Source organism: Puma concolor, chromosome B1 (genome assembly GCF_028749965.1).
Source record: "Puma concolor isolate L17-30 chromosome B1, mPumCon1.1.hap2, whole genome shotgun sequence".
NCBI lineage: Eukaryota > Metazoa > Chordata > Mammalia > Carnivora > Felidae > Puma > Puma concolor.
In genome coordinates this window covers 121166778-121295401 of record NC_141670.1, presented here as the reverse complement: position 1 = coordinate 121295401, position 128624 = coordinate 121166778, and the positions used below count along the sequence as shown (strand labels likewise).

Genomic DNA, 128624 nt, shown 5'->3' with positions numbered 1-128624 from the left:
TGCTTTGGTTTTTACTCCTTTAATACCCTTTTCACCTTTATGGCTCTATGCACTTTCAGAAACTGAGGGCCCGAGACCCAATACTATGTTTTTGTTATTTGTATCACTCAAGAAATTCCAAGAGTTTGGGGAACTTTTAAGCCAGGAACCTTGGATGATTTGGTCATCTGAATGACAAATATATATTTCTTATAAATCACAATATTTCACTACCATCTGAGTTACTCTGAGAAGGATATATATGTGGCTATAATTTAACTTCAGAAAACTTTTATGGAGGAAAAACTGCTGCAGGGGGAAAAAAACATTGAGGTTTGGATAAGGGCAGAAATGGAGGACAGAAAGGAGAGGAAGAGGACCCATGTTTAGCACTCCAACCTGAGCTCCCAACAGCACCGTTAGGATTTCTTCCCAGTGGCAGAGGAACTGACACCCAAGTCTTCTATTCTCTTCCAATATATCTCTGGGCTATGTCTTAGCAGAAAAAAAAAAAAAAAAAAAAAAAAAACAAGTTGCACAAACAAGAGTTCAGGAATCTAGTTCCATTTTAATTACTTACTATTTGTATGACCTTAAACAAATTTGTCTGTGCCTCTGTGCTCTTTGTGATACTGGTGTCGTATGGCCAAGACTGCCTGTCTTATAGAATCAAATGGGTCAGTGAACAAAAAACCCCTTGGAAATACAGAAGGAGCAATTCACATGTAAGTCATTATTATTGCCTTCCTCACTACGTCTCCTGTTATTTGCAAAGGCAGAGGAGGGAATCGACGCATAAATGACTTCTATTATCTTCAGAGTCATATAGCTGTCTGTGAAAGATAAGCTTTGTCTTACCCTTACCTAGATTTAGGGCTGCACAGTGGGCACAGGGCATCAGCTCTGGTTATGCAGCTCACTTATAGTCAGATGGCCTTTGGGGGCAATTTGAAGACTTCCTGGATGAACACATATCTCTTCACTGATTGGTTTTACCACCTGTTTCCATGGCAACTTCAGATCCATTTCACACTCACCCACTTTTGTTCCCATTCACTGTAACATCTCTTTAACAGCAAGAGACAGAAAGTTTAATAAAGTAGAAGCATTTTAATAAATGGAGGTGTAATTTACATGAAGCTCTTGGCATTTTGGGAGTCTCTAGAGTTCCCTGTATGTTACAGTAGACTCAGAGTTCTTTTGTCTAAGAAGAATGGAAGAAAGCAGATACTTTTTATAAAATTCCTTATAAGAATGTTGAGACAACATAGACTCACAAATCCTCTGCCATATTTTATAAACAGAGATCACTAGCCAGCATTTAGTTCTCCTTATTCTCCCAAAAAAACAAAATGCATGTTCTGAGTGCTTATTTGTCACACGCACATCTTCATGACTATCTCACGCTCTCCCTCCTTCCCAGCTTAGCATCACCTAATACCTGGTCATGAGGGGTGGGAGTCCACAGGTGGGACAGGGTAACAACCACACCAAGACTGGTCTGTCAGGGTTCTGAGCAAGCTCACAACAATTCTACAAGGTAGTATTTTTTTTCCCAGTTTTTCATTTGAGGTTACTGAGGCTCAAAATATCTGATTGACAGTGTAATGAAGTATATAGTGACAGAGCCAGAATCCAAACACACACACAAATGTGACTTGAGCACATGGACTTGATCATACTTTGGTTCTATACTCTCCCTATAGCATAATCATCACAATTTTGAACACTGATAAATGACTCTGTTTCTTTGTTTGGGTTCCTTCCAGAAATCAGAACCTGAGACAAAGACTTGGCTGTACATAGTTGATTTAGGAACTGATCCCAGGAAACAGGAGCAAATAAGTGGAGAGAGTGAGACAGGAGATAGAAAAATTATTGTAAGTTGTCTTTTCGAGGTCACAGATGAATTCCTCAAGGATGGATTCTTGTCTCTACCAGGACCTTGGAGAAGCATATAAAATGCCTTGTGGAATTACCCAGCTGTCAATAGGAGGCTGGAGCATTTATGCACTAATCTCCCACCTCCACCCCCATTGTCTAAGAGTTGTCCCTAAGCACATGAACTCTCCTGCAATATCTGGATGCTCTTGTGCACAACATAAGAAGCCCCTAGAGTCAGAGAAGACCCTAGGATAAAGCACAGAAAGACCCATAACTGGGTTCCAGGTGGTGGTTGGCTGGGTTGAGGTGAGACTAAGCTACAGCAGACCTGCCCACCACAACTACCACTGAAATGAGAGCTGGGCCCAGAGGCTGTGGTCCAGGCACCAGAGTGTCAGCTATACCAGAAGTCCAGGATATTTCACAACTTGCTGGAATAACTATTGATTTAGCCTTGTGACTTACACATTCATATCTAACACAAACATGACCTTGGTTACAGTTATAGAGCAGTGCTATCACAATACACACAATGGATTCAGCAGTAGCTTCTCCGGAGCAGTGATCCTAGTCCACGTGTGGATCCTCTGTGTCCCTTACTCTTCTCCTGGTTTCCTCACTAGAAAGTCTGCATGCACAAGTCCCTTAAACTCCGTGTGTTTCAGCTTCCTCACCTATAAAATGGACGTAATAAAATTCACCTCATAGTCTGACGTAGGGTTAAATGAAATAATACATGTTAAGTACTTAGAAGGGTGCCTGGATATAGTAAGTCCTCAAAGGGGTGGATAGAATTTTATCAAATAATTTGCAATTATGAACATAGCCATTTCCTTCTCTCATAGCAGGAGGTGAGTGCTTAAAAGCACTCCACGTCTTCCCACTCATGCTTATAATATGCTAACCAAAAGCTTAAAACAAAATAACTACAAGTCCAGAAACCAAACACCATGATGACAGGAAATTTCACCACCCCAAACCCAACATTTTCTTGGCATTTTGTCTCAAAATAATGAAAAGTGATCTGTGGCGTTCCTCTCTCGCTCAAGCTACAGCTAAAGGAAAAGTTTTCAAAGGCTCGTATATCCACTTGGTAAAAACCTTTTACTCTGGTGAAATAACAGCTGGTTGGAAAGGGGGGGGTGGGTGGTGAAACAACCCACACAGGAGCTGAGTAGCTTCTGGTCTCCATGGTAACAGTGTGTCATACTCTGACCCCTTTCATCACCTGATTCCCTTAGGACAAAGAAAGAGCAAGGAGACAAAACCCTAGGACCAAAAAAATGCAGTCATTTGTGGAGTAGATCATGATAAGTCAGCAAACACGGCCAGGAGGTGATTCTAACCACCTACAGTTATGTGACATTTCCTCAGAATTATTTTTTCAGTAAAGGTGATAGGTTACTATTGATCAAGCAGAGCTTAGTTGAAATTACTGCTTTCCCCTTGTACACCACAGCACATATGTAAGATGGCACCCTGGGGATTGGGGACAGTTTGCAGACAAGCCACCATTCATAGCAAGATAATTGGTCTCCACAGGTATGAAATTTATGATACTTTTCTTCTTACCATGAACCTTTGCTTGATTTCTAGGAAAGACACTAGACATCTTTTGAATGATCAAAGCTGCATATCTCAAAGCCAAGTCCAGGAGCTCCTACATCAGAATCCCTGGGGGCATTGTGCAGATTCCCAGGGCCGGTTGTCAGAAATTCTAGAAGAGCAAGTCTGGAGTGGAGCCAGGGAAGTTGTATTGAACGACCAGCCCCAGGGGGTTCCTATGCACCCTACAGTTTGAAACCACTCAGACCTGGAGAATTACTCAAAAACCTAACTTTAGCTAACTTTCCTCTACTCTGCTATCTGTGTTGGCATTCAAAAGATCATTTATAAATGTGACAAATTCCACTTTTCTACAGATGACCTACAGAGATAATCCATTTTTGAGCCAAAAAATATAGGGAAGCATTCAAAACCACTGAAGTGACAGGGAACAAAAATCTATTTTGGAAAAAGAGTTATAAATGAACAATGAAAACTGTAACCTTTGGCTTGACTAATTTTATTTAATTCCCTATATTGGCTCACCAGTTATAATAATGTCTATCTAATCAATGTGAAGAATACCTTTTACTTTTATAAGATAGAATTCCTATGTTAAAAAACAGAAACCTAATGCTCTGCAACACTAACTTAGTTCATATCTCCTGGAAAATTGTACAGGTCACATTTAGATGACCATCCAATTTTATTCATACATTCATATATTCAAATATTTACTAAGCACCTATTAAGTGCCAGGCACTGCTCTATGTGCTGGGTTCAAAGAAGTCAAAACCCCTACCATGACAGAGCTTACATTTTAGAAGAGAGACAGGCAACAAACAATTAAGTAAAATAGCTACCAGGTCAGGTGGTTAAAAGTGCCATGGAAAAATATAAAGCAAGGCATAAGATGGTTGCAGTTTTTTTGTTTTTGGGTTGTTTTGTTTTGTTTTGTTTTTAGAGACAGAAAGAGCACGAGCACGGGAGGAGGGCAGAGGGAGAGAGAGAGAATCTTAAACAGGCTCCACCTTCAGTGCTGAGCTCAACGCTAGGCTCGATCCCATGACCCTGGGATCATGACCTGAGCCAAAATCAAGAGTTGGGCACTTAACCAACGGAGCCACCCAGGTGCCCCGAGGTGGCAGAAGTTTTAATAACTAATATGAGAAGGCCTTTAAAAATGACATTTAAATAAAAATCTGAACATGATGAGGGAACAAGCCTTACAAATATTGGGGAAAAGAATGTTCAAAGCAGGGGAAGCACCAACTGCAAAAGCCGGAGGCAGAAACATACTTGGCCTGTCAGAGGAACATCTGAGTCTACTGTGCTAGAAGGAAGTGAATGAGGGAGAAAATAGATGAGGTGACACATAATAATTCCAGCATGGGTGGCACATAACATGACCTTTGACTTTTATTCCAAATGAGATGGGAAGAAACTATAAGAAAATTTTGCACAGAGAATTACATGAACTGACTTACATCTAAAAGGACCATTCTGGGCGTGCCTGGATGGCTCAGTCAGTTGAGCCTGCGACTTCAGCTTAGGTCATGATCTTGCAGTTCCTGAGTTCGAGCCCCCCATCACACTCTCAGCTGTCAGCACAGAGCCCACTTCAGATCCTCTGTCCCCCTGTTTCTCTCTGCCTCTACCCTGCTTGCACACGTTCTCATTTTCTCTCTCAAAAATGAATGGACATGGGGCGCCTGGGTGGCGCAGTTGGTTAAGCGTCCGACTTCAGCCAGGTCACGATCTCGCGGTTTGTGAGTTCGAGCCCCGCGTCAGGCTCTGGGCTGATGGCTCGGAGCCTGGAGCCTATTTCCGATTCTGTGTCTCCCTCTCCCTCTGGCCCTCCCCCGTTCATGCTCTGTCTCTCTCTGTCCCAAAAATAAATAAAAAACGTTGAAAACAAAATTTTAAAAAGAAAAAAAAAAATGAATGGACATTTAATAAAAAATTTTTTTGAATAAATAAAAAGATCATTCCAGCATCTGAATTGAGACTACCAGAGACACAAGAACAGAAAAAGGGATACCAGGTAGAAGGTATTCCAGTACTTCATTGTGAAACAATGTTGGATAAGACTAGACTGGCAGTTGTGATGGTCGTGAGAAATGGTAAGATTCTAGAAAAAAATTTAAAGGCCGAGCCAAAAGAATTTGTGGAAGAATCAGATGTGGGATCAAGAAAGAGAAGAGTCATGACTTTTTATCCAAGAAATTGGAAAGATGGATGTGGAAGAGTAGGAGAAGCAGGTTTGGGGACATTAATATTAAATCATCTGTTAGATACCCAGGTAGCATTGTCCAGTAGAGGCAGTTGGGTCTATGAGTCTGAAATTCAGGAGAGATATCTGGTCTGGAGACAAAAAAAACTGTGAATCAGCAGTATGGGTGCTGTTTCCTAAGAAGTGAGTGTAAATAGAAAAGAGAAGCTGGGGGGCGCCTATGTGGCTCAGTGTGTTGAGCACCCAACTTCAGTTCAAGTCATCATCTTGTGGTCCATGGGTTTGGGCCCTGCATTGGGTTCTGTGCTGACAGCTCAGAGCCTGGAGCCTGCTTCAGATTCTGTGTCTCCCTCTTTCTCTGTCCCTCCTCCTCTCACACACTATTTCCCTCTGTCTCTCAAAAATGAATAAATGTTAAAAAAATTTTTTTTTAAGAAAAGAGAAGCTCAATGTCTAAATACTGGAGTACCTCAATATTTAAAGATCAGGGTCTGAGTAGGAATCTTCAAAGAGACTGAGGAGTGGCCAGGGAGGTAATTGGAAAAGACAGAAAAGTGGAGTGTCCTTAAAGCCAAGTGATGAGCACATTTCAAAGAGTGGGAATGAACAAGATGACAAATGCTTCGAAGTCAGCAGCATGAGAGTTGGAAATTGACAATTTTATTTAGCAACGTGGAGGTGAATGATGGTCTTCACAAGGGCAGCTACATGTACTGGTGGGATCAAAATCCTGATTTTATTGAATTCCAGACAGAATAGAAGAAGAATTGGAGAGAAACAATATCAAAATTTCATTTCAAAATCTTAGCTCTAAATAGGAGGTGAGAAATGGTATGAAAATGGAAGGAAATGAGAGGTCATCAGAAGTGACTTTATTTTCCTTCCTTTCTTTTCTTTTTTCCTTTTTTTTTTTTTTTTAATATATATGACACTTTAAAGCAAATTTACAGTCGGGGCACCTGGGTGGTTCAGTTGGTTCAATGGCCCACTCTTGGTTTCGGCTCAGGTCATGATCTTGAGGTTTGTGTGTTCAAACCCCACATTGGACTCTGCACTGACAGACTGGGGCCTGTTTGAGATTCTCTCTCTCGCTATCTGTTTCTCTCTCTCTCTCTCTCTCTCTCTCTGCCCCTCCCCTGCTTCTGGCTTCTCTCTCTCTCTCTCAAAATAAATAAGCTTTTTTTAAAAGTATATTTACAGTCTTAGAATATTCAGGTAGAAAGACCAATTTGATTACAAAGAACAGGAGGGAAGAATTGTTGAGCAATCTGAATAGACAAGGGGAGGCATTAGAATTTTTTTTCTTTGGTAACATCTATAACATCAAAAGAGAAAGAAGATGCATACAGCTGTGTAGAAGTGGTCGTGGCACCTTATGGAAGTTCTCTGTTGTTTTTCTCAGGAAAACAGGAAACACGCTCATGTAGAAGAAGATAAAGGGTTTTGGAGGTTTCTGAAGAGGCACAGGCTGAGAACTGTGTGTGGTCTAGGAGTCAGGGAGGAAATGGACTTGAGCATGGTGATGTGGCTGCCAGCAGCCCCAGGGGGCATCTTGATGTTGTAAGGTGAGACTAGTCAGCCATTGTGGCCTAAATACCCAGGGGAAGCAGGAGTTTAAGAGTCAAATCAAGAAGTCTGAATTAGCCATCATGAAAAGCTTTCCAACTCAGTTAAGAAATTTCTCCAGTTAATCTTGACAAAAGTCAGTTTGAGTATTTCTCATTCTTTCTTAGAAGTGCTGAGTCATGATTATTACCCCTGCCTGCTAGATGTGAATTTTGGAGAGTTAACTGCTGAATATATTGGTGTTTCCCTTTATAAGATAGTGAGGTATATATATTTTTTTTAAATACCTCACTGTTTCCAACCCCCTCCTTTATTCTACGGTATAAAAGTCTCTATGGTATGATTTAAGCTGACATACTTTCTAAGTTTATTCCTACCATTACTATGCTAAATGCAACTCAAAGGAAAACATTCTCAATCTCGAACTTTTGAGATTATATGGGCCAAGGGCAGGATGCTCCAAGATGGTCCACTTTGGCATGCTGATTTATTTTATTTTGTTTTATTTTATTTTTGAGAGAGAGAGAGAGAAAATGAGACAGTGGGGACAGAGGAAGAGGGAAGAGGAGAATGTTAAGCAGGCTCCGTGCCCAGGGCAGAACCCAACACAGGGTTCAATCTCACAACCTTGAGATCATGACCTGAGCCAAAATCAAGAGTCAGACGCTTAACTGACTGAGCCCCCCAGGAACCCCCATATTGATTACTTTAAATAAAAGTTACTTAAAAGACAGCCTGTGCAGAAGGACACTCAGATCCTCCTCTGTCCTCTGGAAAGCAGGAAATAAATCCATGTGATAGGTACACTCCCTGTACCAGGAGGAAAAGAGATGTCCCAATCACCAGAGATGGAAAATTTAGAGCCAAGAAGGATATAAGGATATATATAAGAATATATAACAAACAACTCTTGTTACTTTTTACTAGTGTAATACCCCAGCCCAAATTTTGTTTACAATTCCTTACTAATTGAAGCTTCCAACGTTAAGTTTCTTTTGTGCTGTCAATTCCTCACAGATTTATTATCTTTGTCTTTGTCTCCTTTGTCTAAAAAGTATTAAAAACTGCCTGCCTTGATCAATTTATTATTCAATTTCATTATTGGGCCTCTGTATGCACTTAATAAAACTCTGAGTTTTTCCTGTTAATCTTTCTTATGTCAATTTAATTCTTAGTCCAGCTGGAAGACCTTGAAGGATAGAGGAAGAATTTTTCCTCTATCCACTCAAGGTCTCAGATATTTATACCAAAGAATGATACAAAATTCTTGAAGTTGAATTAATTTTAGTTCCAGACCATATGGCATATTATATATAATTTACTAATGGCAAGAGAAATAAAACTCAAATTAACCAAGAAAGGATTTTATAGCTCAGAAAGTCAGGATGTTTTATATGAATCACAGGAATTCCTACAGTCAGTTCTGCTTCTGATTTCTTCACAAATCATGAGTTTTCATTCATTGCTACTAATTAACACTCTGCTTCACATCTTGCTGCATTTCCCATTCATCCATTGGTTCTGGGCAGTGACTCAAGTAAGCTGTGAGAGAGAGGTATAGCTGGCATTCAGGGAAAAAACCTAGACTTATAGCTGCATTGTAATTTCATAGACACTACGTGTTTTCACCAGGAACGACTGATTCTTCTGCATCTTTTCCATAGTATCCATTATATGCCTGGTACCATCTTTTTGAAATTTAGGGGTGCCTGGGAGGCTCAGTCAGTTAAGCATCCAACTTCGGCTCATGTCATGATCTCACAGTTCATGAGTTTGAGCCCCACAGTGGGCTCTGTAAACATTAAAAGAAATTTAAAAAAAAAGAAAGAAAGAAATTTAAAGTTAGTAAGAAGGGGAGGAACGATATATCAAAGCCCACTTCATGAGAATTAGACATATATTATTTTTATTTTAAGATATCTTATAAGCATCTGAGCCCCTTGTCCCTAGTTCTTTGGCTCTATACCTAAAAGTTGAATGCTGGATCTTATGGTGAATCTATATGTAACTTGTTGAAGAACAGCAAACTGTTTTCCACAAAGGCTGCAGCATTTTACAATCCCACCAGCAATGTGTGAGTTCCAATTTCTCCACAAGATCACCAAACTTATTTTCCGTTTTTAGAGATTATATTCATTCTTGTGAGTGTGAAATGGTACTTCATAGTGGTTTTGATTTGCATTGCCTTGATGACTAATGATGTTGACTACCTCTTCATGTCCTATAGTCCATTTGTATGTCTTCATTGGGTTGAATAACATTCAAGTCCTTTGTCCATTTTTTAATTGTTTTTTTTTTAATTTTTTTAACATTTATTTATTTTCAAGAGACAGAGAGAGACAGAGTGCAAGTGGGGGAGGGGCAGATAGAGAGGGAGACACAGAATCCAAAGGAAACTCCAGGCTCTGAGCTGTCAGCACAGAGCCCCACAGGGGGCTCAAACCCACTAACTGTGAGATCATGACCTGAGCCAAAGTCAGACGCTTAACCAACTGAGCCACCCAGGCCCCCCTAATTGATTTTTTTGTTGTTGTTGAGTTGTAGGTGTTCTTTATATAGTTGCAATATTAATCCATTACCAAATATTTTGTGAATATTTTCTCCCATTCTGTGGGCTCTCTTTTCACTTTTTTTTTCAATTTTTATTTATTTATTTTGAGAGAGAGAAAGAAAGAGTGGGGGAGGGGCAGAGAGAGAGGGAGAGAGAGAATCCCAAGCAGGTTCCATGCTGTCAGCACAGAGCCTGACACAGAGCTTAATCTCATGACCATGAGATCATCCTGAACCGAAATCAAGAGTAGGATGCTTAACTGACTAACCCATCCAGGCACCCCTTTTCACTTTCTTGATAGTGTAGTTTGCATAAAAGTTTTTAATTCTGATGATGTCCAATTTATGCATTTTTTCTTTTAATGCCTATGTCTTGGGTATTATAATCAATAAACCACAGACAAATCCAAAAAAAAGAGGGGGGAGTTAGTTTCAATATATAAAATTGGGGTGAATACAGTTCAGCCCATAACATTATCCTTCATCTCAGATAATCCAACTACCAAACAAACAAACAATGTAAAGTTGTAGGGGTTTAAATGCTCCCATTAGCACAGCCCAAAGAAATAGATAAGTTTGTGTGTGTACAATACCTTTCTATTCCTGCAATAAACTATAATTTTTTTCCCTCCCCCTACTTCATTTCTTAGATCTTGAAATTTTAGGTAGTGATTCTAAAAATACACCTTAATAAAATCCATGTTAAAAAAATCATTACAATAAAACATTATATATTGAGTCATATGTTTTTAAAATATTTGACTTGTTGTCTATAAATAATGAGCTTGATAAGAAAATTAATAATGTGAAAAAGAATTAGAATACTGTGAGTTGAGAAGAATTTTTAGAAGATAAAAGAGTCAAAAAAAATTTTTTACCAGAATTGGTAATATTAACTGGCCAAAAACAACTTTGACAAAAACCATAGCTTGCCTACCCAGCAACCATTCACTCTCCTTTGTGCCAATAGGAGCCAAACTGTGTCCATCCTTCTTCAAGAAGCCTTTGGTCACAAGGGAAGTTGAACTCTCTAGACCTTGGGGGCGAACCATGATTGGCCTAAAAGCCAAACACAGTAATTCCACTCCCCTTTATAGTGATTGGCCTCAGTGTAGGTCAATGAACCTGAAGGGAAGTGTCAAAGAGCTCTGGAGAAAGGAATACAAGAAAGGGCCACATTCCTTCAAATACTGTGATAAGAGGTCATGATTCTTAGAGCTTCTGCAGCCATCTTGTCCTCCAGAACTAATTTCCTTTTCCCCCTCTGAGACTGTGCACAACATAAGAGAGCAAAGTCCCCAAAATCAGACTAATTGTTCCCCAAACAGAAATTATTTTTTAAAGAAATTTATTTTAAAGAACTACTAATTGTTAAATGAATGGGAAGTAAAAAGACATCAGAGCTATATTTATATACCAGCTCCCTGTATCTTCCATCCCACCTTCAATTACTATACTTAATATTTATTATTCTTTACTGTACAACTTGATTTTTGCCTACTCTAAAATGATTCAGAGTGAATAATGACTACTATAAGTTCAATTCAATATCTAGACTTATACTTATAATCACTTTTAATTTACCGGTGTTTCAAAATTCTTCATGTATCTCCTGCAATAGCTTTACATGGCCCCATCTGTCTATCTGTGATCTGGCATCATTTCACAATAGGCTATTTGGCCTGCATCTTGCATTCAGTAAATAAAGCTATGGTTCTTCATAACTCCTAAGAAGGATAAATTTACCCATCATCCTATTTTCAAGGAGCTGGGAACAAAAGATGTGACAAAACAGGTCAGAAAAAAAAATTGATCATGTTGACTGTGCTCTGTAACCCAGTAATCACACAAACCAAAGTGGCAAGATGATCACAGACCTTTGGTGACAGGACTCATTATCTTAAAGAGCAATTTAGCAGGAAAGAACAGTTCATCTTGTTCAGTGAATGGAAAATGTCGGAGTTTAATAGTTATCATTTTTATAACACCTGTGGCCTAGCATACAGAAAAAAAAAAATCATGAAGTTTGAATCCAGGTGATAATTTATGCCTGATAGACACATTATTAAGTAAGCACTTAAGATGTTAATTTGAATAAGTTAACACTCCCCTCCTGGACTAATGCTGTTCCTATTTGCTTTTGAGGGAATGTGGTGAGGAGGCGGGGAATAGTGAGGAAGTGAGAGGAAGTTTCTTGGTCACCAGGTGACAACTACTCCCACTTCTTGCACTGATTCTAAAAAGCTCTTAGAGTCAGATGGTCTCTTGGAGCAAAGGAATTTACCTTTAGAGTATGGAAGATTATTCTTCATCTTGGAAAAAACAAATTTTTCTTGGCTTGGTTGTAGACTTAGAAGCAGCTGGAGCACCCATTGTTTACGGTAGCTAGAGTAATGACTTCTGTCCTCCAAATCTTCATGGAAGCCCTGAGCCAATGGAACAGACAGGTAGATGGAAATGCCCAGAAGCAGCAGTAAAGGAACAAGAAACAGTTAAATGTTCCACATGGCGGTTCGGTGGTTTTAGTGTAATTGCACCCAATGTTCTCATCTTCAACTTTTGTAAAAACAGCACTGATACTTTAGAGCAAGATTAGAAATAGAAATTAGCATGAAGAAAATAAGAGAGTCAGTATGGCACGTGAGACAGTAGTACAAATTCCAGGATCAGACGCCTCCGAGAACAAAACCCAGACCCGTCATTTCCAACTGTGTCAATTGGGGAAGCTACTTAACTTCTCCAAGCCTCAGCATCCCCATGATATTAGAGGATATAAGCATTCCTGTTTCATACCATTGATTTAAAGATTACAAGAGATTATGCATGTGAGGCATTTCCCAGAGTGGCTGCGGTTGCTAAGCACCCAAGAAATAGTACTGATTATTGTGCTACTACTAATAATGATCTATATTCTTATCTCACAAATAAGTGCTATTAATGTTTTGGCATGGAGTCTTTCATTTTGTTTTGCATGTATGCTTCACATATTTTCCATTCAATAATGGGATCATACTATGCATAATGTCCATAGCTTACTTTTTGAAAACAATCTTTCCATGTCAATGAAGTTCCACAATGTAATTTCTAGTGGTTGCCTAATAATCTCTTTTATAGCCCTACAATGATTTATTTCACTGATCCTCTTATTGCTGAGCATTTAAGACGCACCCAAATTTTTGCTATGATAAGCAGTACCATGATAAATAACCTTGCCCATAAATTCTTCAATATAATCCTCATTGGATTAAATCCCTAGAAGTTAAATCACCAGATCAAACAAAGTGAATGTGCACTTTTTTAGGTTTTTTGACACATTTTGACAAATTTTATCCTAGATCAGACTCCCACCGAGGAAATGTGAAATTCTCTTTTTCTGACAATCCACCACACTGGATATTGTAATTTCACCTTCAAAGAGAAAAAGCATTGCCAATATGATAGCGGTGAGAAAGTGTTTCATTGCTGTCACTGTAAAATAAAAGCACTTTAATGGCTAACTGAAATCTCCTAATTGCTATTTTCCAGTCGAAGTTTATTCTCAAGAAGGAATCGACAACCTATGGCCCACAGACTAAATCTCACTCGTTGCCTCTTTTTGTACATCCACAAGCTAAGAAATGTTTTTACAGATGAACACTTGCAATTGATTTGCTAACTTGAACTCCAATTAAGCAAAATGTTATTTTCAAAAATTCAATTCTTCCCATTAGCCAACCTATATTATAAAAACTTGTGGGGGCGCCTGGGTGGCACAGTCGGTTAAGCGTCCGACTTCAGCCAGGTCACGATCTCACGGTCCGTGAGTTCGAGCCCCGCGTCGGGCTCTGGGCTGATGGCTCAGAGCCTGGAGCCTGTTTCCGATTCTGTGTCTCCCTCTCTCTCTGCCCCTCGCCCGTTCATGCTCTGTCTCTCTCTGTCCCAAAAATAAATAAAAATGTGGAAAAAAAAATTTAAAAAAAAAAAACTTGTGCCCAATAACCATTATTATTATACTTAAAATTTTTCCAAAATATTTTGTGGAAACCCATTTGCTTTCATGTTATATAATTATCTACACAATATTTTTAATGTTACACCCTGGCCCACTAAGCATAAAATCCTTACTATCTGGCTGTTTATCGAAAAAAAAAAATTGCCAACTCCCATTCTAGAGTCCCAATTACAATTATGAAAGTTTAAACGTATTTTTAAGTCTCCCACTTAATATATTAAACTGACAAATTTATCAAGGATATGATGTCAAACCTGGAGCTGTCAGCTTTCCCAGAGATAATCTTGGGAGAAAAAAATGAGGGCAAGAAGAAGGCAACAAGTCCCCACACTTCAATCAGTCTTATTGTCTCTTCTTTCATATCTCGCTTCCAAATAAGATTTCATGTAAATAATTAGTCCTACTGTTAAAAAAAAAAAAAAAGTGTCTGAAAACTGCTTCCTAACATGGAATGGGGCTTCCCTTATGCCAGAGGCTTCTTTGTGTATCTTCTTCCAGTGACTACTCACAGTAGGCACTTCCCAAGAGACCCCAGCCAACCTGCTTTCAAATCTAACCACTCCACTTTTTAAAAGCTTGTATTGGGGCGCCTGGGTGGCGCAGTCGGTTAAGCGTCCGACTTCAGCCAGGTCACGATCTCGCGGTCCGTGAGTTCGAGCCCCGCGTCAGGCTCTGGGCTGATGGCTCAGAGCCTGGAGCCTGTTTCCGATTCTGTGTCTCCCTCTCTCTCTGCCCCTCCCCCGTTCTGTGTCTCCCTCTCTCTCTGCCCCTCCCCCGTTCATGCTCTGTCTCTCTCTGTCCCAAAAATAAATAAACGTTGAAAAAAAAAAAATTTAAAAAAAAAAATAAATAAATAAAAAAAAATAAAATAAAATAAAAATAAATAAATAAATAAATAAAAGCTTGTATTGGGGCGCCTGGGTGGCGCAGTCGGTTGAGCGTCCGACTTCAGCCAGGTCACGATCTCGCGGTCCGTGAGTTCGAGCCCCGCGTCAGGCTCTGGGCTGATGGCTCAGAGCCTGGAGCCTGTTTCCGATTCTGTGTCTCCCTCTCTCTCTCTGCCCCTCCCCCATTCATGCTCTGTCTCTCTCTGTCCCAAAAATAAATAAACGTTGAAAAAAAAAAAATTAAAAAAAAAATAAAATAAAATAAAAGCTTGTATTTCTGGTTGATGAAAATGGCTAATGACCATTACAAATAAATCCAAACTGGTACTGGTAATTTTTTCTCCCCTCAGGAGGAAACAAACTTGACTCACAAAAGTATTTCACACTTAAAACTCTTCAGCAACTATTCCCACAGTAAGAGAAGCAAAATAAAATTCAAAAGGAAAAATAAGCAATGAACAGAAGATGTAGGCCTAAATTCCTTTCATTTTTCTGGACCATTTATTTAGGTTGTGAGAGTAAACTACACCAAAGCTATTTCTTCACTCTGTGGCAAATGTCATGAAATGTTTAAGAAGGAAAAAATAAACACAGGAATAGGGACCAGGTTGTTTTTCCATTAAGTGTGACTTTCTTGATGATTGTGCATTTCCAGAAGGTTTAACATAATTGCCTCTTCTCCCTTCTTGAAGCTGGTTTAGATGCATCCTGACACATTCACACACACATAGTTTTTCTATCCCTGGGTCCAGTTTGGCAGGAAAATTCTTTCAAATAAGCAAGAAGAAAAATTGTTCTTTACTGGGTATAAGAGCTCTCCAAAAAGGGTGGGGGGAGGTGGGAAGGGGGGAAGGCTATGAAGTTTGATAACACGGGGAGAAGCAGAGTCAAAGAGTTACACTGGTTTCTTTACTGAAAGACTGCCAGGGCCTTTGATAAACTCAAGTGAATCTCCGTGAGACGACTGTAATAGGCAGCATTTCCTAAGCCTTTCTGAGTGAAACATTCTTTTTTCTTAGGAAAAGATGTTAACATTTTGTAGATTACCCATTTTCCATAGAACACAGGATGAATGAATTAACCAACCTTTATCCTTCCTCTGTGGTGAAAGCTAACAGAGCGCATTATTGGGGGAAGGTTTTGTGCTGTGGGTCTCAGGTACTCACATCCCCGCACACTTACATGTAACGCAGTATCATAAATCAGCAAAACCAGGCTGCCTTAGCAGGTTCCATGCAATGTGAGCCATAAGTGGACTATTAAAACCAGAGGTTTATGAACTACCTGAATCGGGGAGGGGAGATGAAGTACAGACAATCTGTGCGCATATGTTTATTTCCACTGTCATGTGGAGAGAGACACCTCATGTTCATCAGAAACTCAAATAACTCCAGGATCCAAAAAAGCTTAAGAACCAACTCTACCTGGGGCGCCTGGGTGGCTCAGTCGGTTAAGCTTCTGACTTCAGCTCAGGTCACGATCTCGCGGTCCGTGGGTTCGTGCCCCGTATCGGGCTCTGGGCTGATGGTTCGGAGCCTGGAGCCTGCTTCCGATTCTGTCTCCCTCTCTCTCTGCCCCTCCCCCGTTCATGCTCTGTCTCTCTCTGTCTCAAAAATAAATAAAGGTTAAAAAAAATTAAAAAAAAAAAGAACCAACTCTACCTTATGCAGGAAAAATAATCTTAAAAAGGTGATATTAACACTGGATTCTAGATTCTGCTTATAATTTCAGACAAATCACTATTTCTTTGGGGTTTAGTTTCCTCATCTGAATATTCTTGGTCTTGTGTACTGTATAGAGTTAATATGATAATGAAATAATATAATAAAGAAAAACTTTGAAGAGCATCAGGTGCTATATTATTATTATTGTAACATAGAATCATATTTCCTCCCTTCAGAGGCTATATAGGAAAGGAAAAAATCTGTAACATTTTGAGTAACGTGTGTCTGAAAACCACCACAAACTACAAAGTAATGGAAATCATCAAAGAACCAAAGCAAAGTTCTCTGTCAGGTAAGGTCAAGATGCCAATTAAGTCATTTGCTGAATCCATCTGAATCAACGCAGGAATTCTATTGATCTTAAGAATCTATTGCAAAACTCCAACATTTTAAGTGAAAATGGCATTTAAGGATTGCTCTTTTAAAGTTCCTGCTACCCATATAATACTTTCAAAGAAAGCAAATTTAACTTGCTTTCTAACTTGCTCTAACTTGGTAGAACCCTAAAAATACTTTCAATTACAATTTTTTTAATAAATGATAACAGCTCTGTGGCCTTGTTACTGTGAAATAGAAACAATTCACTATACCTAAGTGTTAGAGAATAAAGCAGCTTATAAAATAATGAGTCAAGTGTCCACCACTCACCAGATATATTTCACGGATGGTCCATTTAACCCTGTGAAATAGAAATTATTATCCCTGTTTTACAGATAAGGAAACTGAGGTTCAGAGATGTATGACCAAGTTCACAAAACAAACACATAACAGAGTTAGGACTAAAAGTCTGGCTTCTTTGGTTCCAAAATCCTTTCCCCTTCAGTAAGTCTGCTATTTCTGTTATTTTTTAAAGAAAGAAAATAATTTTAAAAATAATAAACCAAAAACAGATGTTTTTGGTGATAGAAGGAAAAAAATCTAGTGTACAAAAGCAGCTGAAAATAAGTTCATAGTAAATTTTTAATACAAAAAATATTTCTATAGTTATCCCCAAACCTCATTTTTATAATTATATACATAAGAGAAATTTCAAAGGGAAAATTACTTTTAACAGAAGTAGTACTTAGTAAGTGGTGTGTGTAAATGATATACGAAAGAAATAGTGTAGCTTGTAATTTAAAATAGCAGAAGCAGTTAATGGCTAATATTTATTGATTGATTGACAATAGATCAGCGCTAAAAAAAATACAAGTGTTGTATTTAATAAAATGTTCTCTGCTCAATATTATCTATTTTTATACTGATCTTGAAATAGCAATAGCAAGTTCTGTATTTTAAAACCAGGTTGAAGGATGATCTAGTTTCTTTGCACCCTCTGAGTCCTTTTTCAGAAAGTTTTTATCTTCACAAGTCCCGTGTGGATACCTCACAACTCACTCATTTCAGCTCTGATAAACAAAGTATTCAAGGAAGACACTTCCCACTGTTTACTCTTCTGCAGGAAAATACCACCTTCAAAAATACCTTTCTCTGCATATCAATCAACCACCATGTTTTCAATGAACCAGTAAATAAGATGAAAGTCCATACCAACATCCCAGGGTAAAAAATCCAAAGTTTTGTCAGGCTTGCAGGTTAAGATATCACAGTGGGATGTAGGGGGCCACGTCAACTGGTCAGTGCTGGCACTGAGATGCCCCTGGCTCTGCCTGCCTTGACTCTGTTTGCATGTTACCTGCACAGGGTGTGGGCATACGTGGGCCACTGTGTTACAGGCCTGACAAAAAAAGAAATGGAGTGGGAGAGAGGACCCGGGCGGGGCAGGGTGTCCACCATCTGATCCCTGGGGCCTGTGAAGATGTCACTTGCATGGGACTTGCCGGTGTGATTGAGTTAAGGATCTGGAGATGGGGAGAATACCTTTGATACAACCACAAAAGTCCTTATGAGGGGGGCAGGGACGAAAGGAGACTTGACAATGGACACGGATGTCCGGGAAGGTGCCAGGTCCTGGCCTTTGACGGAGGAAGGGGCCTCCAGCCATGGACTGAGGCAGCCTTTAGAAGCTGGAAAGGAAACGGGATCTCCCTTTGAGCCTCCAGAAGGAACCCAGCCCAGGTGACACCTGGCTTCAGGCCGCCAACACCGACTGGTCTTCCCACTTCCAGGACTGTGTGATAATTTGGTTTTTTTTTAAGCCAAGTGGGTGGTGATCTGTTACAGTGGCAAGGAAACGAGGACCCAAAGGGGAAGCTGATGAGACGGAGGCGGCTAGGCACTGGGGGCCGCAGCCCTGCCCGGGTGGGGCCAGCCCACTCACCGTTGATCATCTCAGGCACCATCCAGGAGGGGTGGCCCAACACCATGTATTGCTTTTTGCGGTCTGGCTTCTTGAGGCTTCGCAGGTCTCTGGGCTGTGTCTTCTCTTCTACCATGAGCCATGCCAGCCCAAAGTCGGCCACCACCACCTTCTTGTTCTGGGGTAAGGATGAAGCAGGGCTACACTAAGAGAGGCTCCTGGTACCACCCGTCCACCCCACTCCTACTCTGCACCAAATGGAAGCTGGACAGCTAACAAGGAGTTCCACGTGGAAACCAGGGGCTGGATAGTTTATGTGAGTATCTTCTTCCTCAAAACCCATGTCCCATTTCCCTGTGGAGGTGTGAGTCAGCTGAGCAAGTTAAGGACCTGGGGAAGCCATGTGAAGATGAAGAAGTCATAGGAATCCATCCTGTCAGCAAAAGGCAGAGGGGCTGCTGCACGGTCGTGGTCCTGTGGCCCTTGTACCTGTGCAGAGACCGCTAACGTTGGCAGCTAACTGGGCTCTACAGGGAGGGGAGTTCCAACTGGCCGGCATTCAGAAGCAACAGCCCATCTCAAAGACTTCTTTGATTTTTCTAGGCACTTTCTTCTCTCTTTTCCTCTTGGAGATTATGTCCAACCACGCAGCTTTCCAAAGCTTCTCTCCACCAGAGCAGTGTATGAAAATAGCTACTTTTCTTCAGTCCTAGAGAGTCCGGCCCAAAAGCCAACTCTAAAAACTGAGGAGCTAGAGCATAGGCTTGAAATTGCTTTTCTTTCTACCTTGCAACAATTGGGCACTCTCTAAAGCATTAAGTAAAGGATGTATAACAATGAAAAATTCGAGAGGCAGGTCTGTTTGGGCTCTCCTCATTAAATGCTGCTGTCTAAATGGAGGAGCAGTGGTCATGGCTACACTTGACTCCTACTGGTGGGAAGAGAAAGATACCACCCTTCCTTCTGGGTTTTTCAGAAGCAGGGCAATCTCAGGGGGGAAAAATGATTTATCCCTCTTTCCTCCTGGATTTTTATTTTATTTTATGGTAAGAACACTAACCATGAGTTCTACCCTCTTAACAAGATTTTAAGTGTGCAATGTAATATTGTTAACTATTGGCACAATGTTTTATCACAGATCTCTAGAACTTACTCCTCTCGCTTAACTGAAACTTTGTGCCCATTGATTACCCACTGCCTATTACCTCCTTCCCCTTGTACCTGACAGCCATGGCTCTACTCTTCAATTCTATGATTCCGACTGTTTTAGATAACTCTAGATAAGATAGGTGGAGACAAAATACAAGTGTTGGCAGGGATGTACAGAAATTGGGGCCTATGCAAAATGGCATAGCCACTATGGAAAACAGTATGGAGGTTCCTAAAAAAAATTAAAAATAGGGCTAGTATATGATCCAGCGATCCCATTTCTGGGTATTTATTCCAAAGACTTGAAATAAGGATCTGGAAAAGATATTAGCATTCTCATGTACATAGCAGCATGATTTACAGTACCCAAATATGGAAACAACCCAAATGTCCATTGGTGAGTGAATACACAAAGAAAATGTGGTACATAGATACAGTGGAATATTATTAAGCCCTAAAAAATGAAGGAAATTCTGCAATATGTGACAACATGAATGAACCTGAAGGACATTATATTAAGTGAAATAATCAAAAGCCACAGAAGGGCAAATATGGCATGATTCCTCCTGAGTCAGGCATATGGAGAGACATCTCGGGGAGCTTGTGGAGAAGGTGGACAGGAGGCAGTGTTGGACATCAAAATTTGGGTTGCAAAAGAGAACACCAGAGAGGGATGAATCAGTTAACTTCCTTTAATTGCTAGTAATTGAAAGCAACGCAAAAAGATTTGCACAGCTAGGAAAAGTGATATTGCACACATCAAGAAGTCCCAAGGAAGTGGAACTGCAAGGTGTAGGTTTGTTAATTCAGCTGCCAAGGATAGCACATTGGATGACATTGCACTTTCAACTTCACCTCTACAGCACTCACCTTCACTTTCATGTTATTTCCTCTCAGGGCGCCTGCATTAGTTTGCCGAGGCCGCCATAACAGAGTACCACAGACAGGATAGCTTAAACAGCAGAAATGTATTTTCTGGCAGTTCTTGAGCTAGAAGTCCAAGATCAAGGTGTGCATAGGTTAGTTCCTTCTCAGGGCTGTAAGGGCAAAATCTGTTCCATGCCCCTCCCCTAGATTCTGGTGGTTTGCTGATTATCTCTGGCATTCCTTGTCTCATAGAAGCGTCACCCCAATCTCTCTGCCTTCATTTTTTCATGGCATTCTTCCTGTGTGTATATCTGTATCCACACTTCCCCTTTTGGTAAGAACATCAGGCATACTAGATTAGGAGCCTCCGCTACTCCAATATGTCCTCGCTGTAACTAATTATATCTGCAATTATATATATCTGCAATTTTACCCTATTTCCAAATAGGGTCACATTCTAAAGTGCTGGGGGTTAGGACTCCAACATATCTTTTTGGGGGGGAGTGGAGGCGACAGAGACACAATTCGACCTGTAACAGTAGAAAAACAGCCGCTCCAGATATCACATCGAGATACAACGTCCCAAAGAAATAGAGCATATCTCTTCCTCATGCCTTTTAAGAAAGTTCTCAGTACACGTCCTGTCTTATCTCAGTGGTCAGAGCTGTTTCATATGCCTACCCTTACCAGTCTCTGGTGAAGGGGTTGGAATTGCAGAGATGTGAAGGCAAAATGCTCCAGAGAATGCGATTACTGCCTCAACTGATACACAAGGAGAAAGAGCATAGCAAGATGTTACACATGTAATATGTATGGACCCGTAAATTTTCCCATCATCTAAGTTGGGAGCATTTCTCTTTTTTTGCTAATTGCATTTATTAGCTTTTTTAGACTAAATGTTCACTGGGGAAATTTAAGAAAGTATTAATAAGGACAAATTTTGAATGATTCAAATTTACAACAACTGAGATTTCTTCTTCTAAAACACTGTTATATACACGTTTATTGAAGGAAACTGAAAAAAAAATAGTATTTTACAAAGAACCTATTTAAAACGATTCATAATCCCACAGAGATACCCCCTGCTGATGCATTAGAAAATATATTTCTTATCTGTGTATATTATACATATATGTGTACATAAACAAAAATTGGGATTATAGAGTGTATACTGCTAAGTAGCCTGCTGTTTTTAGTTAATATTAATTTAATGTTTACATTTACTTTTTCATTAAAGTGTTAGTAGTATTCATCTTATCTGGAGCACTTCACCTCAAATGTATTTACAGTCTACAGGGTAAATGATACTAAAAAATATACATTCAGTATCAATGGATACCATCATCTTATCTGGAACACCTTACCTCCAACATATTTACACTCTGCAGTGCAAATATACCAAAACATATGGGCACCTGGGTGGCTCCCTCAGTTAAGTGTTCGACTTCGGCTCAGGTCACGATCTTATGATTGGTGAGTTTGAGCCCCACATTGGGCTCTGTGCTGACAGCTCGGAGCCTGGAGCCTGCTTTGGACTCTGTGTCTCCCTCTCTCTCAGCCCCTCCTCTGCTCATGCTCTATCTCTCTCTGTCCCTCAAAAATAAATAAACGTTAAGAAAAAAATTTTTTTAAGTATCAAAATATATACATTTGGTACCAATGGATATCCATCAGGTACACACAGGATAAATGATACCAGTGTCATGATACCAAAAAGTATTACTCTGGTGAAACCAAATGTGTCATTTGATATCATTGATTGCAAAAGCCTTCCATCTCAAGTTAAGTCACAGAGTGAAATTCTGGGTTCCAGCCATGGATTGGGAGAGAAAGTCTGTTCAGAAAGGAATTAAGCATTACTCACGAAAGCTGGTCAAATAGTCAAATATTACCTCCTCTGTGAATCATTGCTTATCTGACTGACTCTAAGTCCAGCCTAAGAATTCCCCACTGTGCTTAATTATTATTTGTCTATGTGTCTGCTTATCTGACTGCCCGTGTCTACTATCATGATACCTTGAAAAGTGTTATCATTGTGTGTGTGTGTGTGTGTGTGTGTGCGTGTGTGTTGTTGTTGTTGTTGTTTTACGTGACTGCATCCCCATGATCCTCCTGAGAGCAGACATGAGCTCTCACCTTTGTATCCTCTGGACCTAGCATCAGTAGACATCAGATATATGTTTTATTAAACAAATGAATGAGTTCATTCATTAACAGGAGAACAAACTCAGATTTTTTTTTCTTATTCCCTGCAATGATTCCCTGCAGTAGTTTACCTTTAAAAAAAAGAGGTAAAGTTTGAAGGGTTAGTTTTTAAAGTATCTTTTGGAAGAAAGTGAAATGTAATTATTCCAATATTAACCTGGATATTATGTTTAAGTATTAGAGAAGCATGTGCCTAAAAAAGCCAAGTGTCTATAAAAATCAAGTAAGAACTTGACAACCAGGTGATGGTTGCTAAGAAACTACATTTTTCTGTGAACACATGGTGTATGAAGTATGGCCTAGATTCATATCCTACATAAAACATCTTCCTTGGAGTTACCTAAAAAGTCTGATTTTGCATGGCTTGTCAAGGCATATGAGTTATTCCCTCTGTTATCCTGCTCCTGGTATTAAAAATCATAGTTCTATACATAGAATATGATTTCAACACCATTATCTGTTCTGAACCTCAGCCTGTTTAGATTACAGACTGAGGGCCCCTTAGTTCCAGAGTTTCGGTGTCATTGCTACCTTCTCCTTGAGTCACTACTGAGGAAAAGTCATCACTTTTGATACACTAACAGAGCTAACCACAAAAATTAAAATACCCACAATGTTTCTGTGTTCCAAAGTGAAGTAAAAAATAAAGTGGATATTATCTGCACGTTTTGAAAGACCTCAGTTCACCGCTGGCAGAACATAATGGAGATTTGCTATACTCTGCCCCAAATAGGAAGTCAACCGCAAGCCTTGACAATGGAAGGTCCCAAAAGTACTTAGGGTACGCTAAATGCAAGAGCTAGAAAAGCTAGAAATTGTGCTTGATGTATAAATATTAACTGCTATATTCTTTTAAAAGTTTTTAAGAAGGTGAGAGAAACTCAAATTACCTAAAGCAAAAGAAAAAAAAAGACATATGGAGATATTAGGATAGAGAACATTAGACTCGATAGACATTAGACTTGGATAACTCACAGAATTGAAGGAATTGCAGAAGAATGAGGATGTCAGAGGCTAGAACCACTGAGGAGGGAATAACTCTCCTTCCACCGTAGTCCCCAGCTCTCCTTCTCTCTGGGCATCAGCCTCAGTCTGCCAAGTTTCTCTGCATGCTGGGGATGTAACCACCAGTGGCTCTGGAGTCATGTCAAGGTGAGAGCTCCGAATCTTCACCCCAGCTGTGGGAAGTGGTGTGGAAAGATTACGATTGAACCAGCTGGGGCCACTTGTCTAGCTCCTGGCACAGAGGTGGGGTAGGTGCTGTGGGTGAAAGACCCTTCAGAGCCCCTGGGGAGGGAGCAACAATAATTTCTAAGACGAAGAGTGAAGCTGTGACCAGAAGAGCTGACGGCAACATCAATAGAAGTCTATTGCTCTAACTGTGTTGATTTTAATACCACTTTCACTGGTTTTGCCAATACAAGACTTTAGGGCAACTCTACCCCTATCTTATACAATCTTATCCCTAGTATTCACTATTCTAAAATGTTGTTGGGGCGCCTGGGTGGCTCAGTCGGTTTGTTCATGCTCTGTCTCTCTCTCTCTGTCTCAAAAATAAATGTAAACATTAAAATTAAAATAAAATAAAATAAAATAAAATAAAATAAAATAAAATAAAATAAAATAAAATAAAATAAAATATTGTCAACTTCTTTCACCTTAAAACAGCAAGGGATCACTATGACAATGCAGCTGATTGCTCTCACGTGCATCTATAAAATGCTCACATAGTTTTCTGAAGTTTCTCTTTTTGTACATTAAGACTTTTTTATCGAAAGACAAAAAGCAAAGGTGAAGAAAGATGCATCGGAAGTACTTTCCAGTTTCTAAGATTTCTAAAATCAATGTTTCCAAGTTCATTGACAATTCCTTTTTTAATGACAAGAATCGCAACATTAGGGGCGCCTGGATGCCTCAGTCCGTTAAGCGTCCCGACTTTGGCTCAGGTCATGATCTCACGGTTTGTGAGTTCAAGCCCCGAGATGGGCTCTGTGCTGACAGCTCAGAGCCTGGAGCCTACTTCGGATTCTGTGTCTCTCTCTCACTCTCTGCCCCTCCTTCACTTGCACTCTGTCTCTCTCTCCTTCAAAAATAAACATAAAAAAAAAAAAAAAGAATTGCAACGTTAAAGCTAACAAATATAATGAATCCCATTACAGGTTTCTGTGGAGAATAGGAGGAGCCCCCCATCTGTGGTCATAGGCTGGATTCTCTGGTTTTCTCACTCAGATATGCTTCATAATAATTCACAGTACATTTTCGATGAAGGAATATAATACATCTACATGGGAAAGATTCTCATAAGGCACAAACTCCTTGTTCAGTAAGTATTTATAGAAATGTATTCATTCACTCTTCCCCACCTAGAAATCTATCTTTATTTAAAAAGAAGTGATGCTTACCGTTAAGAAACACTGTCGCACACGTAGTTGGGATTTTTTCACCTATTCAAAAGATATTCATCTGCCAGAAGTGTGGTACATCCACGTCATACCTAATCTCTCAAAACATCCTGGATATTCTTCCCTGTTTGCATAGTCCGTCATACAAATTAGTCTCACCCAATTCCACCCTGTTAACCTAAGAACATTAATGCATGTCTTCTAATCATCTTTAGCCTGAAACTGAATTTTCAGTTTGCTTCCAAACTGCAATAATTCTACTCCTATTTTACCTACTTCAGTGTCTTACTCTCTCCCCCTAATTCACAGAGTGGCCTCCTCTTGCAGGCTAAGACATTTACTGCTGATCATTCATAATCACAAAGGAAACAAATGGCCCACTAAACCCAGGGTAAGGTGAAGTGGGTTCATTTATTTACCAAGAGTCCAGTTGCAAATATGCAAGTGGGACCGAGGGGAAGGGCAGCCTGCTATGTGGATCTGGGGCTTACAGCAGCTGAGCTATTACTATCCCCAGACCAAGGGTACAGGGAGAGTGCTTTCCAGAAGCAAAGGAGAAAGATCCACAGGTTGTTCTGGCCCAGTAGCTGTTAGATGAAGCAGAAATTGAGGGTAAGCATTTACAAATGCCACTGGCAATTTGATAGAATACTTGTATGTCCCCAGTATCTAAGAATAAAAATGGTTTGGATTATCTAAGTCTCTATTTTAAATTTGATTTCATTTTTCTGGAAATTCTTTTGCATCCGATTTACAGAAGTACCAACCTGTGACAAAATGGAAATAAGAAAAGCAAATTGGCCCTTCACTGTGGATAATGTAAAAAGCCCTGCTGTGGAGAAGACTATCTAGAGAGGATCTGCCCCTTGGTTACGCACCACGGACAACCCAAGGGAACCCAGTGGGAAGAGAGTCAAGGAAACTGACAGCCTATCCTCATGCTCCTCTCTCCCTCCAATCTCCTGTTGAAGTTCCCCACGGATGAAGCCCTTTGATGGCCATACAAGTCAGTCCCCTGGGACAAAGAGCAGGATACAGAGTGTGGAGTGTGGATCTCCTTTCTGTACAGTTTCCATCCCCAACAACAAATGCACAAAGGGCCATCATACAGAGTAATGTCATTTTGGTGATACTCCCTCTGCCACTTACCAATTTATTACCCCTCGGCTCCAGATTCACCCTTCAATACATGCGCTGCCCTAGTGGACAGAATTCCTTACACGCCTCTCTGTACACTAAGCACCATGCTGAGCTCTCTCAGTAGAAAGCCCCGGGGCGGGGGGCTACTGCAGGGGGAGGGGCCCCTTCTGCTCTTTGCAGCTGCTGCATGGGGTCCGCATTGAATGTGGGAGGACTTCGTTCAGGCTCTGCCCCAACCATGCACCCAGATCATGTGGTCCCTCTGCAAGCTCTCAGCTCCAGCCTGACCTGGTATTAAAAACAGAAATCATTTCAGGGGCATCTGGGTGGCTCAGTCAGTTAAGCACCCAACTCTCAGTTTCAGCTCGGGTCATGATCTCGAGGTTTGTGAGTTCAAGCCCTGCATTAGGGCCTGTACTGACAGTGAGGAGCCTCCTTGGGATTCTCTCTCTCTCTCTCTCTCTCTCCTCTCTCTTTCTTTCTGTCTCTAAATTAATTAATTAATTAACTAAAAGTAAATTAAACAAATAAATAAATAAACTAAAAAAAAAAATAGAATCCATTTCCCAGGGTTGTTGTGAGTACTAATTTTTCCAGTGCTTATGTAATCATTATATTGACATGCTATTCTCACAGGGCGAATCAAAAACAACTTTGATTTTATTCCCCACCTGCTGGAACCTGGGGCTTGGGGTCTGGGCAGCCCTTCTATCCCTGAGTGAAACCGGGGCTGGCAAAATGACTGTTATGACACAGGACTTGGGGGGGGGGGTGGACATCAAGTCCTACAATCATGCAGTCTCAGGTCAATTATGGAAAGAATCTAGTACAATATACGAGTCAGTACTTCCATCTTTATTCAGAGATAAGACACGTAGGAAGAAACCATTGTATTTTACCTTTCTTACTCCCCCTGTCTGCTCACTATGGCTTCTGGCCCCTACCAAGTTAAGTGTTTGGATGGAGAAGAGAAAAAGAGGCATAGAAAGTTCTTATTTGGTGGGTACAAAATGTGTAGCTTCGTGCCATCGGGACTGACAGGTACTTAAGGTTAACCCTTTCTCTTGTTGGTGCTTTTAAGATTCTTCAGAGGGGCTCCTCCCCAAAGACATGTTCTAGCTCTCCAGCTGTCCCACCAAAGTCTCAGTTTTCTGAAAGCCCACCCAGTACTAACCTTCTCTGTTCTCAGGATGGTACCCCTCTTACTCATGACCTTAAATTGTTCCAGATCAAAAGGATCTCTTACCTACCACATGGTTCACACTAGGTCACGGGAATATTCATGTATCTTTTGTCCAAAACCCTGTAGGACTGAAGGTCTAGCTGAATGCAGCAGCAACTCTCCTCACATGGCCTCCAAAGCCTCTTGCCGGCAAACTCTCAGCCTCTCTGTTTCCTGGGGGGTGTCACATACCAGTCCCCCAGGTTCATCCTGACTGCAGCTAGCTCATGCCCAGCATTCTGCGGGGCCCGCTGGTGCAGCTTGCCACAAAATACAGAAAGACACAGGTTTTCTACACGTCCTCAGCATTTTGAGGGAAGGAGCCATTTCTGACTTGAATTCTTCCTACAGGAGACTTTCCCCTGTAATTCATAACTTTACATCTTTATTTTTCTTTTTCATGACCCTCCTCAACATCCCTTTGGTGACCACAAACATGGTCATAAATTACCTGCCTGTTGCCTTACTGGAGTTTTACCAGATTGTTCTATACAGTTGGGGGGATAATGTGCACAGTCACTGCAGTAGGAATTAAGCCATCATATGAAGTTTAACACGTGCAAGCCCTACCATTAACACTGTTCTTTGGTAATCTTGCTGTGCACATCCAAGCTAAATGACCTTGAGATTTGAGGTCTCCAGTGGCCCATCTAATTATCTACAAAATCAAGTAACAGATAACATTTTTGTTCCAAATTTGCTTATGTTAAATAGCTGTGAGGACCTGGGTGGAGGAGAGAATACATAAATGATTTTTTTTTATTTAATTTTTGCCCAAATCTGCTAATAGTATTTAGTTTCATAGTTTTGGATATAAGCCTGGTAATCAGGCTTAATCAGTCTGGTAATCAAGGGTTTTAAATATCAAAGTCCATATTAAAAGAGTTTTGTTTCAGTTTCCTTAGAATTTAGACCATCCTGTACAAGACCTAGGATGTCTTCCAGGTAAATAAATAGTACTCACAATAGGCTGAGACAGAGGAACTATAAAGGGAAGTACAAATATGTATGAACACTACTGTTTGTAAGGTAAGACCCATCAGGGGCACCTGGGTGGCTCAGTCAGTTGAGCGTCCAACTTTGGCTTAGGTCATGATCTCATGGTTCGTGAGTTCGAGCCCCGCATTGGGCTGTGTGCTGACAGTTCAGAGCCTGGAGCCTTCTTCAGATTCTGTGTGTGTCTCTCTCTCTGTCCCTCCCCTGCTCATCCTCTGTCTCTCTCTGTCTCAAAATAAATTAAAATATTTTTTTATGGGGCGCCTGGGTGGCGCAGTCGGTTAAGCGTCCGACTTCAGCCAGGTCACGATCTCGCAGTCCGTGAGTTCGAGTCCCGCATCGGGCTCTGGGCTGATGGCTCAGAGCCTGGAGCCTGTTTCCGATTCTGTGTCTCCCTCTCTCTCTGCCCCTCCCCCGTTCATGCTCTGTCTCTCTCTGTCCCAAAAATAAATAAACATTGAAAAAAAAAATTTTTTTTTAACTTTTTAATAAAAAAAAAAGGTAAGACGCATCAGGTGGGCCAGAAAATGGTCAGGGTGACAGGGAATTAATCTGAAAGAAGTCATGAGAATCCCTAAAAGAACGATTTCCCCAAACTGGTTGTGTCAGAACCATCTAGAATATTAAGTTCTCCAAGACACAAACCTGTCTATACCTGAGATGGTCTCTAGTCTACCCAACATCCCTCTTTGCTTCTTCTTGGTAACAGAACCCTGATCTTATTGGTTATAGTGTATCCAGCTAAAAGCAATGTTTCCCAGCTTCTCCTGTAAGCTAATGTGGCCAGTGACTAATTCTGACCAGTGAATGTAAGTAGAAATTGTTGTATGTTCTGAGAAAGCTCGTTTACGGGGAATGAAGAGCTAGGTGTGAATTTTTTGGTTTTCTACCTATTCTTCCTCCTGCTATGTGGACTTTAGAATTTAAGACTGGATTTCTCTAGCAAATATCTTAGAACATGAAGTCATCTTGAAGTCAGAAGCCACAGATGACAGATTGGATTCTCAACGACCAGGGAACTGCCACGTTAGCCCCGCACTGTTTCTTCTGCGTTCTATAGAAAGGAAAGTAAACCTGACATGTGTAAGACGCCTATTATTATTACGGCTCTGGCATTTTTGTGGCCTTACCAGATCCCAACAGATGATTTTCATTTTCACTCAACTCTATCTCAACAATGCCACCTGGTTGCCAGCCACAGCGGCATGGCATTTGGAAACATTAAAATATAGACGAAAATGCCCCTCTTAAGAATTAATGAATGGGGGGCGCCTGGGTGGCTCGGTCGGTTAAGCGTTCGACTTCGGCTCAGGTCATGATCTCACGGTTAGTGAGTTCGAGCCCCGCGTCGGGCTCTGTGCTGATGGCTCAGAGCCTGGAGCCTGCTTCCGATTCTGTGTCTCCCTCCTCTCTCTGCCCCTCCCCTGTTCATGCTCTGTCTCTGTCTCAAAAATAAATAAACATTTAAAAAAATTAAAATAAAAAAAAAGAATTAATGGATGGGTATTTGGGGTTTTTAGCTCATCCTGCTGCCGTAGCTCACCTGAAATTTTACTAGTAAAGTCGCCGATTATGAGATATACAGAAGTGGGGAGCCTCCCATATAGGAAGTGAAATGGCCATGAGAGAATGCCTCGTGTGTGTTCAGCACAGAGAGGCAGCTAAGGGAAATGCAATTTAGCACAGTTATTGCAACACACACACAGCTGGGGAAGGCAGAGCGTCAGTGAGAAAGCAGCTATAGCAACATCAGTGTTAGGGACCTGATTTATTGCAGGGTTAAGAACCTTTTGTCCTGTAATGAACCTTAAATAAACACAGAGTCTGGAAATCACCGTAGCCCACTGAAGAAGACCAAGGGGAGACCCAAAGGAAGGCAATGCCAATCAGAGCATGGAGAGCAGACTGGCGATTCTTCCCCTGGCACAGGCCATCAGTAATTAGCTCTGTTAATACACCTACGCTAATTGCCTGGTAAACCCATCGTGTTGTCTTGGTTCTTGTCAATTAATTCATTTTTTAAAAATTTGAGCTCCAGTTGCAGAAACTTTTAGGCGTGGTGGGGTTTACTAAGCATCTCCAGATCATTATAAAATGCCTTTCAGGGACTGTTACATAACTGGACTCTCGTGTTGGCTATGCTAAGCAGCTGCCCATAGAAATGAGCGTGGCAGGATTCGACTCACAAACTGAAGAAAAACAAATTATCTTGACTTGGGGTAAAGCAGTGTTGCATCCACACATTTACACATAATAACACTGAAGGGAAAGAAAATAATATTCTCCTAGAAGGAATAATATTCTCAAAAAAAGTAATTCTGGGAGCTTTGGGTGAATTAGTATTGATATAAGCTGTTTTCTACCAGGTAAAATAACAGTCTCTGGAGAGCACTTAAAGCAAATTGAAACCGTTTGTACTTCTCCAGTCTCCTGTACCAGAACGGCACGTCTGTGCCCTCTGCCACATGACTGCAGCACCTCCTGCCACGGGGGCCCAACCTAGACGACCCCCAGTCTGAAGTTGAGCTGTCCAGCAGAGCCCGGGCTGGACCAGCTGAACGTCACCGGCAGACCTGTGAGCATGAGAATAACCTGTTGTGAGACTCGGGTTCTTCGGGTGGGTTGTTTCTCCACATCGGCATGGTAATAGGGGTCTACCGTGTCCCCCAAATATTTATATGTTGAAATCCTAACCCCTAAAGATGAGGGTAGTAGGAGGCGGGGGCTCTGAGAGATGCTTAGGTCATCAGGGTGGAGCACCTCATAAATGAGATTAGTACTCTAAACAAAAGGCTCCAGAGAGTTCCTTTACCCTTCCACCACGTGAGGACACCAAACCTGAGGGTGCCTTGGACCTGGACTTCCAGGGGCCAGGACGGTGAGAAATACATTTCTGCTGTTTATAACCCCCCCCCCCCCCGCCCCCAGTCTGGTAGCCTGGAAGTACTAAGACAGGGTCTGATTCGGTACCCAAAAAATGCCAGCTATTGGTAGGCATTTTTAAAAGTTCAGTTACGCAAAAGTCCAAGTACATAACCCCAAATATAATGCGTTGAAATCATCTTTGGTGTGCCATAGTAGCATCTTTAAGGTTTAAAAATTATAGAATATTCAAGGAGTATAATGAATGCCTCAGTATAAGATATGTTAACTGATTTTTTGAATTGTTACCTGGGATTTAAATTTACTCACGGCTTTCTATATATCCTACCTTCTACATGCAACCATAACCTCAAGTAAGTAGCAATTTTCTTTTTGCTTTTTGGGCCTTCCTGCCCTATTGCTTCTGTTCTCCTCATAGTTGAGGAAAACGGCCGAAAGATCAACACACGGAAAGTGTAATATAAAGCACCCCGATAACCCCCATGCAACAAATGAGAGTTTGTTAAACTATCTTGTTTTAATATCATGTTGTAAATAGCTTCTTAACCCAGACATACAGTCTGTGCTTTAAAAAGGTAACGATTGGGGCGCCTGGGTGGCTCAGTCGGTTGAGCGTCCGACTTCAGCTCAGGTCATGATCTCGCAGTCCGTGAGTTCGAGCCCCGCGTCGGGCTCTGGGCTCAGAGCCTGGAGCCTGCTTCCGATTCTGTGTCTCCCTCTCTCTCTGCCCCTCCCCCGTTCATGCTCTGTCTCTCTCTGTCTCAAAAATAAATAAAAGTTAAAAAAAAATTTTTTAAAGGTAACGATTATTCTTAAGACTGAATGTAAACAGATTAAATGATAAAAACAGATTCTATGTTTACTGATTAATCTTTCCATATTTATTTGCTGAATATCTTTGCAATAAACACATCACCAATTTCTTATTTCTCTCTCTCCCCCGTAACACCAGGTACAGGGAAGTCACTCAAAAAAAGATATATATTAAAATGAATAACAAACGACACAATGCATGGCTTCAAAGGTGTTTACTATTTGGTCAAACAAACATTTTTTTAATTGTCAGTTATAAAGAGAAATCTACATTAACATACATGTTAAATATTCATCTACTCTGCATTATTGCTAGGTGACACCATCACATGGTCTGTGGGAAAATGTTAATTCCTGAGATCATTGTTGGCTTTTATCAATCACTTTCCTCACTGTCAGTCATCTTTCCTGAAGTGACTTGGGAGTGTGAATTGGGGTTAGGATGTTCAACTGCAGACCAACTTTCTCCATCTGCTAAATGAGCAAGCAGGCCGTCTCACCTCCAAAAGGCACAAAAATAACCACGGTGTGGGGAATTTTTTTTCAAGGTATGCCATAGAGGAAAAATGTGGACTGAGCACAGAAGAGGAATGTTATGATTGCTCTCAATCGCCCAGAAGGAATGTGGTTTTCTAGTTAATCAGTCCTTGACATACAGCAGTCCAGCTATTATTTTGCATCTATTTAAAATACACTCTGCTAAACAGTTATGTTGAATTTTAAAAGAAAATTGCTTAAACTTACGTTCAGTTTCTTTCTATAAACCAACATAGTCTTTCCCTTCATGATGCAAATACATGATACGCTGTAGCTGAGTGGTCCCTGGCCCCACGCTTTCTGCCCTGGGTTGCGGTGCAATTACACCTGAGCCATAAAAAAAAGCAATTCTGCATTTGTGTGGGAGCAGGGAGAGCTTCCACTTGGAGATGAGGTGTCAGATAAAGTCTGAACTTAGTAGGGCTAACACAACTTTACTGATTGCATAACTCATATTATTTTAGGATAATTTTTTAAAATGAGCCTACAAGTCCTTAACTGAGATATAAAACAGAAAAAAAAGCTATGAGCAATCTTTCTTTCCTGGGTTCATTAAGGCCTTGGAATCATTTAGATCTGTGTTGCATGCATTTTGCTTCTCTTCCACATTTTAATGTACTTGCCTGTGAAAGCACTACGACAAATTAACTGAAAGAAAACCACTCTGAAACCGCTTGAGCTTTTGAGCCTGCCACAGAGGTTTAAAGGCTTATACAACCTAGCCTGTGTTTCTCTCTCTGGATCTTCACGTCTAAATGATTGTCGGATGCATAAAACATGAAGTGGGTACTGACCAAAGATCTCGTGTACCTGCCTTTTCAGACTGGAACCGAAAACCCTTTGAAGCATCTTTAACAACAAATAATGGCCTATTTCACAGATCTGAAAACAATAATCAGTTTTCCTGACCTACAGTTGAAAACAAAATTATCTTTTAACTAAATAGGATCAGCTTCAAAATCCCTTTGGAGATGTTTTTATTTATTAAATGCCTTCCTTGACAACAGCATCTTTCATTTCCTATTACTCCAATTCAATTTCTCCTGCATACAAAGTAATGAGAAGAATGGCTGTGAATCCAGTTAACATTCCAGCATTCTGAATCATGAAGTAAGTAAAATCGGTTTTTCTTCCAGTTACCTTTTCTCTCAGCATGTCGTTCATCTCTGGAAACTAAGAGAAAGATACATTGTTAGATAACTGTCGCCATCTGGTGGTAAAACATAAAACAGACGCCTAGAGGTTTCTGCGGGGTTGGGGCAGTGATGACTTAATTCAGATGTTTAAATGTTTTATTTAGCATAGCGTATAGATATAGCATAGCATTGATAGCATAAAAGGGATATCTAGCCCTACCAGACGTCAACAAGAATAAAAGTATAGAAGTAGTGCTCCCCACCTGAGTTAATCAGTGGGACAGGATTTGCCTCATTTTATGCCTTGTGTTTCTCTTTGTCTGTCTGCGTCTGCCTCTCTGTCTCTCTCCCGCCTTACTCTCTATGCTCCATTCACACCATTCTTTCAGGATCTCAAATGCATCCAAACTTTTTCTGTCCTCAAACTCATCACTCCCACCCAAACCGCTATCTGACCTCTTCCCCCTCTAATTTCTCAATAAGCTCCATCCTTCAGGTTCCAGCTTCAAATCATACTTTCCAGCAAGGCTTCCCTTAGCCCCTCCTAACTTACAGTAGAGTCCCGTAACTTCATCTCTCGCCACACTGCTTTTCTCCTTAGCTCACGGATTTTTTTTATTTGTAATTATTTAGTCATGTGTATGATTTTATTCATTGAATTTCTGGTTTCCTCTCTTTAAGGACAGAATGCCCCACAGATGCAGGGAGTGTGCCTCTTTTTGCTCACTCCAGTGTCCCCAGCACCTTGCAAATTCCAGGCCAGGCACAGAAATATCAACCAATAGTGGCTGATTAAATAAATCTTTAGGAATCGCTATACATTTAATTCTGTTCTCTTTAATTTGTGTCTTTCTGCTTGCTCTACCCCTCACAAAATCATAACGTTTTCAAATAAATTATGTACTGTTCTAGGATTGAAGGCTAGAACAATCTCATTACAGTGAGCGCAATTAAAACTCCAGCTTCTGTTCTTAAAATCTACCCTTTCTCAGCAGATAAACTCTACTGAAAAGGTTCCAATAGATCTGTAAATGCCAGCTTTTCAAAATGTATTCCAAAATTATATATATATATATATATATATATATACACACACACACATACATACACACACACATGCACGTACACACACACACACGCACGTACACACACACACACACACACACACACCATGGTGCATTGTACCAAAGCATCCAAGAGGCCTCCAGAACCCAATCAATCCATGTGCCTGATTTAAGAAAGTTGTTTTACCAGGATAAAATGAGTGAAAGCTGTGAAACTATTCTGAAAAAAGCAAACTGTTGTAGGACATACAACGTCACATATGAGTATCCTTTCCTTGAATGGAACAATTCTGATATTCTGTTCTTCTAACAAAGAACAGAAAAGTGATGGCCTGACACAAATACAGTATGAGACACGAATTGTGTGAAGAACAATATAATGCAGTGATGGTTCTGAGTGATGACGTTCTCGCTCTGATCAGGGCCTGCACAGAACAGTGAGCAGAGCGAGAGGGTTATCATGTGGAGCTGAGAATGCAGATGAAGGAAACTAAATTATTAAATTATGTGTGTGATACATACTCAGTTCCAAACGCAAAGGAAATGCTCCTTGAATTGCATATATGTAGCACATTCTCATTTTCTAGAAAGCTGTCCATGATACATTTGAAAATGCACAGGGCACAGGATCATTGATATTCTCTCTTTTACACACACACACACACACACACACATAAATAAAGACACAGACACAGCATAAACACAGATACAAATATATACCAACCCATGTAAATATTGTCCAATTTCAATTTACCAGTTTTAGTTTAATCCAAAAGACTCCCACTGTTTAAAACTCTGAAATAACAAAATGCTATTTATTCTAACAAGTTATTCCCTTCCAAATGTGATGTCCTGGGGTGCCTGTGTGGCTCAGTCGGTTAAGCATCTAACTTCAGCTCAGGTCATGATCTCACGGTTCATGGGTTTGAGCCTCTCATTGGGCCCTGAGCTGACAGCTCAGAGGCTGGAGCCTGCTTTGGACTCTGTGTCTCCCTCTCTTTCAATGCCTCTCCCCTGCTTGCACTCTGTCTCTCTCTTTCTCTCTCTCTCAAAAATAAACATTAAAAAAATTTTTTAAACAATAAAAAATGTGACATCCTCACAAAAGAGGGGGAGAAGGTCCAATGGGGACATACTATAATAGAGTACAAGGCTTACCTACCACAAGGCAAAAAACCTGGGCCAATACCTCTACTTCAGCAAAAGTAAATCATTTCATCTTTTATCAATTAGATCATAGATCAAACGATCAATGAGAATCGCTTTCAAGTTATTATTAGTACAAGAAGAATGATCTGTTGAGCCAGGAATGTTTTGAATGACAGAATTTCCACACTGTGGAAAGTAGAAGGTCACCCTTAGTCAACTCACAACCCAGATGCTTATTTCTAAATTTTAAATTAAAACAAGATAAAAAATTTTAATTTCTTACCATATCCGCCAGAGAAATATAGAGGAACATGCCTCCAGCAAGAGCAAATATAATATTTGGAGCAAAATTGTTGCCCACCAAAATGCCAAAAGCCAGCCCAACATAGCAGGAGCATGCAGAAAGGAAATTGAATAACAAGGCTTGCCGAGTGCTCATTCCTGCACTGAGTAGGATCACAAAGTCCCCTAGAAAAAGAAGAAAATACCAAATAGTTCTTGCGATTTTTGGATGAGAGAAGATAAGCATCAATATCCAACAAGGGCTCCTTCATTTAGATGCATCAGTGGGATTTTTAAGTGTGTCGCCTAAAATGTCTCACTCCAGGGGCGCCTGGGTTGTTTAGTCGGTAAAACGTCCAACTTCAGCTCAGGTCATGATCATGGGTTCGAGCCCTGCCTCGGGCTCTGTGCTGACAGCTCAGAGCCTGGAGCCTGCTTCGGATTCTGTGTCTCCCTCTCTCTCTGCCCCTCCCCAACTCACACGCGTGCACTCTCTCTCTCTCAAAAATAAATAAGTGCTAAAAAAATGTTTTTAAATAAAATAAAATGTCTCACTCCACTGAAATCAAGAAGTAACCAACTTTTCCAGTATGATCAGAGCCCCTTACCTAACTCATGAGGAAATTCTTCACACAGAATTGCTATAGAGGTACTGAGTCCCTGAAGAAGAGACAAGGTACAGGAAGCCCCAATCGCCAGGCCATCGATGAAATTGTGGAGGGCGTCACTGAGGGTTACCATCCAGGCAATTGTCCCTATTTTTGACAGTTTGGGTCCCTTCAAACAGGTACATGAACTCGACTCTGTTTTTCCATCCTGTAAAACAACAGAAAATCAACCAACAAATTAAGCTACATGTCTTGAAAGTCTGAGAGTTACACAGAAAGGAGTAGGAGATGTGTTATGTATTGAGAAAGACAAATGGTTCCAACAGAAAGTCTTTCATGGTGGCTAAGAACTCCTAATCATTTTTAACAACAAAAACTTACCATAGGGAGAAAGGAAATGAATAGACTGACAGGCCTTGAATGAGCTACCCAAAAGACATTTTACTTTGGTTTCCCCTTAAAAAATCCTTTTGATTTGTACAAACAGTTCTTACTATTGCCTTCCTAAAATGCAACAGATACTAACTGAAGAATTTGACTCATTTGCATACTTTAAAATAAAGGAAGTTTTTCACAGACCAAATGTAAAGTCTTTTTCCATGCTACCATGTAAATGTGAAACCCACATTTAAAGCACAATGACATCAAAGAACATTTATGGTAATCCGTCCTACATTATCTGAGCAGGTTATCTGGGCCTCAGTTTCTTCAACTGTGAAATGAAGATAACATACTACATGATTCATTTACTTTTCAATGACTTAGTAAGTTTCTGCTGTGTTCCAGGTAGTGTATGTTGGGTGATTAAACTGTAATAATGCATTCCCTGCTATCTCTAAATTTCAACGATTCTTTTAACATCTCAGGAAATGTGATTGGAACAGGCGTGCCTTTGCACTAACACCTCTGTCCGTTTTGAAACAAGAATAAAAACAGAAAAGCCTACAACAAAACCTTTGAAAGAATTTAGATTTCCATAAAATTTACAAAGTTGCATAAAACCAGATGCCAAACACCTACTCGAGCCATTTTCCAGAAACGGTAGAAAAAGAAACTAAAATGCAAATTTACTTTTAAGTAGGGATGCAATTTGCAATTAACTGGAGAGCGTTTTATTCCTAATTCTCCTCCCCTCAACTCTACCTCAACAACTAATCAACACATTTATTGAGCGGTGTCCTGGATGCCATGGGAAGGGCACACAAGTGGAAAATGCAACTTCTATCTTCAAGAAGCGCATTTGTATTAGAGAAACGTGATGTAAAGTATATGATTGACTTTGTAAAAAACATTCACTATACGTCCGGCTGAGAGGAGCTTCCTTCAGAGCCATCATCTGCAAGGTTTTAGATTTGTTTCGATGTCACTTCATTGCTCAAAACACTTTGGGGACTGGCTCTTTCAGAGCTGACTTTAGATCTTGCAATTTACATCCTTTCACCGTGTCGTTAGTGGCAAATTTTCATCTTTGGGGAATGTTTTTGTTTGTACACACAGCCAAAAGTCATTTGGAGCCACTATGTTCTTAAATGAACATGCAAAGGGCAAGGGCGGGGGGGGGGGGGGGGTTGTTACTGGTAGCAGCAGTGGTTGTAGAAGTAGCCTGAGCCGTGATCGTAGTAGGAACAGACACAGTAAAGGCATAAAGTATTTATCATGCGCCAGGCCCTGCTCTAAGCACTTGAGATATTTAATTCCTTTGGAACAGCTCTGTGAATTAAGGACTACTATTATCATCATTTTAGAGTTGAAGAAACTAAAAATACAGAAATGTTGCTGAACTTATCCAAGGATGCAAGGGAAATACGTGGACTATTTTAGTAACTGTTTTACTACTTCAAATTTGTGGGAGGGTGGGGAGGGGACCACTTCTTGTCCAAAATAGGTTCTGAAGGCAATTCACAAGAAGAATACCCCCTTCTCTCAAAAAACTCATTTTTCTATTATTTTTTAATGTTTGTTTATTTTTGAGAGAGGCAGACAGAGTGCAAGCAGGGGAGGGGCAGAGAGAGAAGGAGACACAGAATCTGAAGCAGGTTCCAGGCTCTGAGCAGTCAGCACAGAGCCCAATGCGGGGCTCGAACCCATGGACCTGAGATCATGACCTGAGCCGAAGTCGGACACTTAACCGACGGAGCCACCTCCCAAAAAACTCTTCTAAACACTTGAAGCAATGTTGGAATAAGTGTTCAGTCTCCCTTTGTTTTAAAGGTAAATCTCAGCGGCATAAAAAGAATTCCATCTGGTCTTCAAATGTGGTCTTTTTACTTTACAATGTTAAAAGATAAACTGAGGTAAATTTAAAACTCAAAGAATTTGAGCGAAAATTGATTCAAATTGGGCATTGTCAAACCAGGTGTGGTTAGGAGTGCTCCATGGACAAGAGCGCAAGGGAGAGACTGTTACAGAGACAAGGCAGAAGCAATGCAAGAAAAGTACTGATTGGCTATAACTTAAAGACCCATTGGCTTTTTGTGACCAATTGTCTTTAGGTTTCGATTTCATAACTTTGAGACATTTACAGGCTTAGATTTTGGTTTGATTACATAAGGCTGCCAAGGCATTAGAGCCACCTCAGTCTAATGGCCTCCTTGTTTACTTACTTTAATAGTCAATATATCTTAAATGGACAACATACTAAACAATCACAATTTAGTATAGGTCATATGGGTGACTTGGGTAAGAAATGCCCCAGAACAGGAAGCAATAATTGCCAAAGAAACAGAAGTGGTCATGAGAAAAGCCATTGAGGAAGAGACCTTGGCTTTACAAAAACTTAGTGGCAAGAGACACTTAATAAGACCACTTGTTTTCATCTTCCAACTTGGTTTACCTAATCAAATATTTATATTTCTTTATTTACTTGTGAGGATTTAAGGAAAAGAATAAAAGACTAAATTTTGACTACCTGGTATTATGTACAAAGTCTGTATACAAACTCCTTTAATTCTGAAAAAGAAATTAAATTAATATATCAGGCATGATTCTCTTACCTCTAAGTACAGATATTACTGTGTTTATTATGCTTCCTTCTAGCTCTATAAACTTAGGTTTCAAATGACACTGTTGGGTAGGCTAACAGTCATACATTTTTAATAATTTTGGAACAAACATAAGTAGGCATACATTCACAAAGAGCTTATTTTTAATTCACCAAGTACTAAGTTACTGAGCAGAGGAAACACTAAATTCAAGTTCTTCTGGTTAAGTTACTGAGTATTCTTCTCTCTCTTTTATTTTTGTTTACTGTTTTCATTGTTTGCTTGCTTGCTTGCTTGCTTCCTTGTGTGACTTAAACAATAAATCTGAGGCTATTTCTAAGTTCGCCCATGATGAAGCAACTCAATCTAGTGGAAAGATCTTAGGTCTAAAGCCCAGGAGAACCAAGTCCTAGCTTGGCTTTGACAAGAATTACTGTGGAATCATCAGTAAGGTTCTTAACATCTCTCATCTTAGTTATTAATGGAAATAAAAGTCAAAGCAAAGTGCACACTAATCGGAACTGAGGGAGAAAGAATATCACGGACCAAAGTTATAAAAGCAGAGGAGAGACTACAATCCCAACATAAGTATATTGGGGAAGAAACAAAAAGGGAAAAAAAGTACTAAAAAATCAAAATGAAAAAATCAAGTAGACTTATTGCAGAACCCTTTACATTTAAGCAAAGAGAAGGGCCATCAAAAAGAGGAGGAGGGCACAAGGGGGAGAAAAAGAAGAAGACGCGGAGGTGTGGCATGAGGAGGGAAGAGGAGGAAGACAAATAGAAGGAAGAGGAAGATATGAAGGATGGAGAAAAAGAATAAAAAGGAGGAAGTAGAGAAGAACAAGGGGGTAAGGAGGAGAAAAATGAGGAAAGAAAAAAGGACTTAGTTATCTTTCAGTAGGATATGAATCATATTAATACATCATATGTGTGCAGTGAAGTATTATGCAGAGTAGTGGGGATGATGAATGTCTATTCCACATGTAAAAATGTCCAAAACACAGTGTTGAGGTAAATATATATTTCTCAGCATGGCCAATCTTTTATTAAAATAAATAAAAATTTAAATAAATATAATATTTTTGTTAAATATTTTGTCAAAATAAATTAAATAAATAAGTAAAATACATCTTATTATAATTCCATGATGGTCTAAGTGCAAACATATTTGGAAGGATATTTACAAAATTGGTAATCACAGTTATCCTTGGGAGACAGCACCATTATGGATAATCCTTGAGGGTTCTTTTTCTTGTTATGTCTTATGGGTGTCCTGGATTTTTTTTGCACTTATTGTATATCATTTTAATACTTGGAAAATAAAACATTCAAGCCACAGGATGAGAACTAGCAAGAGGGAAAAGTGAACTTGTCATTATTCAGGAATTATCATCAGCAAACAAGGTAAAGCTGGAAAAACGGGCTGCCTACCAGATTTTATCTGCATTGAAAAAAAGCATGTGCTATCCCACTAAAATGAAACTTTTTTGTTGGATTAATGGCTGCAAAGGCCAGCATGAGCACAGTCAGACCTCATTCTTCATTGGGAGAGTCAAGATGAACCATGATTAATAAAAACATTCTTATAGTTTATTGTCTATATGTTTCACTGATAAGAAGGTAAAAGTAAACAACTATTGCAGGTAAAAGTTAAATTCCAAATTCTAAATCCCATGCTGAAAGAATTTTTCAGAGGAAGCACTCTGATAAAAATAAAACCAAACCAAGAGGAAAGGAACAACCTACTAAAAAGCATAATGAAGATGGCAAAAGGAAGTATAAATGACAACAAACAACAGATGAAACTTATATGCAAAGAAATATATAAACTCTGTGCCCATGAAACAAAAGTTAACGTAATATAAATAAAAATGATACAATATCGTTTTAAGAAGCTGTAAAGAAGGGGGAGGGTTGATATTTAAGGAAAGGAGCACTGAATGCAAGCTAGCTTAAAGATTAAAAGATCTGTGTCTTGGCATCAAATGGGCATGGCTACTTCATAGCTTTGTGTCCTGTAGAAAGTTACTTGGGTCTTAGTTAATGCAATAAGACAAGAAAAGGAAATAAAAGGCATACACATACTGGGAAGAAATAAATAAAACTCTCTTGTTGGCAAATGACATGACTGTTTACATGGAAAATCCAAAAGAATAGATGAAAAAGGTCCAAGAACTAATAAGCAATTATAGAAAGGTTGTACAACAAGACTAATGTACAAAAGCCAGTTATTTCCTACATACCAGCAATGAGTAAGTGGAGTTTGAATTTAAAATCACAAAACCATTTACTGGCACCACCCCCAAAATGAAATAGGCATAAGTCTAACAAAATATGTACACAGTCTATATGAAGAAAAGCACAAAACTATGATAAAAGATATCAAAGAAAAACTAAATGGAGAGATATTCTATGTTTGTGGATTGGAAGATTCATTATTGTCAAGATGTCAGTTCTTCCCAATGTGACCTAAAGACTCAATGCCACCCCAATCAAAATCCAACCAAGTTATTTTGTGGTTATTTTGTGATTCTAAAGTTTATACGGAAAGGCCAAAGACCTAGAATAGCCAATACAACTTTGAAGGAATGGAACAAAGTTGGAGGAATCACATTACATGACTTCAAGACTTACTAATATAGCTACAGTAATCAAAACAGTGTGATAATGGTGAAAGAACAGACAAATAGATCAAGAAAATAGAAGTATTAAGCTGTGAAAAGACATGAGGAATCTTAAATGCATGTTACTAAGTGAAAGAAGCCAATCTGAAAAAGCTACTTGTTGTATGATTACAACAATATGACAGTGTGGAAAAGGCAAAACTATGTAGACAGTAAAAAGATCAGTGGTTGCCAGGGCAGTGAAAATACTCTACATGATACCACATTGATGGATACATGTCATCACACATTTGTCCAAACTCACAGAATGTACAACACCAAGAGTGAACTGCATACTATGGACTTTGGATGATCATGATGTGTCAGTGTAGGTCCATAAGTTGTAATAAATGTATTGACCTGGTGGGGGATGTTGATAATATGGGAGGCTATGCATGTGTGGAGGCAGAGGGTACATGAAAAATCTCTATACTTTCTTCTCATTTTTGCTATGAACCTAAAACAGTTTACAAAGCACCCATATGTTAATGTCTTTGTTTTTTTGACCTTTACAACATCCTCATGAGGGAAACAGAACAGACACTGGTACTCTTAAAGATAATGAAAATGACAATCAAGCATACAAATGACTTAGTCAAAGCCACACAACACAGGAGCTGTTGGGATTAGGCTACTTAATTATTTACTGAGCACCTATTTTATAGCAGGCAAGAACTGTGCTGAGAACTGTGCTAAGAACTGTGGACAGAAATATAAATCAGAGAATCTCTGTCTTGTTGGAATTCATAATCCAGAAAGGAACAACCAAGATTCAAACTCCAGGCCTGTAATAAACAGCTCTTATCTGCCCTTCCAGAATAACTCTCTACCCTCTCACCCTGCTCTGTCCTGAATGAGCCATCTCTACAGGCTCTTCGTCCTCTGGTTTTCATTTGAGATTGACCATTGGGTAGCTCTAGAGAGAGTTCAGTGGGAGAAAGGAGGGAGAACTTAGGGTATTTATTTTTCTGATACCCATTTGTTTGGTCATCTAAGGCTGTCCATGATCCTCAAATGAAGGCCACAACTCTCTTTGCAGATTTTAGTAACCGCTCTCTGAACTGGGTGTGTTCTGGGCCAGTAAGTCATAAAATCAGCTGTTCACATCAGCATTCCATTATTAAATTGTATATATAAGAACAGCCCCACACCAGTCTTGAAGATACAAACAAATTGCAATGGCAGGTGACTTAGAACTCCGTGGTATCTGAACCTTATGCTTCATTTCTTTTCCTTCAACAACAATAGGCTTCATGGGGAGTTCCCTAAAGCCAGTTAACTATGGAGAGATCTGTAAGTGCTGCAGCACCAGCCAGCTATACAATTTTACTCACAATAAACTTAAAATACAGTGATAAAGGAGAATTCTTCACATGGGCAGAACTTTTGAGTGTAGTGTTAAACTTCACATAGAAGAAATGACTGAGATATAGATCTACACTAACTAGTGAGTGGGGGCTAAAAAGTTGGCTAGGTGGCCAGAAACTTTCAAAAACCAAAATTGGAAATTGGTAGACAGGAGATCTGGACAGAAACATACAGATGGACCTCTTGTAAAAGGCGCAGAGTGTGAAGATAATTCTATTCTGTTAAATCTCATAAGGGGCTATCATAAGGGTAGTCTCAATAACAAAGTGAATAAGAAGATCTGACTGTAGGGGCTCCTGGGTGGCTCAGTCGTTTAAGCATCTGACTCTTGGTTTCGGTTTAGGTTACGATCTCATGGTTCATGAGGTTGAGCCCCACATTGGGCTTAGCCCTGACAGTGTGGAGCCTGCTTGGGATTCTCTCTCTCTCCCTCTCTCTCTACCCCTCTCCTCCCCACATTCTCTCTTTCTCTCTCAAAATAAATCAGTAAACTCTAAAAAAAAAAATAATCTAACTGTAAACTTCACTTGGTATCTTTCATCAGCCATCTCAATGTTTGTTTAATGGGCCCATAAACAAAAGGGTCAGAATAGTGGGGATGGAGACTATTCACAGCTCAGCATTCTCTTCCTCTAGCCAAAGTGATCTGGCTTGCCAACACTGAAAAATGTCCAACCTGTCAAAAACCAGGATTAATGCTGAACCCCTCAAAAAAGGCATCATTGCCCAATGGGCAGGAAAGCCCAGCTGGCTGTACACAGAGGCAGGATGATTGCATCGATGATTCCTCATCATACAGGGGGTACTCTTTGGACTCACAAATATAGGCATATATAATATGCCTTCCTTGCTTTCAGTGTTTCTGCTAGCACCATCATTCATGGACTTATGGTACACCTGATAAATAGCCAAGATAACCTTTATAAATGGTCTCCAAATCATTTTGTAGCAAAAGAAATGAGACAATGGGCTCAATCCTTAGAATTCACAAGTCATATCACTTGTCTCTTCATCGAAGAAACCAGCTAGATAGAAATATGGAATGACCTGCTGAGGGCTCAGCTAGATTGTAAGCTAAGAGAAAAACCCTGAGAGATTGGAGTTCTGCCCATAGGCTGTAGATACATGGCTGACACTAGCAGCCGAATATATGGGGCTATCACCGCTATAGAGGATGCACAGATCCAGGAACCTTAAGGTGGCCCACTGCATGTTTACACCTAATAACCCACCTGAAGAATTCTTGCTTCCTGTCCCCAACACCTTGGACTTGGTGAGTTTGAAGGTCCTCATGTCCAAGGGAATAATTCTTCCACCAGGAAACATGGTCATCATTTTCTGATTCATTGGAAGTAGAGATTAACTCCAGGAAATTTAAAGTTCTTTGTATCCCTAAACCAATAGGTAGATGAGGAAGTCACTATGTTGCCTAAGATGATGACACACCGTGATCAGGAAAACCTGAGTTTCTGCTACAAAATAAAGATAAGAATAATGTTTGGAACTCGGGAAATTCAGCGGGGCACTTCTTAATACTCCTTTTCCAGTGATCCTGGTCGAGGAAGAACAGCAACAACCCAGTAAGGACAAGACCACCCAGGACTCAGATCTTGCAGGAATGAAGATCTGGGTTACTTGAGTTGGAAAAGGACCTCATCAGTCAAGGTGATGCCAGACAGTGAGGTAAATACAGAAGGTTTAGTGGAAGGAGGCAGCTATAATTACCAACCTAGGCCTTATAACCATCTACAGAAGTCAGAATCAGCTGTAACTTAAATTCATATTCCTTAATTGCATCTCTCCCCCCATCTCCCTCCCCTGGTATTTTATATGAAGAATACTGGTGGTGGCCAACATTTTAGTTCTAGATTGCATATTGAATTGTTATCACAGAAGGATGATACAGCACACAGTAGTTGATGGGGATTTATGCAGTCTCTGTGCTGGGTACATGCATTTTTCACCCAGATGAAGGGCAAGAGTGGAGGCTGAGAGAAAAAAAAGGGGTGGAGTATACCAGATATCTTTCAATTCCCACTCCAGACCCACTTTCTACCCTTCTTTTTCCAGTTCTTTGTTCTATGAGACCAGTACCAACTGCATCAAAGGGCTCCCATGTGCCTGGCTTCTAGCTGGTTCCAAACAGAGAGCTCTAACATAAAATGGGAGGGAAAGAGGAGAGGGAGACCAAGGTACTTATTCCATGGGTTCCTTCCTTGAGGGGTAACTTAAGCTGGTTATGTACCTCAGTAAAGATCACTGTTCCACACACAGTGTTTTTCTGTACAAGACTACCTCTTAGGTTCTACCAACTTCTTCCTTCCCTTTTCCCTTTCATTATTCATAGTTGGTAAGATTACTCATAGCTCCACGATTCCAAGTCCCACTTTTACTGCACTGTCCTTTGTGGTTCACATATACCTTGCTCAGAGTTTTCTAAAGTGTCCCTTTCGTACTTATTATTTATCCTTATTTGAATGTGCCACCTCTTTCTGGAAAGAACATGACTGATATAAAAAGTCTAATGCTCTTTCTACACTGACTGCTCACAGACTCTACATAAACCATGAAATATATTTTAATGGGAAAATTTACAAAAAGGATTAAATAGATATAAATATATCATAAAGAGTTAGTGCCATACCAATATCACACTTTAGTGGGCTTTACTTTAAGACTGTATTTTCTAGAAGTCTTAATGTATTTTATAGTTGGTTGTTCCTTTGTCCTTCCTCCATCCCAGAAAAGTCAGTCTCAGATCACTATAACCAAAATGAAACTTCATATTGGAAAGAAGAAATCAATTTTATCTTTAATGTGTTTCACAAAATATAATTCAAATGTGCTCAGTCTTTAGTCATTTGGTTTTAGGAAAATCTCATAACTATTTCCAAAAGTCTCCTTGCTAATGAAAATAGCCATTAACAGGAAAATAACAATTTCCAGAAACCTTGAAAATTGTTTCCCTTCCCTCCATCCCTTCAGGGGAATGTGAGTAAAATTGTTTTGGTCTTTAGGAGTTGAAATAATTGCCTTTCATGTTCAGTTTGGGACCATATCATTTTACTGTCTTAGACAAAAATAACTTAGAAGAAATCTGACAGGTTTTCAAGAAATATGCTACTATTTTGCCAATGGAATTGAAAGTATACACTAATTAAGTATTTGCAGTTATCCTAATGGACTATTTACACCACTCTAAAAGGCTGCCTACTGCTACTACAGATAGAGATAGCATTAACGCTCTGGTACGTTCGGGAAGCAGGATATCATTCTTGTAAAAAGCCTGCATAATGTGTGCCTGGGCCAGCACAACCCTCACTGTTACTGAGAAGTCTTAAAGGGAGTCAGGAGGCACCAGGAAACTGGTTAAGTTTTAATGTAAGCTGGAGAATGTTGCTAGGCTCTTGAAAAGTAGTGTTCCCAAAATACATGAATATCTACATTGCTCAGCATCAAAGCTTCCAGAATAGTTCAGACAAGGACAGAGGGTTAGGATGGGGTGTGGTAGAGGAACCGGCCCCATGTGGCAACTGCCTGTTGTGTAACTACCATTTGACATGAGTTATGTCAAAAGAACTGAAATGTTGGGGCGCCTGGGTGGCTCAGTCGGTTGAGCGACCGACTTCACCTCAGGTCATGATCTCACAGTTTGTGGGTTTGAGCCCTGCGTCAGGCTCTGTGCTGACAGCTCAGAGCCTGGAGCCTGTTTCGGATTCTGTGTCTCCCTCTCTCTCTGGCCCTCCCCCACTCATGCTCTGTCTCTCTCTGTCTCAGAAATAAATAAACATTAAAAAAAATAAAGAACTGAAATGTAGAAGATCCCACCCAATGTACTACAAATTATTGATTGACCAACCTTCGACAGCTGAAGGAGTGCTCTCTGATTGGCAGAGGAGATTTAGAAATGCAAGCCCCTTAGAGCAAGAAGCTTGGGAAACATGAGAAGAGGCAAGGAGAGATGACAGAAGGGACAAGAGCAAGGACTAACTGCAGTCACTGTGATCAAGCAGGTAACTAGGACACTAGGGGAGGTGTTAAGAAATAAACAATCTGCTGGGATAGATCAAAATGAGCAACAGAGAGTTAGAAATAAAAACCCTGAGACACCAGGGTGGCTCAGTCAGTTGAGCGTCCAACTTCGGCTCAGGTCATCAGCTTGTGGGTTCGAGCCCCACGTCGGGCTCTGTGCTAACAGCTCAGAGCCTGGAGCCTGCTTCGGATTCTGTGTCTCCCTCTCTTTGCCCCTAACCCACTCTCATTCTGTCTCTGTCTCTCTCAAAAATAAACATTAAAAAAAAAAATTTAAGAAATAAAAAGCTGTTCTCCGTGAGGGGGCAGCCAGCAGGCTGGTCTATATTTCAGTATAGACATCAGAGCCCATTTCTACTTCATATTTGGAAAGTGAGGGGTAGAAATGTACAGGAGATAAGAGCACCAGGACCTCGTTCCTCTTAACGATGTCACTATGACACTCTGAAGATTTGTTCCCCAGTTTAGGAAGTTTTATAGCGGAGAATTGAGCATGGAAGGCACAGGACATAATCATTAGCACAGAACACTAAGAATGATAACATCAATAGTATGTTATTTAATCTTCCCCACAGCCCTATGTGGTTCCTATTCCCATTTTACAGGTGAGAAAACTAAGGTATAAAGAGGTTAAATAACTATGCTCAGTCCTACCTCTAGAGAGGAGCAGAGACAGGATTTAAATGCCTATGCCAAACAAGCACACCATGATCTCTAGGAGACGTGGAATTTTGTTCTCTTTCTTGTTCGCCCCTATTCATCCAACATTTAGTACTGCAGGCACTCTGAATGTTTGTTGTCTGAAGAAATGAAGGCATAATAATAGTAAAGTACATTTTCTCTCATGACAGGCTCACAAATCACTGTCACATGAAGCATCTATTCCAATCTCTCCAAAGAGCAAACATACGGGCACTTACGTACAACGTGAGAAGGGTGTGCATAGAAGAATGTTCGTTAATCAATTCCAAATTGGTTCATCTATATTAAAAAACTCTAAAAGTGCAGAAGTGTTTTTGTTGTCCTTTGTTGTTTGTTTGTTTGTTTGTTTGTTTTTTTGCTTGCCATTTCTTTGTGAATGAAAGTTGTGGAGCCAGACCAAAAGCTCCTGGAAGACAAGGATTTGTTTTCATTTCAGCCCAGAGTTTAACATTAGTAGGTGCTTAATAAATGTTTTCTTTAAAAAAAAAAAAAAAAAGGATGGGGAAATGGGCCTTGTTTTTGCTAAAGCGAGTAGAGAAGTGGAATGTGGAAATTACATTGTAATGGACAGATCTCAGAGTGCTCCCACCCCCATCCCAGTGACCATTAAAGGGCAGAAGACTTTTTTTTTTTAATTTTTTTTTTCAACGTTTTTATTTATTTATGGGACAGAGAGAGACAGAGCATGAACGGGGGAGGGGCAGAGAGAGAGGGAGACACAGAATCGGAAACAGGCTCCAGGCTCCGAGCCATCAGCCCAGAGCCCGACGCGGGGCTCGAACTCACGGACCGCGAGATCGTGATCTGGCTGAAGTCGGACGCTTAACCGACTGCGCCACCCAGGCGCCCCAAGGGCAGAAGACTTTTATCAGCAGCCACCCTGCATCTAACTTTAGGAGACAACACACTTTCAGAAGATTGTTGGAGAAAGGGGCATAAAAATAAGAATAGTGGCAACAAACACAACTAACACTTGTTGAGTGCTTACTGTTTTCAAGGGACTCTCCTGAATGCCATGGGATGAGTACTTCTAACACCCTAATCACAGGCGAAGTAACAAGGATACTAGAGATCAGGCCCTGACCAAAAAAACCACACAGCTAAAAATGGAAAAGCCAGGACGTGAACCCACAGGATTTGCCTCCTAGGCCCATGCAATAAAAGCCAGAGACTGCTCAAAAGAACTGAGTTTTTCAAACAAGAAATTCTGAGTTCAGTAGTTTCTTATTTCAGGAATGCATTAGTTTATTGCTGCCACCAGCCTCTATCCTGTCAGGTACCGTGATTCAAGATTCTCTGGTTTTGAGTAAAATACACCAAGCTGATGTTCTGAGGTTTGCCAACACCTGACACACACCGAAAATACTTCCAGTCATAGAGGGGAAAAGACACCATCCTTGGACTTTCAAATCCATATAATCTGTTGTTTACAGACCACATTATGGATGGAAAAATACAGTTGCTTTCTTGACTGCCCCTTCCTGAGTTTGTTACATTTAACAAAATGTAATTTTAGGACCAGAAGCTCATTTGAGGTTATGGATGTATTTAAATATTAGAACACAGTAACACTTTGTAGAAAGATTTACATCTCGATTTTTCTCCAATATCATTTTATACCAGCATCTACTGTGCCCCAGCTACTCTGACCTTCTTTCTATTCCTAAAACCCACCAAACTCTTTCCCACCCTGCAGACCTAGGACTGGCGGTTTCCTCAGCCATGACCTTCTTCTCCCTCATCTTTGCATGGATAGTTGCTTCTTATCATTCAAATTTTAGCTTAAATATGTCCCTCACCACACAAACTAAAGTAGCCACTCAGACATCATCACATCACCAACTTTTAATTTCCTCAATATCATATGCAACCCTAGGACACTGAGCTGTGAGTCCCATTGGAACAAAAAGAGTGCCAGAAAGCAGGAACATATTCTAATTTGCCACTACGTATTTCCAAAAACATAGAACAGAGCCTGGCACTGGGCAGGTGATCACAGGATACATGACAAGTGAGTGAATGACAGAATGAATAAATGAATGTCAGCCTCTTGCCTTTTAATGTAGCTTCACTGATTTGACTTATAGACTAGAACGTCAATCAGAACATGAAATGTTATCACAAAAGAAGTCCCAATTTAAGATTGCCATTATTGTTTTAATATACAAGTTACATGACTCTGAAATTTTTATCAAAGTCACCAAAACTACAAAGAATCCAGAGAAGATGTGGACTGTTTCTTCCCAGTAATGGATTTTTGCCATTTTACTTCCCAAAAGTAAAACAATCTCTGGGTCTCTGGGGCTGGCTCAGTTGAGTGGCTCAGTTGGTTAAGCATCTGACTCTTGGTTCTGGCTCAGGTCATGACCTCATGGCTCAGGAGACTGAGCCTGGCATTAGGCTCCACATGGACAACATGGAGCCTGCTGGGGATTCTCTCTCTCTCTCTCTCTCTCTCTCTCTCTCTCTCTCTCTCTCCCTCTCTCTCTCTCTCCCTCTCTCTCTCTCTCTCTCTCTCTCTCTCAAAATAAATAAATAAACATTTTTAAAGAAAAAAAAGGTAAAACAATCTCTAGATTTAGGTGTTTGTTTTGCAGCCTAGAAAACTATTAGTGAAAACTCACTTCAGTTTTTCTGATATGCACCTTATTACCTACTAATTAAAGCAGATGAACTAGAAAGTATCAGACCAGAGACCTGCAAGGTTTACTGAACCTGCAAAGATAATCTTTATTGGTGCTTTCTCAGCTATGGAACTTTTTTTGACTATAATCTACTTTCACTAAGTTGCTCTAAAGGTTAAAAAAAAGTCATTTTCTTTTTTTTATAATTTATTTATTTTTTAATTGACATCCAAGTTGGTTAGCATACAGTGTAACAATGATTTCAGGGGTAGATTCGTTAATGCCCCTTACCCATTTAGCCCATCCTCCCTCCCACAACCCCTCCAGCAACCCTCTGTTTGTTCTCCATATTTAAGAGACTCTTATGTTTTGTCCCCCTCCCAATAAGGTTTTTTTCATTAAGCAATTCAATATTCCTAAGTAGAAGATTCAATGAAATAAAGTTTGTTCTTTTTTTACTGTTAATATTCTGATGCCTGATAACAAAAATAAAAAGCAGTAATTTCCCAACCATTTTAAAAATAACTGGGCTCACACATTAGGCTCTCTCTTTTCTACTGATAAGAACTCAAAATTTATAATACATCTGAATAGATTGGTCCACTGACTAATATGGCAAGCAAAGGTAAAAACAGGAGAAAGTCACTACTTTACGAAAATAAATGAGTTATTGGGATGCCTGGGTGGCCCGGTTGGTTAAGCGAAAATAAATGAGTTATTAACTTAATTGGAATGAGAGCCGCAGAAAAGGTCTGAAATCCCCTACCTAAAAAGCAGGCATATTGTAAAATCAAATTTCACTACCCAATCAATGCTCTGACTCTAATTTGTTGGTACATTTCTTACAGGGGGCCTGGGTGGCTCAGTCGGTTAAGCATCCAACTCAGTTTTGGCTCAGGTCATGATCTCACGGCTTTTGTGGGCCAGCACATAAGGCTCCAGCATGGAGGCTGCTTGGGATCCTCTCTCTCCCTCTCTAGCTGCCCTTCCCCCACTCATGCTGTCTCTGTCTCTCTCAAAATAAATAAACTTAAAAAAAATTTTTTTTAAAGTGAGCATCTAATTTGGTCTTCAGACACCCTCAATTATTTTTTTTTATTGACTAAGATTATCAGTGAAGTATTAATAGTTTTGAAAGTGGTATTTTTGATCTGGACACATGCCTGAGACATAAAAATGAATATATATGAATAGAGAGACAGATAAATATCTACAGATGAGTGTGTGTGTGTGTGTGTGTGTGTGTGTGTGTGTGTGTGACAATCTGCTAATACTCTACTATATAGTATAGTACTACCAAACTCAAAAAACATCTTGGCAAGTCCACACGTCATTTGCAAGATGCTTTCACTTTGTGATCTTTCTAATTTAGGATCTTTATTTTAAAATATATGGAGTAAATATAACCCGGAATAACCGAATATAGAATAAATTCTATCTCCCCAAGCACTTCTCCCTGGGACATAAATTCCATTTATTACAATAAAACAACCCAAGCTTTGACATATTTTCCATCATGCAATCTACTGAGTAAAAATTACTTACCAGGTCTTGATCCATTATTCCCAAACTGCAAGATGGAGCATGTAAAGAATACAGCACTTTATAAGTATTTTCAAATGATAGCAGAAGTCAAAGAAAAGACAGAGGCCTATTTTGGCCAGTCCAGTATTTATGACATTGAACATCCTTTATAATGCAATCTTTAAAAATTCTGAAAAAAACTGATGTTAAAGACACACCAGGAATAGAACGTGTATTTAAATTCTTCCATTGCTTATGCTGGTTTGCAACTGGGCTTTCTTTACAATAGAATTAAGCAACTTTCTGATGTCCAGAATAATTTACTTGAACCTCTTAAATTTCTTCCTCCTTCATCAAAAGAAAAATGTGTTGACATCCATTCTCCTTTTTTTTTTTACCAATCAGCATGCATGACAGAGCAACACAGAAATTTTTCATTATACTAATAGGGGGAAAATTAACTTGACATCAAGCTTAATTGAGTAAAACCTCACTAATTCTTCTAAATAGGGATAAGTCCTGCTTGATTAGTGAAAGCAATTTAGTACAGAACATGTTTAGATAAATACACTTTTATTGCTTTCTACAACTCACACCAGCAAATGGCTCCCACAGCAAGTGTGGTGGGGGGTGGGTAGAGGTCCTGAAGAAAACCTGCCACATTGTAGGGATAAAACTAATGTAGCGTATTAATTACCTAATCACAACTCAGTTATTATTTCTTTAGGTCACTTAAAAACCTTAGGAGCACCTTGCCTTATAAGAATTATTCAAAACAATTCTTACGGACACTACCAAGATAGTCTACAGCCCAGCATGTAGCCCAGCATATAAACAAAATATAACAAGTCATAATTCATCAGCTACGACAGATTGGTAGAGTCAAAATTAAGGAGGTTTCACTGTGCAGGCAATCCTCAACTCACTACAAGTTGTATTTCAGAAATTCACTTGTAAATTCATTGTTAGAAATCGGAACTGATTATAGCAATGTTCCCCCAGCCCTTAGGAAGTTAGTGTCATGTGTACCAAAGGAATATGGAATTGGGAATCAGGACCCCAGAAGGGGATTTCATCATAGCTTCGCCATTTATCATCTGGGTGAACTTGAGTGAGTGACTTAAGAGTCTTAAGTTACTCATCTGTAAATAAATTTAATACCTATTTCACAGGCCTGTTGTAAGAATCCAACATAATAAGAGCTGTAAAGTACCTACTATTCAGTGCTACCTACTTTTACCCCTAGGCATTTCTTTTCTTCTTTCAAGTATCCCTCTACATCAGAGGGATTATCTAGGAGGTTCTAGAAGCACTTCAATGGGTTCATGAACCCCTTTATATTGTACATAATAATTGGTGGGCATGTATATTCTTCTGTTGCAAAAGTTAATGTGCTTCATCAAAAAGCTTCCTGAGGGGAATGATTAAGAGTACTCTATAGGCACATTTCCCTAAATTTTTCAAAATTTTAAATGGCCAAATGTTTAAAAATAATAATTGGAAGTATCCTCTGCATCTCGGTTACCATTTCACCAAATCTTATTTACCTAGCAGCCTCCCACCCACCCTTTGAGTTGGGTACAAGCATCGGGGCGCCTGGGTGTCTCAGTCAATTAAGCATCTGACCCTTGATTTCAGCTCAGGTCATGATCCCATGGTTCATGAGATTGCCCCCTGCGTCAGGCTCTACACTGACCAGCACGGAGCCTGCTTGTGATTCTCTCTCCCTCTCTCTCTCTGCCCCTCCCTCGTGCATGCTCTGTCTCTCATTTTGTCTCTCAAAATAAAATAAACTCTAAAAAAAAAGATGAGTACAAGCATCACCTTCTCGGGAGAGTACCCATGCCGACTTCACTTGGATTGCCACCCACCTTAATGTGTGCCACATCTTTCTTGGCAACTGTGCGTACCTCTACTACAGTACTCATCACACTACAGTACAATTTTTTTTAATGTTTATTTATTTTTGAGAGACAGCATGAGCTGGGGAGGAACAGACAGCGAGGGAGACATAGAACATGAAGCAGGCTCCAGGCTCTGAGCTGTCAGCACACAGCCCGACGCAGGGCTTGAACTCATGAGCCGTGAGATCATGACCTGAGCCGCTTAACCAACTGAGCCACCCAGGCGTCCCTACAATTTTTTTTTTTCATGTCTATAAGTACCTTTAAGGAGTACCAAGTACATGATAGATGCTTGCTTGTCAAGTAGGCAAGAATTTTTTTCTCACATTTTTGTGATTTCGATTTCTCACATTTTTGTGATGTTTGGATTTCATTAAAAGTATTCATTTTATGGGCAGAAAACATGAATAGACACTTCTCTAAAGAAGACATCCAGATGGCCAACAGGCACATGAAAAGATGCTCAACGTCGCTCCTCATCAGGGAAATACAAATCAAAACCACACTCAGATATCACCTCATGCCAGTCAGAGTGGCCAAAATGAACAAGTCAGGAGACTATAGATGCTGGAGAGGATGTGGAGAAATGGAACCCTCTTGTACTGTTGGTGGGAATGCAAATTGGTGCAGCCACTCTGGAAAGCAGTGTGGAGGTTCCTCAGAAAATTAAAAATAGACCTACCCTATGACCCAGCAATAGCATTGCTAGGAATTTACCCAAGGGATACAGGAGTACTGATGCATAGAGGCACTTGTACCTCAATGTTTATAGCAGCACCCTCAACAATAGCCAAATTATGGAAAGAGCTTAAATGTCCATCAACTAATGAATGGATAAAGAAATTGTGGTTTATATACACAATGGAGTACTACAGGGCAATGAGAAAGAACGAAATATGGCCCTTTGTAGCAACGTGGATGGAACTGGAGAGTGTGATGCTAAGTGAAATAAGCCATACAGAGAAAGAGGGATACCATATGTTTTCACACTTATGTGGATCCTGAGAAACTTAACAGGAACCCATGGGGGAGGGGAAGGAAAAAAAAAAAAAAGGAGGTTAGAGTGGGAGAGAGCGAAAGCATAAGAAACTCTTAAAAACTGAGAACAAACTGAGGGTTGATGGGGCGTGGGAGGGAAGGGAGGGTGGGTGATAGGTATTGAGGAGGGCACCTTTTGGGATGAGCACTGGGTGTTGTATGGAAACGAATTTGACAATAAATTTCATATATTGAAAAAAAAGTATTCATTTTAGCTGATGAGAAGTAACTTAGCTGTGTTAAAAGCACTCTGCATATGACTGCTCTAAGTTCAAATTAATCCTGACCTCTCTGAAACTCAGTTTCCTCATCTGTGAAATGGACATAATCCCACCTACCAATTAAGGTTGTGCATGAATAGTGTTTGTTAAGTACTGAGTATATTCCCTGCACGTGCTGGGTACCACCGTCGTCACACACCAACTACCGCCATCACCATCACTGCTGTCAATTTTTCAGGAGTGACAAGTAATAGAAATCTGACATGTACTTGACACTGACTATGTTTTAGAGACTAGAGAAAAGAAACTGTGCAGAAACAGCTTTCCAGGAAGGAGAATGCAAAATCATGTTTCTGAAACTTCAGCATAGGAGCAAGCTACTTTCATATGTGATGGCCTGGTTCCTTGCACTTTCCATCCTCTAAAGATAGCAGGCATGCCATTCTCTCTGTCTGCAATAGTCTGGAACTCTACCCAGATGGACTATTGCTCTCTCTGTCTCACATCTGTGCAGAGTGGTGCCCACGTCTGTGGGCCCTGGGCTACAAAGTTCAACATGTTCAACCCTGAAAGTAAAGACACAAGCTCAGGGCTGAGAATTCTGCCTTTCTGCCCAGCAATCTGTTATGATCTCTAGTCACCTCCCCCATATCAACAGTCCAATCCAAACCCTTTCCACTGTTCCCCAACCCCACGCTCATTCACTGCTACTTCCCCTTTGCCTGAGATGGAAGCCATCTGACACATACTCCTTCTCCTCTAACCACAGACATGTTCTCCACCTTCCACTCTATCTTGGAATAGAATTCTAACAGAATATAAATCGCTCCAGCATTGAATTCCATCTTAGAACTCTCCTTTTCATGATTAACAGCTCCATCTGTTTACGAAGTCCCTCTTTGTTTCTTTTCTAGGAATTTGCTCCAACAGACATTCTTACCGTGACTTCCATTCTATTCTGTATCTTCAAGCTTTACCTGTCCACTCTAATTTCCTCCTTGTATGAAATCTCCCTTGGATTTCCCAAATCTTGTTTTTCCCTTCACTGAAATAGCTCATTCTCCTAGTCTTTTTCTCTACTTATCAAGTCTAGCTTTTCCTCTCCTTACAGCCCATTGCAGGATAATACCTCCAAGAGTAGCTATATCTGGCTTCAGAAGCATTGAAAATGTATGTATTATTTACCAAAGCCTTTTCCGAAACACTGAGGAAAGATTTATCTAGCTCCCACTTTTAATATCCCTCTGTCTTTTCTCCTCACAGTTTCAGCCATCAGGCCAGATCTTCCCAATCTCCTCTTTCTTAAAAACTCTTCCAAAATTTTCTCTCCCACCCCACACCAGTTTTCCATCTTCAAATAAACTCATTATTGTGTAAGCTGATCTATTATTTTCATTCATTACACTGTGCTTGGGCAATGTAAACAAAGACACATCATATCAAGTAGAATCTACTATATACCGGGGACCCACAGGGTTTCCTCTATTCACAGTTGGAAACACAGCACCACCCCATCCGCACACCCCCCAGACCCTGGCCATTTTCTTCCACTTTTTCTCTTTAATGTTCCTGTATAGCATTGCCTCATGTACAGGACTCTGTCCGCCAAAGCGCACCTAACAGACCACCAAAGTGGTCCACTTAATGAACCTTGACATTAGGATATTTTTTTTGAAAAGTAAGCAAATCAACATTACAATTCAATTCAACTGCCATCAGATCCTTTATTCAAACTTGCTATGGTTTTGTTCTCTGCAAACTGCCATGAAAGCTCTGTTCTCCTCCATTATTCTAGAAACCTTCATTAATACAACTCTTAGCTATAAATTGGTCCCCGCGTTGAAATACGTCATCCATTTTTAAACCTTTAAAATGTTTTCCACCATATCTTCACAAGAGATAATATGCACAAAATGCTCTCCTCTTTTCAGCTGACATGTGCTTATAAACCTGACATGTGATGCCACAACTGTCTACCAAATCCCCTGTCAAGAGCGGCTCGATTCTGCCATTGAAAGAGTGGACTTTGTGGCTTTGAGTCCATACACAATCCTGTCCACTGTTATCCTCACTTAACCCGCCATTGCTTCTCAGGAATATGGTAATGTTTGATAGCATGGTAGTAGTAGTAATACGATTTAATATTTACTGCATACCTATGCTTATTTATTACTTCTAAAATATTTCATTTAATCCTAGTAATAATCATGACTGGTAGAGATTTTTTCAATTTACAGAGGAAGTAAGTTTTAGAAAAGTAAAGGAACCTGATTAGTTGTCAGAATCCAAATTTAAACTCAAATCCATCTGACTCAAGTTCTTTGATGAAGCAGTTTTTAAAGTTACTAATCAATTACCTCTAATGAACAACACTGTAGTCTAGAAATGACACAATCTTTGTGAGAAAAAATAACTTATTTATTCATTTAGTCTTTCATCCTGACTGAACAGTCCTCAATTCTAAAAGCAAAAAAAAATTCACTATTATAGATAATCCATATTTGGTTATAGTATAGAAAAAGAAAAAAAATCCAATAAAATCTAACACTGAGAACAACATTTAGTAAATTATGAATATGAAGGAACTTTCTTAATCTAATTGAAAATATCTATTAAAAAAATAAACTAAAGCAAGCAACCTACCGAATTTAAAAGCATTCCCATCAAACTCAAAAACAAGACATAAGGGGCGCCCAGGTGGCTCAGTCGGTTAAGCGTCCGACTTCGGCTCAGGTCATGATCTCACGGTCTGTGAGTTTGAGCCCCGCATCGGGCTCTGTGCTGACAGCTCAGAGCCTGGAGCCTGTTTCAGATTCTGTGTCTCCCTCTCTCTCTGACCCTCCCCCGTTCATGCTCTGTCTCTCTCTGTCTCAAAAATAAATAAACGTTAAAAAGAAAAAAAATTATTAAAAAAAAGACATCATTGTCAAAAAATTAAAAAGAAAAAAGACATAATACTAACCATCACAATTTCTACTCAGCATTATCTCATGAATCCTTACCAATGTAATGAGGCAAGAAAAATAAGAGTTTTTTGGACAATTAGAAAAGAAGGAAAAAATGTGCTTATTTGCTCTTCAATGTTTACATACAAAATCAAAAAAAGTAAGCAAATAAAACTCAAAAAATAGTAAGAGAATTCAGCAATGCTACAGGATACAGTTACTTTTCAAAATCTGTCACTTCTGCATACAAGCAATAGCCAATTAGAAAGTATAGTAGAGGAACACCTGGCTGGATCAGTCGGTAGAACATGAGACTCTTGATTTCGGAGTTGTTAAGTTTGAGCCCCACGTTGGGTGTGAAGATTACTTAAAAATAAAAATATCTAGGGCCTGCTGGGTGGCTCAGTCAGTTAATTGTCCAACTCCTGATTTCAGCTCAGGTCATGATCTCATGGTTCATGGAATTGAGCCCCACTTCAGGCTCTGCACGGGCAGCGCAGAGCCTGCTTGGGATTCTCTCTCTCCTTCTCTTTCTGACCCTCCCCCACTTGCGCTCTCTGTCTCGCTCTCTCAAAATAAATAAACATTAAAAAATAACAATAAAATAAAAATCTTTAAAAAATAAAAAGAAAATATAGTAGGAAAAAGATACCACTTAGAATACCTGCAAAGCTACAAAATAATTAGGAATAAATATATCTGAAAATCACAAAACAAGAAAAATCTGAAATATTATAAAGATGTCAGATGTCCCTCAGTTGATCTCTCAGTTCAATGCAATGTCAATAAAAATCCAAAAAAACCATATAGATATGGAAGAACAAAGATAAGTTTCAATGAAAAAAAACAGGGTGCAGAGTCTTATTTTAGAAAATTCAATGCTTACTAAAAACTATAACAATTAAGGTAATGTGGTATTGGGCCAGGAACTTTTTTAATATACAGATAAACAAAAAAGAATAGAAAACCCACATACAGACATGTTGATAAATAGAAACATTATATATAGCAGAGATAAAAATGATCTATTCAATAAAAGAAGCTAAGATAAATGCCTATCTATACAGAAAAAAAAAGTAGATCTTTTTCTTATATCATATAGAAAAATAAATTCCACATGACAAATTAAACTTAAAACTTTTAGTAAATAGTATGGAAAGGGACACCTGGGTGGCTCAGTTGGTTAAGCATCCATCTCTGGATTTCTGAAGATCATGATCTCACAGTTCCTGAGATCCAGCCCCATGTCAAATTCTGTGCAAACAGCATGGATCTTATTTAGGATTCTCTCTCTCTCTCTCTCTCTCTCTCTCTCTCTCTCTTTCTCCCTCTGCCTCTCCCTTGCATGTTCTCTCACAGTCTCTCTCTCAAAATAAATAAATAAACTTTTTTTAAAGTATGGAAACATATCTTCTTTACTTTGACAAAGGGAAAGTTTCTCAAACAAAACTCAGTGTAGAAAGCCTGAAGAAAGTATTAATATATTGGCATTAAAATTAAAACTTTCTAAAAACAAAATATAAACTAAGTGAAAAAAGAAATCACAGACTTCAAGAATATATTTGTAGCCCATTTACTCAAAGAAGATTAGGATCTGGAATATATGTAAAACTCCTACAAATGACAAAGACTCTCTGATCAAGCTTTGGTCAGGCTCCTCTGAGCCCTCTTCTCAACGAGGCCTCAATCTTAGGCTTTTGTGTGTGTTTTTGCAGGGTCCAGTTGTAGCAGGAATCCTGTTAAATCAGTTTTATAAGGACTCCCCTACCCGTGATGTCTCTTCTTAACAATTTCCTATCCACTGACCCTTTCACTCTGCTTGTTGGTTACAAATCCTCAGCTGCCTTTGCTGTATTCCAGGTTGAGTCCAATCCCTGTCCTCTGCAGAGTCGACCCTAGTCTAGACTAAAGTTCTCTTCACCATTTTAACAAGCATCAGAATAATTTTTTCTTTAATATAAATCAATAAAAAAACTCAACTAAAAGTACGGGAAATAGATGAACAGGAAACACAAAAGTAAGCTTATGATCAATAAACAGATAAAGAGACACTCGACTTCACCAGTAATCAGAAATATACAAAGGCAAATCATAAAATCACAAAAAGACATTGTTTTAAACTCATTAAAATTGGCAATAAATTTTTTTACTTAGTTAATTTTTAGAGGGGGGCTGCATGAGTAGGGAAGAAGAGCAGAGTGAGACAAAGAGAGAGGCAGAAAGGGAAAATCTCAAACAGGCTCCACAATCAGCACAGAGCCCATTGTGGGGCTCAATCCCACGACCCTGGGATCATGACCTGAGCTGAAATCAAGAGTCAGATGCTCAACCTACTGAGCCACCCAGGTGCTCCAGCAATAAATTTTTTTAAGTATTGCTAAAGAAAATGTGAACTCTCTTCTGCTGTTGACAAGAATGTAAAAAGCATAATAGTTTGGCGAGCAATTTATTGCTATTCAGTAAAATTATCTGTGAGCATACCCTATGACCCATTTCTTCTGAGTTTAGCTATATACCCCAATCTTTCTCACAGAGGTTCTGCAAGACAATCAAGTCTTAATGCCTTAAGGTATCCATCATGCCTAATAAATTATTTTCTCTTCTGTGTATGTAGAATGATACTCTGTACCATCCTCAAAAGATGAGAGAAAACAGTCATTTTTAAATCATTTTCTTGTCTCACAACGTTGCAGTTGAAGAAAGCTCTAGGTCAATGACTCTGAATCAGAATGTCATCCAAGGGCATTTAGAAGTGTGAAGGTAATGGGGACTATTTTTCCGTTGTCATTAAGGACTGGAGTGCTATGTCTGACAAATAGCACCCCGAGAGCCTTAAATGTTTAATACCCTTCAATGCGCAGGGTGCTTTAACACAAAGAATTGTTCTACACGAAATGCCACTAGCATGCACCTCAGCCCTAGACAAACTCTACACCCAGGCACAATGAGACATGGATAAGAATGCACATTGCAGCATTGTTGTTATAGCAAAAAGCTAAAAGAGAAAAAGGCAACGTTAGAGGAAATGGACCAACAAGGAGTGGTAACATCACGCAGTTAAAATGAATGAAGTAGAAATAGAAGTACTAAAATCTGGGCAAAAAAAAGGAAGTTGCACAATGAAATGTCCAAAATACTATTTTTCTCAGTTTTAAAAGTGAGAAATACATTACTTGTGGATATATAGATACATAATAAAAATATAAGAGCATGAATAGGTATGGTAAGGTTAAATTCACGATGATACTGATACAATTCATGTATGCATATGATAGAATTCTATAAAGCAGTGAAAATGAGTGAACCACTATTCAAGCAACAATATAAATGAGCTTCACAAAAATGCTATTAAGCAAAAGAAGCCAGATACAAAAGATTACATACTCTACGAAAAACTCCTATATGACATTAGAGCTCATAGGAGCAGTTTCCTTCGGATGGAAAGGTATAACCACAAGAGAAGGGAAAAAAAGGGTTCTGAATTGCCAGTGATATCCTGTTTCATGGTAGAGGTAGTGGTTCCAGGAACAAATTTACTTTGTAAAACTTCACAGAGGGGCACCTGGGTGGTTCAGTCGGTTGAGCTTCCGACTTCAGCTCAGCTCATGATCTCGCAGTCTGTGAGTTTGAGCCCCGCATCAGGCTCTGTGCTGACAGCTCAGAGCCTGGAGCCTGCTTCAGATTCTGTGTCTCCCCTCTCTCTGCCCCTCCCCTGTTCATGTTCTGTCTCTCTCTGTCTCAAAAATAAATAAACATTAAAAATTTTTTTAAACTTCATAGAACTGTACAATGATGACCTATCTACTTTTCTGTATGTTTTGTCTCAATAAAAATGTTTATTTAGAGAAAATTTAATCATCTTTCCTCCTTTCCGCTGTCCCACCCCCACCAAGCTCCCTTCCAAGCATCTCTTCCTAACTGCCTAATTTGGGTCAATCACACAATAATTTTTTCTGTAACCCAGGCTCATATGCTCATTTTTGGTCTTTCAAGCCTAGAAGACCCAATTCTTGCCAAGACTGACCAATACTACTGGAACTTTTATCATATTTGTCTTTCCCTCTTTCCCACCAACATCAAACAGAATTGTTTTTTATCTTACTCTGCATTTTATAAATCAAGTTCAAAACCAAAACATTTTTGGCATCTTATCCTGATAACTCATAAAAAGCTTCTGTCTACTCTGAGTAGGATCCTTTGAGGATATTTTAAAAGATTCTTTGGATAGGAATAATAGGATAGGAATTAGTCAACATATCTATGTCAATTTCTAGGGAGACTGAAAAGATTTTTCGTGGGAAGTCTTGTCTTTGAGTATCTTTTCTCTTTTCTTTTTTACTCTCAGATATTTATTCATTCAACAGAAATTAAATAGGATGTGTATGTACATATATACAGAGGGAAAAGAATGCCCTAAAAGTCTACAAGCTATACACAAGAGTCAAATTCCATAACACTTTAATTGTGTTTGCATGGACCTGATAGTATATATCAATTGATTAAAATTTTAAACTCCACAAAAATAGTAACCATATAATGTTTATCAGGAGATTAGCTAATATCTTCCCCTTTCATTTGGATATCGTAGCAGTCCCTGACTGAAACCCTTAAGCAACTGTCTGTCCTTAAGCAAATAGACAGAATAGTACAGATTTGACTACCTTGAAAAGCACTTTCATATACATTAACTATTGGATTCTCCCAGCTGTCTAGTAGTTGGTAGTACCAAAGTTCTTTCGTTAAGATATAATGCGTCAGTGGTAACGCCAGCCTCCCTGCGTGAAGTCAGGGATGTCCTAGTTGCCCAAATGATTGGTTAATTTAAGGAGTCATAGCAGATAACCCTAAGTCCCTCCTCAGGGATTTCCCTTAGGAAAATCTTTAGGAATGTCCTTTCAACTGAACTGAATGTGTCAGAGTGTGACAGAAATGCACTTAGAAGTGCATAGCTGAACAACTCTGATAGAGAATCTGGGCCACAAAAACTGATAATATCATTCAAATGGAAAATTAAATTAGACTTTAAAGTTTTGTTTCATTAAGTAAGAGTAAATGTTTCAAATTCTTTTAGTCTATTTAACAGAAAGTCAATGTCAGACTCGCAAGCATTTACATTCAGAAGGTTGTCTTTATTACCAGATGGCCTTCAAGTTTTAAAAATCAAACTTTAGTTTTTAGGAAAAGTACTCAAATTGTAAAAAAGGTAAATAAAGGAGATAAGGAACCGTGAAATTTTGTATTTTATCCTCTCAATGTGTTACTCTGTTTCACTCCATTTCCCAGTGGAAAAATACAAAGAGATTCAAAAGCCTTTGTGGCTTAGTACAAAAAGCCCTCTCATAAAGGATGTTGTGTAAATAATTAAGCATATAGATTTAGAAGTTATTCCCGGAGGAATGAAGATTCAGTTGATAGGATTTGATGAGATCGCTATGATTAAAAACTAAAGAAAGATAAAAACTGTCAAATGAAAGAAGAGAAATATGTATTTATCATATGCATACAATGTATCAGACACACCATTACACAAGTAACCCGCAACAAATTATTTAATTTTCCAAAAAAAAAAAAAAAATCATTAGCTTAAGGATTTTTGCTCATCATTTAACAGAAGAGCAAACAAAGGCTCTGAGACATTAATTGATTTTCCCCAAATCATACAACTAACATTTTACTGCTGAGACGTGAACATAGGCCCTGTGTAATGCCACAACCCTTGCTTCCTCCTCCACATCCAATCGCCCTGCAAGGGAAAGGAGATTCAGAGACAACACCAGGGAAGTAGTAGCTAACGTGACAGATGAAGGTTATTACAGCATCACAGAAGCCACCTAAGAAGCCATTCCAAGAGGGAAGGAACGGCTTTCGGTGAAGAACCTGCCTTTATATTCCTAGCATCCAGCCAATAAGAAGTTCTCAAGTATGTGCTAAACTACAGGTATGTCTCAAAAAGAATGAGACATGGCCTGTGGGGTCCCCCGAGTGGCTTAGTCGGTTAAGCGTTTAACTCTGGATTTCAGCTCAGGTCATGACCTCACAGTTCATGAGTTCGAGCCCCGCATCAAGCTCTGCGCTGACAGAGCAGAGCCCTCTTGGAATCCTTTCTCTCTCCCTCTCTCTGCACCACCCCTGCTCTCGCTCGCTCTCTCTCCCTAAAAATAAACATTTATAAAAAAAGAATATAGTGTGCCACTTAGAAAAATCACTTGTATCACCCAAAAAGAAATTTCAGAGAACAGGTAGTAATTTTTTTTAAATCAGACATGATTAAATATTTGAGGAAGTGACTAAAAAGAGGAAGGCACACATAAAGACTAGTTAGCAAGTGAAAATAACGGACAGGGTAGCACAGGGTAAGGGTTAACAGATGGGCCTAGGATCAGGGTGTCTGGGTTTAATCCTAACCTAATACCTGTGTGACTTAGGTTAAGTTACTTAACGTCTCTGTACATCAGTTCCCACATTGTTAACATGGAGATAATAACTGTACGGACCTCATAGGGTTGTTTCTATAAGGAATAAATGAATTAATATACGTAAAGTACTTAAGAAAGTATCTGACACAGAGTCTTCGGTATTAGTTTTTCAAGAGGCTGGACAGTGTAGGAAGAGGGAGGGTTGAAAACTCTTGGGGAGTAGCAGAGTCAGGAAGAAAGAATAAGGTAAAAAGACCTGAACCCATGTTTGTAGACATGGGGAGAAGTAGAGATTCAGGAAAGATAAATGGAAACAGGAAAAAGCCATGGGAAAGATGATCACATTTGGAGGAACTTGCTTTAAAAAGAGAAAGGAGGGATGTCTGGGTGGGTGGCCTGGTCGGTTAAGCGTCCACATCTGACTCTTGATTTCGGCTCAGGTCATGATCTCATGGTTCGTGAGACTGAGCCCCATGTCAGGCTCTGCGCTGACAGCCCAGAGACTGCTTGGAATTCTCTCTCTCCCTCTCTCTCTCTCTCTCAAAATAAACTTAAAAAAAAAAAACTTACTTAAAGAAAAAAAAAAAGACAGAGAGAGAAAGGATACAAGTCCTGACACAAATATGAAGGTGGAGAGCAGATAAGGAGACAGAGCAGTTTTCAGGACATAAGAGATGACATGAGACAGCCAAGTTCACAGATTCCAAATAACGATCTCCATCTCACTAAAGAAGCAAAGGTAGGAGTGGGTATTTTGCAGAGTAATGAGAAGATTTTAGAACAGATATTCTTAAAAATTTGAAAAGGTTCACTAGAAATGAATAAAAATGTAGTTAGAATTAGAGAAGTGGGCTAAATTCAGAGAGGAATCAGGTATCAAGTTTTGTGACTTTCTAGCACAAAGACTAGAGCCAGATAAAATGGCCTGCAGGGCAAGGAAGCATTGAGATCCAGTGAGAGCAAATTCTCCTGATGTTGGATCCCTACCCAGAACTCCTCTTCACTACTGTCCAGGGACATCATCTGCTTTTCCATAAATACCAGTCAATCAAGAAATATGAAAGTAACTTCTTACATAATCTTATTACTTACACAGTTTTCAGTTTTAACTAGTGCCTGATATAACCACATATAGGAAAGAAACCGTTTTCTGTTTTCCAAATATTGTGGTTTTATTTTTTTAATATGAAATTTATTGTCAGATTGGTTTCCATACAACACCCAGTGCTCATCCCAACGGGTGCCTTCCTCAATGCCCATCACCCACTTTCCCCTCCCTCCCACCCCCCCTTAAACCCTCAGTTTGTTCTCAGTTTTTAAGAGTCTCTTATGGTTTGGCTCCCTCTCTCTCTAACTTTTTTTTTTAATTCCTTCCCCTCCCCCATGGTCTTCTGTTAAGTTTCTGAGGATCCACATAAGAGTGAAAACATATGGTACCTATATTTCTCTGTATGACTTCAAATATTGTGATTTTAAACACTCAGTAGGCTTTGAGTGAAATACAGCAGAATGGATATATATATATATATATATATATATATATATATATATATATATATATATATATCTGTAGTCCCTCCTGAAACTCCTTAAAATAAAGAAACAAAAAGGTCATAATGTCACAGGACAGAAAGCATGGCAGATGATATGACAACATTGAGATATTTATTTTGGAAGATGAAAAGTGGAGGATCATTCTAACTGACTTCATACAAGAAAAAAGTCAACAAGAAACAAGGTGATGTGGGGCCAAGAATCTCAGAGAACTTTAGGGAATGGAGGCACCAAGTACTTCTCAAGGTGATGGAAGAAGAGTGGAACTAAAAATAAGAGAATTCAGGGGCACCTGGGTGGCTCAGTTGGTTAAGCGCCCAGCTCTGAATTTCAGCTCAGGTCATGATCTCATGGTTCATGGGATAGAGCCCTGAGCCAGGCTCTGTGCTGACAGCATAGAACCTGCTTGGGATTCTCTCTCTCTCTTTCTGTCTCTCAAATAAATAAACATTAAAAGGGAAAAGAAGAGAATTCACTGTAAGTTTATTAAGGGAGCAATCAGAACCCCAGATCTTTGCTCCCAAGACCATGCATCAAGGCAACCACCCCAAATGATGACTAGAGACTCAGACTTTGAGAAAATTGAAGCAGAGAGACCTTTCCTTTAAGGACCCAAAGAAAACTGAAAGCTGAAATGAAGTGTGGTGCTGAAGACAGGGGTATGAAGTCAAATAGGCCCAGTACCCAGTCCCCTTCTGTTCCCACATGACTCCCAACATGGACAGCCAGGAATGCACACCTGCCTTCCCACCTCTGGGCAGGAATGGGGAAAAATCAAGAACCCAAGAGAAAAGACCTATATAAGCCCCACACATATAGACAGGGCTTCTCATCAGTTTTTTTTTTTTTTTTCTATCTCATATTTTAAAAAAAAGAACGTAGGGGTGCTGGCTGGCTCAGTCAGTAGAGCACACAACTCTGGATCTTGGGGTTGTGAGTTCGAGCCCCACGTGTAGTGTGGAGTTTACTTTTTTTTTTTAATGTTTATTTATTTTTGAGACAGTGAGAGACAGAGCATGAATGGGGGAGGGGCAGAGAGAGAGGGAGACACAGAATCAGAAGCAGGCTCCAGGCTCCGAGCCGTCAGCCCAGAGCCTGACGCGGGGCTCGAACTCACGAACCGTGAGATCGTGACCTGAGCTGAAGTCGGACGCTCAACCGACTGAGCCACCCAGGCGCCCCTGGAGTTTACTTTTAAAAAGAAGAATGCTTTCCGCATTCTGGTATATTTCAGTTAGGTTATGAAAGGGCAGAAAGTTTATTCTATCCTATTGATGTATACTCAGTACTTAGAATAGTGCCAAGCACATATTAGGCACTCAGTAAATACTTGATGAATGAATTAAGTGTATTTAACATCTACTGGACTCACATGAAGACCCAAGCACCTCAAAAATGTAATCTCTCAATTTGGAGATTATCGCTTCATGTCAGTTATTGACAAAGTAAGTGCCTCTAACGTCACCACATTTTTGCAGCTAAATTCTACTTCATTGCACCTGAGTTTTTTAATTTATTTATTTATTTACTTATTTACAGAAAGAGAGTGACAGAGACAGAGCAAGTGGGGAGGAACAGAGAGAGGGAGAGAGAATCCCAAGCAGGCTCTGCACTACCAGCACAGAGCCCAATGTGGGGCTCACAACTCACGAATCATGACCTGAGCTGAAATCAAGAGTCAGATGCTTAACCGACTGAGCCACCCAGGCACCCCTTTTGCACCTCAATTTTAAACATAAAATTCACCATAGTTAACTTCTAAAAATGGCTGATAATAATTGTTCTTTTATTAGGGGAAAAAAAGGTGACTCATCTCTTTGTCTTTATTGGCACCAATTCCCCAATGAAAGCACAAAAGGTTTCCTTTAGGAAAAAGACTGATTACAGACTACAGGAGAAATAAGTCACATGGTCCCTCTAGTGGCCCAGAAAAAGCTAACACTCTCCAGAGTACCTGACATTTCTAGGAAGTCAACACCTGACAAATACAGTCCTTCTAAAGCTATAGATTCCCAGGGAAAAGACTCATCTGGCTGTACAGATACTTACATGATTTCACAGGTTTATATAATAGAAAGAGAAAAGAAGAAAGCAACAAGTGTCACTGGGAGAGCTGTGAAACATCACCTAGTGACAATAACTGAATAAGGCACACACACATACACCTGGGCATTACATGCATTATGGTGCCTAACATTTACAGGATCTGAAGCAAGGGTACTAAGGAAGTCTTACTAATTTGTCTAAATATTTAAAAGTTACTGGGGAGCCGGGGTGGCTCAGTCGGCTAAGCGTCCAACTTCAGTTCAGGTCATGATCTCACGGTTCCTGGGGTCGAGCCCCGCGTCGGACTCTGTGCTGACAGCTCAGAGACTGGGGCCTGCCTCAGATTCTGTGTCTCCCTCTCTCTCTCTGCCCCTCCCCCACTCACACTCTGTCTCTCTCTGCCTCTCAAAAATGAATAAATGTTAAAAAATTTTAAAGATAAAGTTATAATCAAGCTAATAAACTGTTAAATAAAATATCTTCTATCCTCTTACTGTAATAAATATACTTTCATGCCAATACATGTTTTTTAATGTGTAAAGCTCTGGTTTTTATATGACTGAACACAGACAAATACCAAAGGCAACTAAATTGCATAGCTGAGTATTCTATGATGGACCAGAATTGTTTGGATGAATATTTATAGACATCCCTAAGACATGCATTTTAATTATTCTGTAACAATGCTTTTGTTCTTCCTATATTCTAGCAAAATCTAGAATCACACTATTATCTAGATTGTCATATAATTTACTTTCTATTGATAGAATGTCAAATTAGACTACCTTTCTTAACTCACTCTTAGTTTCTTATTATTTTCAATTTGGAAAAAAAAAACTTCATTGAAGCAATAGCAACAAGAATCATCAACAAAATTCTTAAGGCAATAAATATTTGGACTCAGAAATGAACCATGAATTTTCCATGTCCTGTTCTTCCAATGGGGTCATATAGGTTAAATCCTTTTTATCATATAAAAATTAGAGGGGCACCTGGGTGGCTCAGTTGGTTAAGCATCCAACTCTTGATATCAGCTCGGGTCCTGATCTCACCATCGTAGGATCCGGCCCTGCATCAGGCTCTGTGCTGAGAGCCTGCTTGGATTTTCTCTCTCGTCTCTGCCCCTTCCCCACTTCCTCTCTCTCAAAAATAAATAAACATTTTAAAAAGTTAGAAAATGTTTAAAAAAGGTTTTTAACGTTTGTTTATTTTTAAGAGAGAGACAGAAACAAAGGATGAGTGTGGGAGGGACAGAGAGAGAGGGACACACAGGATCCAAAGCAGGCTTCAGGCTCTGAGGTGTCAGCACAGAACTTGACGTGGGGCTCAAACCCATGAACTGTGACTCAAACCCATGAACCGTGACATCATGACCTGAGCTGAAGTCAGCTGCTTAACTGATTGAGCCACCCAGGTGCCCCAAATTAGAAAATATTTTAATTTTATTATTAAAATCACTATCATATATATTACTCTATTATCTCTTAAAGCAATATCTTAGCTCTTAGGGTATTTCCAAAATTCTACTGCTTTCAATTTTGTGTGTGTGTGTTTTATTTAATTTATTTTTTTTAATGTTTTTATTTATTTTAGAAGGAGAGAGAGAGAGAGCACCAGCCAGGGAGGGGCAGAGAGAGAAGGAGACACAGAATCCAAAGCAGGTTCCAGGCTCTGAACTGTCAGCACAGAGCTCTATGCGGGGCTCGAATTCCTGAACCACGAGACCATGACCTGAGTCAAAGTCAGACGCTTAACCGACTGAGCCACCCAGGTGCCTGTTGTGTGTGTGTTTTAAAAGCAATTTTACTTTATTTTATTTTTATTTATTTAAATCCAAGTTACTTAGCATATAGTGTAGTATTGGTTTCAAGAACAGAATTTAGTGATTCCTCACTTACATATGACACCCAGTGGTCATCACAAGTGCCCTCCTGAATGCCCATCACCCATCTAGCCCATCCCCCCACTCACCTCCCCTCCAGCAACCCTCAGTTTGTTCTCTATGTAAAAGAGTCTCTTATGATTTGCCTACTTCTTTGTCTTTACCTTATTTTTCCTTCTCTTTCCCTATGTTCATCTGTTCTGTTTCTTAAATTCCACATATGAATGAAATCATAAGATATTTGTCTTTCTCTGGCCTATTTCGCTAGCATAATACACTCTAGTTCCATCCACGTTGTTGCAAATGGCAAGATTGCATTCTTTTTGATCACCAAGTAATATTCCATTTACATACACACACACACACACACACACACACACACACACACACACACACCACTTCTTCTTTATCCATTCATCAGTTGATGGGCATTTAGGGTCTTTCTATAATTTGGCTAATGTTGAGAGTGCTGCCAAAGACACTGGAGTGCATGTGCCCCTTCAAATCACCTTTTTTGTATCCTTTGGATAAATACCTAGTAGTGCAATTGCTGGGTCATAAGGTAGTTCTATTTTTAATTTTTTCAGGAACCTCCAGACTGTTTTCCAGAGTGGCTGCACCAGTTTGCATTCCCACCAACAATGTAAAAGTATTGCCCTTTCTCCACATCTTTGCCAGCACCTGTTGTTTCCTGACTTGTTAGTTTTAGCCATTCTGACAGGTGTGAGGTGGTATCTCATTGTGGTTTGATTTATATTTCCCTGATGCTGAGTGATGCTGAATATCTTTTCATGTGTCTGTTAGCCATCTCTATGACTTCTTTGGAAAAGTGTCTGTTCATGTGTTCTGCCCATTTCTTCACTGGATTATTTGTTTTTTGAGTGTTGAGTTTGATAAGTTCTCCATAGATTTTGGATAGTAACACTTTATCCAACATGTCTTGCAAATACCTTCTCCCATTCTGTCAGTTGCCTTTTAGTTTTGTTGATTGTTTCCTTCCCTGTGCAGAATATTTTAATCTTAATAAAGTCCCAATAGCTCATTTTTCCTTTTGTTCCCTTTCCTCCAGAGACATGTCTAGTAAGAAAGTGCTGTGGCTGAGGTCAAAGCGGTTGCTGCTGGTTTTCCCCTCTAGGATTTTTTTAATGCAATATAAAAAGAAAACTGAAAATAATGGGGCTCCTAGGTGGCTCAAGCAGTTAAGTGACTGACTCTTGATTTCGGCTCAGGTCAGGATCTCATGGTTCATGGAATTGAGCTGTCAGTGCAGAGTCTGCCTGGGATTCTCTCTCTCCTCCCCCACCTCTCTCTGCCTCTACCCATGCTGGCACTCTCTCTCTTAAAATAAATAAATAAACATTTTTAAAAAAGAAAATTGAAAATAATAGACATTACTCAGTACTTAAGTCTATCTTCATTTAAGACTATACCTTCAACCAGATGGCCAGAAAATAGTCCCCATGAGAAATTAGTGTCAGGACTATTTGCATGGCTCATCTCAAAGCTTGGTGCATGGCTGTCATCCTGAAACACATCTTCTCTGACTGGAGTTGGACTTCTAATTCCTGGAAGTATATTTCCAGAATCCTAGCTTCATTACACCCTCTCACTAGATTGGTAGTTTACCTTGGTTTACAATTCCACAGTTGTTTCTATTCAGAATACCAAAGGAATAGTGCCACTGGTCTCCAGAATTGGTATCAGAAGTCCAATACCATTTCAATTCCAGTTCCCTTGTATATAACCCATTTGATCACTCTCAAAGATTTTAGAACAGTTTTTTCTCAGATATTTGCATAGCTGGTTCTTCTTTCTCATTATCCAATTCTCTGCTGATCTGTGGAGGGACCTCTGTTGATCAAAGAAGCCCCCACGTGTCACCCCACATCACCATACTATATTTTCACCAAAGTATTGCTACATGAAATTTTCTTGTTCTACTCTTTTCTATATTGTCTACTAAATAAACTATGGCTTCACAAGAATTCATTTGCTTCTGAAACCCCAGGGCCCAGGACAGTGAGCAGGTACTCAATAAGTGTTTAATGAGTAAATGAATGAAAGCCTGTGTACTAGCACTACCAGAAATAGAGTAAGAATAACTTTTCAACTGATATTTCTAAATTATGTGAAACAGGACCATGTGTAGGATCCCATTTTTGTCAGGGTGCTAATATTTATACAAACATGTCTTCTGGCCATAGTAAATCATAAATCAGGATCCCAAAAACTTTAAAACTAAAATCAAACTTTCGAGCAGTTCAATTTATTTGCCCTCAGAAAGCAACAGCCTAGGGTCAAATTATCTTCTTCCTCTAAGAAAATTAATATTTATCAAGTCAAGAGTTAATGTCATCATCTTGATTCTAGTTGAGAATTTGTGACCTGAGGAAGGCAATCCAGCAAGAGTGCAGGCTTCAACATCAGATGGCCTCAATCCTGATCCAGGCTTTGCCACGCAGGAGCTGTGTGTCCTTGGGGTGGTTATTTAACCTTTCTAAGCTACAATCTCTGAATTATGACAGTTTCTATCTCCTAGACTATGATGAGGGTCCAAGGAGGCCATTCACTTAAAATTCTAGGCAGAGTCCCTGAGCATTAATAAATGTTAGCTATAATTATTGTGAGAAATTATCTACTTGAACATTTCATATTCTTTACAAAATCTTGGCTGAAAACATCATTCATTACATTGCATGAAATAATTTCCTCTCTTAGTTTAGTGCTAACACAAAACTGCCTCTTCAAACACACTTGAGATTTTCCTTAATCAGGTGGGGCAAAGTATATGATGGATCATGTTTTCTTTCCAGAAGGAAACTCAGGCCATTTGCCATAATAACCTCTTCCAGATATCTTTTTTCTACTTAATTGTTTTTTCCTAGCAGACTTTCCTTGATTCAATGTTTCTTTTCTACATTATGTTTAACTTTGTAGCTTCTGGATCTACTATTTCCTAGCTGAGTGACCCTGCAGAAGGTATTCAACATCTAAAGTCCCATTTTCTTCATCTGTCAAATGAGAATTATTATGAACACAAATGACACTGTTACCCGAGCACCCCTTTTTCCTAAACACTCCTCTACTCCATCCATACGCCCTGGCAGTCATACAAGGGGCCCAACTCTATTAGTCTAGAAGTGGACATCTAATGCAAGCCGGACCAAGGAGACACTTGCCAGGAATTTTGTATTTAGAACTGAAAGAGTCAGGTTAAATTTCCTTCTGGTGGCTGAAATTATAAGACATAAATCTCAGGAGTTGCTGGTGGCTGTGTTTCCCACCTATGGAAGGAGTCACCGCACAGTGAAAGAATGGCTCTAAGATACAGGAAGGAGGAGAGGGCAAAGGAGTTCTAACAGTCCTAATGGTCCCTAGGTTCTCACTCTTCCTATAGCCTGGCTGTTCCATTAGACAGCCCGCTGTCTTTCCAATAAACTCTCCTTTCTGCATGCATAATTTGTGTTTGATTCCCATCATTTGAAACTGAAACAGTTCTAATACGTAGAAAATAAACCCTACTTTGAATAATTGCTATAAAAAGTAAATGAGACAAAACAATTAAGTGCCTAGCATATTACCTGGCACATAATACTCACTCAAGAAATGATTCCTATTAACATTATTTAGAAGATGGAGATACAAATCCTATATCAATTAATTAATGAACATGACTTTAACAGCTTACAAATTTTGTTTCTTGCAGTTTCAAAATTACTCAAAGGGATTCTTTGGTTTTGGATCTTGAAAGAATTGCAAAATAAGAGAAATGCTCTGATTAAGTTTGCTACATAGCACTAAATCCAAGTTACTCATACATACAGTTAAATGATCTTAGGGAATAGTGAAGTCTCAGATCCAGTAACCCACAATTTCTTGCTTAACTCACTTGTTTAGGTAAATATAGGGAGGAAAATTGGAAAAAGAATACAGACTCACATTCCACTTACTTCCACATATACAAGAATAAGTGAGACGCACTTCAGTGTCTAAATATTGACTTGGCTGCATTCACAGAAGTCTTCACATTGTATAAAGGGTGCAATATAGTAAAGTGAAAATGCCATACCTGGAGAGATACCACACTGACATTATCAAAATGGATGTGTCCGTTAGGTTCTGTGACAGCTGGATTTGCATAACATGTGACACCATTGATTGCAGGTAACGTTTTAGGTTGATGAGTTTTCTCACGAGAAGGACCAAAATCATCATTTGAAAAGTGGGTATGATCATTCTACATGAAACAATTTTTAAAGGAAGAAGAGGTTATAAGAAGGAAACATGGTACCTCACACATCCAAGAAAGCAGGGAGTCTAGTGTTTTTTATTTGTAAGAGAAAATCTGTATGACTATTCAATATGTAATCTTTTTAGATTTATAAATGTATCTTCATTTATTAGATTTTGTTTTTTCTGTTTGTTCATGTTAGGGTACGTATGCCTCCTTATTTTGATGAACACGAACGAATACAAATTGTGCACATTTTTTGACATTTAATTGTTGGTACTCATTCCAAATTCCACAGTATGAATCAAGTGTTTCTCTTACCCTTATTAATATATGGACTCTTTTCTTTCTCCTCACATTCACCAGCCTAAAAACTGAGTAGTTCATAGAATTATAAGGATAAAATTCCTGCCTTTATATGCCTATACAGCTATTAAGTAGATGTAGGGGGTCAAACATCATATATTTTAAATAAAGTCCATTTACCTGACCATATGCCTTTAATAACATCTTAAGCACTCTTTCGAAAAAGAAAAGTACGTAAAAGCCACCAAACACAGCAACCGCCTTCTCAACATAGTTGTCACTTTTGGGATTGAATCCAAAAGCCTAAGAGAGAAAAAAGTTCAGGTAAAAGTAAGTACTTTAACTTGATTTTTAGAAAATGATACCAAAATTTTTCAGTATACAATTTTTACCAAAGTTCTAAGTCCATCTTCAGATGAGGTAATATTGGGAAATACCCACAAAAATTACAAAACAAAAACTCTGAAATTTAAGTAACCAAACTGTAAGAGATCACACAGTGGTCTTATAACCAAAGTTCTGTTAATTAAAGACCCAGAATATCTTCTAGTTTCTTGGCTATATCCTTCAGAAACATTTGCCTTGAGAGAGGAATTTTTAGTAGTAAAGAAGAAGCACTGATTCTCATCTTTATAGATAATATTAGATCTGGGTAATAAAAAAATGAGACATTGATAATCCATTTTCTCTTAAAAGTAATGTATTTGTCCATCATATCCAGACTCAAATTTTTAAAGCAAACATGGCAAAGCCACTTGGATTACTGTTTTCCCAAGAGAGACCTTTTTAAACCTAGAGGGTCCTGGTAGGTCCTAAAGAGATAAAGAACTCAAGGGCTGAGCCCAAGAAAGATTTTCACACACACACACACACACACACACACACACACACACAAGAATGAAATAATCCACTGTCTAAAGGACACAGGGCAAGAGCTGGAGTTTCAAACTATAAAGAATCGAGGTGTTCCTAACAGACGAGAAACACAAACTTAAGTAAAAGCTATAGTAAATATATAAGGACATTTTGTGGTATATCTTCAGTAAGTTTGACATTGCATGCTCTTTAGAAAAATCAATAAATAATAAAAGTATGTGGAAAAATTAAAGCTGCCAAATGCAAGACAAAAAAAGTTTTAAGGCCCTCAGAGGTGTCCCAATGCTGTCTGGGCACGTCCTGGTGGCTGGCCTCCTAGAATATTAATTTTACCTCCAACACTGACATCTCCTGTAGCTTGAGACAAGCTTTTTCTTCTGCTGTGATTCAGCTTTGTCTCATCCAACACTATCAACCAGACCATAAAATGCTGTGAGAATTATGGAGCCTTAAAATGTACTAAGTGCTGAAACATTTAAAAGAAACAATTATTCACAAAGAGCCAACATCCTTACCTCTGGAATAAGCTGGAAAATGGCATTTGAAAATAGAGTCCCAATAGCCAGACCCACAAAAAATGTCAAAATCTTAGGGAAATAAGATTTCTTTATCAATGGAGTCAAAACCAATCCGAGGAGAGATGCCAGATTAATGATGGTCACTGACAGGAATCCATATCCCCAAACTGTAGATGAGAGGAAAAGAGTAGCAATTAATCAAAGCAAAGGGGCCAAAAATGAAGTCTTACTGTACATTAAGTTTGAAACAACTTGTTTCTTCAAAAGCTCGAATCAGATATCTTTTTTAAAACAAGATCTTCTCAATGAAAATTATACAGAAAGCTGTCAACATTACTATAGAATAATATTCATAGTTACAGTGCTTAAGCCTTCATCAGCCCTAAAGCACCCTTATGGGCTCAAAGAACGTTATAGCTTGTGGGGGGGGGGGGGGAATCTGGACAAGGACAACATCTAGAATAACGACAAACCGTGTGAGGCCCACAGGCTCCAAGTCACCTACTTTCATCTGGTGAAGCCTGGTTTAAAATTCACCCTTTCAGAGCACCTGGGTGGCTCAGTCAGTTAAGCATCTGACTTCAGCTCAGGTCATGATCTCACAGTTCCTGAGTTCAAGCCCTGCTTTAGGTGAGCACGAGCCCCGCATTGGGTGAGCACCCCATAGGTGAGCCCTGCCTCTCTCTCTCTCTCTCTCTCTCTCTCTCTCTCTCTCTTTCTCTCTGTCTCTCTCCCTCTCCTTTTCTCTCTCTGCCCTTCATGGGATTCTCCCTCCCTCCCTCTCTCTCTCTCTCTCTCTGCCCCTCACTCACTTGCACCCTCTCTCTCTCAATAAATAAATAAATAAAACTATTGAATCTTTAAAAAAATAAAATAAAATAAAATGGAGTCTTTCAGAGGAATATAGAGGCAGTGTGACTTTCAGGAAAAAGGTTCAAGGTGATAGGTGGAGGGTAGGGGTGGAAATGGGTGGGTACGGGTTAGCTTCAAAGTGACCATAGTTGCTGACACTGAGCTTGTCATAATCACTTGTCTGCAGGTGCCTGTGGAGAGCACCTCCTTGGAAAGACAGCACCTGGGCCCCCCAGCTGGGGCCTCCAGGACCCGGACTCAGCCAAGTGCAGTGAGCACTCAGCAGGGCAGCACATGGGAGCCAGAGAGAAGCTGCATTGCACAACTGGCTGCATTGTGCAACCTCAGAGTAAGGTGAAAATATCTTATGAAGTGAAGACTCTGGTGACAGAAGGAGATGACGCGTCTTTGACCTCTATCTCTAAGGCCTGGTACCCAATAGGTGCTTAATAAATGTTGCTTACGATGAAATGAACGAATGTGATCAGCTAATGGCATATGTGACCTCAATTTCCTCCGGATTATCCTAGAGGGGTTGGTTTCAGGACACACTCAGAGTGCAGGTGAAGAGCGCTGTGTGACCCCAGGACAGTCACGGATGGCAGTGCAGGCTGACATACAAATGGGCCCCTGGAACTGTGCGACACGTGGCTTTGCCTATGCCTCACACGCTGTGCACAAAGGACAACATGAAAGGTTAGAAAGCTGCCTCTGCATTGCCACTTCTTTAAAATGCGGAGAAAGCATTTTTAAATGTTAGACCTCTTTTCTCACCGACACCCTCAGTAGAGTACCATAGTAACACCTAATGCTTATGAGTGTTCACCATTGCCAGGTACTAAGCCAAGAAACTGACATGTATTAATTAATTTAATCCTCACAAAACCCTGTGAGGTAAGTACTCCTATTACCTCCTTCAAACAGTTGAGGAAACCAAACCATATGGAGTTCAGATGAGCTGCCTGAGTCATGCAGATGGCAAGCCGAATTTTGAGCCCAGGGAGTCTGGCCCCAGGACCAACATATTTTAGCAATATGCTTCCTTACTCCTGTGAAGGTATTCTAATTTTTAAAAGACCAAGGAACTGAACAAAACTGTAAAAATTTTACATTGTGCTTCCTAAATACAAGATTGCTCACCATTATTCTAGTTCAAGCGATTCTACCTACAAACAATCTTCGCAAATGTTTATGGAGCCTACGATATAGACCAAACCATGGTTCCTGCCAACGAGGAACATGGATCTTCTGCTTGTGGAACTGGGAAATGGTGTAGGCACAGACACACACAAAGCAATACAAGTTAGTTTGTACGGCATACCAAATGAAATGAACAGAAAATAAATGTTACTGTTACCACAAGACTCATCACAGCACTGACCATGACTTTATCTTCTCCAGATGCTTTCCTATCGGTTCCAGACCCCTGACCAGGCCCTGCAAAGTCATCTCATCGGAACTACAAAGGCCCACCTCATTCCCATTTACTACCTTATCACCTAACACAAGCTACCTACTCTCCTTAGACTTTCCACGTGGAGAAAGCTCTCCGTCCCATATCTCCCGCCATGGTATATTGATGTGTGGTTCCCCTTAATACAAATAGCCTTCTACCCTTCACAAGCCTGTATGCATGCATTCATTCAACAAACATTTATAATCTCATTGGGTAAACAGGAAAGACACATGCTGAAACTAAAATAAAAATGCACAGTTTTTGAGTACCAAACTAAGGCAAAAACCACATACACATACTAAACACATCACCTTCCCCTGAGAAATCTGTGATTTCCATAGATAGCACAAATGTTAGGATCAATTTCAATTTCTCACCCCAAGCAGTCCATTTCATAGATGATTGGCGACCAAACTCTATCAATTTTTCTTGAGGCCTCTCTCACTCCAACTTCTCCAACCTCATTGCCAGTGCCTTGAGTTGAGGCCCTCAGCCTCTCTTACTTCCTCTTCTGATGCATTATGAGTCTTCTGTCTGGTCTTCCTCCCCCTACTTGACATGGCCTCCAGACTTACATCCTAAAACACAACTGGTCATCTCATGCCCCTATTCAAAACTGCTGTTCATAAACTGACTCCCCCACAACTTCTCCAGTGTTATTTACACGCTTCTCAACATGGCCTTTATGCTAACACAATGCTTTCCAAGTAAGGAATTACCTTTACTTGTGGTTGTTTACCTGAAAACATCCTTCTATCTTTCATTGCCTAAGAAACTCACACTAGTTTCTCTAAGCCAACTCCAAAACCTCTTCTATGAAACTTTCCTAGCTCCTCCAGGCAGCTGTCCCCATGGCTCTTTGATTAAAGATAATTGGGCCATATACCATATCTTGTGTGCTAAAGTAGTTTTATCACTTTTATATTTGTCTACACGATACAAATTAAGACATTTTCAAGGAGATGAGCTATGTTTTTTCATCCTTAGTGCCTAAAGTATTGCCCAGAAAATAGCACACATTCTTTAATGAATGAACTAGTGAATGTCATATTTCATGACATTCATTCACATACAACCCAGAACTCTTGCCAAAAAAAAAAAAAAATTGCCTATTTAATCTTTCCAACCTTAGTTACTATTGTATATGTTTATCGGAATTACTTGGGGAAGTTGGGGAGTATGAATCATCATCTTCTAAGCATACTACATAACTTCCTCTTCTTGTATTGTCAGGACATTATTGAAGAAAAAAATTCCATTCATCCACTCAACTGGGGCACCAAAGAATAAATTACTATAAGAAAGTTACTTGGCCCTCTCCATATGTACAAAGGACTCCCTCTAATGATCTGATTCAAAGAGGATCCTTTCTCTCTCTTCTTAGTGAACTCTGAAAGATTTTGATAAATTTCCAAGGAAAATTAGTAACAATAGCTAACATTTATTGAAAGACCACTATTTGTTAAGATTCTTCTAAAAATTGCATCTACTCTAACTCATTTAATTCTCCTATTTCATAGAATTTTTACAAAAATAAAATAAGCCAGTTAATGTTGTCCCTAGTATATATAGTAAGCCTCCAGTATATGTCCTTATAATTTAAAAAATGATAAATTAGTAGACCACCATATAAATTTCAGTTCATTTAGCTCATTGTTATATAAAGAACTAGGAGTGAGGAGCCCTGTGTTCTCATCCTTCCTCAGATATCCTACCTGGAGGAAGCCATTCAACATCTCTGGAGCTTAACTTACGTTACCGACTCTACCACAGAATTGGACAATGTGATCTCCAGGGATGTGCGAGTAAAATTCTATTGTTCTTACTTATTATTTGCATTAAACAGCATCCTGTGACCTCATAAAAAAAATGCACCAATTTTGGATCATTAAATTATTGTTAAAACAATTAATCTATCTCCTCAAGAATTTGATTTACTATCAGTTTATGGTATTCATCAATAAGAGCTTAGAAAAGCACCTGAAAGGCAATTTCAAAATCACAAAATATGCGGTCTCTGATAAATGAGAATATTTTATCTGCCCACTGAAACATCAGTGTAAACATGTGTATAAAATCCTTATATCACGACTCCATTGGATTAGTTTTATTTTGGTTTTTCATTTTTTGAATGAGCTCAGAATTGACTCTACATTAGGTAAACAGTTACATCAAGAATCAAGTGCATTTCATTACTTAAAAGAATAGGCTTATACAAGGAGCACGGAATGGAGTGAACCTATGAACAAATTTATATGAGGAATGAATACAGACTTCCTTCTCTGTGCCAGGCACTGTTCTAGGCACTTGCATATATTAACTCATTTGATACCCCCAACAATTCTAGAAGGAAGGTAGTATAATTATTTCCATTTTATAGATGAGATGTCTGAGGCACAGAGATATTAAATAAATTGCTCAACACAGAAGCACACATAGTTGCACTAAAGTAAAACAAGACAGTGCACCAAATAAAGGCAATATAGTGTCAAATTAAACATCTTAGAGTACTCTACCAGTTACCCTAATTCTCCAGAAATTTTTCTCTGTCTTCTCCCACCCCATCCCACCCACTTCAGCCCCATTTCAATTCCTAAGATTATGTATACCCTAAGAGCCAGTTCTGTCTTTCTTGGGCCTCTGTCCAAATATTTGGTGCCTGCCTAATCTTGTAACTTAGAACTATTGATTTTCCATTTTATGACTTTGTAGTGTTGACCCTGGAATCCCCTCACTTCCTGCTTCCCAATTCCCTGTTCCTACCTCCTGGTTCCTAAGATAGAGGAAACCTGGGAATTAGGGTTAAAAACACTTTTGAATGCACTCACTAACATGCAGAGTAGAGGACTTGCTTTTTCTGAAGTTTCATCTCCTATACCCAGAATTATGTATATGGTGGATATATTTTATTTAACAGATATATATATATATATATATATATATATATATATATATAGTGCCTAAGCAAATGCTATATTATATTCTACGTGCTTTACAAATATTATTTAATCTTTATAGCAACACTATAAGAAAGGTACTGTTTTAGATAAGAAAACTGAGGCAGAAAGGCATAGTCATGTGCCCAAAATAGCTGGAAAGTTACAGAGCTGGGATTTGAGTCCAGGTGGACTGGCTTCAGAATCTATGTTTTTATTATGTTACGCTATTATTAAAAGTTAATATACAAAGCATTCCTGAATTTGCTTTTGAACACAAAATGCAAATTATATTAGACAAACTTGTAGAAATACAAACATATTCCTATTTAGTATATAATCTAGAAAAAATATTTGCTTAAACAATTCGCTGTGAAATTATTGTTCTTCACAAAATTGCTAATTATATTGATGAAGTATATTTGGGCCCTTTACATGAATGTAAATACGGAATATAAAAGAGAACATGGATCATGAAGCTGAGACAGCTGGGTTTGAAAAAGGCTCTATCACGTGCAAGTTGTGTACTCTTGAGCAAATGACTTTATACTCTCCATACATACGTTTCCTTGGCTATAAAATGGGAGCAGTAGTTCCCACATCGTATAAGTTGAATGAAGATTAAATGAGTTAACATAGGTCAAGTATTTGGAACAGTACTCGCCCACATAGTGAATACTGCGTAACAGTCGACTATTATCATTATTTTTGCCATTGTTACCACTCTTGTTACTAAGATAGAGAGAGATCAAAGTACATACATATTCACAAAGGAATAAATCAGTGGAATCAGCACTTCCTTTGTTGAGGTGTCCCTTTTCTTCTCTATCTTCTCTCTCCTTATATTCTTTTATACTCAAGTTAGATGTGCTCACTCAGACCAGTGGCTTCAAATGCCACCTCTAAGATGACAAATTTCTAGCCTTGACCTGTTGTCTGAACATCAGATGTGTGCATGGCACTGACTACTGTACAACTTTCCTTGATGGTCTGCATCAGTGTCTCACACTGATCATGTGAAAAATTATACCCAATCCTCACCACTTGCTTCCTCCATAAGAAACTGCTGCTCGGGGCGCCTGGGTGGCGCAGTCGGTTAAGCGTCCGACTTCAGCCAGGTCACGATCTCGCGGTCTGTGAGTTCGAGCCCCGCGTCAGGCTCTGGGCTGATGGCTCAGAGCCTGGAGCCTGTTTCCGATTCTGTGTCTCCCTCTCTCTCTGCCCCTCCCCCGTTCATGCTCTGTCTCTCTCTGTCGCAAAAATAAATAAACGTTGAAAAAAAAAATTAAAAAAAAAAAAAAAAGAAACTGCTGCTCCCAGTTTTCTCTCTCCTAGGAAATGGCACAAACATCTCTCCAGCTTCTGTGGTTCAAATCTTGACTCATCTTTCCCAACCCCCACGATCTAATCCAGAAGCAAATCCATTTTAGCACAGTTTCCAAAATCCATCGTGGATCTGATCACTGCTCCCTTCTACCTCTCCCACCTCAGCCCAAGTCCCCTTCATCCTTAGCACCAACCCTGGGAAACTGCCTCCTAATTCCCTTGCATCCACTCATACCACATTACAACTTATTCTTCAAACCGCAGGGAGAATAATCTTGTACAAATCCAAACAAAATCATGTCACTCCCCCATTTATAACCCTACAGTGTCTTCATACCACATTCAGAGCAAAACCCAGTCAATTTACTGCATTCTACACGGCCCAGGGCATCATTTCCTTCCAGTCTCCCTCTTGCTTCCTATGCTCCAGACACACAAGCTTTCTTGCAGTTCCTTACATACGCCAAGCTCATTGTCAAGCTTATGGTGACTGTTCCCTTGACCAAGAACGTTCTTTTTCCAGAGAACATCTTGCCGTGGTCCTCTCCTTTACCTTCAGTCAGGACCCTGCTCAAATGTAATCTCATCAGAAAGGCCTTCTCTGATGTATTGAAAATCACACTCACTCACTATCTCCTTCTATCCCTTACCTACTTAATTTCTTCATGGCATTTATCACTCTGACATTACATTACTTATTTGCTTGTTTGTATAAATGTTTATTATTTCTCTTCTCCATTATACTGTAAGCCCTGAAAGGGCAGGAAATTTTTCTTCTTTGCTACTGAATCCTCAATGCCCAGAACAACATTTGGCATGTCATTCAAAAAACATTTATTGGGGCACCTGGGTGGCTCAGTCAGTTAAGCGTCCGACTTCGGCTCAGGCCATGATCTCACAGTTTGTGGGTTTCGGCCCCATGTCGGGCTCTGTGCTGACAGCTCGGAGCCTGGAGCCTGCTTTGGATTCTGTGTCTCCCTCTCTCTCTGCCCCTACCCCACTCGCGCCCTCTGTCTCTCAAAAATAAATAAACATTAAAAAAATTAAAATAAAAACATTTATTGAACAATGTAAAAAAAAATGAGAATTAAAATATCCATGTGGGTCAGGTTAATGATTTGAGGGTACCAAGAAATTGCACATAGCTGGAAAACAGACCCGTGGAAGAAATAGTTTATTTTATTTGGAAAAGAATTCTTCTACATGGTTAAGTAGGTGAACTATACCGTAAGCATGCACTTGTTTTCTCGGATTTTAGAATTTCTTTGCAGCAGGTTGTTCCTTTGAAATGCAGTACATATGGCAATACTATTACAGGCACTTAAAGAAGAGTCACTGGCATTTTCTTTTGTTAATGAAAATTAAAACAATCATAACTCATAACCTTAATATTTAATCTAAGTGGGATATTCCTTTATCCCTTTACTGAAAATTACAGATAAATTGATAAGCTTTTAAATAATAAGATAAGCACAAGGTAAGGGAAATCACCTTATCAGTTATGAGCCAAATAGTTGACATACAATCCAACAAGTACAGTATAAGGCATCTATTGTTTAAAATCAAGAATTGAGTTTTACAAAGTTTTTAAGTGGTACCAAGTATAACTCTGACTCCACAAATGTTTTATAAAGTTTTTAATTGGTACCAAATATAACTTTGACTCCACAAATAAAAGAGCACAACTTATGAAGCTTAAATGAGTTCTAATTATTCTTATTCTAAACACTTTCAGAATATAAGCATTTTACCAACAGCTTCTAGGTAGATTAAATAAAAGCAATAAAGCAGAGAAAGAAGCATGTTGATTTAATTTCAAACTAGCCTATAGGCTTTTCAAACAAACAGGAGAAGAAAAAAAAAAAAAAAAAACTTCCAACATACCTTCCGAAATATTTGGTTTTGTTTTGTGTTTGGGCCGATCCTCACAAGGATGAAAGTTCAGTTGTTGTAAGACTGCTGGACAGATGACAGAGAAGTTGGAGCTGCTTATCTGGGTAGTATTTGAAAAGCCATGAAGGGAAAAGATCTCTTCAGCTGATAGACACTAAAACAAGAGAAACAAAGTAAACATATGTGTTAGCATAGTAAAAGCATGCAAGCAAAGATACTCTAAGGAGACCCAGGATATTTTATCTAGATACACAGCCCAAACTTTACACAGAAGCCCTGTAGTTTTAAAACAGCCCACAACTCTTTAAACCTAGAAATAAGAAAAAGATAGCAAAACATGGGGGAAAAAAAAACTCTTGTCTACCTATAGCAGCCAAGAAGGTAAGAACTAGTTTGGGGATTTCCAAGGACTTTAAAAATATTAAAAGTGGACCAACAGGTTTCAAATGAGAAGCTTTAAAACTATTCTGTATTCTCAATCTCCCCTCTCTGTTTTTCTTTAGATAGAATGGATATTTTGTGTAGGCAATTGGGATAGCTCTCTGCAACATTTTTTGTAGACAAACACCTGGCTCCTTTACAGTTTCTTAGTTAAGAAACTCATCCATGCTCCTAGACAGCAATAATAATTCCAATACACAAAAGTTGTTTTAAAGCATATCTTTAGTACATATGGTAGTTTGCTAAAATATGTATTGTTCTCACTGATAGTGGGTAGCTGTTCTATACCATATAAAGTTTTAAAAATAGTGCTAGGCTGCATAGAAATTCATTAACTATCAATGAGGAATAAAATCTGCATTAGAAAAAAAATTCTTTTTTTTTTTTTTTTTTTTTTTTAAATTTTTTTTTCAACATTTATTTATTTTGGGACAGAGAGAGACAGAGCATGAACGGGGGAGGGGCAGAGAGAGAGGGAGACACAGAATCGGAAACAGGCTCCAGGCTCTGAGCCATCAGCCCAGAGCCCGACGCGGGGCTCGAACTCACGGACCGCGAGATCGTGACCTGGCTGAAGTCGGACGCTTAACCGACTGCGCCACCCAGGCGCCCCAGAAAAAAAATTCTTTATGAAAATAACTTTTTAAAGGTATCATTTACTTACTCTTTACTCTTGGGCATCTTTTAATTGTAAACTATAGTCCACATACTTGCATTACCAGGAATATAAAAGAAAGTAAATGTGTTACTATTGTTAATAATTGTTGTAAGAATTATAGAGTGTGAAAAATATCCATTCACTCAAACAGAAGAGTCTATCTTTAATAAGTACAATTGAGAAAAGTTCTTTACATGCTTCAGCCAATATTCAAACTAAGATCTTAGCTTTGTACTATAGTCTAGACTCTGTTCTCCCAAAATTCACATATTGAAGCCCTAACTCTTAATATAATGTTTAAAGTTGGGGCTTTTGAGCCCCACGTTGGGCTCTGTGCTGACAGCTCAGAGCCTGGAGCCTGCTTTGGATTCTCTCTCTCTCTCTCTCTCTGCCCCTTCCCTGCTCACAATGTATCTCTCTCTGTCTCTCAAAAATAAATAAACTTGAGAGAAAGAAAGAAAGAAAGAAAGAAAGAAAGAAAGAAAGAAAGAAAAAAGAAAAAAGAAAGGAAGAAAGATGAAAGAGAAAGAAAAAGAAAGAAAGAAAGAAAGAAAGAAAGAAAGTTGGGGCCTTTGGGAGATAATTAAGGTTAGATGAGGTCATGAGCATGGTGTCTTAGTCCAGCTAGATTAGTGGTCTTAAAGACAGCAGAAAACTTGCTTGCCCTCTCTCCACCATGTGAGTAGACAGCCAGAAGGCAGCCATTTGCAATCCAAAGACAGAGCCCTTACCAGACAGAGGCCCTTCTGACACCTCAGTTTTGGACTTGCCGTCTCCAGAACTGTAATAAAACTAACTTCTTTTTTTCTTTAATTTTTTTAATGTTTATTTGTTTTTGAGAGAAAGAAAGATACACAGAGTGCGAGTGGGGGAGGGTCAGAGAGAGAAAGAGACACAGAATCCGAAGCAGGCTCCAGGCTCTGAGCTGTCAGCACAGAGCCTGACGCGGAGCTTGAACTCATAAACAGTGAGATCAGACCTGAGCCGAAGTCAGACACTTAACCAACTGAGCCACCCAGCGCCCCAGAAAACTAACTTCTATTATTCAAGCTATCCAGTTTATGGTAGTCTGTTATGGCAGCCCAAACTGATCAACACTCTATGAATGGTATTTGAGAACTCAAAAGTTGATGTGAATTGTTTGACCATGAAGCCTTTTCCTTCACAATAGAAATAATGCCACTAAAAATGTAAGATGTGAGTATGAGAATATCACTACTAAGTATTAAGAAATGATGAAAAAACATCAAATATACCAAGATGTATGCAGCTGTCAAAACTAAAACTGCAATTGCCTTAAAGAAAATGCATATTCGGACTTCTGTTTTGTTTTTTTACTGCCTAAGTACATGCCTAAGTCTGTTCCTTGTTCAACCCATGACAATGGGTTTGGCTTCATGACAATGATAGCTGTGTGCCATCCCTAGAACAGGGGGTACCAATGCAACGTTCTGTTAGCAGTCTTCCCTTAGGCAGAGATGAGGGGGGGTAATAAACTAATGCAGGGAGAAAATAGCTCCATAGGAGGAAGGAAAGTGGGAATACTTTGTTCGTTACCATGAAACCACCCAGGAGCAAAATTCCTAGCCTCAAAAATTAGATTTCCTGTGGTTAAACTGCATGATTCCAGGACTAAATGTGGGTAATAGCATAAATAGCAGCTAAGACAGCACTGTTTCCCCACAAGAAGTCTTCACCTACTTGGACTTCAAGTTCCTCTAAGTATGAAATAGGATGAAAAGGGAAGCCGCCCATAGATAATTTCCAAAGTCTTCTCAGAATTAGCATCCTAGACTTCCTAAAACTTGATGACTGTTAGGCAGTTCTTTTCAGGCTCAAATTGTGACTCATTAGTGGGTCAGAAAATCCACTTACAAGGTCACAGTCAGCATTTTGTAAGCAGGCAAAAACTATAATAGAAACTACGGAGTGTATCACTCATAACAAGATATTATTTAGTGACACTTTTGCTTCAGTTACACATTATACAAACCATGTATATATACACTGGATCACAATGTCACATTCACTTTTTTACAGTAAATGACAGTTAACAGTTTGAAAATCACTACCCTCAAAAATGCGTTAATTGCCCACCGTGCATCATTAAAGACACTCTCCTACATACAGTTAGAAAAAAATAGCGCAGCCGAAGGACTACAATAGTGTAAGACAGCTTAAAGTCTTGCTGGTCTGTGCAGTGTCTGTGTAGAAATTTGGGGGGGCAGGTGGTCACGGATAATCACACTTTGACAGTAGCAACTACTCAATCCCCGAAAGAACGAGGAGGTGGAGAGATAACAAAACTCTAGGCCTTGCCTAACCAAGAAACACTCTTCACTATAGACAACACGCTGATAGTTACCAGAGGGGTGAGGGTGGGGGGTGGTGGGTGAAATGGGCGATGGGGATTAAGGAGTGGACCTGTTGTGATGAGTACTGCGTGTTGCATGGAAGGGTTGAATCAGTAAATTGTAAACCTGAAACTAATATCACACTGTATGTTAACTAACGGAAATTTAAAGACAAACTTAAATAAAAAAAAAAAAAAAAAAAACACAACTCTAGGCCTTGCCTTATAATGAGAACGAGGACAGAGTACTAGCAGAACCCTAGCAGTGTGGCAAAACTGAATTAATGGCAGGCCTGATTTATTTAAAATAGCTATCTACCGGCAAGTAGGATGCAAATAACTTTACACAACCGCCTATTTGGCTTTACAATCTAGATTTCCATAATGCTTTGATTTAACAAAGTTGAACCTGAAACAAAGAAAGCAGTTGTCTAAGAATGGGCGGTGTTTCCCAGAGCAGGGATAAACAGGATGAGAGCCCAATGCCAGAGCAGTGAGGTGACAACAGAACTGGTTGAACCGTTAAGGAAGGTCAAACATCCTCTCAAACACACCCCTTCACCTCCAAAACAAACAATGAATAAATTATGAAAGCAGCGGGAGGCACCAGGGCTCTTCATAGAACAATCCAGGATGATGAGCCTGAATCGTACGCATCTTGATAAAACTTCCTGAGCTTTTTTGCCATCTTGCTTTACATTTATGCACTGAGCTTTCCTCCTTGGCATCTATTTGTTTTTACAACACCGCTATTGTCAAGGGGAGCACCGGAAGCTCGCCGGCCCTTTGAGCTCTGTGCTATCAGAGGCAAACTCCAACCACCTGCCACCCTAATGTTCAGTGGGTTGACTTGTTTTCTCAAAGCATTTTCTCCAATTTTTTTTTTAACTCCTTTGGTCTCTTGGCCACATGAAGGCGATCTCAAACGGGTCTTATTCAGATGAAGCACCCAAGTAAGGAAGATGTAGAGGTAAAGGGGTTTAGATGCATATCATAAACGAGATCTCAAATTATATCCAGAATCATTTAACCAAATAGTTCCATGCATTTCTTCTTCTATTTCCCCTACTCCTTCTTCCTCACCAATTCTGGCTAGACAGAAATTTTTGGGTTTGGTTTCTTTTTGTTGGTGTGTTTTTTTGTGGGTTTTTTTTTTTTTTTGGCGGGTTGGGGGGTTGTTCGTTTCTTTGTTTTGTTTTGTTTTGTTTTTGCATCTTTTTCAGGACACATCTTTGTGGAAATGCTGATGCAGGGAGGGACAGGGACAGGGTTGAATGATTAGGGCACTTCCTCCCCAACATTTTGTACAGTTAAAACTTGCTAATAATAAATGCCAACGAGTTAGGCAAGATTTGAAATCACACAGCATAGATAATGACACAGGCCCTGTACTTGGCTAAACTTTGGTCAGGCTCCTCTAATCCTTTGAGGCCTCTGCCTTGCATCCATTCTCACAGGGTCTGCACTGTCCCATTTTAGCAAGAATCCTGCTAAAATCCTTGGGATCTGATCACTCCTGCCTGCCTTCAGTAAGGATCCTATTAAGTAGGATCCTCCTCCCCCCCAAATCCCTAGGATCCTCCTCCTCCCCAAATCCCTAATGTTTCCTCTTAGTAATTTTCCATTCCTTGACCCCACCTTGCTCCTTGGTTATAAATCACCACTTGTCCATGATGTATTTGGAAATGAGCCCAGGTCTACACTGAGGTCCCTTCTCCCCTATTGCAACAGTTCTTGAATACAATCTGTTTTTATAGCTTCAACTACTGTTGTACTATATTACAAGTATAATAACCATGTAATTGTACTACATGTTGCATAAATTATTTTCTTCATTTAACAAAATTTCTAGAATCATAGAAGTCTGGGTATAATACCGATGGGAGAAGAGGAAGGTGGGGGAAGTTGAAGTTTGACAACCAAGAAAGAAATAACACAAAGGTAAGTCCTAACACCCTCCATTAAGAAATCTAATAATTGTGGCAGAAATAAATCACACACCAATGTTTATAAAACCTGAGAAAAAGTGATAAATTCATAAGACACAATGATAAAGAGCTAGGAATGTTCCCGTAAGGGAGAAATGATAGGCAGAGGAAACAGTCAAAAACAACTCTGAGGTTAGGCCTTTGAGAAAGTAGACAGCGGCTGTTGCCACAGATGTGACTGGGGGCCGTAGGAAAAGAAATACATTTGGGAGGGTGGTGGCCAGTTTGGTTTGAGACATTTTAAGTTATAAGGCCTGTGAAATACCAGATGGAAATGATGAGTGAGCTTTTTCCAAGAAAGGTAGAGGCCAGAGATAAGGACGTGACTGTCTTCCGTGAGGAGATAAGAGCATGGGGGGGGGGGGGGTCGGAGAGTGGGGGGGCGGGGATCGACAGAGTTCAGAAAGAAGAGAAAAGCTTTGGAGTTTAGGAACACATATATAATTTGTGCAAAAGCAGCAGGAGAAACCAGAGAACAAGAAAGAGCGAGAAAAGCCCAAAACTTAAGAAGTCCTCTAGGCCAGTAAAATGGAGTGAATGCCTGTTGTTTTTGCCTGCCTGAGATCCCCATCATCCAGTAACAGACCATCTTCCTGCCATGGGAGCCTCCTTCTATGTGATGTAGTTGGGGCTGATCAGAGAACACGTGACCCAGACCAGTCCACTGTCTCCTAGAGCTATTGAAAAAAATCTTTTTTGACTAGGATTGCTATGAGCCTGGGGTTCCCTTAGGCCACGTTTCCAGCATGTGAAAGAAGGTGAACTAATGCGTAGAGATGACAGGTTTCCAACACAGTTGCTAATCCCCTGGTTAGAGCTGTGCCTAAAGCTGGTTCTGCCCCTTGACTCTTCAGTGACCTGAGACAATGAATTCCCTTTGTGACTTAAGCTAATTAAGTTTTTTTCACTTACAAATGAAAGACTACTGATTGATCTATAAAGTAATCATCCTAAAAGACATTTTTAAAGCTAGGAAATGAAGGGGCGCCTGGGTGGCTCAGTCGGTTAAGCTTCCGACTTTGGCTCAGGTCATGATCTCGCGGTCCGTGAGTTCAAGCCCCACGTCAGGCTCTGTGCTGACAGCTCGGAGCCTGGAGCCTGTTTCAGATTCTGTGTCTCCCTCTCTCTCTGGCCCTCCCCCGTTCATGCTCTGTCTCTCTCTGTCTCAGAAATAAAATAAACGTTAAAAAAAAAAAAAAAGGAAAAAAATAAAAATAAAATTAAAAAAAGCTAGGAAATGAAGCTATGTCCAGAACCTATGGGAAAACAAAACAATAAGCTTTTCCACTCCTTAAACCTTCTCTATTCTTCCTTTTCTCAACACATAGGCAGCTCTCTCTACTTGGCTGTCTTGTCAAATGGCACAGATTAAACAATAAAGAACAATAAGAACATCTGATCCTGTGCCCACTATGCCAAGGCTTTCACACCACACTGAAAGTGAAATATCATTCTATTCAAAAGTCACCCCAAAGATTATTTCAGATTCTGCTTTTCCATGAACTGTGCTTCTGTGGAAGCTGAACGGTTCACAAACCCAATCAGGACACTGCTAGTTGTGCCATGTTTTCTCTTATGAAGGTAAACGTAGGAAGAGGCAGCACTTTGTGATTCATTTAGACTCAATGACAGTCAAAGTTAGAATGAAACATCTAGTCCAGTCAGTTTTTTAGGATGTCAAGTAACTGAGCCACACAAACTTTAAATTTCATTACCAAGCCCCAAGGGAGCCCAAGGTAGAACTGGGATTAGTATCCAAGTCTGAGGAGCCTGTGTGGCTCAGTCAGTTGAGTGTCCAACTATTGATTTTGGCTCAGGTCTTGACCCAGGGTTGTGGGATCGAGCCCCTGCATCAGGCTCTGCATTGAACATAAAGCCTGCTTGGGATTCTCTCTCTCCCTCTCGCCCTCTGCCCCTCTTCCCAACTCACATGCATGCACACTCCCTCTCTCTCCCTCTCTAAAATAAAATTAAAAAAAAAAAAAAAGAATCCAAGTCTGAAAAAGAACCTTGTCTACCTCTTTTTCTTTTAGTGACTTCTCTACCCTGCCCTGCCCTGCCACACCTGTTGTTTTACAGCAGGAACTACGGCTACCTTCTGGAATTTGCCGTGTATGTAGCTGAGATGAAAACCAAACAACTCCTCCTTCCCTTTACCCCAAGTGAATGACTCATCTCCCATTCTTTGAAGAGATGTGACAGGTAAGAGTCTGAATAAAAATCCATCCAAAATCTTCATCACTTCTACTCTCATCAAAGCCAATCCTACTTTTCCCTCACTGCCACTGGTGAATATTCATTCACCAAATACAGGTCGATAACATTTTCTCCGGGCCAGGTGTTCTGATGGATGCTGAGAAAAAGACATGGTTCCATCTTCAATAAGCTCATCATTCAGTAGATAAAACATATATATACAAATGATATAGCTATAGTACAACGTGGGAAGGGGAATAGTAAAGATACATGCAAGGTATTATGAGGAAAGAGGTCTGGGAAGGCTTCTTAGAAGACTAGATACATGTGCTGAGTCTGAAATGCTAAGTCAGTGCGTTTGTTGGCTGGAGAGATAAGGTATGAGCCACAAAAACTTCCGTCGGCAGAAATCAGTAACACAAGTAAGTATATGATTAGTTGGCAAATGAATTTTATAAGCAATAGTTATTATAGGAGTACTGAGAAGCCCATAAAAGATATATGCTCAATCTATACCATTTCTTTTAATTCCCAGATCAATTACTAAAGTAGGCTATAGGAGAAATCTGGGATAAAGAAATGATATCTTAGAAAAGTAAGCTGTCCAAGATGAAACAACTCATAAATGTTAAAGACAGAATTCAAACCGATGTCTTCTTGCATTTTCTGACTTCTAAGCCAATACTCTCGCTGCAATAGCCCTATGTTTTTTTGGCTGAACACTGAGAATGAGAAGAACACAAATAATGAAAGAGAGAACCATTTAGACCCTGGCAAGGAGTATATTTGTTGCCCCTAAAGTGACATGAGTCATAGAGTTAAATTACTCTTAGATCATATTTAGCGTTCTACCCGAGGAGAAACCTCGCAAACAATCAAACATCAGCCAGGTTTTCTCACCACGGTGAGAATTGAGGAAATGCAAGATGGCTGTGAGTCTTTGCCCCTCAAATAGCCCTTCTACCGGTCACCCAAACAAGAATGTTGGGCACACTCACACAGCAGACAGCCCAGAACCTGGTACAATACCCTCAGCCACACATCCATGGTTGCTACATTGCCATGAGCTACTCTTGTAACAGGATCATCAAATCTGGAATACCTGGATGTGTGCCATTTTGAATGCTTTGCATCCGTGTTACTATTTTCAATTCCATGTTTTTGCAGCTCAAGCAGAGGAGTCACCAGGTTGGTTCATCCACCTCAGCTACCATCACATAACCATATGACTGTGAGACCAGCACGACTGGCCATAGATTGTTAGGAATGTATTGAGAGGAGGAAAAGGTGAAGATCCAAAATAATTATTTAATGGGAACAAAACCTCTGGAATCCTTGAGATCACATTTACCACAGTATTTACGAATGCTAATACTAACAATTCTGCTATTATATATATATATATATATATATATATATATATATATATATATATGCATATATATATATATATAAAACATTGTGCGCCTGGCACACAGTAGGGCTCAGTAAATAACTTGTGGAATGAATGGATGAGTAAATGAATACACGAACCCCTCACTTGTCTTCACAGTATTTTTAAAAAGACAACTGCAAAACATTTTAAGTTCACAGTAGTAACCTAAAGAAAATTATGAAAAAACAAACAAGCCCAGAAAGTGCGGTATACATTAGAGTGGTTCCAAGTGGCGACTAGCCAAAGCTCCCAAAAGAACAACTTAAATACTGAAATGTTGAAAAGGTGGTTTGAGTTAAACAACTGGGAGGCCCTTTCTGACCATGAAACAAGTGGACAGTACCTGTTCATCCTTTCAGGGGTAACTGCACAATGTCATGGAACCAGGGATTTCGATGCTCCACCCTGGCAGCAGCGTGTTCAAAGTCAGAATGACTGAAAACACCACTTCCAGCGTTGCTGCTGATGCAATAATGGAACTACCAAGCCTTAGTCACAAGGAGCGTTGAGTACCTCTTCCAAACCCCCTTGGTATTGCTCAATATATATATGGCACTGAGTCACACTAAGCAACATTCTCTTGAACTTTTTCCCTCTTCATTTCCTCTTCAACGTCTTCTCAATACAATTTTACCAAGACAAAAGGGATTTTTTCTAAGGTTTGCACAAAGATCATGCTAGACATGTGATCTCTAGGTTCAAGAGGTGGCTAATTGAGCGATCCCAGCTCTGTTTTCCCGATTCATTTTTCCATCGTTCCCTCAACTCTTCTCACACCTCTTACTGAAGCCACTAGAGTGCTGATGCATTTCCACGCAGAATACATACATACACACACACACAAACACATGTGCGCACACGCATTCACATTCACTCAAAACTGCTCCTAAAGAAGAGACATAAAGGGCCTTAGGTATATTATTTAAAGAAAATAGCTTGCTTTGTGATACATTGTTCGGGGAAATAATATTATCGTGAAACAGTAGGTATCGAATGACATCATTCTATAAATAAGGTTCAATCCAATCTGGAAATGTATGCTTCAAAATATTAAATATTAACAGTGTTTCTCTCTTGGTGATGAAATTATGGGTGATTTTTATTTTTTCCTCTCTGCTTCTCTATATTTGCCAAGTTTTAGACAATGTATGTGTATTCCTGTTCCAATTAGAAAAATAAAGTTAAATCATGGGGAGTTTCTTCAATCTCTTTTTCTAGGTTCCTCCAAATACAATTAAGACAAGCTGGAATTTTTTTATTTTACTAGAGAAAAAGAAACTTTAAAAGCTATGATACACTTTTTAAAAGAGGTTTAAAGACTTTTCTGATTTTACCATAGCTGTTGACACATGTCTCAGACCTGTCCCATCCACATTCAGTTTCTCAAGGCGTCCTTGCCCCTGAAAGCTGGCATGGTATCAGAGCACAGACACTCAGTGTGGATTCTTGACTTTCTAACCCTGACCTGCCTCCAGCTAGCAGGAACCCCCCTACTTTCCATCACCTGTGAGGACAGCCTTCTCCCATTTGCTGCCAGGATCAAAAGTCTTTGGGTCTTGCTGCTCACCAAGGGCCTTCCACTCGGCCCCTTCAGAGATAAGGTGTAGAAGATATGACTGCTCTCCAGTCAGGACTGGGGCAAATGTCACAAGGGTGAGCTCATCCTTCAAAGTCATCTCACCTCTGCATACAAGGAATGACTTAATCCACCCCAGCCCCAATATTATGAAAAATCTTTAGGGCAGTAGGTCTCAAGACGTCATCCAGGCACCCCTACAGATTACCAAAACCCTTTCAGAGAATGTGTAAGGTAAAACTTATTTTTATAATAATATCAAGACTGCATTTTCATTTTTTTATGAGTGAACAATGGCTATTCCAGAAGCTATGTGACATATGTCACAACAAATTGAATACAGGAGCATATATCAGAATATACCTATCTTCTAAGCCACATGTTAAGGAGATTTACAAAAATGTAAAACAATGCCATTCTTCTCACTAATTTTTTGTCATGAAAAATACAATTATGTTTTCATTAAAAACTGCTAATATAGTATGGGCTTATTAATGTTATTTTTAATATATTAAATATTTAAAATTCTTCTCAACATTAATTTCTATAATGGTATATATCAATAGATATAAACCACATATACTGAAGGTCTTTGGTGTTCTCAATAATTTTTAAGAGTACAAAAGAGTACAAACTTGAGTCTGGCACATAAGACTGACACATAGGCCTCCAGATACCACTTAATTGACAAGTTGGGAGCTTCTAATTGATCTTACCTAATATACCTCTCACCCTATTTATCCTACATCCCCATAAGATTGCTTCTATTGAAACAGTGCCACTGTCACTCTTCTACTCAAACAGCTCCCCACACAAAAATAAAAAACTTTCCTTCTGCCAAGCATCTAAAGTCCTAACACAGAAGAGCTTCAATTGCCTGTCTCCAATCTTCCTACTGCCTTTACCATCCTCCAAAAGCATACTGGAACTCTCTATTCTGATTTATTTTATTTTATTTTTATTATTTTTTAATGCTTTTATTTATTTCTTGAGAAAGAGAAAGAGAGAGAGAGAGAGAGAGAGAGAGAGCACATGAGCAGGGGAGGGGCAGACAGAGAGGGAGACAGAGGATCCCAAGGGGCTCCGAGCTGTCAGCACAGAGTCTGATGCAGGGCTTGAACCCACAAACCGTGAGATCATGACCTGAGCCGGAGGCAGACACTTAACTGACTGAGCCACTCAGGTGCCCCAAACTCTTTATTCTAAATAAAAAGTTTTAACAAGTCTTGTATTGGGACTTTGCATGCCCCATGATCCCTACCTAAAATTCTGATACATATCCCTTCAAAGTATCCAACTCCTATCTGTCCTGACCTTTGGCCCCCACCTCCGCTGATTAATACTGCATGCTCACCAGACTCTTAACGCCCGTGGTATTTTTTGGTTAGCACTTACAGTGTGCTTCTTTGTATTATCATCTGTTCATGAAAATGGATATCTCTTTAGTAAGATCACATGAAGATCTCGAAAGGATAGATGTAGTCCTTTTATATCTTCTTCAATCCCTAATAAGGCTTTGGACCATCTAAGACTCTCAATTTATAACAATCACATATTTGACAGATTAAAGAAAGGGAGGATGGATTAAAAAAATTGGAAACTACTCGTGCACATAGTATCTGAGTATAATTCTGAGAAATACAACTCAATAACCTGAAAGTCATTTACCAGTTATTCACCTCTGAAGAGCCAAATTTTCCAATCATAAGTTTCTCTGCTATGCCATGAAACTTTTCCGGAATCAGTTCGGTGTGGCCCTGATACTACAAATAAGCTATACTAACACCAACTTTTCCAACTTGTCCTAAGAACTATAACTATAAGCCATGGAGAAAATCCAAGTCTAAATGAGAAAAAAAAAATTTTTTTACAAAATTCAGAAATTAGAAGAAATAAAAGCTTTATTATTTCCTTCTCTGATGCTATACAGGTTACACTTTAACATACTATTTCTTTTATACTATTTTAAAATTTTGTCTGCACCAAATAAAGGAATTGCTAGTTTGCCTTGAATCAAATGAGACATTTAGGTTGATTTAAGAAGTTATTTTAGGGGTGCCTGGGTGGCTCAGTTGGTTGGGCATCAGACTTCAGCTCAGGTCATGATCTCATGGTCTGTGAGTTCGAGCCTCGCGTCAGGCTCTGTGCTGATAGCTCAAAGCCTGGAGCCTGCAGCATATTCTGTGTCCCTCTCTTGCTCTGCTCCTCCCCCACTCATAGTCTCTCTCTCTCTCTCTCTCTCTCTCTCTCTCTCTCTCTTTGACTCAAGAATAAATAAAACAGGGGCGCCTGGGTGGCGCAGTCGGTTAAGCGTCCGACTTCAACCAGGTCACGATCTCGCGGTCTGTGAGTTCGAGCCCCGCGTCGGGCTCTGGGCTGATGGCTCAGAGCCTGGAGCCTGTTTCAGATTCTGTGTCTCCCTCTCTCTCTGCCCCTCCCCCGTTCATGCTCTGTCTCTCTCTGTCCCAAAAATAAATAAACGTTGGGGAAAAAAAAAAAAAGAATAAATAAAACATAAAATTTTTTTTAAAAAGTTATTTTAGTATGTTAGTATAAAATTTGGTGTTAAAATGTTGGAGCTATTCATTCATTCAACAAATATTTTCTGAATACCTACTAAATGCCGGATACTATGCTAGTTACAGAAAGAGAGAAAGTGACTGAAATGAACCCGATTCCTAAACTCCGAGGTCTTACAGACTATTGCAGGGCCTAGATATAAATATAAATAACTACAGTATGGCCTGGTAAGTGTTAGGGTGTGGAGAAAGGATAATTAACCCACCCGAAAGTATTGGGATTGTCAGAGGCTTCCAAGAGAAAGCAATTATCTAAGCTGAGATGTGAAGGAAAAAGGAGAAATAAGGTTGGAGAAATACAGGGGTAGGAATATATACTGCAGGGTCTTGAATATCAGGTGAATTAGATTTTATTCTACCAGTAATGAGAAGCCATTTAAGGAGGGTGCAATGATCAAATTTGCATATTAGAGATGAAATCTGGCAGGAATGTGGAGCATAGGAAGGGACACGGGGCAGGACTGGATGCAGCGGCAGCAAGAGAAACAGGGCAGACATGTATTGAGCACTTGCAGCATGCCAGGCACATGACAGAATGGCAAGATACAATAACTCATTTAATCTCCACAACAATCCCATAAAATAGGTAAAATTATCCCTATCAGACTAAAGAGAACCCTGGAGTTTAGAAAGATTGAGTCAGAACCATGTTGACCTTACTGCGACAGGACTTATGTGCATTTGCAATAAGGGGGTAGGGGTTTCAAGAATAACATCCAGTTTTTCAACGTAGTCAACCAACCAAGCAGACGGCGATGCTGATCACTGAGACTGGCAGAATGGAATTACCAGGAGGCTGTGATGGAGAAAGGATAGAGTTGATGAGCTCCACCTGGATTAGGTTTAGACCTGCTGAGCTGGGGACGGGAGAGGACTGCACATCAATCGGCAACAGGATGTGCCAGGCTAAACCTCAAGAGAGAAATCTGGACCCAGCCAGATTAGGGAGTATGTATTAGATTAGTATGTTAGTATCTAGGGAGCATCTACGAACAGGTGAAAACTTCAGTTGGAGGACAGATGGACATTATGTGGAGGGAGTGTGTAAAATCAAAAGGAAGAGGACTTGAGGTAGAACCCTGAGGAACATCAATACTTAAAAGACGAGCAAAGAACACTGAAATTGAAAAGAAGCAGAAAGAGAGGTAAGAAAATCAAAGCACACATAGTCACAGGCAAGGAAAGGGTGTGTTTCACCTGGGAAGCACCCATTGTATTTAGCAGTAAGAAGGTTCTGGGTGATGTCCTGCAGAGTAATTTCATGAAAGCATTAGGGACAGAGCCCACAGTGCGCTGTGGAGTGACTGGAAGGTGAGAAAGCGGAATGGCAATTCAAATATTTCCACTGGCCCATTATATACAGAAAGCAGTGCATAAACACCGTGAGATATTCAGGGAATTCACAGCACAGGGGCCCCAGTAACATAGCATCTGCCCAAAACTGGCACAGTGGAGAAGAAACAGGCATTCAGACTTGGAATGTCTGTTCTCCAAGACAAATATGGATACTTGGTGACTTTTGCCAAATGACTTATTTGTGTCTCAGTTTCTAGGCAAACTGGTATGTCTTAATTCTCCCCCAATACTGTTTTGAGTCTAATGCCAATAATCAGAAAATAACATTGCAAGGTTGAAAAATAGCTGTGAAGGAATTAACATCAGGTTTTAGAGCTAGCCCTGACTGTTGCAGAGACAACTTCAGCGGGGAAAAATAATAATAATAATAATAATTTTTTTCTTGTTTTCTGAACAAGAGTAATATCAGCAGAGAACACCTTCCTGCTTCAAACAATTGTACAGTTCCCAGTGACTTCAAGAAGCTCGCATCAATTCTACCTTGACATCCAGGCACATAGATGAAAGTATGGGACACTTGACATTTCGGAAAATCAAGCAGGTCGTCCGTGGGATGATATTCTTCAGCACGAGGAACAAAATGGAAAGAGCATAGGTTTTGAAGTCCAGTGCCTCTGGAATAGAATCCTCACTCTGCCACTTCTGAGCTCTGACTCTGAGTGACGTATTTATCCTAGCTAAGACTGGCTTTCCTCATGGGAATACCTAGAACTCTTATCCTGTGAGATTAGGAGGGTTAATGGGATGACGTATAAGGAAGTACCGAGCACAGTGCCTGGCACATGATAAGTACTCCATAAATGTTAACCTCATTCCTATTAGAACACAACCTACTTCCTCTCCTAGAGTGAAGGTCCTACCCAGAATATTTCTTTAACTGGCATTCATCCCACGATTAAGAATAGAGCCGGGGCGCCTGGGTGGCTCAGTCGGTTGGGCGTCCTACTTCAGCTCAGGTCATGATATCGCAGTTTGTGACTTCAAGCCCCGCGTCGGGCTCTGTGCTGACAGCTCAGAGTCTGGAGCCTGTTTCAGATTCTGTGTCTCCTCCTCTCTCTGCCCCTTCCATGCTTGTGCTCTGTCTCTGTCTCTCAATAACAAATAAACGTTAAAAAAAAATTTTTTTTAAATAGAGCCAATGTGTAGCTTTTCTTATTAAGGTGTGTAGGTGAAGTAAGCAAAGACTATCCCTAAATTCTGAGATCTCTGCTCCTAAAGAAAATGGTAGAGCATCATGATTTGATATATAAATTCAATTGCCTGGTATCATCAATAGCATGCATTTTTTAACAAAAGAGGCTGTGTGTTTTCTAGCACACGTGTTCAACATTCGCACGAAGCAGGATCTGTGACCCAGCTCAGAATCAGCCTACTGATTTTATCATTCCCTTTCATACGAAGTTTGAGCTACCTCTCGTGCCAAACTTATCCCAGGGAGACCAAAGTAGCCCCTGTTCTCTTACCTGCTTTCCAACTAACAAGGCCAGCTAGACATGAAGGACCCTGGATTCTGTCCGCTTATAAAACCCATACAGAGATCCTGAAGTAAATCTACACTTAAAACCGCAATTAGATCAATTTCTAGAAATACACCATGCACTCCCAACCATTCACATTTCAGTATGATGTAAATGCTGGATAAAAACAATACAACACAGCCTCAGCAGAACTCTGGAGGAGAAGAAATATTCATTAACTTCAACGCACATTGAAACACTCAATATTATTTCTTTAGCCTATACACCAAAGGCTTACATTTTTTGGAATTTATCCCCAGTGTTCGATAAAAGGGAAGCAGAAGCAAACAGTCAAAGACTTTCTCAAGGTAAGAGCTGTCATGGAAACTAACACTGAAACCAAAGTCAATGGACTGACATACTTCCTACTGAGCTTTTAGGACTGGCATATTTCTCATTGAACTTTTCATTTCATTAATCCTTACTGTCTTTTTATAGCAGTGCTTTCCTCTGTAAGTTGACCGACACTAGGGTGCTCAGGCCTCCAGCGAAAGACAATTTTGTTAAGAACAGTTATCACTATATCAAGTAACACAGTATTATAAAGTATGCATTGAGCATATGTTCGAGCCAGGCATGACGCTAAATGTTCTACATGTATTTCTTTATTTGTTATTCATTATTTGGAGTAACATAGGTAATGGGAAAAAAATTTTATTTGAGTTACTACATATAATGCGCTGAAGATAGAAGTGCCTAAAATATAGTAATTGCTCAATAAATGTTATTATTGTTTTTATATTTTAGTTCAAACAACCATCCTATGAGTACAGTTCATTTTTTTTTTTTTTTCAGTTCACAGATGTAAAAACTAAGGATTAAGGAGGTTAAGGACTTTCCTGTGATTCCCCAGGTAATAAGTGACAAATTAGAATTTCAGCCCAGGTCTGTTTGATTCCAGAGGCCAAATTGTTAACCATTATGTTGTATTCTCTACTATAGTTAGAGATCTAAGAAGCTCACCAAATAAATCGATGACAACTCTGGATTATTTTTGAGCTAGGTTCATAGAACTAAAGCTTTAGAGGCCTTATCAAGGCACACCTGTTTTTTGTTCTCTAGCCATTCAGTTAGTCATAAAAAAAGTCAAGGTATTAAATACTTGGACTTGCAAGGCATAATACTACTTTTCAGGTTAACACCTTTGATCTAGATTCACAGATTTTTGTTTTTGTTCTCCTTAAACTCCAGGCCAAGAAAAACAACAGAGGATCTTTGGAAGGAGACAGAAACCAACTGAAACAAGGCTCCATTCTGGAGATTTTCTATGCTCCCAAATCCCTCCATCACAAAGGTAATTCAATGATAGTTTCATTTCTTTATAAATCTCAAGACTCGGCAAACTCATTTGCCCCTGAAATAGACAACTGGGAATAGTTTGAGAATAAATTAATTAGCTTCAATTACAAGCAGGAACCTACTGTTATCTAGAGTTGGGAATGGGAAAACTTTCTGAAAACTATAGTTTCTTTGGTGGTCTACAGTTTAGTAACATTCTTTTTTTAAATAAATTGCATTGTAAATGACCCCAATATTAACTGTTTGCCCTTAGCAATATGGATAGTCCCTTGAGGAAATGCCACTCTGAATATAAGTGACTTACAAACTCTTATTACCAACCTCAATAAGCTGCCTTTATATAGGGCTGCTTCTCTTTTCCTTGAAGAATATCAATCCCTCTCAACCTCAGGCCTTATTTTCCATTCCTATTTATATTCCTGTTTTTCTCCCCCAATCTCTACTACTACAACCAAAAGAAACTGATCACATAGAGGACTCAAATGTACATGAAATTTAGTGTACATTAAATTTAAAACCCTTAAGTTTAGAAAACTTAAAACAGTCATAGTTGAAAAACAATGTTTTTTTTTTTTTATGCTTATTTATTTTTGAGAGAGAGAGAGAGTACACGAGCGAGGGAGGGGCAGAGACAGAGGGAGACACAGAATCTGAAGCAGGCTCCAGACTCTGAGCTGTCAGCACAGAGCCAGATGCAGGGTTCGAACCCAGGAACCATGAGATCATGACCTGAGCTGAAGTCAGATGCTTAACTGACTGAGCCACCCAGGCGCCCCAGCAATGGGTTTTTATGACAGGGAAATGAAGTCCCTGCACCTCAGCATATCCCAAGATAGGTATGATCAGGAAGCAGGATATGGCATGAATCCTGGGAAGCATCAAAACTGCAAATCTCCCCACCCAGCTACTCTACTGTGAGCAAGGAATAAAGATCTATCCCCAGTAAGGAAAAAAGTTTACCTCTGCCCTCTCCTGCTAACTGCAGCATTGACCTGCCTACAGCCAGAGTTAATCATTCTGCTCACCTACTCTTCCCTCATTGCTTCAACTCCTTCCTAGCACCTTGGCACAAACCACTTTCTGCAGCGCTGTGCAGCCAGCAAGGCAGTTGCTTCACAGGCACCTAAAGGAGGATCTACCCTCTCAACTGCCAGAAGAGAGAGTAAATTCATTGCCAGAATCCTTCTAGAGTAAAAGTGAAAACAGCACTGAAAGTTTTAACAGGAGGCATAGGTGTTTCTCTCCTACTCGGAGTCTATCCCTATAGGAAAACACAAGTTGATTAATATGCCTTTCAGAGGGAAGACTTAAAACTCAGAATTAGGAAAACTATTGCTGCCAAAATATTTTCTCCGAGAAAAATTCATCATATAAGAAAGAATCAAGGACAATTTCATTCTATAAAAGAATTCATGTTGCCCACAGGAAAGTCCATCCTGTGGTTAATAGTACGAGACACATTTGATACAAGCAGATGTTCAATCAACAAATATTTTAGAAACTGATCCAGATATGCAAACTTATCCAAAAGGAGAATTTACTGATTTGTAACTCCTCCCTGAAACGTTTCCCAAAATGATGATCCTTCACCCTTTCTTTTTTTTTAAATTTTTGTTATTGTTTATTTATTCTTTGAGAGACAGACAGACAGTGCGTGAGCAGGGGAGGGGCAGATAGGGAGGGAGACACAGAATCTGAAGCAGGCTCCAGGCTCTGAGCTGTCAGCACAGAGCCCGATGCAGGGCTTGAATTCACGAACGGTGAGATCATGACCTGAGCCGAAGTCGGTCACTCAACCAACTGAGCCACCCAGGCACCCCCTTCACCCTTTGAAACTAGTAGCACATGCTGGGGCGCCTGGGTGGCTCAGTCACCTAAGCACCCAGCTCTTGATTTCAGTTTAAGTCATGATCTCACATAGTGGGATTGAGCCCTGCATCAGGCTTCACACGGGGCATGGGGCCTGCTTAAGATTCCCTCTCACCTCTCTCTCTGCCCCTCCCCCGCCCATTCTCACTCTCTCTCTCTCTCTCTCAAAAATTAAAAATAAGAAAAATAAACTAGTAGCACATGCTATCACCAGTCTTCATATGACAGTTAACCACAGACAGCTTAGTGATATCTCTCACCATATTTGCCTTAGCGATTACTTAACTACACAGTTTGCCTTCTTTACCTTTCACATCTTATTTATTTAGATTATAAGCTCTCTGAGGAAAAGGACTCATTATCACCACTGTAGTTTCTATACTCTTGGCACAGTTCCCTTCAAGTGACTAAGCAATGGATAAGCTGATAAGTGATCAATGATGAGTAACTTCTACTCACAATTCAAAATCTGAGGTAATAGTGGCCCAGGGTAGAGAGAGTATGATTTCCAAGACCATAATTCAAAAAATCCACTATCCCATAGCGTTGAGGATTGCCTGAGGTTCTACCACTTTCCATGTGACACCAGGTGAGTTACTTAATCTTTCTGTACCACGTTTTTCTCATGTGGAAAATGAAGATAATAATGGTGCCATTATCGTAGGGTTGGGAGTATGAAATGTGATAATACAAATAAACTGGCTAAGAGTTATGGCACATAGTACAAGACAAATAAATTCCTAGACACAATTATTTATGTTTTGTACAAAAGGGTTCGTGTGACTCTTAGAGTAGTTAAATATGGAAAGAATGAAGGGCATTTTCCTGGACAGATTCCAATCATACCTGGCAAAGAAGCAAACTAAATTCTTGACATCACAGTCAAATGAATTACGAGTGTCCTTCGTTTTCCCAAAACCTCTAGGAAACAATGATTTAACTGTACTCTGTCAACTTAAATGAGAGTGATGTAATAGATCAGAATAGGTACATTGTCTTAAAGGAAAAGCAACCAGAGACCTAAATGCAACCTCGCCCTCTGTCCCGCCCTTCATTTCTCACCTGAACGAGCAGGCTAGAAGGCATTCCTAGAAGACTTACCCCAGCCATTTCTCAGAACACAAAAGCCAAAAGAACAGATGTTCTTTCTCTCCTCCATTCATGTCAGCGGTTCCCACAACCTCCCTCATCTAACCTACCATGACCCCCACCCCAGGAAAAAGTACAATAGAACAAACTATGCATACAATACATATGTCATGAACACACACACACACACACACACACACACACACACACACACCACACACCACTAGCCAGGCCATCCACTGAAATAAAAGGCCTACAGTTACCTCACTGCTTCTCCCTCTGGCATCATTAGGCCAGAAACTAATGAAGGAAAAGATTTAACAATAGTTAAATGACACAACAGGCAAAAGATTGAAGTAGAAGATATTTATTTGGGGGCACTTTTATTGCCTGCTTTTCTGCAAGACGTAGGGTCTTTATGCTACCTCCCGACTGTCTCCAGGCCCACACAGTCATTACATCTCTTGCAAACCACCACAGTCTCCTCCTTCATTCTGTCTTGGCCCGACCCAACACATTCCACACTCTCATGCGGAAGGATTTTCTGAAAACACAAGGCTGATCCTGTTACACTTTTGTTTGCAATTCTTTAATTACACATGTCATGCTGCGGTGCATTGTGGTTATGTATGCATATGTCATACCTCCCTCAATAAACTGTAACGTCATGGGAAAGCCCAAACTATTTTACCTATATTAAACAATCTTCACTCATTCACTCAAAAAATAGGTAATACATATGTGTTACATACCAAGCACTACACTAGCCCCTAGAGATGAGTCAGGTCCTTCCCTTCAATTTGTTTACAATCATGTGTGTATTGTAACTCATGATGTTATTTACATATTATAATATAATTGCAACATAGAATATATTATGATTGCATAGGCACCGATTAACATAGGATCATAGAAAGGTTCCTACTAAATGCTTGAGCAGATCAAGAAAGGCTTCTCAGAAGCAGTAACGTCTACACCGATACCTGAAGCATCAGCAGATATATAGGGAGAGTGAGGAACTAAGGGAGATCCATTAAGATGAGAATAGCGGCAAAGGACAAGCCTTGAGAAATACACAGGAACCAGATCATAAAAGGGGTTAAGCCACATTAAAGTGTTTGAAGTTTATCTTGAAGGAATTTAATTGTTTTAGTAAGATGAGTGATATGATCAGATTTCTACTTTAAAAATGACCACCCTAATTAAAGTATAGTAGTCATTCAAGACATCTGTTAAACACATGAAGAGTTAAATGTAATTAGCATAAAAAAAAACTATTTCAGGAATTCAAAAAAGAGAGAAATCAGTGAATCAGTGCTGGCTGTGATGCCCCAGAGAGGTTTTATGGAGGAGTTCAGCTAGGCTTTTAAGAACATATGATTTTGATAGGGTAATTCAAGGAAAAGAAGGACTTCCTAGTTGGAAACAGGAAGGGTACAAGGAAGATAATTAGCTAGGAAGTGGCTGTGCAAAAGTTTCAGGTGAATTCACAGAAGAGTAACTAGTTTAGTTAAGTGAGTGCCAGGTCTGGAGAGGTAGGATGACATCTCAGGGCCAACCTAGAGGCACAGGGCCTTGAATGCCAGGCTCAGGATTTAAACTTCACCAGCAAAGAGAAGGCTCATGGCTGAGTTTTAAAAGGAGAGATGCATACTCCAAGTGTTGCATTAGGAAGATTGTATACGAATTGGAAGAGGTTTAAAAACAAAGTTCAGGGGGGGCATCTGGGTGGTTCAGTGGGTTAAGCATCTGACTCTTGATTTCGTCTCAGGTCATGATCTCGAAGTTTGCAGAATCTAACCACTGCTAGGAATGAAGCCTGCTTGGGATTCTCTCCCCCTCACTCTCTGTCCCCCCTCTCCCCCCGCTTGCATGCTGGAGCTTGCCCTCTCTCTCTCAAAATAAATAAATAAACATCTAAAATAAAAAACAAGGGGCTTCTGGATGGCTCAGTCTGTTAAGCGTCTGATTTCCACTCTGGTTATGATCTCGTAGTTCATGAATTCGAGCCCCGCATGGGGCTCTGTGCTAACAGCTCGGAGCCTGCAGCCTGCTTCAGATTCTGTGTCTCCCTGTCTCTCTGCCCCTCCCCTGCTCATACTCTGTCTCTCTCTCTTCCTCAAAAATAAATAAAACATTAAAAAATATTTTTTTAAATACAAAAACAAACAAGGTTCAGGCAACTAGGTATAGGAATGTGAAAGGAAAAATAAAAGTGGGAGTTTTCTGTGAGGAAAAAAACAAAAAGTTAAGAGAGAGAAGTAAAACATAAGGTTGAGTGATGGATGAAACAAATTCACCTCACATGCCAAAGTCCCACACCCACTCCCTCATTTCCAACACTCCTACTATCCCTCCCTGGGTGACTGATTTATCTGAAAAGAGTCATTTCCTGAAGCTTAGTGTTATCATTTGGAGGATGAGAGTCTTCCTTTTTATCATGCTGTTTAGGTAGTATCTACAGCTAAGAACTAGGAGGTGAGGTTTTTTTGAAGAGAAAATTAAAAGAAAAGAACACCTGGAGAATGAGAGTGAACACTGGAACAAAGAAAAGGTCCCACTAAGGCCATTCTTAAATCCCCTAAATCAAATCACCCAGGATATTCATTCAGTTGGGGTGCCCCTGCTTTTTTGGGGGGGGGATAGTTTTGTGTACTTTTTTTTTTTGAGAGAGAAAGTGAGAGAGAGTGGAGGAAGGGTAGAAGGGAGAGGAAGAGAGAGAGAAAGAGAAGAGAGAGAAAATCCCAAGCAGGCTCCACACCCCGCATGGGGCCAGATATGGGGCTGGATCTCACCAACTGTGAGATCATGACCTGAGCCGAAATCAAGAGTCAGACACTTAACCGACTAAGCCACCCAGGCGCCCCTTGGGGTGCCCTTGTTTATTGTAGGAACTCCCCGAGATAGATCAGACTTACACCCAGTCATGGCGCCCCAGAGACTCATTCATGTCCCAGGTCCCTCCCCTCGCTGTCTGGGTTGCCTATTCCACCTGCTCTTTATACCCCCAGTAACCATAAGCAGCAGAAGGAGAAACTCAATTGTTCCATTGTCTCCAGTTTAAACTCAGATCACTTTGGTCTCCCAAAGCAACAACTTAATTTAATAGTACTTAAGGATGTGGGAAAAAATATTAGAAAACCTTCCAAAATTGTCTATCCAACCTCCAGCATACAGTAGTCTATGACTTGAGAAAAGCCTACCTAAGAAACATCACAGCCCCCATCCAAAGAGCAAAGCCATTTGTAAATAAATCTCTTAGAAGACTGAATAAATCCCTGGCTCATCAAAATAAATTCTATTTTCTCAGCCTTTTTCAAAGTCAGAAAGTCAAGCTTCTCACAACAGGTTCATGTATTATTTATTCTACTTCATTGTAGGTGAGGAAACTGAAGATACATTCTTTAAGACAGAGATATTAATGGCTCTAACTTTTGTTCCAGACTGGATGGTGTCCTGCTAGAATGGATATGAATGCCAGCAGATTAACAGATTCTCAGGAATGGCATTTCATCTGTCACCATTTAACGGATGACTATTGTTTTCTTTAGGACTTTTTAGAACATCAAGTTGATGTGTGTTAGGCCTGACTACATGATAAACCTTCCTCAGCTTCCCTTTGTTTCCAAAGTAATTACGGGCTTCTTCATGTCTCTTTTTGATGCCCACGAAGGCCATAATGAAGGTAGTTAAATATGCAAACATGGAAACAAGAAACAAGGTGTCAATGTACATATAATTTACTTATTGAGGCATCTGACTTACTCATAAACTGGGATCATACTGCTAATAAAGTTAACTGATTTTCCTAAATAATCCAGGCATATTCTCCAGTGTCTTTGCCAACAGATGGCTCAGGGGTCTTTTGTCACTTTATAATTCATCTACACCTCCAGACACTACAAGATAAGGAGATAATTTAAATCAAAACAATGTGTGGGCCACAGATATGCAGCTGCAAGTGAAATCCTGAAGCTTCTTTCTAAGCATATGACCCACCACTCCTACTCCTACCTAGAAATACTTTAGTCAGCTGTTTCCCCTAATTGAAAAGAAGAGACTGCAACTAGACAAAAAGTACTGAGGAAGGTGTTTGCTTTATTTTCTGAAATATCTATATACTATGGAGGCATTTCAGTTTTCTAACATGTAAGTTCTCAGACACTAAACCAAATGTAATGTCATGCCAGAAATGGAACTATATACACTTTACTAAAGAACATAGGTAAACGGACCACAAAACGCTTCATGGTCAAAGGCAGGCCGCCCTCTGATACCCCATGGCACCAGAAAGTTCTACTTCTTGAACATTGTGTGTTTTAATTGAGGTAAGATATATCTAATAAAAAAGAATGCAAACCTACCTATAGTGGTATTAGCAAGGATTTTACTTGATTAAAGTTTCCCTATCTGACATCCAAGATTAGATACATTGGAAAATGCTAAATTCCCAAGAGTGGAGAATACATAGTATGCAGTATTTCCTAAACATCTCAGAACACAAAAATTTTTTGTAACACAAACTAACACTGCCCATAAGTGACAAACACTATGCAAAATACTGCACACTGCTATTCATCCTCAGTTGTTAGTGGAACAAGAGCAGAAGGGGAAAAAAATCAAGGCACTGAGTTAACTGAATTTTTAGAAGTGGGGAGGAGTTTGGGGAGGATGCTAAAAGCACCCTTTGCCTACCTCACGGTTTTAAGAAATAATCATAGAATATTTATCATGGAAGTGACTAGGAACCTACAACAGCATCCTTTTTGAAATTTACTGATAGGTATGATCTTAAAATTCTCCTAGGTAGCTCATAGCTGTCCTTAAATCGAAGACATTACCAAATGCCTAGCTAATACTGTATATGTACTAAGAAATATATATATTTTTTATTTTGAACGAATATTAGAATCAAACGCTTGACCTGACAAATGACTGAAAACTAAGACTCAATCCAGTTCCGGCACCAACTGGGTATACGATCTTGGTCAAGCCCTCATTGGTTTCCCTATCTCTGTACAACAGACCCTTCAGCTCTGGAGGCCTCATGAAACCTACATAGGAAAGACAACTACAAAGTGTCTCGTCAGCAGTTCTTAGCTGTTAGATGAGGGTGCACCAAGCAACTGTTAATGAGGGTGCCAGGTGAGCCACTATCTTTGCTGGGAAGACTTAAGTACGCCGTTCCAATCTAAAAAGCATCTCATAAAGGTGCTTCCCGCCCTCGACTACTTCATAAACTTTTCTATAAAATGTTATGACCACAAGCGTCTGACCTCGCAGCTCATCAGGCGTAAAACTGCAATTTCTGGCTCCCTCAACAACACCAGCCCTTTAACCCTGGTTCGAGAAGCCCAGTGGGGTGAAAATTAAGTGCCGCCAATCAGATACCGCCCCGCACTTGAAAAATGCCCCGAAAGTCTTCCTCCCTCGCTCTTCCCAAATAAATAGCGTTCCTACACAAATGGAAGTCCATGGGTGTCCGCGGACACTGCAAGGGCCGTACCTGATTGAAGTGCAGCTGCCCGGGCTCCGCGACACCTTCCGCGGGGGCGGCTCCCAGCTGTTCCAGCAGGCGCGCGAGCTGCGCCGCCGACAGGCTGCGATTCGCGCCGAACAGGCTCAGTACATCCTCGCTGAAGGCGAGCCCGGGCCCCGCCGCCGTCCCTCCGATGCCCGCGGCCGCCAGCAGCAGGAGCCCAGCCACCGCCCGGCCCGGGGCCATCCTGGCCGGGGCTGCCTTTCGAGGGCCTGAAACGGGCTGGAGCGCACGGGGACGCGCTGGGCGCACCTGCGCGGGTGCCCAAGAGCCCGCGCGCGATTCAGTTGTCTGCGCGGGTCCGAGTCAGCCGTGACGCGGGCGCCCCTGGTCCTCCGCCGCCTTGGGAAGAGCCGCAGCCCGCGACCTGCGGGGCATTGAAGTGGCAGTGCAGCCGGCGGGCGGGGAGCGATAGGCACAGCGGGCCCCCGGGCCTCCTGGAGAGCCTAAGATAAAGAGGACAAAAGGGGACAGAGATAAAGGCCAGCGGGCCACCGCCGGCCAGCCCCGGGAGCACTGCGTGGCCCGAGCCCTCGAAGGCCCGGCCGGGCGTGGGGCCAACTGCCCCGGAGCCGGGTTTGCAAATGTCCCAGGATTTGCATAGTGTGGTGACACGCTCCTCCCGGATATAAAGCCCCAAACCAAGCAATTGCTTAGGAAGAACTAAAACCACTCGCACGGTAGAACCCCACCTCCTCTTCCTGTCTTGCTGCTAAATTCCCGTAGAGGAAACTTGGAAGGGGTGAGACGGGCAGTCCCCAAGGAGCTGCAGGAAACCGCCCCTTCGAAGTCCTGGGCTTTGCGTCTAAACGGGACCCTCCCTCTCCCAGATCTCTTCTCTGGGCTTGGCAAACTAGCCTGCTAACCTCTCACCTCGCCTGCCTGTCTGTTTCTGTATCTGCGTCTCTGTGTGTGTCCACGTGAGTCTCAGTCTCTTTCTTTCTTTCTCTCTCAACACTGTCTCTGGCTAGTCAGCTCTGAAACTCCGAGATCGGCCCTGCGCCCTTTACAGACAGATAAGAGGCGGGCCCTGTCCCCTCCTCTCTAGCACGTGGTGACACACACACACCCTCCCCTAGCCTGAACTCCCGCGCTCGTCCACGCCGGGGCGCAGGGCCGCTGGCCTTTCCTCTTCGTGTGCACTGCGCATTCCTCTTCCGACCCGGCTCCCCACCCGCACCCTGGGGGGTTACCTGAATGCCACGTCCCTGTCGGCGTCCCCAGCCTCCTTTCTGGTCTCGGTGATCTGTTACCTTGATGAAACCGACTTCCTGGAATAGAGTCAAGAGCCCCATGCATTGTCTAAGAGGTTAGCAGGAATTGCTTTTTTGTCTCACTTCGTAAACTCCGGAGGAAAAAAGGAAACCAAATCTCCAGCGTGGTGGCAGGCTAACTGAGCTTGCACTGCCCAAGCCGGCCCTTCCTGACGCCGCACAGGATATCCGCAGATCAGAATGAATGTTTGTTTGTTCAAATGAGGGTTCAAGAAAAGCTGACTTAGGTGTGAGGTCAACAAGTTTGTGCAAAGTGAAGGCGGTGTTTGGGGACAAAGGTTGTGTCTGGTGGATATAACTGTCCAGAAATAAAGTAAACCTTGATTCCCTGCTACATGGCTAAGTACAATAGGAAGAATTCATAGTGTTCTTGCCTTTCACCGGGGGAGTGCACCGCCTCTTAAATCAGATCTTAGGAGACCCTAAGGGCAGAAAAAGGCAAGGAGATGAGGAATGGGACAAAATCTCCTCTCCCATGAGAAACTTAGATGTGAATGAGAAAAACAGAGACACAGAAAATTCCAGAAGGATGAGGATTTGGGTGGACATAACTGAAGAGCTATCATATGGAAAATGTTTAACTGTATTCTAACTACAGAGAGCAGAAGGCAGCAGTAACAGGGCAAAATTACCAGGAGGACGGTTTCTGTGAAATATAAAGCACAAATGCTTGGGGGGTAGTGATTGCTCCACAACTGAAGGTGTTTCAAACGCACAGGTGAGTGGAAGACAGATTCCTGCCTCAGAGGAATATCAGCAAAATGATCCTGATGCTGTGTCCCTTTCCATTATAAAAATCTAACATTTGTTAGTAATAATTTGTGAAATTACAGAAGGGCAAATATTTCACCCAAGGGCCAGAAGTAAATTCATCATAGTTAAGCTCTTAAATTACACAGATGATGGGATTCTTCAAGATTTTTATCAGATTCTTAAAAAAAAAAAAAAAAAAGTTTATTTATTCAGAGAAAGAGTGGGGAGGGCCAGAGAGAGAGAAAGAGAGAATCTCAAGGAGGGTCCTCACTCTCAGCATGAAGCCTTATGTGGGGCTCAAACTCACAAGCCCACGACCTAAGCCACAATCAAGGGTCAGAGGCTTAACTGACTGAGCCACTCGGGTGCTCAATTTTTATTGGGTTCTTAAGTGTGGTTTGCTACCTATTGTTCCCTTTGGCCTCAATGACTCAAGGTGATTCTTAGAAATTAATGAATGCTCTAGATCGTTTATCCACACCCAAGTTGTTCATTCCCAGCTTGAACTGCAACATTGATGAGATGTTGGATTTTCCATAAATATAAATGGGCTTTAAGTAACATAAAATTTAGGGGTGCCTGAGTGGCTCAGTTGGTTAAGCGTCCAACCCTTGATTTCAACTCAGGTCATGATCCCAAGGTCGTGGGATCAAACCCCAGGTGGGCTCTATGCTAAGCATGAGGCCTGCTTAAGATTCTCTCTCCTTTTCCTTCAGCCCCTCCCCTACTTACACATGCACATTCTCTCTCTCTCTCTCTCTCTCTCTCTCTTTCTCTCTCTCTAAAATAATAATAATACAAATTTTGTATTATGGATTTTTTAAATGAAATTTTTGTATTAGTCATTCATGTCTCTGTACATATATTTTACCTACCCATCAACCCCAAAAGACAACAAATTAAAAAAATAATAATCAACTTGCTTGACAACTTTACCAAATACAGCTAACATAATTTAGGCATGCAATTAAGACAGGACATTCAGAAAATTACGAGTTACTAACTACCAAATTGGTAAGGCTAATTTCTAGATTTTCCACTCTAATGAAACATAATCACCAAAGTACTACTCAGATAATGTTTTAGGGACCAAAATGTGACATTGTGTCAGCCATATCATTACTGAAAAAAGGACTTCCAGTTTAAAATATAAAATGGAATGCTATAAACTATAATTTCTTTCAGAAATTTGCCTTAAAGTTTAAATAATTTTAAATGATAATGTTTAGGGGAGAATGCTGGGAACACCAGCCAGGATCTTGAACGATGCTTTCTCTTCCAGACAATGTCACCTGAGAAACTTGGTGATAGGTTCAATTCCCTCATCTATGAAACAAGAAAGTTAGGACAGAAGAACAAGTATCCATTCCAGCCTTATTTATAAATGTCTAATTTAGGAGTCATCTATCAGAACAAAACATGAAACACCTATAAGAGAAATACAAGTTCAATTCTCCAGTGGAAACGATATTTAAAGTCAAGTCTTACTTTTTCTAATAGCTTCAAATTTTTCTCAGTCCACGTCTTTTGTTACCTTTGCAAATAAGGAGCAAATGGGCATCTTTTAAACTTTCTCATGCATTCATTTCCCCGCGGAAGGACAAATAAGCAAATTGAAGCGATAGCACAACCCTTTCCCTTCTTCCCCTTCCCTTCTCTTCTGCTCCCTCCAGTCTTAAAGCCATGAGGTGGAGCATAGCATGGTAAATAGTACCTGTGTGGAGGGCAGTCACAGTGGCCCAGAGAGGGGTGTTGGAACCTGAACAAGAGAAGGATATCCAACAAGGAGGGAAACTTAGTGTGAGCAGTTAGAGCCCACGCAGGCTGACACACGTATCCAGATGGTGAAGGGAACGTGGAAAATCAGAAGATGCATCCCTAATGGGGCAAGAATATGTGCATGCACCCCAGCACAGAATGTCAGCACCCAGGTATGATGAGGCGGGCATTCGTCCCAGCACAGTTTGTCAGAGCCCAGTCTAGAAGACTGAGTGCATCCATGGTGGCTTAGTGTGGTGTCTCAGAGCCAGAGCAAAGACAGGAGGGAATACACGGGTTGAGGGACAGAGAGGCAGCTGAGTGTGGAGAGTCAGAGTCTGGATGGGTGATAAAGTCATCTGTGCTTGATGGTGAGGAGAGAAACCCTGCTGAACAGTAGCGTTAGTTACCAGACTCTGTGGTGAGTAGAGAGCTGCCTCACGTGGCACGTGTGATAACGATTTTTTTTTATTCTCCCAGTTAGCTAACATACAGTGTAGTCTTGGCTTCAAGACTAGATTGATAGTGTCATTTAAAATAAGAAATATGTTCTTGGTCTTCATTGCCATTTCTGGCACACAGCTCCTAAAACCTTGGAATTTCCTAAGTTATGAGAGTGACAAAGGTGTCTCTTGTTATGTTATTGAGGTGACTTTTGGACCCCCACCAGAGGATGGGGGCTGTTTGCCAGGAGTATCAACCATGTGATTAGAAGACTACAACTTTCCATCCCATTCCCCTGACCCCTAGGGTCAGGGACATTGACTCAATCACCAAAAACCAATGATTTAATCAACCATACCCATGTAATGAAGTTTCCATAAAAACCCAAAAGGACAGGGGCATCTGGGGGTCTTAGTTGGTTGAGCATCCAACTTTGACTCAGGTTCTGATCTCACAGTTCGTGAGTTTGAGCCCCGCATTGAGCTCACTGCTGTCAGCATGGAGCCCACTTCAGATTCTCTGTCTCCCTCTCTCTCTGCCCTTCCCTTCTCATTCTCCCACTCTCAAAAATAAAAAATAAACATAAAAGAACAACAACACCCAAAAGGACTAAGTTTAGAGAGCTTCTGGGTTGGTGAATTCATGGAGATTGATGGAAAGTAGAGACAGACTGCCCCTGGAGAAGGTGTGGAGGCTCCAGTCCTTTTTCTCATAACTTGTCCTGTGCATCTCTTCCATCTGGCTATCCCTGATTCTTTTACACTAAACTGGGGATCTAGTAAGTAAAGTGATTCTCGGAGATCTGTGAGTCATTGGACCCTCAAATCTAGTCAGTAGGTCAGTGCACAGGTATCAACCTGGACTTTGTAACTGCCGGAGGCAGGGGGTAATCTTATAGGACTGAGCCCTTAACCTATGGGATCTGGTGCTATCTCCAGATAGATAATGTCAAAACTGAGTTGAATTGTAGGACACCCAGATGGTGGCTGAGATTTGCTCAGATATGGGTGGAAATCCCTCTCATACTGAATTTTGGGTGCAGAATCATAGGGTGTTGAACCCAAGCAGGAGAAGGAGAGAACTGGGGAGAAGAAAATACTAGCAGAAATAAAAAATTAGCTAGACATAAAAAGATTCATTGAACAAGTGAATATATTAAAGAAAGTAGCAGCCAGTTTCCTCACTGTCAAGAAAAGGGTTTGCAAATTTGGAAAGGGAGAAAACCCATGCTGTTGGGTTGGAATTGGAAAAGTCATTGCAAATTCATGGTTTTCAGTATAAACAGATAAAAAATAGATATAATTGTAAATAATCCCCAGCTCTGTCCACTGCCAGGTCCTGGGAACAGTGATGCCCCAATAGCAATCGATGAGCATACCTGTGGCACTGAGCTAAGCATGTAAAACCTATTCTCAGGGGGTGGCTGGCTGGCTCAGTCAGCAGAGCATGGCACTCTTGACCTCAGGGTTGTGAGTTCAAGCCCCATGATGGGTGTAGAGGATACTTAAGTAAAAATGAAACTTTAAAAAATAAAAAATTAAATAAAAACTATTCTCCTCTAATAGGAACGGGGGCTCCTTAGAGAAAGGGTTGATTATAGGACCAGGCAGGTGAAGAACAAGACACCCCTGGAATCTCTTGTTGTGCCTGAAAACAAGGAATTGGTCAAAGAATATAGAAAATACATGTTAAAGTTTTCCAAGGTAATAGGACGTTAGACCAGCAACTTACACTCAAATTGTTCAGCGGGGAAAGGTCCTTGCTTGCATCTTTTCTATAAGTTTGTAACTGCTTCAAAGTTTAAAAGATAAAACACAGGATTAAGAAGTAAAGAAGAAAGTTCCCACAACAAATTACGTAGAAACTCAATCTAAGTTTTGCTAAATCCTGACTTCATAATATTCAGTGAAATTAATTTCCTCGTTTCATACGTATTTTTAACATGTGTATTCATGCTGTCTGGGAATACAAGAGTAAAAGGATGCATTTTATCTTCCTTTTAAGAAGATACTGAAGGTTGTACTTCAGTTTAGACAGAAATGAGATGATTGCTATGACGGAGATCTTAAAGGTTGCAGTAGAGAGATAAAAGCACCTATATCTGCAGGAGATGCTGAGCAAATAATTGACAGAGCAAGTAACCCTTGAGCTTGAAGGATAAGTAGACATTTGACAGAAAGACAAGAGCAGAAGAAGCACATTTCGAGATGAAGAAATGCAAAATGAAAAGCCCTGGAAGACCTAAAAGAGCAAGGAGAACCACAAGGCAGTCTTTGGAACCGGTGAATCTGGAGCAAAGAAGCAGGATCTAACAGAATCCAGAAACTCTCCAAGTTCCACTGGGTCAAAGGCATCTTTATCTACCAATGCCCCAAAAGATTCTTTATGGTCACTGTGGTATAAAAAAAAAAAAAGAAAAAAGCCAAAAAAAAAGCCTCAGTGATTTTAAACTTCCTTTTTCCTGTAAGTATCAAATAATATCCATTCCTTATCATTACAAACATGCCACACTTAAAATTCTCAAATTAGAGCAACGTAATGACTGTCCATATCATGCATGTCTGTATGTCTATTCAGCTGTCAGTACTACAGACAATGTAGGTAGGAATCAAATTTCTTCATGTCCTCTGTGAACTAAATTCCTAATCTACGAAATGGGGATTGAAATAATGTCTGCTCAATCTGTGTCACTGAATAACTGTGAACATCGGATGTGATAAGGTGTGTGAAAACTCTTTATAAACTGTAAAGCAGAATGTCAGTATTATTATAAGCTGACATGGTAGGGTAATGTGACCTGTGTAATCAGCCAAGTGAAGTGCCATTGAGAAACGGACAAGAACAACCAAGAATACTCTGGAACAAAGACTACTTTATACCCAACAAAATTCTTGAGGCTCTTTTTTTCCCCCCAGGAAATTAAAGCACTAATCAGAAATAGAAAGAACCATGGATACCATCGAGTCTAATCTGGTCGTTTTTTAAGGAAAAGAAAGCTCAGGAGAGTCAGGTGAAATGGTGAAGTAACACATTTAGACTAGAGCATAGGTCCAAATCTGCCTCTTTGCATTTTACCACCAGAAAAAAAATACCAGCCAGTGTTGTAATAATACTCAGTGTGACTTCAATTCGATTAAATTAAAATTATATTAGCCTTTGTTTGTCTTCACTCTTCTTCCTTTTCTTTAGTTATTTTCTAAAGGACCCATAGCTCCAAGTCTTTTGCTCCCTTTCAGCCCAGCTCACCCAGCATGACCTCACCATGGTTTTCTGTGCTTTGTAATTCCATACAATTTTTAGTATATTCTTAAAATTTTTGGAAATTTTATATGTACTAACATGGAAAGGTGTTGAATAAATTAATGAAAACAGTAAGAACAGAATGTGTTGTAAAACAATATAAACAGCAGTGTGTGTGTGTGTGTGTGTGTGTGTGTGTGTGTGTGTGTGTGTGTGCGCGCGCACTTAAATTAACAAAGGTCTGGGGGAACATGCACCAAGCTATTTACAATGTTTTCCTCCTAAGGAGCAGGTTTAGAGAACAAGGGGATTCAAAGGGAAGAATAAGATCTTTCTCAAAAGAGAAGATTAAAGAAAACATACCTTTTTCTTCATATACTTTTACGGTGTTTGAATTTTTTACAAGGTACGTCTTTTATAATTAAAGGGATAGGGGCCCCTGGGTGGCTCAGTCGGTTAAGTGTCTGACTTCAGGTCATGATCTCACGGTCCGCGAGTTCGAGCCCTGCATAAGGCTCTGTGCTAACAGCTCAGATCCTGGAACCCGCTTCAGATTCTGTGTCTCCCCCTCTCTCTGCCCCTCCCTTGCTCATGCTCTCTCTCTGTCTCAAAAATAAATAAAAATATTTTTTGAAAACTTTATAATTAAAGGAATAAAAATGGTCAAACTGTAGATGGTGGTAGAATCCTGAGTGGCCTCTAAAATGGGGAGTTAGAATCAGTCAATGCGTCTCTATGCGCCCAATGGGGACAGTCCTGAGCAGCAGATGCAGAGATCCCAGGCTGTGTGGCTGGCATGCTTCTTTATCACAGAAAGCTAACAAAAATAGGATAGATTTATAAAAATAGCTCCAAAAGGCATCCAACCCTTCATTCTGTGAATCCAGAATAGTACCAGATCTTGGAGGGGGAATGGAGTGAGCTGACCAGCTGGCATGAATAAGTCTCCACGGGAGAGATACTACCCATATCTGTACTCTTCTAACTCTTGAGGGTCAGAGTCCCAAAGCTTCACTGAACTGCTGGGAAGTATAATCATGTAAGAACAATTAAGAATTTTGTTTTCGAGTTAAACGTAGTACAAATCTTAGCCTTAGGCAGAATTACAGAATGAAAACTATAGAAGGGAACCATTTTCTCCTCTGGGCTCTCAACCCCGTAATACCTGAGACCCACACCCTCTTCCTTTGCCTTCCCTTACTTCAAGTATTCTAGTCCCAGTATCTCCCATTCCCATTAAAATATAAAAGATTAGGAATTAAAAAGTGGTAATTGACTATTTGCTTTTGTGTGTGTGTGTGTGTGCATGCGCGCATGCGACAGTGGTATCACTGGCTTATCTAGTTCACAAAACATTTTTAACTTAAGAATTTAAATGAGTCTACTGGAAGTAAGAAAGCAAACAGCAAGTGTTGTCTCCCCAGTGTCTGTACTATTCCAAGTTTAAATCTACTTAAGGGTCCTTTTGACCAGCTTCACTTCTAGTCTTTTTCCAGAAACTCATTCACACCACATTTTTGCTGGACAAGAAGTGCTCTCACTATTACTGCACGTTCATCTATGACTCCTGGTAAAGCAATGAAACCCTGTTTGAGAGAGCTGCATGATCTTGTAAGGAATGCACACAGACTCCTCCAACCGAAGGTCTCCTGGCAGCCACGCACTGAGGAAGGAGAAATGAAATAAGCTTCAGAAGACTTGAGTTATTCTAACTGAAACATGAACCGTTTTGTCATCTTTGTAGTTGCATCTGCTTAGCTCTTCCAGGCTGTTACGAGAGTTTATTGAGACAATACAAATTAAAACATTTTATAAGCTACAAAACCAAGGAAGACTAAGATTTCAAACTAGCCAAACCAGATTGAGATGTCATTTTCAGCAAGGCTTACAGCATCGTGACACAATTTATCTCTCTGACACACACAACAACATCAAACAGGCTAGGTAGATCATCTTCTCCAGATAGAAAAGTACTTCTGTTCAGGCGCCTGGGTGGCTCAGTTGGTTGAGCGTCCGACTTCGGCTCAGGTCATGATCTCACAGTTTGTGAGTTTGAGCCCCGAGTCAGGCTCTGTGCTGACAGCTCAGAGCCCACTTTGAATCCTCTCCCCTCTCTTTGTCCCTCCTCTGCTCGCTCTCTCGCTCTCTCTCTCAAAAATAAACATTAAAAACAAAAAAGAAAAGAAAAGTACTTCTCTATGGGGCCAGAGCATGGTCCAGAGAGCTCACTCTAGAAAACACAACTTTCTTTTATTTTTATTTTTTTTAACTTGGAGGGAGTTTGTCATTTTATCAAAGAAACTTTAATGTTTTCTAGTTCTATTCCTTGTTTTGATACTTTGTTTGGTACTTTTCAGAAGGAGGAAAATTATTCTTGGCACACAAATGAAAACCCAAGCTTTGATACCTGTGGCTTTACACTTAAATATGATCCATTCTTATGTGAAAGTCTTAATGTAGATAAATGTACTTGGAATAAAGTATGATTTAATTTACAAATATAAAATAAAAGCAGGATAGATATTATAAGAAAAGCTAATGGTTAGAATACGCAGGAAACTTGCCATCTAAAAATAACATATCCTGGGGCGCCTGGGTGGCTCAGCCAGTTGGGCACCTGACTTCAGCTCAGGTCATGATCTCATAGTTTGTAAGTTCGAGTCCCGAGCTTAGAGCCTCCTTCGTATTCTGTCTCCCTGTGTCCCTCCCCCGCTCATGCTCTGTCTCTCTCTGTCTCTCAAAAATAAGTTAACTTTAAAAAATAATTCTTAATAAGATAAAAATAACATATCCTAATAGTCTAAGAACTGTAGAGAAGTGTTCAACTTATATTTGTGATAAAAGAAATATTCCCTAGGCATAAACTCTGAAGCCACTGAGAGAATTATGGATTTACTAATGTCCAAGGTTTTTTATGTTGCAGGCACAGTCTCTAGAAATGCCTTGTCTCGGGGTGCCTGGGTGGCTCAGTCGGTTCAGTGGCCGACTTCGGCTCAGGTCATGATCTCACGGTTTGTGAGTTCGAGCCCCACGTCCGACTCTGTGCTGACAGCTCAGAGCCTGGAGCCTGCTTTGGATTCTGTGTCTCCTCCTCTCTCTGGCCCTCCCATGCTCATGCTCTGTCTCTGTCTGTCTCTCAATAATAAATATGTTTAAAAAAATGTTAGAAATGTCTTGTCTGAAGGAAAGCATAGACAACCAATGGACAACTGATGACCCTTGGGTGTCTTCTAGAATCTCCACAGCTTATTTCTTTTTTTTTTAATTTTTTAATGTTTTTTTTAACTTTTTTTACTGTTTATTTATTTTTGAGAGAGACAGACAGCGAGAGACAGAGCATGAGCAGGGGAGGGGCAGAGAGAGAAGGAGACACAGAATCCGAAGCAGGCTCCAGGCTCTGAGCTGTCAGCACAGAACCTGATGTGGGTTAAACCCACAAACCGTGAGCTCATGACCTGAACTGAAGCCAGACAGCTTAACCAACTGAGCTACTCGGGTGCCCCAATGCTTATTTATTTTTGAGACAGCACATGTGTGTGTATATGCACACAGAGTAGGGGAGGGACAGAGAGAGAAGGAGACAAAGCAGGCTCCCCGATTTGGGGCTCAAACTCAGGAACTGTGAAATCATGACCTGAGCCAAAGTCCAACGCTCAACAAACTGAGCCACCACCACAGGTACCACAGGCGCCCCACCACAGCTTATTTCTTAATTCAAGTTATTCAGACCATGTTTGCTCTTTTTCAAGACAGAAAAATATATTTTCCACTGAATTTTGGTAATTCAACTAGTTATAAGAAAAACTCACGTTAAAAGAAGCCTAAATATTTACCCACACAAAAGCACCATGAGTCTTTAAGCTTATTACAAGAGAAATACATACGTAGGTGCTTTATTCCAAAGTCCCATAACTATTGCCTAGGTTTCTCTCATCTAAAAGAAGAAAGAATTGCTATAATGGTGTTAATTCTCAGAAAATATAGAGTTCAGATTGATTCTTTTGTCATCTTTAATTATCTATCATTTGTGAATTTGGGGGGAGGAAAGAAGGACAATAGAGGAGATGTTCCATAATCATGTAAGTTTGATAAAATGAGTTTCATATACTGAATTAAGTTCTTATTTCCTTTGACACCTCCCAATTAGTTTTACTATTAAAAATGGAATCTAACCTCCAATCTGTGATTTCTGAACTATTTTATCTTCAAAGTAACTTAAGCGTTTATTATATATTTGAGTTCTCACCCAACTATTGTGGTTGTTATTTAACTACAGTTTTCAATATTTTAAATTTCATAGGAAAATGTTGCTGACATTGTCTTAATGTTTTTGAAAACATTAAGAGCTTGAATCTATTTTTGTAAAAATTAATAAATGCACAGAGAAGAGACTTGAATGCGTAAATTTATCAACACTGGTCATCTCTAGATGGTGGGAATATGAAACTTTTTCTTTATGATTTTTTACATTTTCTGAATCTTCTGAAAGCATTATTTCACAATTAAATGTTTAATACTAATGGCAACAACAAAATAAAAAATTAGACAATTAAGTAGAATGAGGATATGCACAGCTTTTCATTGAAAAGCCAATGGTAAGATGGGGTGAAATTTTGCCATTGTGGATTCCGTGTCTGTGGGGTTTCCTTTAATTTGAAGAAAGAACTCTTCTTTCTCCTTATTTATAGGGTTAATTAAAGACTCACATTAAGAATGAGAACGGAGTCAGCAGACCCAATACTTAGCGGGGGAAAAAATCCCCCAAGGCCATAATTTTTATGCTCCATAAAACTTTCCAACCACAACTGTTCTCTCCTACATGCAAAGGAAGAGGTAGACTAAAACCTTAAAATCTAAATGATTAAGATAGAATAAATGGCCCCCAAAATTCTAAGCAGCTACCACCTAGCAAGTTTTTATTTGAAATATGACATAAGAATAATAATTACTTTAGAGAGTTTTTATCTAAATATTATTAAATATTTAAAGACTAAAACATCTAAATAAAACTAATAATTTGAAATAAAATAATCTAAAGCATTTCTTCTAAGATATCTAAAGTGGAATAAGTGACTTCTCCAAGTTGTTTCTTCCTCCTTACTAATAAAAAGGATTTTACCAATGTTCAAGTTTTTAATCTTGGTAATGCAAAATTATTTCTATTAGGTCTCTGCCCACTTTATTCTTCATCATTTTGTGATTCTAGGATTTGAATTTTCAAAAAGACTCAGAAAAATCTTGGAACAAACGTGGAACCAAAATAAATTTTCATGCAGAGAGTTCAGACAGAAGTTGAAACTGATAAAACCTAGTGTCTTTTCTGCTCTTTTATTTTAAAAGAAGTTTGTGATACTCCATTTTGCCCAACTCTGGAGAATAAGACAAGCAAAATGGCTGGGATTAGAAAAGGAAGAGGTATGTTTAGCATTGTTATCTGTATTCACTGCCCCTGAGATCTGCTGTAGATATAGAACCAAAGAATGGGGTGGGTACCATCACAGACCAGATCCTAACAAAACCATTTCTAAAGTAGGTTCAGAGATGCCTGGGTTTTAACATAATTAGAGAACATTGATATCACTGTCATTTTTCACTCCTATATGTCCCTGCTGACACTATAGCACTCAATATTTATGACTACAGCTCCAATGCCACAAAAAAAAAATAATATCCAGGGCACTGGGTGGCTTGGTTGAGCATCCAACTCTTGAATTCGGCTTAGGTCATGATTCCAGGGTCATGGGATGAAGCTCCACGTCGGGCTCCGCACTGAGTGCGAAGTCTGCTTGAGATTCTCTCTCTCCCTCTACCCTTCTCCCTGACTCACACATTCTCTGTCTCTAAAATAAAAACACAAATAAAATAATAGTAATAATATCCATATGTTGCTGTCTCAAATCCATAGTTACCATGAAGACATAATCACTCCGACACAATTTGGTCTATGAGGCAGATCTGATGGAAGCCTACAATGAAGATAATGGGATTTTCACTGCATCATCCAGATTAATGTGTAGTTGGCCAAACGTCATCATTTTCTTACAGATGTTATTTTGGTCATATAACCTTTGCTTGAATTATTATCTGGCACTTCAATTCTAGTGTGTCAACATTTGGAAAATTAATTCACTGCCTTCACCAGAGCTCTTCACATATAGTTCATATTCTTAAATATTAGGAGTCAATTTAAAGCAAAGGTAGCCTAAATAAGAAAAAGTAAATTGGTTTTTCATTGTTGGCTCATTTAAAACAAAGACCAACATTCAAAATCATAAGCAGTATATATTTCAAATTTGCCATCCTCTTTTGATATAAATATTGATGAGGACGGTAAAGAGCACTACAGGCTAACGAATTCACCTACATTTTAGAAACAAAAACAAAAAGAGACAATGCCTCATCCCTGGGCTTCTGGCCAAGAAGCAGGGTCAAAGTACCGAGAGGCTACAGTGTGTGATCAGCCTGTTCAGTCGGTTAAGTCGGTTATGACGAATCTAAGTGTGCTTGTTCACAGTGCTTTGCTACTTGCGACTTTTTCATAACTGTTAAAACAGGTTTTCCTTTGTTTCATTTTGGGTTTTTTTTCTTTTTGTTTTTTTGGAGTTTTTTGTTTTTCATTTCTTTTCTTGGCCTGAATGCTGCTAACAGCTAATTATCCAAACTACCTGACAAGAAAAAAATAATATGGAGTTCCCTAAACATTTTAAAAGACAAAAGAGGCACTTTGTCCTTCGGTTGGTTTGGGACTTGATTCTGTCATTTATCGCACATGATTGAGTATTGATAAACAGGGATTTTAATAAAGTGGTTTTCTTTGGTAAATATTCACTAACTGATCTTAAACGTATATCCCAAATGTTTCTCTTAAAAAATTTTAAACTCTAGGGGTGCCTGGGTGGCTCAGTCAGTTAAGGTACGACTTGGGCTCAGGTCATGATCTCACGGTTGGTGAGTTCGAGCCCCACGTCGGGCTCTGTGCTGACAGCTCAGAACATGGAGGCTGCTTCCGATTCTGTGTCTCCCTCTCTCTCTGTGTCCCTACGCCACTTGTGCTCTCTCTCTCTCTCTCTCTCTGTCAAAAATAAATAAACATTTTTAAAAATTTTTAACTTTATTCTTCTCAGCTTTGCACCAATTATATTACAATCTTCCAAGAACCTATTGACATGACAGTGTGCTATCCGTTAACCTCTGGACTACTGTGTGAACATATGTAAAACTTAACCCAAACCTTTGTGGTAGATCGAAAAAGAGGATCTTTAGCCAGGAGATGCCTTGTCAAATATTGTGAGAATTAGAGTAGGTAATATATCTTGAGTATCTAGCATAAAGGCATATATAGGTGTGTGCGTGTGCGTGTGTGTGCGGGTGTGTGTGTCTCAAGCACTGTGCTGTTATTTCATATGTGCCACAAATTCCCTTAAATAATATTAATTATGATTATGGCATTGACCTGAATTTCAAATCGGAAACATTTATTTCTTTTTCACGGAGAAAATATAAACCCTCAGAAGAGAAAATTCTTTTCCCACATCAAATCTATAGCCACACTTATATGAATTCTTTTTTTTTAACTTTATTTATTTTAAGAGGAGAGAGAGAGAGAGAGAGAGAGAGAGAGAGAAAGCACGAGCAAGGGAGGGGCAGAGAAAGAGGGAGAGAGAAACCCAAGCAGACTCTGTACTGTCAGCACAGAGCCCCACACCAGGCTCGAACCCACAAACTGTGAGATCGAACCGTGAGATCATGACGTGAGCCTAAATCAAGAGTTGGTGGCTTAACTGACTGAGCCACCCTGGTGCCCCTGAATTCTTTTTTTTTTTTTTCAACGTTTATTTATTTTTTGGGGGACAGAGAGAGACAGAGCATGAACGGGGGAGGGGCAGAGAGAGAGGGAGACACAGAATCGGAAACAGGCTCCAGGCTCTGAGCCATCAGCCCAGAGCCCGACGCGGGGCTCGAACTCACGGACCGCGAGATCGTGACCTGGCTGAAGTCGGACGCTCAACCGACTGCGCCACCCAGGCGCCTCGCCCCTGAATTCTTAAACTCTATTTTCTCTTCTGGTGAAGCAAATGAATTTTCCAAGCTTTTTTCCAAGACCAGCCCTCCGCTGGTACAATGGATCACGTCCTCTCTTGCTTACTCAAGATCTTTGACCCCACGTTGTATCTTCTCTGCTACCATATCATCAGTTTTTCCCTCCATATTAGATCATTCCTGAGAAAACAAGATCTCTTGTCTCTTAAAAGTTCTTTCACTCCTTGTATCTCTTAAGCTATCACTTTATTTGTTATGGGTTTAATTGTTTTCCTCAAAAGACAGATTGAAGTCCTAACCCTCAGTACAAAACATGACCTTGTTTGGAAATAAGGTCACTGCAGATGGAGTTAGTTAAAAGGAGGTGGTACTGAAGTAGGGTGGGTCCTGATCCAACATGACTGGTGTCCTTGCAGGAAAATGGGCACGTGAAAACAGAGAGAGAGAGAGAGACACTGGGAGAACACCACGTGATGATGAAGGCAGAGACTGGCGTTATGCAGCTGCAAGCCGAGGAATGCCAAAGATTGCTGGTAAACCACCGCAGCTAGGCAGAAACAAAGACAGATTCCCCTAGAGGTTTCAAAGGGAGTACGACCACACCAACAACCTGATTTCAGACTTCTAACTTCCAGAAGTGTGTGAGACAATAAATTTCTGTTGTGCTAAGCCACCCAATTTGTGGCACTTTGTTACAGCAGCCCCAGAAAACTAATAGTTCATTTCCACTCTGTATTAGATTATTCCCATGAGCAGAACACATGATCTTTTATCACTTAAAAATTCCCTTGACCGTATGGGGTGCCTGGGTGGCTCAGCTGGTTTAAGTGTCTGACTTCAGCTCAGGTCATGATCTCACAGCTCGTGGGTTTAAGCTCCACGTGTGGCTCTGTGCCGACATCTCAGAGCCTGGAGCCTGCTTTGGATTCTGTGTTTCCCTCTCTCTCTGCGCCTCCCCTGCTCAAACTCTGTCTCTCTCTGTCTCTCAAAAATGAATAAACATTTAAATAAATAGATAAATAAATAAATAAAAATTCCCTTGGCCCTAAATTTTCCTTAAGCTATTGCCCTATGCCTGTGCTTCTTTTTTATAGCAAATGTCTTATGAGAGTCACTTCTAAGTGCTGTCATTGCCTACTCCACTCTCGTTCTGTAGTGCACTCATTCTGGTCAAGACCCTCACCCTTCTCTCCACTCCCCAGACACCATTTCTGCCAAGATAACTTACCATACTTTGTTTTTCTTCAAAACAAATAATATAATATGTTCATTTCTTAATTTAGTTATTGTCTGTCTGTCTCGCTAGAATAAAAATTCCAAAAGCAAATGGATGTATTTTTTTACTGGCATGCTCCAGGTCCTGGCGCTCAGTAGGAGGTCCCTAGTGAAATTTTGCTGAATGATGCGATGCATTTACTTTTAGAGTATCGATTACATGTGATACAAAAAGCTGCCATTGGGATTTCAGTACTCTTTATTTACCAACGCTACAAATTTCTCAAGGAATTTGTTGCGGTTTTTTAGGAATTTTAAGACTACTAATAAAAAGTGTTTTTAATATTTTAATAACTGGCACACATTTTATCCCATATTATATATTCAGTACTTTAAAACTGATACTTGAAATATTAATAAATGAAATGATGATATAAAGTGAAAGTTTAAAAAAATATATGTTTTTATGCTTTGCAAGCACTCATTATCACTAATATTTCACCCTAAGGTAAACTGTGATGTCTTTATTTTATATTATGCCTTCCAAAGCTATTAGCAGATATTAATCTTCATATTTATCCTACGTATCAGGGAAAGGCAGTTTTTAACTTTTATCTTACAGATATGGAAACTAAGTGACTTATGAGCCAATGGCCT

At 39.9% G+C, this 128624-nt stretch overlaps 1 protein-coding gene and 2 long non-coding RNA genes across 4 annotated transcripts; 1 reads left to right on the top strand and 2 right to left on the bottom strand.

The window, feature by feature from the left end:
* Positions 1–32475: 32475 nt before the first annotated feature.
* On the bottom strand, positions 32476–112686 carry SLC39A8 (solute carrier family 39 member 8). Of its 2 annotated transcripts, none has more exons than XM_086704501.1 (9): positions 112437–112686; positions 111211–111689; positions 85340–85502; positions 76883–77052; positions 75672–75794; positions 75024–75191; positions 37052–37259; positions 36445–36629; positions 32476–33985 (listed from the first exon to the last, which is right to left on the bottom strand). In XM_086704501.1, exons 2-9 carry the CDS (start codon positions 111427–111429, stop codon positions 33836–33838), a joined length of 1386 nt encoding a protein of 461 aa, XP_086560627.1. In that variant the 5' UTR covers positions 111430–111689; positions 112437–112686; the 3' UTR covers positions 32476–33835. The 2 variants fall into 2 exon arrangements, with proteins under 2 accessions (XP_086560627.1, XP_086560628.1); XM_086704502.1 differs by lacking the exon at positions 112437–112686 and adding an exon at positions 111936–112259.
* Positions 41964–49418, bottom strand: LOC147581849 (uncharacterized). The gene is made up of 2 exons (XR_015250328.1): positions 49019–49418; positions 41964–48898 (listed from the first exon to the last, which is right to left on the bottom strand). It is a non-coding gene; the product is annotated as an uncharacterized LOC147581849 (long non-coding RNA).
* Positions 102298–107600, top strand: LOC147581848 (uncharacterized). The gene is made up of 3 exons (XR_015250327.1): positions 102298–102538; positions 102639–102741; positions 107476–107600. It is a non-coding gene; the product is annotated as an uncharacterized LOC147581848 (long non-coding RNA).
* Positions 112687–128624: the final 15938 nt, after the last annotated feature.

Excerpts from the sequence above, each read along its gene's own strand:
- SLC39A8 (XM_086704501.1), bottom strand. The coding sequence starts at position 111,429 with ATGGCCCCGGGCCGGGCGGTGGCTGGGCTCCTGCTGCTGGCGGCCGCG. Across the intron at positions 77,053-85,339 it reads AAAACCAAATATTTCGGAAG|TTTGGGGATATGGATTCCTG; the intron begins GTATGTTGGAAG and ends TCTCATCTACAG. Across the intron at positions 75,192-75,671 it reads TATTAAAGGCATATGGTCAG|AATGATCATACCCACTTTTC; the intron begins GTAAATGGACTT and ends TGTTTCATGTAG.